At 38.2% G+C, this 132,821-nt stretch overlaps 10 protein-coding genes and 2 pseudogenes across 18 annotated transcripts in view; 4 read left to right on the top strand and 8 right to left on the bottom strand.

Annotated features, from left to right (window-relative positions):
• The first annotated feature begins 28,271 nt into the window (after positions 1-28,271).
• On the top strand, positions 28,272-49,788 carry LOC133863449 (uncharacterized). The gene is made up of 12 exons (XM_062299379.1): positions 28,272-28,432; positions 28,700-28,806; positions 28,899-28,981; positions 29,537-29,612; positions 29,709-29,776; positions 41,167-41,251; positions 41,516-41,631; positions 41,749-41,832; positions 48,135-48,281; positions 48,460-48,568; positions 48,700-48,819; positions 49,322-49,788. Exons 2-12 carry the CDS (start codon positions 28,719-28,721, stop codon positions 49,393-49,395), a joined length of 1,050 nt encoding a protein of 349 aa, XP_062155363.1. The 5' UTR covers positions 28,272-28,432; positions 28,700-28,718; the 3' UTR covers positions 49,396-49,788.
• Positions 49,789-50,175: 387 nt separating this feature from the next.
• On the bottom strand, positions 50,176-53,107 carry LOC133863448 (glutamate--tRNA ligase, cytoplasmic). The gene is given in 4 exon segments (XM_062299378.1): positions 50,176-50,552; positions 51,708-51,954; positions 51,956-52,170; positions 52,423-53,107. Coding segments are annotated over 4 exon segments (1,323 nt in total). The 5' UTR covers positions 53,065-53,107; the 3' UTR covers positions 50,176-50,333.
• Positions 53,108-53,319: 212 nt separating this feature from the next.
• Positions 53,320-59,364, bottom strand: LOC133863447 (phytochrome A-2). The gene is made up of 5 exons (XM_062299377.1): positions 58,698-59,364; positions 55,794-57,858; positions 54,637-55,453; positions 53,851-54,141; positions 53,320-53,649 (listed from the first exon to the last, which is right to left on the bottom strand). The coding sequence occupies exons 2-5, from the start codon at positions 57,847-57,849 to the stop codon at positions 53,439-53,441; spliced, it is 3,375 nt and encodes a 1,124-aa protein (XP_062155361.1). The 5' UTR covers positions 57,850-57,858; positions 58,698-59,364; the 3' UTR covers positions 53,320-53,438.
• A 3,699-nt stretch (positions 59,365-63,063) lies between these two features.
• Positions 63,064-74,052, bottom strand: LOC133864025 (uncharacterized). 3 transcript variants are annotated; one of them, XM_062300208.1, is made up of 2 exons: positions 72,680-74,052; positions 63,064-63,925 (listed from the first exon to the last, which is right to left on the bottom strand). In XM_062300208.1, exons 1-2 carry the CDS (start codon positions 72,704-72,706, stop codon positions 63,449-63,451), a joined length of 504 nt encoding a protein of 167 aa, XP_062156192.1. In that variant the 5' UTR covers positions 72,707-74,052; the 3' UTR covers positions 63,064-63,448. The 3 variants fall into 3 exon arrangements, with proteins under 3 accessions (XP_062156192.1, XP_062156193.1, XP_062156194.1); XM_062300209.1 differs by having other exon boundaries at positions 63,064-63,902; positions 72,680-74,051; XM_062300210.1 differs by lacking the exon at positions 63,064-63,925 and adding an exon at positions 70,001-70,714.
• A 3,761-nt stretch (positions 74,053-77,813) lies between these two features.
• Positions 77,814-78,567, bottom strand: LOC133863884 (uncharacterized). Its single transcript, XM_062300016.1, has one exon. It carries the CDS (start codon positions 78,326-78,328, stop codon positions 77,993-77,995), a length of 336 nt encoding a protein of 111 aa, XP_062156000.1. The 5' UTR covers positions 78,329-78,567; the 3' UTR covers positions 77,814-77,992.
• Positions 78,568-80,422: 1,855 nt separating this feature from the next.
• On the bottom strand, positions 80,423-86,091 carry LOC133864556 (uncharacterized). The gene is made up of 7 exons (XM_062300929.1): positions 85,845-86,091; positions 85,217-85,374; positions 84,342-84,415; positions 82,849-82,998; positions 82,335-82,620; positions 81,567-81,800; positions 80,423-81,287 (listed from the first exon to the last, which is right to left on the bottom strand). The coding sequence occupies exons 2-7, from the start codon at positions 85,370-85,372 to the stop codon at positions 80,922-80,924; spliced, it is 1,266 nt and encodes a 421-aa protein (XP_062156913.1). The 5' UTR covers positions 85,373-85,374; positions 85,845-86,091; the 3' UTR covers positions 80,423-80,921.
• Positions 86,092-86,342: 251 nt separating this feature from the next.
• Positions 86,343-93,237, top strand: LOC133863340 (DEAD-box ATP-dependent RNA helicase 3, chloroplastic). Its single transcript, XM_062299284.1, has 10 exons — positions 86,343-87,073; positions 88,050-88,186; positions 88,264-88,678; positions 89,528-89,626; positions 90,110-90,334; positions 90,787-91,164; positions 91,699-91,842; positions 91,940-92,035; positions 92,232-92,509; positions 92,752-93,237. Exons 1-10 carry the CDS (start codon positions 86,621-86,623, stop codon positions 92,840-92,842), a joined length of 2,316 nt encoding a protein of 771 aa, XP_062155268.1. The 5' UTR covers positions 86,343-86,620; the 3' UTR covers positions 92,843-93,237.
• A 3,357-nt stretch (positions 93,238-96,594) lies between these two features.
• On the bottom strand, positions 96,595-98,322 carry LOC133864567 (germin-like protein subfamily 2 member 4). The gene is made up of 2 exons (XM_062300946.1): positions 98,020-98,322; positions 96,595-97,311 (listed from the first exon to the last, which is right to left on the bottom strand). Exons 1-2 carry the CDS (start codon positions 98,126-98,128, stop codon positions 96,767-96,769), a joined length of 654 nt encoding a protein of 217 aa, XP_062156930.1. The 5' UTR covers positions 98,129-98,322; the 3' UTR covers positions 96,595-96,766.
• Positions 98,323-99,713: 1,391 nt separating this feature from the next.
• Positions 99,714-103,425, bottom strand: LOC133862500 (protein DMP1-like; annotated as a pseudogene).
• A 3,900-nt stretch (positions 103,426-107,325) lies between these two features.
• On the bottom strand, positions 107,326-113,482 carry LOC133863570 (flap endonuclease 1). Of its 4 annotated transcripts, none has more exons than XM_062299568.1 (18): positions 113,326-113,482; positions 113,094-113,198; positions 112,893-112,951; positions 112,736-112,795; positions 112,562-112,615; positions 112,415-112,463; positions 112,257-112,304; positions 111,977-112,042; positions 111,826-111,876; positions 111,348-111,467; positions 111,193-111,277; positions 110,690-110,771; positions 109,863-109,977; positions 109,702-109,758; positions 109,524-109,570; positions 109,374-109,428; positions 108,411-108,595; positions 107,326-107,535 (listed from the first exon to the last, which is right to left on the bottom strand). In XM_062299568.1, exons 1-17 carry the CDS (start codon positions 113,335-113,337, stop codon positions 108,425-108,427), a joined length of 1,236 nt encoding a protein of 411 aa, XP_062155552.1. In that variant the 5' UTR covers positions 113,338-113,482; the 3' UTR covers positions 107,326-107,535; positions 108,411-108,424. The 4 variants fall into 4 exon arrangements, with proteins under 4 accessions (XP_062155552.1, XP_062155551.1, XP_062155554.1 ...); XM_062299567.1 differs by having other exon boundaries at positions 113,094-113,210; XM_062299570.1 differs by lacking the exon at positions 113,094-113,198.
• A 1,948-nt stretch (positions 113,483-115,430) lies between these two features.
• Positions 115,431-118,191, top strand: LOC133862501 (protein NRT1/ PTR FAMILY 4.5-like; annotated as a pseudogene).
• Positions 118,192-124,512: 6,321 nt separating this feature from the next.
• LOC133862872 (pectin acetylesterase 12-like) overlaps positions 124,513-132,821 on the top strand; it is an 8,773-nt gene continuing 464 nt past the window's right edge. The window contains exons 1-13 of one of the 4 annotated variants that reach the window (XM_062298778.1): positions 124,513-124,849; positions 125,304-125,626; positions 127,157-127,239; positions 127,937-128,066; positions 128,176-128,249; positions 129,382-129,468; positions 129,551-129,675; positions 129,787-129,847; positions 131,045-131,098; positions 131,204-131,281; positions 131,424-131,529; positions 131,644-131,789; positions 132,663-132,821. The exon at positions 132,663-132,821 is cut by the window's right edge and continues 464 nt beyond it. In XM_062298778.1, coding sequence (XP_062154762.1) covers positions 125,425-125,626; positions 127,157-127,239; positions 127,937-128,066; positions 128,176-128,249; positions 129,382-129,468; positions 129,551-129,675; positions 129,787-129,847; positions 131,045-131,098; positions 131,204-131,281; positions 131,424-131,529; positions 131,644-131,789; positions 132,663-132,770 — 1,254 coding nt within the window. In that variant the 5' untranslated portion in view covers positions 124,513-124,849; positions 125,304-125,424 and the 3' untranslated portion in view covers positions 132,771-132,821. Of the gene's footprint in view, positions 124,850-124,879; positions 125,627-127,156; positions 127,240-127,936; positions 128,067-128,175; positions 128,250-129,381; positions 129,469-129,550; positions 129,676-129,786; positions 129,848-131,044; positions 131,099-131,203; positions 131,282-131,423; positions 131,530-131,643; positions 131,790-132,662 lie in introns of those variants that run through there. The other 3 variants (XM_062298780.1, XM_062298779.1, XM_062298777.1) reach the window with 3 other exon arrangements.

Raw genomic sequence — 132,821 nt, forward strand, 5'->3', positions numbered from 1 at the left:
AAAATAAAAAAAGAATTTGATGCAAGGTTTCTTCTGAAGGTTTCAACTCTCTCATGTATATTTATCTATTTTAACAGTTCTCTGTGCTTTGATAGAATATATGTTAGTTTGAAATTGGTCGCATTCTGTTGGACAGAATCACTTCCTTGTAAAGATGCTTTTTAACAGGGATTCTGCTATTCAGAAGTGTTTCCAGAAGATTCTGCACAGTTTGCAAGTCAGAAAATTCGGTTCCTTGCCAGCCGTCTGGACGACGTATCATACCGTCCGGACGCACATCAAACTAAAGCATCATCCATCAGGACGATGTGGATTCTCATCCGGACCTTCCTCTATGTCAAGAAGCTTCGAACTGCTCCAGCTTGCATTTGTCCGAACAATTCAGCACCCCGTCTAGACGACCCTCAGTGTTCGACCAAAGCTTCAGGATTTTTTTCCAAAACACAGATATGGAAAGATTGTTACAACCGTCCGGACGACGTGGATTCCCGTCCGAACGCGCTCATCCATAAGGCAAGTATCACAATTCAAATCCAAACGTCCAGACGCACGTGTATCAAATATGGAAATTACGTGCATCAGATCAACCGTCCGGACGACCATGCTCTTGGTCCGGACGCGCGAAGCCTCTATATGGAAATTACTTGCAGCAAATGTGCGACCGTCCGGACGACAGGGTAACACCGTCCGGACACGGCTCTCAAACAGGAAAGATTTTCAGCAAAATTTTTAGAATTTCGATCGCACAGTTGTCCGTCCGGACGGCCTATGACCACCGTCCGGACAGCGCCCAATTTTATCAAGCCAGACGCTCATTTGAACCCTCAACCTATAAATAGAGGCCCCTAGGCTTGAGAACTGTAAGAATTCGATATTGAATTCCATTAGTGCTTAGAGAGCTATATTGTGAGATTATTGAGCTGAGTTGATCTCTCTGAAGCCGTTGCTCTGTGTGTTGTTGTTGCGCTTAATTTGAAGTCTATCTTAGGGGTTGGCCCTAAGGTAAAGGGTTCCATTGAAGACCCTTTTAGGTAGGAGACCTGGTTGGGAGGCGTTCGTGTTGGGTTACACGTTAGAGAGCAAAGTACGACCACTGCATCAGGGGTATGTGAGTGTTACTACTTTGTATATAGTCTTGTCTTCTGAATAGTGGATATCCTGGGTGTGGCTGCCCCGGAGTGGTTTTCCTCATATTGAGTTTTCCACTTCGTTAACAAAAATCTTGTGTTATTTAATTTTCGCATTATTTTGTTAACACATTGTGCACACACACACTTGCTTTATATTAGAAGTCAATTTCAATTTTTCAATTGGTATCAGAGCTTGGTACACTCTGAGAAGATTAAATTCTTAAGTGTTATTATTTTTTGACTTCTATCATGTCTGATTTGAGTATGGATAAAATTGCTTCTATTTCTCATGCTATGTCTGTTCATAGAACTATGTTCATTAAACCTAGCATGTCTCATAATCATACTCAAGATAAAGGGGCAAGTCATTCTATACCTACATGTCACCACTGCGGTGTAAATGGTCATATTCACCCCAATTGCTTCCATATTCGTTCTCAAAAACCTTTGAATAAATCTCATGCTCCTAAAAAAGATGAACCAGGTTTTGAAGAACTAGTCAAGAAGTTAATTGATCAAGTTAAACTCATTAGTGAGAAGTTAGCTTACCTCTCCCCTAATGAACAAAGATCTGTCTTGATGAATAAAAAGAAAGCTTCCAAACAAGTCTGGGGAAAAAAGGAAGATAATCTGTGTTTAGTTTCTCATACTGCCCTGAAAATTCGTGATACTTGTTTGTGGTATTTGGATAGTGGCTGTTCTAAACACATGACAGGTGACAAGACTCTACTAAAAGAAGTTCAAATGGGCAAAGGACGAAGGATCACCTATGAAGATGGGAGCCAATCCAAAGTTATTGGAAAAGGAATCATTGACATTCCAGGTCTTGGAACATCTCAGGAAGCTTTGTAAGTGGAGGGGATCAAGGCAAATCTCCTCAGCATCAGCCAATTTTGTGACAATGATTTGGTGGTGCAATTCTCCAAGAAGGAATGTAATATATTTGACAGCAATGGCAAATGGCTTATAAGGGGAGAAAGAACTGCTGACAATTGCTATGGTCTACCTGGTCTCACTATAGATCCTCAAATTTTCTGCAACAAGGCAACCATGATGACAGTGAACTATGGCATCAATGGTTGGGGCATCTAAATTTCACCGATATGTTGAAGATTGCAGGCAAAGACATTGTTAAAGATCTCCCCAAAATGGAGAAGACCGGGAAAGGAATCTATGGTTCTTGCCAACTAGGGAAACAGACTCGAGCAGCTCATAAGAAGACCTCAGGTATTCAAACTTCCAGAAATTTAGAATTACTGCATATGGATCTCATGGGTCCCACTAGAACTGCTAGTCTAGGTGGGAGAAGGTATATACTGGTAATTGTGGATGATTTCTCTCGATATACATGGGCTATTCCTTTTCGGGAAAAATCTGATGCTTTTGATGCAGCTCAACATTTATTCAAGAAGATTCAGGTTGAGCAAAATTGTCAGATTATGCGAATCCGCAGTGATCATGGAAGAGAATTCAAAAATTCCAAGTTTGAAGAATTCTGTCTTTCATATGGAATCAAGTAGGAATTTTCTTCTCCTATCACTCCTCAGCAGAATGGAGTTGTAGAACGAAAGAATAGGGTAATTCAGGAGATCGCTCGTATGATGCTCCATTCAAAGAATCTCTCTCAACACTTTTGGGGAGAAGCAGTTAACACTGCATGTCATATTATCAACAGATTCTACCTAAGGCCTGAAACAAACAAAACTCCCTATGAGATTTGGCGAGGTAAAAAGCCCACAGTGAAGTACTTCAGAACTTTGGAAGTAAATGCTATATCCTTCGTGACAGGGATAATCTTGGAAAATTTGATCCCAAGAGTGATGAAGGTATATTCTTGGGATATTCCACAAACAGTCGTGCTTACAGGGTTTTCAATAAAAGAACAGAGACTGTGATGGAATATATAAATGTTGTTATTGATGATGAAGAAGTTGAGGGACCAAGCAGTGGGCAGGAAAATCAGCTCGATTCAGTTGATCCGTCAGAAACTTCAACTGACAATATCAAGGCTTCTCCAAGTGTCTCTGGATGAACCCCCTTCCTCTCCCACAGCTTTGGATACAATTTCCAATGCGCCCAAAGATAAGGATACTCCTGCAAATCCTCCCAAGTGGTCATGGGTGAAGCTCAATCCTCCTCCTCAGCATCTTCTTGGGACTGTTGATGAAGGGCGTAGGCTAAGAAACAGAGTCATCCAGCCTACCAGTGAAGTAGCTAATCAAGTCTCCTATAGCTGCTACCTTGCACAAACAGAGCCCATGAAAATTGATGAAGCCCTTCAAGATGAGGGCTGGGTGTCTGCCATGCATGAAGAGCTCCATCAATTCACCAGAAATGATGTTTGGACCTTGGTTCCCCGTCCTGCAAAACAGAATATCATTGGTACCAAGTGGATCTTCCAGAACAAAACTAATGAGCATGGTACTGTGGTCCAGAATAAAGCCCGTCTTGTTGCCCAGGGATACACTCAGATAGAGGGAGTAGACTTTGATGAAACTTTTGCCCTGGTTGCAAGGTTAGAATCAATCAAAACTCTTCTCTCCATTGCTCGCCATCTTGGTTTCAAGTTGTATCAGATGGATGTAAAGAGTGCATTTCTAAACGATGTTCTTCAAGAAGAGGTTTATGTAGAATAGCCGAAAGGATTTCAAGATCCTCATCATCCCCATCATGTGTACAAGCTGAAAAAGGCTTTATATGGGCTTAAGCAGGCTCCTTAGGCATGGTATGAGCATCTCACCACTTATCGTCTGACTAAAAGATTTACAAGGGGATAAGCTAATCGAACCTTGTTTATCATAAATCAAGGTATTCACAAACTCGTTGCTCAAATATATGTTGATGACATTATTTTTGGAGCTACTTTAGACTCTCTTGCCCATGACTTTTCTAAAGAGATGAAGCAAGAATTTGAGATGAGCATGATTGGTGAGTTGAACTGCTTTCTTGGTCATCAAGTCAAGCAAACTGCTGAAGGCATCTTCATCTCCCAATCCAAGTATGCCAAGGATCTGGTGAAACGTTTTGGTCTGGATGGGAAGAGTCGTAACCAAACTCCCATGAGCACCAGTGTCAAGATTAGTAGTGATCTTGCAAGGAAACTAGTTGATCCATCTCTTTACAGGAGTATGATATGGAGTCTCCTATATCTTACAACCAGCCAACCAGACATTGTCTTCAGTGTGGGAGTTTGTGCTCGCTTTCAGGCAAATGGTATTCCAGAGAAACAAATCTTGTTGTTGCAGGATACTCTGATGCAGACTGGGCTGGAAATGTTGATGATAGAAAGAGCACTTCAGGAGGATATTTCTATGTGGGAAACAATCTTGTAGCTTGGATGAGTAAGAAACAAGCCTTTATATCTCTCTCCACTGATGAGGCTGAATATATTGCTGCGGGAAGCTGTTGTACCCAATTACTGTGGATGAAGACACTGCTAGGCGACTACGGATTCTCTCAAGATACCATGATTATCAACTGTGATAATACTAGTGCTATCAACATCTCTAAGAATCTCGTTCAGCACTCTCGGACCAAGCACATCGACATCAGACATCACTTCTTGTGTGATCTTATGGAATCCGAGGTAGTATCTCTCTCTTTCATCCCCACTGAAAACCAATTGGCTGACATTCTTATCAAACCTCTAGATGCTAGCAGGTTTGAGTCCCTTCGGAAAGCCATTGGTATTTGTGACATATCCTAGACATGCTTTTCCATGCTAGGATGAGATTTTTGTCTTGTCCAAAAAAAAAAAAAAAAAATGGGGAGTTTTGTAGCAGGGTGGTTCCTTCAAAGGTATGTCAGCTATCTGATGTATTTTTTTTCTAGGTTATTAGTTCCTTGTGCATTGATGAATTATTCTTACATATGGTTGAGAACATAAGTCTGACATATGCAAAGTTTTCCTACTCACTTTTTATGATTGATAGCTGCTTCTCTCATAAGATGACTTCATGCACTATCCAAGGCTCCCTGAAGGTGTGTATTTTCCTCTCTGACTTTTTGCTTCTGGATACTCTATACAAGAGAGAGGTTTTTGACAAGATGGTCAAATTGACCAAGATGCTAGTTGAATTTAGAACCTAAAAACTCTGGCACTCTCTAGGTTGCAGCATCAAAAGAATCAAGCAGTAAATCATGTGAATTATGTGCTTTACATTGTATATTCACTGCTTATGTACTGAATTTTCTATATGCTTTGCCTTCATGGTGCAAGTAAAATTTACCTTGTCCTTCATGGTACAAGTAAAACAATTGGGTGTTGCATCTTAGGGGGAGTGTATCAGATGAGGGTGGCTAGGTCCTAGTAATTAACAAGGCTTGACTTTTGACTAATCTCTCATTGATTTTCTCTCTTGTCTAGAAAATCTGGATGCTGTGTCATATTAGTGAAAGTCATACATTTGAAAAGGCCTTCACACACACACACACATTGCATGAGTTGAGCAAGCTATTTTCATTATTCATTATTATGTTTGTAGGGAAATCTTTGCCTATCTTATCCTTGTCTATCGACTATATGTTTGCATAATTCTGACTTGCTCTTTGACTGATTTCTGAGACTGGGATACATGCGTGTGCTATTATACTTGTGAAGGACCTAACCATGCTGCTCTTCTTTCCACATTTTAGCTTGATGTTTTTATTCAGTCTTTTTTTTTTTTGTTTTAAACTTGTGGACTTTATTACCTTGTTTACCTGGTCCTTCTAAGACCTATAGGGGGAGTAATTTTTGTTGTGGTTGATTTTTATTACTCTATTTTACCCTTTGTCCCTTTGTGACAAAAAGGGGGAGTAATTTTTATTTTTGGACTGGGATTGTATTTTTAACCGGTCAAGTGATTTTTGTCCCAGAATGGCCAAATGGGGAGTTTGTTAGTTTGAAATTGGCCGCAATCTGTTGGACAAAATTACTTCTGTTAGTACTTTGGCCTCATTCTGTGTTTGGACAAAATCACTTATGTGTAAAGGTGCTGTAAACAGGGATTCCGCTTGTCAGGGCATTTTCAAAAGACTCTGCACTGAAGATAGAAGATTTCAGATTTCCTGTCAGTCGTCCGGACGAAATGTCATCCCGTCTGGACGCCCATATGTCCATTGTTCCATCCGTCCGGACGACGTGTCATCCCGTCCGGACGCCAGACAAACCAGCATCATCCGTCCGGACGACGTATCTTTCCGTCCGGACCCTCCACTGTATCGAGAAGCTTCTGTTCCAGCTTGCATCCGTCCGGACCTCTCAGCAGCCCGTCCGGACGTCCATCAGTGATCGATCAGCTTCAGATTCTTTCCAAGTTCAAGATATGGGAAGATTGATACACCGTCCGGACGATGTGGTTTCCCGTCCGGACGTCAGTCAGCCTTGGTCCGGACGCGCGTGCAACTAATATGGAAATTGTCGATTCTACTTCAACCGTCCGGACGTCTGCCTCTCATAGTCCGAGCGCACACATAGCAGATATGGAAATTGCGTGTTGAAGAATTGCCGTCCTGACGTTCATCCCCCTAGGTCCGGACACGCGAAGCCTTATATGGAAATCACTTGCAGCGGACGTGTGACCGTCCGGACGTCAGTGTCTCACCGTCCAGACATGGATCTTAAACAGGAAAGATTTTCGGCGAAATTTTCGAAAAATCCTGTCGTATAGTTGTCCGTCCGGACGGCTCAGGTTCACCATCCGGACGGCGTCCGTACATATTACAGCAGTCGCCCATTCTGCACCTCAGCCTATAAATAGAGGCCCCTGGGCATTGAGAACTGCAAGAATTCGGTATTGAATTCCACAAGAGCTCAGAGAAGTTCAAGATCCCTCTGAAGCCGTTACAAGTGTGTTGTGCTACATCTGAAGTTTATCTTAGGGGTTGGCCCTAAGGTAAAGGATTCCATTGAATACCCCTTCAGGTAGGAGATCTGGTTGGGAAGCATTCGTGTTGGGTTACACGTCAAAGAGCATGGTACGACCACTTCATCGGGTTAATATGAGTGTTACTATCTTATATCTAGTTTTGTCTTCTGAATAGTGGAATTCCTGGGTTTGGCTGCCCCGGAGTGATTTTTCTCTTGATTGAGTTTCCACTTCGTCAACAAAAATCTATGTGTCTTTTATTTTCCACTGTGCTTAATTTTTGTTGACACTTGTGCACACACTTTACTTTTACAAGTCAATTTCGATTTTCAATTGGAATCAGAGCAGGCACACTCCGTTGAAAGGATTTATTTCCTGAGTGTGATCCTCATCTATTTGTGACTTCTATTTTTTTTATTACACCTTTTATCATGTATTTCTCTCAATCATCTAAAGAAAATTATGATGTTGAGCTCTCTAAAGTTTTTGCAAAATTCGATAAACTTATTTCTCCAAAAGAGCTCAAAAAGGTGAATCAAGAAAAAGAGTCTTTGATTGTTCAGTTGTCTGAATCACATGCTTTGATTGACTCTTTGAAATCTGAGAATACCATGCTATTTGACATTATTGATAAACTTGAGAATGAATTAAAAGAATCTGAAGATCTCTTGAAAAAAATTCTCTAGTGATAATTTGAAGAGCATGCTTTGTATTCATTCAGATGTTCCTAACAAGCCTGGTTTAATTGTTGATGATTTGAGTGCTTCTACTTCACATGCTTCTAATTCTGAATTAGATTCTACTATTATTAAGCCTGTGATAGTAAACACTGCTTGTTTGGATAATACTTGCAAAATAGTAGACACATTATTAAGCCTGTGATAATAGACACTGCTTGTTTGGATAATCTATTATCAAGAGATTGAAGAATTTTCAGTCCATGGTTCCCGGCTTCTGGAGCTAGAAGCCGAAGTAGTACAAATCCAGGTTTTACAGATTTCTCTCTGTTACTTGATTTCAGTGGATCAGCAGGATTTGGTAGTTGGAGGATTTATGTTCCTCTCTTTTTGGGCCATTTGCAGACGTTTTCTCTACTTTCCTATTGTTTTGGATTTTAGAACGTTTTTGTCTGTGGATATTATTACTCTGTTTACCCTTGTCCTTCTGAGACATTGAGGGGGAGTAATTGTTGTGTGGTTTTTCTCATTACTTTGTTTTATCCTTTGTCCCTTTGTGACAAAAAGGGGGAGTAATGTTTATTTTTGGACCGAGAATGTATTTCCAAACCGGTCAAGTATTTTTGTCCCAGAATGGCCAAAGGGGAAGTTTGTTAGTATTTTGGTCTCATTCTGTATTTGGACAAAATCACTTATGTGTAAAGGTGCTGTAAACATGGATTCCACTTGTCAAAGCATTTTCAGAAGACTCTGCACTGAAGAATGAAGATTTCAGATTCCCTGCCATCCGTCCGGATGACGTGTCATCCCGTCCGGACGCCAGACAGACCAGCATCATTCGTCTGGACGACGTATCTTTCCGTTCGGGCCCTCCACTGTATTGAGAAGCTTCTGTTCCAGCTTGCATCCGTCCGGACCTCTCAGCAGCCCGTCCGGACGTCCATCAGTGATCGATCAGCTTCAGATTCTTTCCAAGTTCAAGATATGGGAAGATTGATACACCGTCCGGAGGATGTGGTTTCCCGTCCGGACGCGCTCATAAATAAGGCAAGAATCGTAATTCAAATATCACCGTCCGGACGTCAGTCAGCCTTGGTCCGGACTGGCGTGCAACTAATATGGAAATTGCTGATTCGACTTCAACCGTCCAGACGTCTACCTCTCATGGTCCGGGCGCACGCATAGCAGATATGGAAATTGCGTGTTGAAGAATTGCCGTCCGGAAGTTCATCCCCCTAGGTCCGGACGCGCGAAGCCTTATATGAAAATTACTTGCAGCGGACGTGCGACCGTCCGGACGTCAGTGTCTCACCGTCCAGACGCGGATCTTAAACAGGAAAGATTTTCAGCAAAATTTTCAAAAAATCCTGTCGCACAGTTGTCCGTCCAGACGGCTCAGGTTCACCATCAGGACGGCTTCCGTACATATTACAGCAGTCGCCCATTTTGCACCTCAGCCTATAAGTAGAGGCCCCTAGACATTGAGAACTGCAAGAATTTGGTATTGAATTCCACAAGATCTCATAGAAGTTCAAGATCCCTCTGAAGCCGTTACAAGCGTGTTGCGCTACATCTGAAGTCTATCTTAGGGGTTGGCCCTAAGGTAAACGATTCCATTGAAGACCCCTTCAGGTAGGAGACCTGGTTGGGGAGCATTCGTGTTGGGTTACACGTCAGAGAGCAAGGTACGACCACTGCATCGGGTTAATGTGAGTGTTACTATCTTGTATCTAGCTTTGTCTTCTGAATAGTGGAATTCCTGGGTTTGGTTGCCCCGGAGTGGTTTTTCTCTTGATTGAGTTCCACTTCGTCAACAAAAATCTATGTGTCTTTTATTTTCCGCTGTGCTTAATTTTTGTTGACACTTGTGCACACACTTTACTTTTAGAAGTAAATTTTGATTTTCAACTTCCTTGTAAAGATGCTCTTTAACAAGGATTCCACTATTCAAAAGTGTTTTGCAGAAGATTCTGCACAGTTTGCAAGTCAAAAAATTCGGTTCCTTGCTAGCCGTCCGGACGACGTGTCATACCGTCCGGACGCCCAGCTGTCCAAAGCATCAGCCGTCCGGACGACGTGTCATACCATCCGGACGCACATCAGACTAAAGCATCATCCGTCAGGACGACGTGGATTCCCATCCGGACCTTCCTCTGTGTCGAGAAGCTTCGACCTACTCCAGCTTACATCTATCCCGACGATTCAGCAGCCCGTCCGAACGACCCTCAGTGTTCGACCAAAGCTTTCGGATTTCTTTCCAAAACACAGATATGGGAAGATCGTTGCAACTGTCCGGACGAGGTGGATTCCCGTCCGGACGCACTCATCCATAAGGCAAGTATCGTCATTCAAATCCAGACGTCCGGACGCTAGTCATCATGGTCCGGACGCGCATGTATCAAATATGGAAATTGCATGCATCATATCAACCGTCCGGACGACCATCCTCCTGGTTCGGACGAGCGAAGCCTCTATATGAAAATTACTTGCAGCAAACGTGCGACCGTCCGGACGACAGGGCAACACCGTCCAGATGCAGCTTTTAAACAGGAAAGATTTTCTGCGAAATTTTTGGAATTTCGGTCGTACAGTTGTCCGTTCGAACGGCCTATGACCACTGTCTAGACGAGGCCCAATTTTATCAAGCCAGACGCTCATTTGAACTGTCAGTCTATAAATAGAGGCCCTAGGCTTGAGAACTGCAAGAATTCGATATTGAATTCCATTAGTGCTTAGAGAGCTATATTGTGAGATTATTGAGCTGAGTTGATCTCTCTGAAGCCGTTGCTGTGTGTGTTGTTGCTATGCTTAATTTGAAGTCTATCTTAGGGGTTGGCCCTAAGGTAAATGATTCCATTGAAGACCCCTTCAGGTAGGAGACCTGGTTGGGAGGCGTTCGTGTTCGGTTATACGTTAGAGAGCAAGGTACGACCAGTGCATCAAGGGTATGTGAGTGTTACTACTTTGTATCTAGTCTTGTCTTCTGAATAGTAGATATCCTGAGTTTGGCTGCCCCGGTGTGGTTTTTCTCATATTGAGTTTTCCACTTCGTTAACAAAAATCTTGTATTATTTAATTTCCGCATTATTTTGTTAACACATTGTGCACACACACACACTTGCTTCATATTAGAAGTCAATTTCAATTTTTCAATATACATTCATATGCTTAAGTTTCTAAGTCGGATATGAGCTGAGTTTTCCTGCTGCATCTTTACTAGATAGTTGCTTTCCTCATGCGATGAAAATGTGCACTATCCAAGGCTCCCCTAAGGTACATTTTTTTTTTTTTTTTTTTATCTTTGATTGTCTACTTCTAGAAATTATTTTAGAGAGATTTTTTATGTGCTAAGATTGTTAAAAAGACCAACTCGCTAGTTGAACCTAGCCCCAAAACTTATGGCTTCCTCTCTAAGTTGCAGCACCTCAAAGAAACAAGCAGTTTTACTTCTGAGCTTATTGTTACATGAATAAATTCACTGCTTCGGTGCTGATTTAGCTATATATCTTGTCATTTATGGTACAAGTAAAATTCAAAATAGTGCTGCTTCTTAGGGGGAGAGTATCAGATGAGGGTGACTAGGCCCTAGTAAGATAAGGTTTGACTTTTGACTGATCTAACTGTGAAATTCTCTTTTTAGAAAATTCAGTTGCTTTAAATCTTATCAGCGAAGATCATACTTTATTGAGAAAGTCTTCACACACACACACATATTGCATGAGTTAAGTTGACTATTAAAATATCTCTACCTGCGGGAAATTTATGCTTATTGAGTACTTAACTCTTTTCCATATGCTTGTGTATTTTTGTCCAGCTATCTGACTGTTTTCACAGGTTTAGATACATGTGTGTGCTAATTTCTTGTTGAAGGCCTAACCTTGTTCTATTCTCTTGTTTTTGTTCTGATTTTTGGTTATGGCTTTTCTCTATTACTCTGTTTACCCTTTGTCTTTTTGTGACAAAAAGGAGGAGTATTTTTTTTTGAATCGGGAATGTATTTTCAAACCGGTCAAATGTTTTTTGTCCTAGAATGGCCAAAAGGGTAGTTTGTTAGTATTTCATGTTGGCAACATTCTGATTGACAAAAACACCTTATGTAACGGTTGCATTTTAAACAGGTTTATCAGTTTTATTCAAAGTCTTCAAGTTATATGGACAATGTTCGTTTCAAGCCATGTGACTAGTCACAAGTTTCCAAAAGATGTCTATGAAAATTCCATGCATTTTCCAAGTTAGATCAACCGGTTCCTGTGCAACCGTCCGAACGGGCCTTTGAAGGCGTCCGGATGCTTCCCAATGTCTAGAAGCTTCAGCGTTGACGTCTGGAAGTTAGAGCAACACCGTCTGGACGCTAGGTCAATCTTCTCCAATTTCTACACGAATTTCAATTTTAGTCGACACTATTTGGGAAGTTTTTGCAAGACGTCCGGACAACGTGACAACACGTCCGGACGCTACCCAACGTTCCAGAATATTTCGGGTTTCCTTAACAGACATGAAAATGAGTAATAGTAAAGACTGTTCGAACGCTCGGCCAAGCCGTCCGGACGTGGTCCTATTATGGGAAGAATTGCACTATTCTGGAAAGGCGGTGCAGAAGACCGTCTGGACGAGGGTAAGTTATCGTCCGGACGCTCCACAGCCAAAGTCCGAATTTGTCTAGAATTAGGTTTTCTGAAGCCTATAAATAGATGGCTCTAGGCTTGTTATTTGTAAGAATTCAGTATAGAATTCCATAGTGTTTAGAGAGGGTGTTTAAGGAGATTTGAAGATCCGTTAGCTCTCTAGTCGTTGCGGGTGTGTGCTCAACAGTTCGTGTAAAGTCTATCTTAGGGGTTGGCCCTAAGGTAAAGGATTCCATCAAAGACCCCTTCAAGTAGGAGACTTGGTTGGGAAGCGTTCACGATAGGCTTCGTGTTATAGTTAAAGGTATGACTACTACAATAGATTTTGTGAGTACAAGTGCTTTGTAACTTGCTTTGTCTTTAGATAGTGGATTTCCTGGGTTTGGCTGACCCGGAGTGGTTTTCTTTTCATAGAGTTTTCACTTCGTCAACAAATATCTTGTCTCTTTTATTTTTTGAATTTAAGATATTTTGTTGCACAAGAACACACATTTGATATTTAGGAGTCATATATTTATTTTTCACAAAGCAGTAGCACTCACATACCCCTAATGCAGTGGTCGTATCTTGAACTCTGACGCATAACCCAATGTGAACGCCTCCCAACTAAGTCACATACTTGAAGGAGTCTTCAATAGAATCCTTTACCTTAGGGCTCCTCCCTAAGATAGACTTCAATACGAGCACAACAACAGCACTTCGGCAACGGCTTAAGAGCAAACTAATCAGCACAATAATCTTCTAAATTATACTCTCTAAGCACTAGGGAATTTAATACTGAATTCTTACAAATTACATGCCTAGATGCCTTTATTTATAGGCTACAGAAGACCTAAATTGAGTCTAAATCGATTTTCTCTAGGTGGCGTCTGGACAGTAGCTGAGAGCGTCCAGATGGCCAACTGTGCAACCAGCTTTCTAAAATCGCTGATATTCTTTCCTGAATAAGGCTGCGTCTGAACGGTGTTGCCCTAGCATCCGGACGGTTGCACTTCTGCTGCACGCAATTTCCATAATAAGGATTGGCGTTCGGACAGTTGCAAATCTGCTCCACGTCTTACCTTATCAAGGATAGCATCCGGACGGTTGTAGCTGTCTTCCCATATCTGTCCAACACTGAATGGCGTCCAGACGTGTTGCTAAGACATCCGAACGGATGCAACCTTGAATAGTTCGAAGCTTCTGGACACTGATGGGAGTTCGGACGGAAAAGCACGTCTTCTGGACAGATGTTTGCTTGACTGATGAGTCCGGACGGTTGACAAGGACGTCCGGACGGATGCAAGGGATTTGACTTCACTGTCTTGAAATCCGCACAGAATCTTCTTGAAGCACATAATTGAAATGTAGACTCTGAATATAAACAACATTCTTGATTAATAAGCAACACTACATAGAAGTGATTTTGTCCAACATAATGTAGCCAATCACAAGCTAACAAGTAGCTTAACTGAATTACCGTTGGTGATGAGTGCCAAATATTGCATATGTGGACCCCTTAATTTGCATTTGTTAAACCTTTAGTTTTGTTATTTTCTGAGGCTTTTGTTTAGTTTTGGTGTCTTAAGTATTTTGCAGGTCATTAAGAAAAAAAAAATGACAATTTTTTATGTGGAGGTGCCATTTAGAGAATTTTCCAACCTAGAGCAGCTGCATGTGTGTGAAATATATATACATAGGAAGCAACAGTTATGAAGGGGGTTTTGTCTTCCCACTACAAAAAAAAAATTGCAAATCGCCACTTGCAATTTGCCACGTGAATGGGGACCATCCATGTGGCTAACAGGTCGTCATGTGTCATTGGCGACGTGTGGGCAGCGTGGCAGATCCGGTTGTTGCAAAATGTGCATTTTGCAACGTGGCCACGCTGGCCACGTGGATTAACCACGTGGATTATTGACCATGTGGCCACAGTCGGCCACGTGTCCCATGACCACGTGGCCAGTTTGACACATGGCATATGCCATGTGGCAAAATTCATTTTTTTAAAAAAAAAAAAACCCAAAAATATATATAAATATATAAAAATCCTTTTTTTTTCCCCGAAATATCACGAAAATATTAGGACAACATTTGAAATTTACCATAAACACAAATTCAAATTAAACACATCAATAATTCTAAATCTAAAACAACAATAGATTAGGTACTAATAAACGTTATTGTTATTAACAAAACAGAATTGCAAAAACTCTACAAATCTTCAAGCCGTCATTCTTGGGGATCACAAATTCCTGTACCAGGCGTGGACTCACCAACATGCGATTACTGCGCAAGGGAAGGTGTAGTAGGATGGTGTCCCAACGGGAGAGTGCTGGCCCAGCGGTGAGGGAGAGTACTATCGTCCAAGGGGCGACAACGGACCAATCGTCGTCGCATTAACTGCAAATAATAAAAACATTAAAAATTTTGTGTATATGCATATCAATTCTACAGCATTGATAAAAAAAAAAAATAAGCAGTTTACATAGTTGTAATCATACTTACAGATGCACTACTAACAGACGATGTACTATCTCTGTTTGGAGGTGGAGACTGCTGAGCACCAGAGCTCGTATGTGATACTCCCATGAAGGTGAGAATGGCCTCGAAGTGCCGCATACGCTACTCTAACATCTCGAAGTGTCGCATACACTGCTCCAAGGCCTCATTCCTCTCAGTCTGAGCTCATAGCAATACCTCCATTGTCGCAATCCTACTCTCGTGTACGGAGCAACTCTGAGATGTACACTAGGATGGTCCTCCCTGTGAGTGAGCCTGATATGAAAAAATCGTCTCCTGTACTAGAGTAACATTCGGCCCAACCTGCCGAAACCTCCCCACGTGGGAGACACAACAGGCTGTGCAACAAATTCTTTCCAAGACAAGACACATTTTTTTTCTAGAGGATGTGTTATTTCTTAACATAACAGGACATGCATCAAACAAAGAAAACACACGTGGTGGAGGCACAAGAGATACACATACATAGCTTCAGCTGGCCAACACCGAATATACATGTAATATTCTTTCCATAACCAGCAGGTTAGGCAGCACAAAAGGAGACACGTACATGACTAGAAGACCGAATCCCATGTAGACCTGCAGCAAGCCATGTGTGATTTCAGAATTTCCATAACAAGAAAAGAGGCAGCACCGACTGGATTCTTTCCAGACCTGTGAGCACCGAGAGCAGCACCCATGCATGTTGCTTTCCAGAATAGGAACTGTCCCATGCACAAGATGTAACGCCCCCAAACCGCTATGGGTTAGGTTCGTCACTTTTCTCTTTAAACTGCAAAGATTCGTAAGGTCTGCCAAATATCTTAACTAGTATGCTGATTTAAATAAATAAAAATAATAATGGTTTCAAAATCTCAGAGTTTTTAATAAATGCGGAAACGGTCATTTAATTGTAAAAATACAATAACTGAAAATTATGGGGTAATATAAATGAAATGTCCTAATGCATTCCTAGATCCCATCCCGGCCACCTACGTCTCTCTGTTAATAACCTGAAAACAAAAACAAAATAAGGGGTGAGCACAAAAAACATGCTCAGTAAGGAATCCTCAACCATAAAACAGTTGAGTTAAATTCTTTTGAAAATCTTCAAACAATTGTCAAAAACTTCTTTTAAATATCTCCAAAACATTTGTGTAAAAACTTCCTTTTATAAATCTCCAAAACATTTGTCAAAAACTCCCTTTTTATACACAAGATAATATATATATATATTTGAAATAATCATTACTCATAATATATGCCAATACACTGTTACGCCCTGTGTACGTAGGGTTGCGCGGTCGTTGCTGTGACCTTGGGTGAGTAACGCGGTTTACCTGTGGCCACAGGCCCCACCCCCGTCAGCTAATTAATTGAAGTGCACTTAGACTGACATAGAGACAGATACCGCTGTCACTAAGCGAACCAGCGGGTGCGCTTCCATCTCGAGCTACGGTACCGAGCTAAATCTTGAAGGGTCTCGAATCTCTGCGGGTCTAGGCCTCAAAATATAATCTCCTCCACACACGTGCCCTTTTCAAAAATATTTCTCCTTTATATATAACTCAAAGAGTTTTCTCCCAAAACTTTCTCATTCTTTTCTTGTATAACTTCTCACAAAACTTTCTCATTCTTTACTAGTATATATAGGGCAACGTGTTGGAGGGTTTTTTACTTAAAATCACGATTTCAAGAATATCATTTTTATACTCAAAAATTTCATATCAAAACCAACAAATCCTTTATATATAATAATTTAATAATTTGAAATACCAAATCAAAATAATAAATTCGAAATTTTGCAAATAAAGGAATAATTAAAATAATATAATAATTTGAGAAGGGGCAAAGGGTTCCCTTACTTGGATTTCCCTAATATCGGGATCGAGCTTAATCCTCTTTGTATATTTTCTTAGTTTATTAGCTAAGAATTTTCACTAGAAAATCTAGTGAAAACGGTGAGTTCGGTCACGGAAAAATCGCCGGAAAAGTCACCGGAAAGTCGCCGGAAAAGTCTGCCGGAGATGGGTCACCGGCGGGTCGGGTTTCCGGGTATGAGATGGGTCGGGTTCTGGGTCTGGGCTGAAGTCAGAGTGGGTTGGGTTCATGGGTTATGGGTTTGGGCTCGGTTCAATGGGTCACGGTTTTGGGCTTCGGGCTTAAGGAAATTGATGGGCTTCGGATATGGGCTGGGGTCAGGTCCGGGTTGCTGGGTTTACTGGGCTTCTGGTTCTGGGCTGTTGGGCTTCGGGCTTTGGATTCGGTTCAATGGGTTCTCGGTTATGGGCTGGGTTCGGATTATAGTTTCTGAGAACCGGGCTTAAAGGCTAGGCTCATGGTTAATGGGCCGATCGGGTTATGGGTTAAATGGATTTGATGGGTTGCGGGTTGGGCTGTTGCTGGGCTTGGGAAATGCGGGTCAGGGGTTCTTCAAATCTGAAATAAATTGGTTCATGGATCACTGGCTTTATGCACGCACTGTCTAGCGAGTTGTGGTTTATTGGTTTGCCGAAGTCTCCTCCCGGTCACCGTTCATGGAAATCGGCGCCACGGGGTTCTGGGTTGGCTGTTGGGTTGCCAGATTCTGGGTTTATGGCTTCGGGTCAGCTGGGTTGCTCACTGGGTCACGGCCTGTCGAGATGGTTCTGGGTCCACTGGGTCAGAACACGGATTGCTGGATCGGGGTAATGGTTCGTGATTCGTGGTTCCACGGCAGAACTGGGTTCGTTGGGTTTCAGATTCTGGATCGTAGATCATCGGTGGCTACGGGCTGTGAATGGTTCACTGGGTTTGGTCACAGTGGCTACAGGTTGATGGGTCTCGGCTTGGCAGGTTCGGTTGGGTTGCACGGCTGGCAGTTTGGGTTCTTGCTTCAATCTTACTCTCTGTTTCTTTCTGACTTCGTGAAGTAAGAAGGATGGAGACCAGGAGGCAGAAAGAAAAAAAATGAGAGAGGAAGGAAATGGGTGCTCGGGATCCTCTGGTTTGGTTTCTAAGTTCCAGAAAAGAGAAGAAGGAAGGAAGGAGTACGCATAAAGATGAAGTGTGTGACTTTGCAGGAACTGGTGTTTCGTTTTATAGCCGCAAGAACTGAGTGGGAGAGCTTAATATAATTCAGTGGAAATGGGTTGGTGAACACTACGCAGAGTGGGATTTGCAGTGGAATTGGTTTGGTGAAGTGGAGGGGACGGATTGTGCGGCAGGTTGAAGATGAATTCGAAGTGGAGTATCAAATGGGTGGTTTGATTAAAAATTGCAGTGTATGCGTTTATTAAAAATGAAAGTGGAGAAATGGTGGAAATAGTTGGTGCAGTGGAGAAATCATTCGAAGCAAATTGGAGAAAAATGGGAGATTAATGCTGCAGTGGAGGATTTGTTTAAGTGCAGTGGAGAAATGGTGGAGTTTGGTGCGAGTAATTCTGCTTAGTGCAGAATCCATTTTAGTGCAGGAAGAAGAACGGATAGAAAGAAGATGCTGAATAAAAATATTATAAAATTTTATTATTAAAAACAATATAGTATAAATTTTATAAAAATAGGTAAATAAATATTTACGGTTAATATCCGTCAATAATATTAACTCAGAAATATTTTTGGTGATAAAAATAATTTATCAGTTTATAAAAAAAATACCGGTTCATTAAACAAATTTGAAAATATTTATAAATAAATTTTATAAGACGAATGATTACATAAATAATCATTTTTATTTTTTAAAATATGTTTTAAAACTGGGGTATTACACAAGATTTCCTCCCAGCATAAGATCGGAGAAGCACGTGAACATGCAAACACCGAACCAGCTCACACAATTTCTTTCCAAAAAGGATCTGCCAGCACCATGTTCTCTACAAACCTGGACACTTAACATATACAGTCTTTCCATAAGTGACCAAAGCAGCACATGGCCACCCGTGATAACTGTTTTACATGAGGCATGAGTGGACATGAGGTAACAGAATCTGAATGTGTAGAGTGAATGTGAGGAAGAAGATGAACTTAGAGAGAGAAAGTGAGACTGAAATCTGATCTCATTCAATAAAATGAAATATTACAGTAAGGTTTGTATATATACAAATAGGAAAGCGAATAGGATAATTACACGTGTATGAACTAATCTAACAGATTGAACAGAATTACAACTAGATTAAAAACTAATCTAACTAATCTGATATCCCCCCGCAAGATGAATGGAATATATTTATAACATTCATCTTGGACAGGAGATCATGAAACAAAAGTCTAGATAAAGCTTTTGTAAAGATGTCTGCAAGCTGGTGAGCAGACTTGACATGTAAAGTTCGAATCAAACCTTGAGAAATTTTCTCACGCACAATATGGCAATCCAACTCAATGTGCTTAGTGCGTTCATGGAAAACCGAGTTAGCTGTTATATGAAGGGCAACCTGATTATCACAAAAAAGTAATGCAACCTGAGGATGAAAGAGTTGAAGATCTTTAAACAAAGCAATTAATCAAGTAATCTCACATGTCACAGCAGCCATAGACCGGTATTCAGCCTCAGCAGAAGACCTTAAAACTGAATGCTGCTTCTTTGATTTCCAAGAGATCATAGAGTCACCCAAAAATACACAAAAACCAGTCACTGACCTTCGGGTTTCTGGGCATGCAACCCAATCCGAGTCGCAAAAAGCCTTCAGCTTAAGAGGAGAATCGGAAGGAAAGAAAAGACCTTACCCAGGAGAAGATTTCAAATACCTCAAAACCCGAAATGTAGCATCCATATGTGGCTTTCTAGGTGAATCCATAAATTGACTCAATAATTGAACCGAATATGAAAGATCTGGTCGTGTAATGGTTAAGTATACCAATATGCCAATTAACCTTCGATAACTAGAAGGATCATCAATAAGCTCACCATCACTCCGAGAAAGTTTGAGATTCAAATCCATGGGAAAGAGGACTAGTTTAGCACCAAGAACACCAGAATCCTCTAGAATCTCCAAGGCATATTTATGTTAGGAGATAGAAATCCCTTTAGCACTACGGGCAACCTTTATACCAAGAAAGAACTTCAATGGACCAAGATCTTTGAGGCTGAAAACACTATTAAGAAACTGAGTAAGCTCTGAAACTACTGCAACATCGTCACTAGCAATGACTATATCATCGACGTAAACAAGCAAAGCAATAAAAGAGGAAGCTTGTGTACGAGTGAACAATGAGTAGTCAGCCTTCGATTGTGTAAAACCATGGGAAATCAAAGTGGAAGAAAATTTGGCAAAGCATTGCCTAGAGGCTTGCTTAAGATCGTAGAGGGATTTCTGCAATTTGCAGACTTTAGAAGGTCCTGAACTTGCAAAACTAGGAGGTAGTTTCATATAAATTTCTTCAGCCAAGTCGCCATGAAGAAATGCTTTATTAACGTCCAACTGATGAAGATGCCAATTCTTCACTACAGCAAGAGCAAGTATACATCGAATGGTTGTGAGCTTTGCAACTGGGGAGAATGTGTCATAGTAGTCTAGACCTTCACACTGAGTATATCCTTTTGCCACCAACCGAGCTTTGTATCGTTCAACTTTACCATTAGCCTTAAGCTTTACTTTGTATACCCATTTACAACCAATGGAATTTTTATTGGGAGGAAGATCCGTAACTACCCAAGTATTGTTAACTTCCAAAGCACTGATCTCAGCATCCATGGCATCACGCCATTGAGGATTTTTAACAGCTTGGAAAAAGGATTTCGGCTTAATGTGGGAAGAAACAGAACAACTAAAGTGCTTATAAGAAGGAGAAAGATGAGTATAATCAATAATAGAGGAGATATCATGTTGTATACCTGAAATAGAACTTGTAGAACCAACTGGATGAGTAGATTGAGTTGCTAAATTGCAATGATATTGCTGCAAATATCCAGGTCTACGCCGAACACGAGTAGAATATCGAACAACCGAATCAAGAATATGATTTAAATAAGAAGAAGTAGAATCAGAATTGACAGGAATAGAATCAGAAAGAGTAGAATCAGAATTAGTGATAGAAATAGATGTATCTGAAATGGGTGTAGGAACAACAAAACATCCATCATAATTGAATTTCGTAAGTTGAGAAGCAAATGGAAAAATATGCTTATGAAAAACTACATCCCAAGAAACAAAAACAGAATGAGTAGTTAAATCATAGAGTTTATAACCTTTGGAATTAGAGGGATATCCAATGAAAACACAAGGCTTAGCTCTAGCATGAAACTTTGATCTATTGCTGGTAAGAGTAGAAGAAAACAGAGACATCCAAAATTCAGAATCTGAATGCGTAGAGTGAATGTGAGGAAGAAGATAAACTCAGAGAGAGAAAGTGAGACTGAAATCTGATCTCATTCGGTAAAATGAAATATTACAGTAAGGTTTGTATATATACAAACAGGAAAGCGAATAGGATAATTACACGTGTATGAACTAATCTAACAGATTGAACAGAATTACAACTAGATTAAAAACTAATCTAACTTGTCACGCCCCCGTTTTGGGATATAAGGGGAAACGCGAAATTTTGAGATATAAGGGGAAACGCGAACTTGAGTGCTAAAAACATTTAAATGGAAGCATGCATTTACAACATCTAGATTTTAACTTCTTATTATATTATTTTTGTCTATTAATAATTCTTTACAATGCCATGAACTCCAAAAGGGACATACTATACAAAGTAAGGATTTTGGTCGATCCACAATGATCTATTGCTCTTAGCGAGATCTACGCCAATACCAAGAAAATGACTTCGTCTTACTGGGTCATCTGAAAAGATTTGGGGAAAAAATGGTGAGTTCGACAAATTAGTAAGGAAATTACAACACCAGAGAAATAAAACATGCTATAAAATCTTCATGCCATAATCGTTAGTCATGCATAATAATAGTTTATGCAAATTAACAAAAATGAACAATTAAACTGAATTTATGAGTATAATTAATAATTAAAACAGAAATTAAAATAAATGAACAAGGAAATAGCATAAGAATATATAAATGAACGAGTGAATTCTTTTGATCTATTTTCTCTTAAAACTGTAACTGTGGTTTAACCCTTTATAGACTCTACACCACTATTTCCCGCGAGCGGAGCACGTTGGCTTTTGTCTCAAGGACCTATGGATTCAACCTGTCGTCACAGAGAAGAGTCGCCGGGTTGGGGATCTTCCCTAGGTGAAGGCCAACCCTGGCCGGTAGCACACATCGTCTGTTGGTATGCTTGCCATGCTACCCTCTATGGTACCGATCATAATTGTAATAGTGCCTCAGGGTTAAACAATTACTGCACATGAATGTTTTTCTGTAATACTGTAGGCTCTGCTATAACTGTACACTTTACTTTAAAACTGTAAGAGCCGCTTTCATAACTATAGTCATGTGCAGACTTTAGATCATCTTTTCATTCAAAACTGTATTTATGTGTAAATCATAAACTTTGGAATGATCTATAATCATAGCTTTGAAATGCATTTATTCATAACTGTAAATATGCATAATCCATAACTTTAAAATGCTCTTAATCATAACTGTAAATTTATGCACAAAATTGCATGAATAATAACATATGAGTAATAAAAGCTTGACATTAAATCACATGAGTGAATGCTCCGTAAAATTCCCCAACACTTTTCTCAAAAGATTTGTAATAAAATCTTGTTGGGGGGTTTTTCGGTGTTGTATCCCCTTACCTGGATTTGCCATTAGCGTCGGATTTGAGCTTTTACCTAAATAAAACACAAGCATAAACTTAGCGGTGCGTTCTGAAATTTAAATTCTAAGACTTAAACTAAATTTCATATATATATATATATATATATATATATATATATATTCTATATACAAAGTCTCTATCCCAATTTACAACATATAAGTATACAATATTTCTATTCGACTAAAACTTTCCTAGATAGAAATTCAATTTGGCCAAAGCATACCATTTAACCATTCAACCACTATTCTCAAAAAAAATTGTAATACTTATTTGATCGCTCTTCTCACCAAAATTTATTTACAATTTATCCAAATAAAATCTACCATTTTCAGCATAATTTAATTATCCAAAACCTTCAATATCTATTCTGTGTCTACATAATATCCTTCACAACATTCCCAAATCAAATCTCAAGTCAGCCCTCCATCCACAACCAATTTCAATCAACATAACTCAAGAAAATCATCAAAGAATCACAAATTCTCAACACCTCAACCTAAAATTTCCTAAAATTTGTCCTAAATTTAACCAAAAGAAATCAAAATTTTCAATATTGATATCCAACCTAAAAATCCTCAAAATAACACTTTACAGTATAACTTCTCTCAACAATTCTTACCCCAAAATATTAACCGGCCATCAAAAGAAAACTCAACATACTAAACCATCCAACAAAAAAATCACAATTTGAAATCCAATCACACAAAAATTAATCCTTCAATAGCACATAGCCACTGCCAACTGAAAACAGAGGAGAAGTAGACTCCAAAAATTTCAACAATTATCGGTCATAACAGGGGGAAGAGAATCTCAAAACAACAAAAGAAATCATCTACCAGTTTGGGTTCTATCATCAAATAATCAAAAATATCACAAGAACAGTCAACCCAACAAAAGAGAAAAATCCATAAATTTTTAACATTTACAAACCCATCAATTTCCCAAAACTAATACCCATCCGGTCTATCCAAAACAAACCTCAGAGATTTTACCAGAAATTCGCACCTAAACGGCCATCACGCAAAAACCCATCCTGATTCGGCCAAGAACAACAAAACAGTCAACCGAAATCATGCCCATTTTGATCTTCTTACCGAAAAACTCAACACAAATCCATACTATATTTCAATAACAAAACCAAATCACATCCATATTAAAATCATCTATAATCCAATCAACAAGAACACAACCAACCCACAACTGGCCCAAACAGAATAACCCCGACAGAAAATCATCAAACACCCATTTTCAATTCTCCAGAAATCATTCACAATTTAACCGACTAACTCAAGAATAATCTAAATGGAATCACGATAATTTACAAAAATCACTTACAAAGGAATTTCCGTTCAACACAGAAAATCCACCGGAGAAATCGTTCTCTGATGACCCACCGAAAAACGCCACTGGCTCGACCAGAAATCGCATCTCAGGCCCCCGATTCATCTCTGGTTTGCTGGAGTTCGTTAATGGAGGATCAGTTTCAACGGGTTCTCGGGTCTCACTGTCATGGGTTCTCCGGGAATCGTCGGGTTTAGCACATGGGTCATGGGTTTGATGGGTTCGGGGTTACGGGTTCGTCGGAAACCGCCACTGGGACTGCCGGATTTCACTCTGGCTGCTGGACATGGAGGATCGGACCTCCCCTGGGCTCACGGATTCATCGGATCCTTTCCGGGTTGATGGATTTTAGCCCATGGATTCGTCGGTTGCCGGGCTCACCGGCGTTTTCTGACTCACCGACGACAAACCACCGGAAATCGGCGCCTCCAAACGGCCGGATCTTCCCTCCTTCGATGAATCTCTCTCCCGATCTCTGACTCTCCCTCTCTCTCTGTCTCAGTATCTCATCTCTCACTCTCTCGCATTCTCTCTTTGTCTCACATCTCTCTGTCTCTCATCTCTCAATCTCATGATCTCTCTCTCTCCCTGTCTCACTGTGTTCGTGCGAGAAGAGGAAGAAAGAAAAATAATAAAAGAAGAAGAAGACAACTTGTTGTGCAAGTGGCACTACAAAAAACTTTGTTTTTAGTCACTTGCAGTTAGCCACGTGTATGGGGTCATACACGTGGCTAACTGTTAGCTACGTGCAGTTAGCCATGTGGGTTACGCGTAGTGAATCCGGTTGTTACTAAATGTACATTTAGCAACGTGTAATTTTATATATGTGACTATTTAGCCACGTGCTATCTTCAAGTGGCTAAATGTATTTTTATTTTTAAAAAAAATAATGAAAAATTATATATTTTTAGCCACTTATTCCTTACACACGTTGCCAGAGTCAGGATTTTTTTTTTAAAAAAAAAAAAAATACAAGAAAAGAACAAATCGATATTTGTTCTTTTCTTCTTCAGGTTTTTTTTTTTTTTTTTTTTTTTTTTTTTTTTTGGCAAGATCCAGCGAGATCTGGAGAAAGGACCGGCGAGATCCGGCGAGATCTGGAGAAAGGGCTCGTGTATCCGGCGAGATCCGCGCCAGATCTTCGTCCAAATCGTCGTCGAGATCCAAAAATCAACTACTCCGGCGACTAACAAAAAGGACCAAAAAAAATTAACAAGAAGACCAAAAATCACCATCAAAAGGACCCATAAACCACCGGCCTCTTCTCCATCACTGACGATGAAAACGATCTTCTCTGGGTGTTGGCGATCAAGTCGCGCGTCCGGGTGGGGCTGAGTCGTCGTCTGCTGAGAAAAAAACACAAAGAAAGTGAGAATTTTTTTGATGAAAAATGGGGAGACGTAGTCTGCTAGCTAGAGTTGAAAAAAAAAAAACAAAAAAAAAAAAAAAAGAAGAAAATGAGGAGAGACGAGAGATGGAGAGATTTCATAAAAAAAAAAAAACAAATTAGGAAGATAGGCGACATATCCGGCTTTTAAAAAGAAATGACAAAAAAAATTAAAAATTTGAAATCGAAGTCAAATTTAAAACAAACAGAAGCGCGTGACTTTTCCCCCCAAAACATGCAAATGGCAACGTGGTCATAAAGCACGTTGCTAAAATGTTAAATTTAAAAAATATATATATTTTTAAATTATTTGTTGAAAAAAATTAAAAAAAGAGAGAGAATATTTTAGTCATGTGTTTATGTGCCACGTGGCCAATTGGCGACATGGACACGTGTAATTAATACACGTTGCAACATGGCCACGTAGATTTATTGCACGCGGCAATATTGCCACGTGTACTAAATACACGTGTCCAACTGGCTTTTTCATCTTTTCTACTACATATAGCCACGTGTTCATTATGACACGTGGTTAATTGGTCACGTGGCTAATGTCTTATTTTTTTGTAGTGTGGTGAGATTTTTTTTTTTTTAAACTTATCGATTAAGTTAACTTAACTTACTTAATAAGTTATTTTTTTTTTTATTATTATTATTAATATTTTGTGTCTAATAAAATCTGGGGCATTACATAACTAATTTGATACGAGGTGCTATAGAGCTGGAGCACCGAGATAAGACTTACACGGGCTCTTTCCAAAATTGGCAGAACCAAGATTCTTTCCATGATAGGCATGCAAAACCAAACACACGTTATTTCCTTACCTGGACAGCAGCCCAGCAGCACAAAAACACACCAAGCAGCATTGATTCCTTCCATAACAAGCAGCGGCCTTAGACACACATGGAAAGCTGGGCAGCAACCGAGAGACACCTGTAGCCATGCTTTATGGAAGACATGATTCTTTCCATGAAGGTGCAAATAAATTCTATTCCCAAATTCTGGCAGCAGCTCTACACGTAAATTGGTAGGCACTGAACCAAGACATGTTTTGGAAAGATTTTTCCCATAATTGGCAGGGCAGCACCGACACTTAAGCACTATATATATATATATATATATATATATATTATACTTTGCTCTTGTAATTTGGGGGGTAGACGGTAACATAATTTCAGAGTCTTCTTCTTGCAACGTTTTCTTCTTGTAAGTTTTTTTTTTTTAATTTTGATGTTTTTAATACAAGTTAGCATGTTATTTTTAGTTATGAGAGGCTAAACCCTTAACTAAGGTTGAGGATGAAGCCTCACTTATGATTAGCAACACTATTCTCATGTGATATAATATTTTTCAATTTTAATGAGTATTGATTTTCCAATTGTTTTACTTCAAATCAATTTTGTGGAATGATTCATGGATATCTTTTGTGATTCAATGATACATTTGATGATTTAAGATAGTTTCATAAAATTGTTTATGCTTGGTTTTCTTTGTTAAAAAAAATTGGATATCATTTGTGATTTATTCTACGGATACAATTGATGTTTTGATTTAAATTGGATATGTTGCTGTGATTTACGGATACACTTGATGATTTGATTTAAATTAAATTTCTTTTATGATTTGTTTAAATAATAGATATATGTGATGGTTTTGATTAAATATTTGAAGCAAAAGTAAAACATATTTAAGATTTTATTGTAAGGACTTTGAGAAATATTATTGATCATGAGCATACGTTACTATGAATTTGTGAGTGTGGATTCCAATATTTTAGTGCTTTTTTTTTTTTTACTTGATTACATTCACTTTAATTTTGTTTATGCTTTTGACTTTATTCACAAATACAATCTCCCAATTTGCTTGGAACTAGGTTAGAATTTGATTTATTTAGTCATAAATTTGTTTTCAAAAATATAATTTCTTGTGAGATTGACCTCGCACTTGCAATCTATTAACTGCAAATGATTCATGCACTTGCGAATACAATTAAAATTCACATCAGTTGGAAGCTTGCCCATGTATTGTTAGCTTGAGTTGATGCTATTTATTGCTGCAAAACCATTTTGTCACATTCCCTCTCCCTTACTAACTCTTTCATTTTCTCATTTCATATTACTTATCCGGTATACATCGCAACCGTTCCCTCACTACTGATATTGTAATCCTCATTGCCATTCATAGTTGGTGTTAGAGCATTTTCCCGCGAAGTCGGAATATTCTAATAGTTTTCGGGCGGTTGGATCAGCTTGGAGCTTCCTTTGAACTGAAAATGAAGTTCCTGCAAAATTGGAAAAGAGTCACCATGGTCTGGCGGTCCCGCTGGGACCGGGTACATTCCAATGATTAAGTCAACCATTTCACTTAAGTGAGAAGTATAAAGGAAAGAGGGAGAAAAGAGAGTTTGAGAGAGGAAGATATTAGACAGAATGAGACAGAGATGAGAGAATAAGAGGTGTAAATACCTTAACCGTTTATGCATGGGGGAGTGTCCCTTGTATGGTGGTCATTCGATGCTTGCCACATGGCAGACTGGGAGTCGTTCGATTATTACTCAATGGGCTATAGGCTGTTTTTATATTAAATGGGCTTCAAGCATGGCCCAACGCTGAGGGGGTCATTACTATTGGAGCCAAATATAACAGCCTTTGTTTGTTAATGTTTTTTTTTTTTTTTTTTTTTTTTTTTTTTTTTTTTTTTGGTTTGAAAAAGTATTGTGATGTAATATAAAAGTGAAAAATATTTTTTTTATGTTTTTAGAAGTGTTTTTTTTTTGCTTCAGTTGTTTGTGAATGTTTTTATTGCAAGAAGAAAAAATAAAAAATAAAAAACAAAAATTTTAACAAATAAAGCTACAATTTCACGTGTTTTGGACTTTGAGTCACTTTGGAGGCGTAAAGTTGCGTTCAAGCTTCACTCTCTCTCTCTCTCTCTCTCACGAACTTGTGCTCAAAGGCCGGGTTGTTCCTGCGAAATCTAGCTTGACAGCAAATAAATAAATAAATAAAAAATAATTGATTTTATGCAAGGAAAAATAAATAAATAAATAAAAACAAAAATAGTATTCAAATCCGACTTTATTCGAGTCGCAAAACACTCTTTCTGCGTGTCTTTTCTTTTCCAAAGGCGAAAAGTCCATCCTCCGTTCTTCAAATCGCAAAACCCTCTCTGTCAGTGTGTCTTTTACCGGGCGATTCATCCATAATCAACTGGTCAACCTCATCCTCATAAGGTGCCTATTTTTCTTAATTACGATATCATCCGTATTTTTATTTTAATAATTCGTGTTTGCAATCTTTCACCCCGTTTAGTAGATATTCCCGTATGGATTCGATCAATATCCAATTAAAATATATCTTGGGAAAATCCTGAACTTTAATTTTTACTCCGGCAAGCACAAAATAACCGAGAGGAGAAATCTTGAGCATTAACTGAAGCTCGGTCTTGTTTGTGATCGAAATTGTTAGAATTTAATTTTTAAATGTTGTATGTTGGGCAGTGAGGTACAGAAGGGAGAGATGGGTGTGAAACAAGCTATAAAGAGCCTTGATGCGTTTCCTCGTGCAGAGGACCACTTGCTGCGGAAAACTCAATCTGGCGCACTTGGTGATGAACTCTCATTTTTCTTTCTAATTTTATTTTAAAGGCTGCTGATTGCAAAGATAACCTGATCTTTTTTTCTTCTTTGCTTATTTTAGTCTCCGTCGTTGGTCTGGTGATAATGGCCATATTATTCCTGCACGAGCTGAGATATTATATTACCACGTATACTGTTCATCAGGTTCGCATTTTATTTATTTTGCTGCCTCTTCCTCTTTCTCTGGTGCTCTTCATATCAGTTCACCAGAATTTGAAATGACTAGCATTTAGGCCCATAAATCTGCTGTGACAGCGAAGAAAGGAACAATTCAGTTGATCAATGGTGAGGGTTATTTATTGAAATGCACCAGATGAAAAATAAAAATTCGGTTCATAAAGTTAAGTTGAGCAAGGGTTATAGTTGGTCTCAATATGCTTCCAAAGATTGATGTTTCTCTCGGTGGAGTATGGCATGAAGCATATTAGAATCTGTTAATAGTAGGATGCAAGAGTGAAAATAACTTGACCTGGTATAGGACTATGGCTTCTGGAGCCAACGTACCACTCTTATCTCCAACATCCATATTAGGCTGTAATGTATTTTCAAAAGATCAATAATATGATATTTTGATCAGTTTGGCTATTTTTATCCCAAGTGAATCGACCAAGTAATGATAACAAGTGATCCTTTTGGTGTGATGGTAAAAACTTTATGAGCATGTGGGTCATCTAACTGATGTTCTCTGTGTTTCGGTAGATGTCTGTTGATTTAAAACGTGGAGAAACTCTTCCAATCCACATAAATATGACGTTTCCTTCTTTGCCCTGTGATGGTTAGTCTATTTCTTTCTTTTCTCTCTGAAGTTAACACCAGTTTGTTTACATTTTTTTTCCATCTCTGAGTGTTGGCTTTATGTTTCTGCATGCAGTTTTAAGTGTGGACGCAATTGATATGTCAGGCAAGCATGAAGTGGATCTTGATACAAGCATTTGGAAAGTAAGACAATTTCCTACTTTCAGAATTTTTTCTTTGCAGATTAAGTCAACATAATATCATGCAGTATTTGCTGTATATTAGGGTTCTGTTACTTTTTTCCACTTCTTATTTTTTTTAGGAATATATTTCTTTATCGAAAGGATCTTAATGTTGTAACATTTAAGACATTAATAAATGCATTGCACTATCTTGATAGTAGTTTTTAGAGATTTGAAGGCCAGTTTTCTTTCGATCAAATGGCAACTCCTCTTTCCATGAATAAGGGAAAAGGGTCAATTCATTCGTTTAATCCACATAGGTGCGTGAGTTTCATTTGCCTATCCCAAAAAGGAAAAATAAAAATAAAAAACAAAAAAAGATGCTTGAAGAGATGTATTGGATTAAATTTTTGAATAATTTGCTTCTTTCCCTGAGAATCCAGAACGACATACTTTCTTTCATAATTTGCTAGTTCATTTGGTAAACTCAACTTCCACTACATAAACACCAATTGAGCAGCAAACATGCCTCTGAATCTGTGTGGATTAAGGTAATAAAAGATAAAGTGATTGGCAAGATTCCGTTGGCTTCTTCGAGGATTTAAAACGCTAAAATGAGGAGGCACTTCCCAATTTCAAACTTCGAGTTTTTCACTGTAAAAGTTCTATCGACGTCAACCACACAAAGAAAGCTACTATGAAGGAACTGGATAATTTGGAGTTGACCCATTGGGGAAGGAATCCTCCTGTTTGTCCATCAAATGTGGGAAATGAGATAGAATTTTTGTCCAGATAGTTTCAGCTTGGCAAAATTCTCATCATATCCACTCTATTTATCCTTCCTATGTGACTATGATCACACTTGTGATTTCAATAATTTTGCCCATCTTCATCAAGACATTGTCAGTGTAGTCTATGGGTCTATTTGTTTATTGTTACTGGTATTTGATGGTATGATGAACTTTATCTGAGCATGAAATTCTTTTCTTGTTTCCATGTATTCAAACATGATCGCTTTGCAAGTTATTGGTGGATTTAAGCATCAAATGTTTTTTTTTTTTTCTTAAACACTAAACATAAGCTGAAATTGACTGATTGTGTATCTTAGCTACTGTGATTAGTTTATTCTATGCATGTTTGGCTGCAGCAATGATAAGCGTTATCATATACCAATCATGATGTCTATGTATTGGACTAATATAATTCTGCAATGACATTGATTTTTTTTTCCAACTTCAAATTGTTTTTTGCCTTCTAAGTTTAGATAGTTATTAATGCATTGTTTGGTTCACCTTAAAAGAAAGGAAAGTAAGAACAAAAGTATTAGAAGTAGTAGAAATGGATGGGAGAGATTTTTGAATTCTGTTAAATTTATGGCAAAAGATGGTATGAGATTTGTTTTGGCATGATGTGTGGTGTTGAGAGGTGGCTCTGAATGATTTATATCCTGATTTGTTTTTGATAGCTGAGAATGATGATACTTCCGTAGTTTCAATTGTGTATTTTCAGAAAAAGTGATATACATTAGATTCTTTCTTTTGTTAAGAGCATTCTAAAATAGGAGTTCGAGACTGTGAATTGCTTATTTTAGTTGTTCTACTCAATTGTCCTTTAAGTGAAGGCTAGGATAGACTAATTGAGGCTGAGGCTGACTACCAATGGGACATTTGATGGACGTTCTTATTAGTGTGAGAAGGGTCTTCTGGTTTCATATTTCCTTGGAAGAGTAACTTATCAAAAAATATTTCCTTGGAAGAGTATACAAGATGTCAAAGCATCTCAAGTTGCATTCTTTGTTAGAACAACAAGTTTTGTGGAAGATTTTGGTGATGGACAATTTGACAAAGAGAGAGATCATTCTTACTGTATGTGTAAATCTAGTGGAAGGACCGGTGGACCATTTGTTAATGCATTGTAGAGCCACATGTGAGTTGTGGACCTCAGTATTTTCTCCTTTTGGGATGCAATAGATAATGCCTTGAATGGTCATTGAGGTAATAGTTGGAAAGGGAACTTTGGGCCTTCTATTAGAGGCAGAATTTGGAGTGTAATTCCATTGTGCAGTATGTGGATTATATGGAGAGAATGGAACAATTGTAGCTTCAATAGTGTTGAGCTCCATTTAAATTCCTTTTAAGTCCATGTTTTTAAGATCTTTGCATGAATGGATGATTGTATTAGTCAATATTTGTTTTTTTGATGAATAATAATTTATTACAAGAAGAGGCAAAGCCCTTGTACGCGAAAAAAAAAGTATACAAGAGATGCAACCACCCTATTGGAGTCGAAAATCTAAAAAGTTAACAAGATCTACAAGATTAGAGGAAGAAAATTTGGGAACATATGCTACAACCCAATCTAAAAGAGATCTCAAAAGGAGGATTTTAAACTTAGAACAGTGGACTCGTGATCCTCAAATATGCGCCGATTTATTTCTCTCCAAATGCTCCACATTAGTAATGTGTGGATAAATTTCCAAATGGCCTCTTTGGAATGCCTTGCCCTTGGGTCTTCCAACAATGAATCAACTCTAGGATATTGTTAGGCATGACCCACGAAACTCCGAATAAGATGAGAACTAAGTACCTGATCTCGCTAGTAAACTCACAATGGATGAGGAGATGGTTTATGGTCTCCTCGTTCTTTTATGCATAGTCAACACCAATTGACAAGGTAAGACCCCACCTCCTAAGGTTATTGATCGTGAGAATTTTGCCCAAAGTTGTCGTCCAAGTGAAGAAAGCAATGCGAGGCGGAGCCTTCACTTTTCAAACGCTCTTCCAAGGAAATAGAGAAGACTCTTCAGACTGTAATGATTTATAATCGCTCTTCACTTCGAAGCCATGGTTACATGCTGGGGTCCAAAACATTTTATTTGTTTCTCTCGGATGGGTTTTCGAGGAGTACAATAGATCGAGGACTGCGATAAGGGACTCCAGCTCCCTATTGAAAAACTCAGATTCCAATGGATATGAGTGTTGGAGGGGTTTAAGTAATCCGATGCTAAGGCCTCTTTGTCACGAGTTATAGAATAGAGTTCCGGGAATGAGGACTTGAGAATTGCTTCTCCGCACCACACATCTTGCCAAAAATGAATGCAAGACCCAAGATAGGAGGCTAAGTTGGAGAAATTTCCCCAGCCATTCCTAATATTCCTCCAAAGGCCCAACCCGTATGGCGCTCGAGTTTCCTCTGAACACCAGCTCCCTCTCTGGATCCCATGCTTTTCAACAATCACCCGTCTCCATAAGGAATTCCCTTCTTGCACAGATCTCCAAAGCCATTTACCCAGTAAAGCTTTATTAAACAACATGAAGTTTTTTACACCCGACCCTCCTCTAGGAACTGGGGAGCATATAGTCTTCCAATTCGCTAGATGAAGCTTAGGCTTATCATCAAAACTATCCCAAAGAAAGTCCATTTGCATACGCTCCAATCTTCTAGCTATATCGGCTAGTAAATGGAAAAGGGACAAGAAGTACGTAGGTAAACTTGATAATGTGCTCTTGATAAGGGTTAGACGACCTCCTTGAGACAAATAAATCTTCCAACTAGCCAATCTTCTTTCCCTTTTTCAACTACCCCATTCCAAATAGATTTTGACTTGAAAGAAGTGCCTAGGGAAAGACCCATATATTTCAATGGCAGAGAAGAAGTACGACTATTTAGAATGTCGGCCACTCTTCTTGATGTGGTACAGGCCCCACTGCAACTAATTCTAATTTTTGAAATTGGTGTTGGTAGTCTTTGCAAAAGAAATACAAGGATTGTAATATTGATTCAAAACACAGCTTGAAAGTGGGGCCTTTCATCTCCTTGGTAAGATCGCAGATCAACTAACTCTGCCGTGGATCCCCTCTCTGTTGTGTTCGGTGCCGCTAGAGAATTTGGAGACTGTGCTAGCGCAAAACTTGGGTTTTGCGCGGGCTGGGCCCCGGCCACCAGGAAAGAAATTCCCTCTTTCGGGGAAGGGTGAAAAATCTAAATTCCAATGGTCTCATGCGTGCAGACCGTAGTATGCCTGACATTCGATCACAAAATCCATTGACAGATATAAGTTGGTTTTTCATTATACTTTTTCAAAAGTGTGCGCTTTTCGTCCAAATTAATAAAATAATTGGTGGTGTTGGTGGTCTTTGCAAAAGAAATACAAGGATTGTAATATTAATGCAAACATCTTTTTTTTTTCTTTTTTTTTTTTTCCTTTGTAGAAGTAGGTAGTACATATTGACTAAAAAGGAATCATTTTTAAATTGATTAGTATGCTAGAGGCTTCACTACTTACCCAACAAATAAAAATAAAAATTTAAGGGGTAATTACCTTTTTCCCCAATCAACTATCAGTTATTGTCAACATGGACCCATGAATTGACACCTCGACCAAAAGAGAGCATCCAACTACCAGCTTTACATATTTTGCCCCCTTTCGTCAGTTTAATTCGTGAAAAGACTTAAATACCCTTATTAAGAGTACCTTAGCCAATGTGCCTACTTACTTTTTGTCTCTGTTCCATCTCCCGAGGAGTGTTGCCGCTCGCTTAAAGAAGCTACAACGGGATTTTCTTTGGGGTGGTTTGGGTGAAGAATCTAAATTTCACTTGGTGAGGTGGTCGAAAGTCTGTTCCCCAATTCCAGATGGGGGGTTGGGTATTCGAAATTTGTTATTGTTCAACCAAGCTTTGTTAGGTAAATGGTTGTGGCGGTATGGAAGAGAGAGAGAAGCTTGGTGGAGAGTTGCGGTGGATGCCAAGTATGGTAGTTTGTGGGGTGGGTGGTGCTCCTGCAAGCCTGTAGGTGCTCATGGGGTGGGGCTGTGGAAGAATATCAGGAAAAGGTGGGGGAGTTTCTTTGGTTTCTCTAGAATGGAAGTGGGGGATGGGGTTAGGACAAAATTTTGGCATGATCTGTGGTGCGGGGATAGGGTGTTGAAGGAAGCTTTTCCTGTTCTTTTTGTTATTGCTCAGATGAAGGATGCTTCCGTTGCGGATAATATGGAGGTTTTGGGCGGCTCTATCCAGTGGAATGTGAGCTTTGTTAGAGAGGCGCATGATTGGGAAGTGTGTGTTTTTGCATCCTTCTTTCATGTGTTACATTTAGCCATGGTGAGTAGAGATCGTGCTGACAGGCTTAGGTGGGTCCCTTCCGAGAAAGGGGTGTTCAAGGTTAAATCCTATTTCAGCTCCTTGGCTGGCGGTGAGGGTAGTCGGTTCCCTTGGAAGAGTGTGTGGAGGACTCAGGCTCCTTTGAAGGCGGCGTTCTTTGCGTGGTCAGCAGCCCTTGGTAAGATTCTTACAGCGGATAATCTCAGGAAATGAAAGATCATCATTGTGGATAGATGCTACTTGTGCAAAAGAGATGGGGAAACTGTGGACCACCTTGTTCTTCATTGTGATGTGGCTTCTACTTTGTGGAATCATGTCTTTTCTCGGTTTGGTATGTCTTGGGTCATGCCTAGGAGAGTTGTCGATTTATTTTCTTGTTGGTGGAAGGTGGGTAGGTCAAGGAGTGCGGCAGTTTGGAAGATGGTGCCTATATGGATTCTTTGGTGTGTATGGAAGGAGAGAAATACTAGGTGTTTTGAAGACTTGGAGAATTCCATGGAGAATATTGTTGCATCGTTTTTACATTTGTTGTATCTTTGGACGGAGGCTTTGTTGTCACCCGTGTCTATTAGCTTTTTTGATTTTCTTGTTCGTTTTTCTTTGCCTTCTTAGGCGTTTCCTTGTGTATACTTCCAGTGTACTTAGAGGGGCGCCTTACGCTTTTTTTCCTTATATAAAATTTCATTTACTTATAAAAAAAAAAGACTTAAATACCCTAACTCAAATTCAAAAATGACATAAATGCCCTCAACTTTTTTAAACATATTAATTTTAATATTTTTTTATTAATTACTGTTGGAGGGCATTTTGGTCTTTAAATCAAAATTAACGCCCAAAAATAGAATATTCCGTCCAAGTTAACAAGACTCCCTGACGGAGGGGGGCAAAGTGTGTAAAGTTGGTAGTTGGATGCTCTCTTTTGGTCAATGTGTCAGTTCATGGGGGCATGTTGACAATGGCTGGTAGTTGATGGGGGGAAAATGTAATTACCCCAAAATTTTAAGAGAAAAAGTTTGTTAGAGGATTCTCCAACCATCTTGATGACTAGATGTGGGCCAATGTTATTTGGGGTTGAAAGGGGATTCCATAGGGATAGTGTTAATGTGGGATAAGATGATGGTGGATAGGATTGTTGATTGTGTGGGGAGTTTTTCTGTTGCGTGCTCCTTTAGAATTGTCTGTGAAATTTTTAAGTGGGCTTCTGTGGGTGTTTATGCTCCAGATGGCGACAATGACAGGAAATTGCTATGGGATGAATTGGTTGGGCTTATGAGCTGGTGGGAGTTTCCATGGTGTATTAGAGGTGATTTTAATATTATTCGTTATTCGTGTGAGAGATAAGGTGACACTCGATAGTCCTCAATCTTGAAGATATGCAGCTGATATGATTTTATCTTATTTCTAGTTTTGATTTCCTTTCCATACATGTTTTCATTTATTGTATGTAGCTGATATGTTTTCGCCTACTCAGAAGGGGTATAATTGTTATCATCCACCTTCTTGGAAGTGTTTTGTCTCGATGAATGTTACATTTTTTGAGTCGCAATCATATTTTTCATCCACCCACACTTCTCTTCAGGGGGAGAGTTAGGGTGAAGTGAAGTTTTCTATGAGTAGTCCTTTACCTGTCCCTGCTCCTATGCCAAAGCATGACAAACAACATCCACTCGCTGATGAGTGTCCTATTGACGAGTTGTGTGAACCATCTCTAGTGAAAGAGTTGAGAATTCACTCCTGACACCGGATAAGTAAGGCTATTCCTGATGTTACTTGCCGAACATTTGACCCTAACTCAGGTAATAGTACTCCTACCTTTGATTTAAATTCAATACCTATGTTGGTGATATGAATTTGCGTATTGCTCAACGTAAGGAGTCAGGTCTTGTACTCAACATCCTAAATCTAAGTTTGTATCCTATCAGCATCTTTCACCTTCATATCGTTCCCTTGTATCCAAGTTGTCTTAGGGCTGGCAATTTTTGACACGACCCGCAAACCCAACTTGAAATTAAAGGGTTAGAGTTGAAAAGTTAGACCCATTTAATTAAATGAGTTGGGTTAGAGTTGACCTATATGGTCTTATACTAATGTTTCGACACGACCTGAACTCGACACGTGACATAATTGCATACAATTTTTTATATGACCCATGAACCAAACACGAACCCAATACGAAATTAGAGAGTTGGGATTGAGGGGTTTGACCTGTTTAATTTAATGGATCGGGTTAGGGTTGACGTATACAGTCTTATATCCATGCCTCGACATGACCCAAACCCGACACGCGAACATGAATTGCTAGCCCTAATTATTGTCTTTCGTGTCTATTCCTCAAAATTTACTAGAAACAATTAGTGATCAAAAGTGAGATGAGAGCTCAACACAAAGATAACACATGGGAGTTAGTCGAGTTGCCTAGTGGAAGAAGGGTGGTTGGATACAAATGGGTGTTTACAGCGAAAGCTGTGGAACATAAGGTCGATGGGTCAATGAAAAGATATAAGGCCAAATTGGTTGCTAAATGCTTTACTCATACACATGGGATAGACTACGAGGAGATCTTTCCTCGGTAGCAAGTATGAATTCCATTCGAGTCCTCCATTCTTTGGCAGCAAATTTTTTTTTGATAAATAAATAGATTTATTGAAAGCGTAAGGCGCCCCTTAGAACACTGGAAGTATACAAAAGGAAACACCTAACTAGAAAAAAAAAAACGAACAAGAAAGTCAGAAAAGCTAATCGACATAGGTGACAAAAAGGCCACCGTCCACAGATACAGCGTATGAAAAAACGAAGCTGAAATATCCTCCATTGAATTCTCCTGATCTTCGAAACACCTAAGATTTCTTTCTTTCCAAACACACCAGAAAATGCAGATAGGCACCATCTTCCAAACCGCAGCACTTCTTGGTCTTCCAGACTTCCACCAACAAGCAAATAAGTCGATAACTCTTTTAGGTATAACTCAAGACATACCGAACCGAGTAAAAACGTGAGTCCACAGAGTGGAAGCCACATCACAGTGAAGAAGAAGGTGATCCACAGTTTCCCCATCTCTCTTACACAAGCAGCACCTATCCACAATGATGATACTCCTCTTCCTGAGATTATCCACCTTAAGTATCTTGCCAAGGGCTGCCGACCACGAAAAGAAAGCTGCCCTCGAGGGAGCCTGAGTCCGCCACACACTCTTCCAAGGAAAGCAACTACCTTCAGAGCCATTCAAGGAGTTGAAGTAGGTCTTGACCTTGAACACACCTTTCTTGGAAGGAACCCACCAAAGCCTATCAGCACTATATCTATTCACTGTGGTTGAATGAAGCACCTGAAAAAAGGAGGCAAAGACACCCACTTCCCAATCATGCGCCTCTCTAGTAAAGCTCACGTTCCACTGAATAGAACCGCCCAAAATCTCCATATTATCCGCTACGGAGGCATCCTGCACCCGAGCGATACCAAAAAGAATAGGAAAAGCTTCCTTTAAAATCATATCCCCGCACCACAGATCATGCCAAAATTTTGTTCTACCCCCATCCCCCACCTCAAATCTAATAAAACTAGAGAAAGTCTCCCACCCTTTCCTAATATTCTTCCACAAACCCACCCCAAAGGCACCAACAGGCTCACGTGAGCACCACCCACCCCACAAACTACCATACTTGGAATCCACCGCAACTCTCCACCAAGCATCTCTCTCTATACCAAACTGCCACAACCATTTGCCTAACAAAGCGCGGTTGAACTTCAACAGATTCCGAAATCCCAGCTCCCCTTCTGAAATTGGGGTACAAACCTTAGACCAACTCACCAGGTGATATTTAAACTCTTCACCCATCCCACCCCATAGAAAATCTCGTTTCAACTTCTCAGTTTGGCTATTTCAGCAGTTTGATGTGAAAAATGCATTTCTTCATGTAGATTTAGAGGAAGAGGTGTACATGGAACTCCCTCCTGGTCCCTAATTCTTCTCATCCAAAGTTAAAGATTGTAAATTGAAGAAGACCCTATATAGGCTGTAACAATCTTCGAGGGCTTGGTTTGAGAGAGTCTCCCGAGCTATGCAAAAATCCATTGTTACTAGAAAAGTGAGGACTATTTTATGCCGCCATCCATGGATAAAGGGCTTTTAGCATCACAAATTTTAGTTCTACCACTGAAATCTCGCTCTCTTCAAAACTCCTTGCATTCTGTTCTCTCCAAATGCACCAGATTAAGTACAAAGGAGCCATCTTCCAAAATTCTACAATATTTTGGCTTCCCACTTGACCTCTCGAGTTAGCCAATACTTTATAACCTTTCTTGGCATAACTCACTATATACCAAAAAGACGGAATAGCGCAACCCAAAGTTCTCTTGCCATTGTGCAATTCTACAATCAGCTTTATTCAGAAAAGTTCAATTGGCGGCCAAAAGTGGACGATCTTTCTTTCACACGGTATATTTTAGACTTGTTAGGAGGTCATTTAAGAGGATATTGTAGAAGTTTTCTATGAGTTTCATACTCGAGGGAAGTTTGAGAAGAGCTTCAATGCAACTTTTATTTCCCTTATCCCCAACAAAGCTAGCGTCGTGGATGTTAAGGACTTACGTCCTATTAGTCCAGTGGATGGTGTTTATAAAATCATCTCTAAGGTTCTAGGGAACAGGCTGAAAATAGTGTTGGAGAAGATTATTTATAGTTCTCAGAATGCGTTCATCAGGGGGAGGAGGCAAATTTTGGATTCAGTTCTAGTAGCTAATTAATGTCATGATATTCGAATTAGATCAGGAACCTAGTGTGTTTTGTAAATTGGAATTAGAGACAGCTTATGTGTTAAATCACTTATCCCAAAAGCTTAAGCTGATAGGAATGGATGAATTTAATCATTTAATTTATATTCTAATACTTCTTTTCACGTTTGGGCTTAAACTCCTATTTAATAAGTGAGTCCCAACATTTGAAATATTTAATTGAAATGGAAAATGAATGACATAGATAAGGTTCGAACTCAGAACATTTGTTTTGATACCATGTTAAATTATCACTTATCCTACTTTTACTTTTTAAAAAAAATCATCACTTATCCTAAAAGCTTAAGCTGATAAGAACGGATGAATTTAATCATTTAATTTATATTCTTACACTACGATCATGTTAATAGGGATTTTTTGTTGTATTTGTTGAAGAGATGTGGATTTGGGGAGAAATGGAAAGCTTGGATAGCTCATTGTATTTCTACAGTGCGTTTCTCCATTCTTGTTAATGGTTCTCTCTCTGGATTCTTTAGTAGTTCTCATGGATTAAGACATGGGATCCTTTATCTCCTCTATTGTTTGTGGTTGTCATGAAGGCTTTAAGTAGATGATGTCTACCACAATGGACAAGGGGCTCTTATCAGGTTTTTTGGTGGGGTCTAGGAATAATGACGAGCTTCATATCAGGTTTTTCAGTGACATCTTTACCGATGATGTATTTGGGTCTTCTTTGGGAGCTTTGTGTAAGACTACATTATGGAATTACATTGTGGAAAAAATGGAACGTCGAAGGGTTGTTCTGTTAATATTTGGTTGTGACATTTTGAATCACATACACTGAGATATCTGCAGGAGCTATTGTGTAAAACCAGTAGTATGGAAATTTCTTTGGAGTTTAAGAAAAAGGATGTCTTTGAGTTGATTCTAAGAAATAAAATAATAAGAAACCTTAGTAAAAATACTGGAATATTGTATTAATGGGCATGCAGATAAAGGAAACAATAAAAGAACAAGAAAATTCGGTGCCAAAATAATTGTAAGGGGATTGGGAAAATTTGGTGGCTGAGGCAGCTGAACCATGGGACAGTTCTTGGTCCAGTTTGATCTCGTCAAGTTTTGAAAATTCTGATAGAGCCTGTGCATCCCAAATGAGTTACCTGCGTGGAACTAAATTTGGTAGATTTATAGGACTAAAATTTTGGAAAGCTATGAAGTTTATTACTGATTTTCTCATTACGGAATCTTTTGGGAAACTGTTGGGTAAAGTATATATTTGCGACTTTTCTGGAAGATGGTGGTTGTTTAGATGCATATGAATATGTAGGCTTCAACACTTCCATGGCGAAACAGTTACATTGTGCCTTCTATAAGTTTTGTCATTGTTTTCGGTGAGTTTTAATCTCAAATGAGAGGCTACTTTTGTGTTTTTGTAGCCTCTGTCTCTCACCACACACACACTGACTGTTACATACAAACACATATCTGATGCCTATGTGTGTATGTGCATTTATTTTAGTTATATCTTTGAATGTATTCATCTTTTATTATCCTGCTTACATATTTAGAGTTGTTGCAGCTGCGCTTGAACAGTTATGGTCATATCATCGGCACTGAATATTTGTCTGATCTAGTGGAAAAGGAGCATGAAGCGGACAAGCATGGTAACTTGGTGTACATATATATATATATATATATATATATATTCTGGTCTAAAAGAAATTTATCATGTAGCATAGATTCCGACTTAGAACTTTATCTTTTGTCTAGTTGTCTTATTATTGCTGAGATAATTAAAAAAATATATATATATATATATTGTCAGTAAGGTTTTCAGCTTTTTGTTTTTTTCTGAGCGCCTTTAGACACCTTTTCTACAGGTGCTTAGTCAGTTGAATGATTAATATTTAATAAAGAAATTTGACCAGATGGTGACAAAGATCAGCATGAGGATGCAGACCAGAAACTTCATGGCTTTGATCAAGGTGCAGAAAATATGATCAAGAAGGTGAAGCAAGCATTAGCACATGGAGAAGGATGCCGGGTATTCTTTCTTTAGAATTTTGAATTTTTTGATTATCAGTCAATCCACCAGCTTGAAGGTTAAATTTACAAAAATAAATAAATAGCCCTTAATGTTTTGGTCTACTTTCTTTTTCAGGTTTATGGGGTCTTAGATGTCCAAAGGGTTGCTGGGAACTTTCACATTTCAGTGCATGGATTAAACATTTATGTTGCCCAAATGGTCAGTTCACATTGAACTTTTAAACTTAGTGGGATTGTGATTCCATTTAATATTTAGGAATTTGCCAAGTGGAGCATCAAACCTTTCACTCCATTAATTTTTTTTTTCCCCATGTTCAGAAATTTCAGAAAATTATATTTTGGGGATATTGACTTTCCAATTCATGGGTGGGATTTTTAAATTATATAGCTTTGTTTTAAAAAATTTAGGGTTTTTATTATCAAAACACTGCACAGATAACAAATATGTGCAAGAGTTCAATCTAAACCTCCTGCAAACAGGTTGAGCATCTTTTTTTTAGTTCTAATGTTTGCATAAAATATCGTATTTGTCTTTTACTTATCTCATTTCACTGGATCATAAGTGTAGTTTAATTTTCAGCAACAATATCATCTTCTTCTTGGGGAAGTAATTATGGATCCATGACCCATTTTGAAGTATGGGCCATTTGGAGTATGTTGCAAAATAGCTTGTATATTTTTTTAGGTAAGACAGAATCAGATGAAATAGGTCCAGATTTCCTTGTATTGAGTATGGTGTGGCAAGGATAGCTTGTGTATTTTTTTAGGGAGTAATGTTACATACTACACCCCCTGTCTTACTGGGCTGATGCGGTGGGCGCATCAGCCTATGGATCAGTTCCTGTTAAAAAAAATAAAAATTAAGGGTTGATGGGCATTGTCACATTAGCCCAGTGGGATGAGGGTATAGTATGTAGTATTACTCTTTTTTAGGTAACAATGAAATATTAAAGTTTGTCATTGATAGGAGGTTTTTTTTTCTTTTTTCTTTTTTTCCAAATTTTAAGTCCTCTTCTTTGCAATATGTGTAGAAAATGCATATAGTCTTTTGATTATATCAGATAGAAGAAACTTAATATAAAAAAGAAAGTGTTGATGATATTGGTATATTTTACCATATATATGTAGTTGAATGATGGTGTTAAATTGCCAAATGTATCAAGAACATTATTGAAACATTGTTATGTAAAATATTTCTATCTGAATTGTTGTTCAACCGTGTTATTCACTGGTTGCTTGTGCTCGTATATATAGAGAATAGGTTACAAGAGTTTGAGATAGAAAGAGTTTCTATCTAGGAGTGTTTACAGAAATTGAAATACACTATAGGATAAGGATAATTCAAATCTATTCAAATCTAAAAAGAGATACAACCGGTTAGGGTTCTACTCTAAGTCTAACCGGTTTGTTTACAATTCAGACTAGAAGTTTATCTCTTATCTTTTGTTGAGGATAAGAGACCGTTAGTACTCGGACTCTTTGATAAGAGTCCGTGTGCTTTAACATCCCCCCTCAAGGTCAACGGGGAAGGTTGCACGTTGAGCTTGGAGCAAAACCATGGAAAACGATTTGAAGCAACTGGTTTGGTTAGAACATCAGCAACTTGTTCTTTGCTGGGAATGAACAGAATTTGTAGTGTCTTGGCAGCAACAAGATCTCGGACAAAGTGGAAGTCTATTTCCACATGTTTTGTTCTAGCATGAAAAACCAGGTTTGCTACCAAATAGGTTGCTTCAATGTTGTCACACCATAGCTTTGGGGGAGAAGAAAGCTGAACGCCAAGCTCACGAAGTAGAGATTGAATACATAATAATTCAGCCGTGGCATTAGCAACTGATTTGTACTCAGCCTCGATACTCGACCTAGATACAGTCGGGTGTTTCTTAGAACTCCAAGAGATTAAGTTTGAACCCAAGAAAACACAATATCCGCCAGTTGACTTGCGGTCATCAGGGCATCCAGCCCAATCAGCATCGGAGAAAACTTCGAGATCAGATACATTAGACCTAGTTAAGAGTAGACCATGAGACAATGTGTGCTTGAGATAACGAAGAATTCTTTTAACCACTTGCCAATGAAGTTTAGAGGGTTTGTGCATGAATTGGCAATTTGGCACACACGGTTTATTGCAAATGTCAGGTCTGGTCGCGTGAGAGATAGATATTGTAAGGACCCCACGGTGCTGCGATATAACAAAGGGTCTTCCATTGGATCTCCAGCAAAGGCGGATAAGGAACTTGAGGAAGCCATTGGAGAAGATATAGGCTTAGCTTCTAGCATGTTGGTACGCTTGAGTAGGTCCAGAATGTTCCGCCTTTGAGAGAGAAGAAGACCTGATTTTAATGCCGTGACTTCCACACCAAGAAAATAATTCAACTTGCCAAGATCTTTAACTACAAATGAAGTCCGAAGTTGCTGTAAAAGATTAGGAATTGCTTCTGGAACAGAGGCAGTGATGATAATGTCATCAACATACACTAAAACAAACATAGTTAGTGATGTATTTTGAAGGATAAATAAAGAAGAATCTGCCTTTGAGCGTAGAAAACCAAGTTCACATAATTTGGCGCTAAGACGAGAAAACCAGGCCCGTGGTGCTTGTTTCAGACCATAAAGTGACTTGTGTAGCTTACAAACATGATGTGGTAGAGTAGGATGAGAGAAACCGGGTGGTTGGGACATAAATACCTCTTCATCCAGAAACCCATGTAAGAATGCATTTTGAATATCAATTTGATGCATATCCCAGCCTCGAGAGTAAGCCATGGATAGGACAGTCCGAATAGTTGTTGGTTTAACAACAAGGATGAAAGTCTCTCCATAGTCTAGACTAGCCTGTTGATGAAACCCTTTAGCTACAAGCCGGGCTTTATACCTTTCAATGGATCCATCCGCTTTTCGTTTCCTTTGAACACCCATTTGCAGTTGACTTGATTGTGAGCTTGTTGAGGAGGGACTAAAGTCCAAGTCTTGTTCTGAAGAAGGGCATTAAACTCGGTCTGCATAGCCTGTCTCCGTTCGGGTATTTTGACAGCATTTGTATAGCATGTAGGTTCTGCAATATCAGTATTGGAGACAGCCAGAAGAGCACGGGGAATGGGATATTTGATTCTGCCATCAGTGAAAACTCTCGGTTGCACAATGTGATTCTATGCACGGGTGACCATGGGATGGATCCGAGTGGGAGCAGGACAGGGACTGGGAGACAAGGAGATTGGGGAAGGAGATGTGTTTAGAGACTCTGTGAAACTGGAAGTAGAACCAGAGGTAGAAAGTGGGGAAGGACTGGGAGAAACAGTCTCGGATGCCATAGGCTAAGAACGGACCGAGTGAGAAGGAATTGGTAAGAATGATGGTAAAACAGTAGGAGGCTGCAATGTTGTTTGAGGAGGTGAAGAGACTTATCAAAAAAAAAGGAGGTGAAGAGTATGAAGAAAATGGGAATGTTGATTCGTGAAATACAACATCCCGAGATATGTACATACGACCAGTAGGAATATGGAGACATTTGTAGCCCTTGTGATTTCGGCTGTAACCTAAGAAGACACATTCTTGGGATCTAAATTCGAACTTATGTTGGTTATAAGGTCGAAGATTGGGAAAACAGGCACAACCAAAAAATTTTAAAAACTTGTAATCGAGGCTGTGATTAAGAAGTTTTTGGAAAGGAGATTTGTGTTGCAAAGTGGGTGTGGGAAGACAATTGATTAGATAACACGATGTTTGACAAGCCTCATCCCAGAACCTTTTGGGAACATGACTTTCAGCAAGCAATGCAAGAGTTGTGTCAATAATATGGCGATGTTTTCGTTCGACACAACCCTGCTGTTGATGTGTGTGAGGACATGACACACGATGGATGATGCCAAGTTTATGAAAGAATGTGTTGAGAGAACGAAATTCCCCACCCTAATCGGTTTGAACTTGAAGAATTTTAGTATTGAATAAACGTTCAACCATAAGAACAAATTTATTGAAAACTGAGAAAACATTTGATTTACATTGAATGGGAAACAACCAAGTAAACCGACTAAAGGCGTCAACGAAAGTAACATAATACTTATTTCCATTAGATGAAACTACAGGGGAAGGACCCCATACATCTGAAAATAGTAATTGTAAAGGAAGATTAAAAACTGAAGTAGATGCCAGAAAGGAAAGCTAATGAGCTTTGGCTTGCTAGCAGGAAGCACAGGAAGCATCCGGTTTATTTGGAAAAACTGGAAGGGAAAACTTGGAGATAACTTGCTTCACAGTACGGAGAGCAAGGTGTCCCAAACGTTTATGCCATTGTTCAGCGGAGGTCCTTTCACCAACAATAGAGTAGGGAGAGGAAGTGGAGGTGAGGGAGGGCAGCAGGTGATATAGGCCATGTTTAAGAGGACCCTGATGGAGGATGGACCTGGTTCGGCAGTCCTTGATAACAAAAAAGGAAGAGTGAAACTCAAAAAACACAGAATTATCATGAGTGAATTTACTGACAGAGAGCAGATTTTTGCAAATGGACGGAACATGAAGTAAGTTTTTAAGAATGAAGGAACGATTTGGACAAGATATATGGGCAGAACCTATATGGTTTATAGACAAACCTGTACCGTTTCCCACACGAATCTGGTCAGGACCCTTGTATGCATCTGAGGAGATGGTGAGGTTGTTCAAGTCATGAGTGAGGTGGTGAGTGGCTCCTGAATCCGGGTACCAGCTCTCATCAGTAGGTAGACTGGGAAAGGAGTAAAAGGCCTGCAGTGGAGACTGAGATTCATTCTAAGAAGCTTGATCAAAGCGTTGGTAACAAGTGCTGGCATAATGACCAAGTTTGTTGCAAATCTGGTAGAGGGGTTTGGTTGAACTAGCACCATGAAAATGCTGACCACAACCACGTTGGCCAGAGGAGGAACCACGACCACCAGGGAAGGGACTGCGGTAGCCTCGGCCATTGGGTAAACCACGACCACGGGCAGCATTGAAGCTGCGGTCATGCTGGCCAGAGTGGTTATGATTTCGAGCAGTAACATGGGAAGCAGCATTGGAGAGAACCGTGGTGGCCATTTGCTACTCGAGTCGCATCTCATGAGCTAGGAGCAGGCTGTAAATATCATCACGGGAGATGGGGTTGACTCGAGCGGTGACAGAGGTAACCAGGGGATCAAACTCAGAGCCAAGACCAACCAGCAGGAAAGACACAGCCTCAAAACCATTGAGGGGTTGACCACAAGCAGCAAGGGTGTCACTAAGATTCTTCAATTTATGAAAGTAATCAGTGACAGAGGAGTTACCTTTCTTCAGGGTGGCTAGCTGAAAATGCACTTGCATGATGCGAGCATGCGCTTGGGAAGCAAACATCTTCTCCAAGGATTCCCAAAGTGCACGAGAAGTGGTGCAGCCAACAACATGGGATACATAAGAATCGGATAAAGTCGAGACCAGGATGCTGATTATAAGTTGGTCTTTTTGATACCAGGGAAGGTAATCTGGGTTGGCAATCATGGCAGGAGAGCCAGGAGCAGTAACAGGATTTGCAATCAATTGAGCAGGGGCAGGAATCGTGCCGTCAATGAAACCGTAAACATCTTGACCACAGAGGTACGCCAGAAGATGAAACTGCCAGGCCATATAGTTGTCTTTGGCTAGTTTGATAGAGGGAGAGTGGTTCATGTGTGGAATATTAAAAATATGAGGGGATTGAGCAGAAGTGGAATCAGCTGTAACACTGGATTCGGCCATTGAATCAGAGAAGGAAAGGAGAAAAAGAAAGAAAGAAGAAGAGACGTTTAGTCTTGTAGTGGCTCTGATACCATAAAATATTTCTATCTGAATTGTTGTTCAACCGTGTTATTCGCTGGTTGCTTGTGCTCGTATATATAGAAATAGGTTACAAGAGTTTGAGATAGAAAGAGTTTCTATCTAGGAGTGTTTACAGAAATTGAAATACACTATAGGATAAGGACAATTCAAATCTATTCTAATCTAAAAGAGATACAACCGGTTAGGGTTCTACTCTAAGTCTAACCGGTTTGTTTACAATTCAAACTAGAAGTTTATCTCTTATCTTCAGTTGAGGATAAGAGGCCGTTAGTACTCGGACTCTTTGATAAGAGTCCGTGTGCTTTAACATTATGTGAGAAATCTTGTTCGATATTGATATTTGATACTATGCAATTTCTGTTTATAAATATATAATTTTATAAATTTTAACATGTTAAATGGAAAAAACTTGCTTTGTATCCTTGTACCTGGCTGAACATGATAAAAAGAAATTTAAGCAAGAAAATTTTTAGTCTTTGATACCATCAAGCTGATTGATTATGCTTATCTTGCATTTAAAGAAGAGCCTTATATTCTAAGCCAAGCGTGCACTGTATTTGTTCAGAAACTATTTGAATTTTCTGAAGTAACTTATTTGAATTTTTCTTCTCAGGTCACTTTGGATAATTCCTGCCTTAATTGTTCCTTTCTTCTACTTACCAGGTACCTTGTTTTTCTTCTTTTTTATCTTGACAGATTTTTGAGGGAGCTACACATGTGAATGTCAGTCATGTTATTCATGATTTGTCATTTGGCCCAAAGTATCCAGGAATCCACAACCCACTTGATGAGACGGTGCGGATATTGCATGACACAAGTGGAACATTCAAATATTACATAAAGGTATCAATCTACTGGCTTTCTCTTGATTAACCTGTAGATCTGTGGTCTAGATTTCAATGTCAGCCTTCACTCGGTACACTTGGGTGAAGGCCTCAAATAAAGTCTTATTTTGAGTTCCTATAATGATTTTGTGTTCTCCTTCTGACTCTATGTGAACAACACTTTCCTTGTGATGCAGATTGTTCCAACTGAATACAGATATCTCTCAAAAGAAGTTTTACCAACTAATCAATTCTCTGTCACGGAATACTTTTCCCCCATGAAAGAGTTTGATAGGACATGGCCAGGTTGGTTTATGTAATTCATTCAATGTTACCTTCTTCTTCTTCTCTTTTCCTTTTTTCTTTTCTTTTTTTTGGGGGGGTGGGTTTGTTGAGTGTGAATTCTTGATATTGATTATGAGTCCCATTATTTGCAGCTGTCTACTTCTTGTATGATCTGTCACCGATTACTGTGACCATCAGGGAAGAGCGTCGCAGTTTTCTGCACTTTATCACCCGGCTTTGTGCAGTGTTAGGCGGTACTTTTGCTTTAACGGGTCTGTGTCCTTTCTCTATTTTTTTATTTGCACCAAAGTCATTATTTGGAAAACAGAAGGCATGTTCAATCCAATTGGGACGATGGGTAAAATGTTTGCTTAGAAATGCCGAAGGTTAGAAAAATATGGAATGTTCAGAAACTTTTAATATAACTTGGCCTACTTAGTCGTTTTGAATTTGCAAAAGAGGGAAATTTTTGGCTTCAGCTTGCTTAAATTGCCACATTATGACCACAATATCCTAATTATTTGGCCGACTCGGCATTTGTCAAAAAAATGAACGTAAAGAACCAAATTCCTATGTTTCCGCTCATTGGAGTTGCAATAAGTTGATCTTCTGGAGTCTAGGCAATTTGACGTTGAAACTTCCTGCTGTAAGTCTCAACATTTCCTTGCGCATGGGGAGCCTTCTCTAATTCATTTGTTTCCGTCCTCCTGGCGTGTTATGTATTGTCTTTATTGTTTTGATATCTACAACTTTCTTTTACTCTTACCTCAACAGGAATGCTTGACCGTTGGATGTTCAGGCTTCTTGAGGCTCTGACTAAACAAAATGCCAGAAGTGTCTTCCGGTAAAGTGAGGGTTTACTGTAACCATTAACTTCGCATGGCATCTCCAAGGGATTCTTGATGCAAGCAAGGTGATTAATTTCCTGACTTTCAGCATGTGACCTTGGATATGAAATTCAAAGGCAGGAGTCAAACTTGACATTGCTTGTGTATTTTTTTCTTTCTTCTTTTTCCCCCTAAACCATTTCAAGTGACTTTCTGCGAAGTGAGATAGAGAACAGGAGAACAGGTAGTGTTTGCAATTTCCTTGGGTATTTTGTTTCCTTTTGGTGCCTAATGTGATCATATTGGGACATTGAAAAAGAAAGACCAATGTTACTAATTCAGTGACCACGTAGGCTGAATGTTAGAATCAATTGAACTTGTAATTTTGGGTGTATTATGGCTTTAGTTTGCTAAGGGCGTTCAGTTTGGTTTGGACTAAATGGACAAAACAGCTTACAGATTTAACTGGTCGCTAGGTTGTTCGAAATGACATTAAGACGTGCAGCTTTCATGGTAGAAACCGAGAGGTCCGTTCGCTATGAAGTTTGGTAGCAAGTTTGAACAAGATGCATCATTGAGAGACTTAAGACCTCCGTTCGGAAAGACGTTTACTAGATGGTTCGGACGTTTAGCCCCATGGGAGAAACAAAGACCTTCGCTCGAAACTATGGATTTGACCCTAATGGTTTCACGACCTTAAAAAATAGTGTTGTAAAAAAATGTTTGGAGGGAAGAGTTGAAAGAAAAATGTTTTACGACCTTGAAAAGAGTGAAAACAATTTTATGGAAAAGAAGAAAGTGTTTCACGGTTGATCAAGTTTTCCAAAGTGCAACCAAACACCAAAAAATATTGAAATTTCATGAAAATGTTTTTATGTCAAAACAAAACCTAAATTAACAGTGACGTTTGATAAAGGTAAAAAAATCCCGCGAAACTGAATAATTCGAATGTAAATGTTTTACTTCAAACAGGTCTGCTGCCTGCCATCTGGGATCGCAAATAAAACTACAGGCTTTGAAAGCCTAATAAAAGGAACATCACATCTGAAATATTTTTTCCCCTCCAGCTGCAGTATCTCTCCCCGCTGCAAATTCCGCATGTTGGAATACCATAAGGCCGAGGTCCCCCTTTTCGTGCACGGGTTAAAAACATCCAGGAAATCATCTCCTTCTTTAAGCTGCAATCACAAGTTACAAACTAACATGTATCATACTTTCCCATGCAGAAATCAATATATTTTTTGTCAGGCAGCCACGTCAAACATCTGAAACAGTTTAGACACCATACAATCCACCTTCAATTTCTAAAATGTGTGGAACATGTGCACAGTACCTAAATATACATTAGTGCATGGTTTACATTTCCTATTCGCTCAAGACATGTTAGGATATCAATGTTTATGCGACTTCGTCATAGAAAAGAAGCCCTATCATTTTTGCCACATGCACATAACTAAAACCCTGGGGTCCATGGAATTATGGGTGCTTGTCCCTATTTTGACTCTTGTATTGAGAATCACAATAGGTGTACCAGTAATTGTATGGTTAGAAAGAGAAACATCAGCAAACAGGTACCACTATTGTCATGCCAGGCTAAGAAAATTACATGGCTTCTTCTGTGAGGATGCCATTAAGCAACCAAAAGAGACCTTCAACTAGCAAGAAAGCTACCCACCCAGATTTTTACTTACAAGTTGGGAGATTCCATCCATGAAGTATTCGATAAAGAGAATGTGAGTGAGAGAGTGAGAAGGACTTGGACAAGTCAACGGATGACGCACTACCCAACAGAGTGCAAGGAAGATTTGCCCACTTACCACTGAAACCCAACAAGAACAGAAGAGAAAGAGGAAGCTTTATATTCAGCCTCTGGACTCGATTAGCCACCACAGCAGGACCTTCAGCCAATATTCCTCATTAATGACAACTCCCAACCAAGGGCAAGCACTATTTATTGATCTCTTTATCACAAGGCAACAACTTATTGGACTGTCACAAGTAGCACATATGACATAATGTTCCAGTGACTAGATTCACGAGTTAATAAAAGAAAGCATACTTGTTATTTAAAAATTTGGACAAATATGACATACTGTGACATCTGAGTCCATGTCATCAGATTATAACCAAGAAATAACCTAGAGAAAGATCTTGTCAGAATGAAGTGTATCAACAAAGCAATGGTCCATCTGGTTGTGAACTTAACTTTTCCACTAATTTTTACTATTCAATATGAAGATAAAGCCTTGTATTGACACTCCAGAATTAAGCACTGTATGAAACTTACATTTCCTGATTGAAAAAGCTTAGGTTATCGGTTAACTAGCACGTACCTTCTTTGTAATTAGGTAGTCAAACTCCACCAGTGTGACATTAACTAGTTCACTTGTTTCAGGTAGCCAAGTAAGCTTCAACTCTGTGTTCTTGACAGATCCTTCAAGGTGCAAAACCCCTGTCAACTGTGTGACGTTCCCATCCTGGCCCTTCTCTATTCTCTTTACTATGGCATTTCCCCAATCCATGAAGGTTATTTCCTCATCTACTGAGATGGATTCAGCATCAGCATGGTCAATCCATATCCTCTGTGTATGTTGTACACTTCTCCCCAGCATCTTCATATTTCTTATGCCTAGGTATGATGCGGACAAATGGCTCCTCAGGACCATTTGTCAGGGCCAACAGCACACACCTTTCATTAATGACAGCAGTATGTCTGAGGCACACAGGATCAATGATCTTCTTATTAATGGTCCAGAGTTTATCCCATTCCATCAGATTCAGATTCTTTGATGTTCCCTGAAACAGAATAATACAGGGATAACTAATAACCTTTTCATGGAGATGACAATCTAAGAATGACTCTCTTGTACAATAAACCAGAGCAAACCTACGAAGAACAAACAGTTTCACAATCTGGAACTAATCACACAGTTGTAAGAAACATGGAACAAATATAGAAGAATTTGAATCTGAATTTTCCATGAACACCTTTTTTTTTCTCACATTTTTCATGTCAGTAATGAAAGTTGTATCAGTGCTTGAAATTACCTGTTCAAGAATAAATTGTATCACTGCTTCAACTTGTAGACCTCTACGAATAATTCCTTGGACTGTTGGAAAACGAGCATCATCCCATCCATCAACCTTTCCATTTTCAACAAACCATAGAAGCTTACGCTTGCTAAGAAGTGTATACACCATATTCACCCGGCTAAATTCATAAATGTGAACCTTTCTTACTCCCATATCCTCTTGAATCCGGTGATACTGAGCACGGATAATATTATCATTAGAAAATCTAACAACCATAACTGCGACTGAAAAATCTCTCTCAATTGTAACAACAAAGCATTGCAGGGAAACATGCATTAAAGGAAACTGAAACTGAGCCAAAAACAAAGTTTCCACCCAATTATAATATAACACAAGGGCAGGAAGACTAAATCTAAATCCCACACAGAACAACAAATAAACTAAAGCTGTAACAGAAAAACAACAAAACACAACTACAAGAACTGATGCTGAAGCGGGATGAGCGGGCGGAGGAGGCTGACGGATGCGTGAGACCCACACGCCGGCGCCTGGCCAGTAGAATCGGATGAGGAGGCCGGCGGCTGGAAGTGGGAAAGCCGGTGAGCAAATGCGTGGTGGCAAAATTAGATCTAAAAACCCGTCTAACCAATTCAGCATCTTGGACGATATCCTTAACAGACCTTATGCAGAAGGTTTTTCCATACCAGCTCCTTCTCCCTATGCTGTGCTTGAAGCCACTAAAGCCTAAAGGAGCAATTTATTAGCTCTCCTCAAAGCCAGATTGCCCGAGAAGGAACATGGAAAGAATCCATCAAAGAGTAAATCACACCAATCTAAGATTTGCCAAGCAATGGTGAAGAAGATTATAAAACATAGCAACACCTGCTTATTTACAGGTTGAACCAACACAAATGTCCAAGAAGATAAATAAATAAATGAAAATCACATAGCAAGTCAAATACAACTTTGAGTTTCTGTTCCCCTGCAACTGTACATAACAGATTGCACAACATTTTCTCCTTGAAAATCCTTTACGCCTGCAACTTATGTGCTGCAGCAAGTTCAACAGAAATGATGAAGGTTGATTTGCCTGCTTCCCTCAGATACTGTACATCTCCATTCATGAGCTTTAATAACTTTCTGCTAATGAGCAGGCTGATGCCCTCCTCAGATGCATCTCCATCACTTCCAAACATCTGGTTCAGCAATGCTTCTGGCACCCCTCCGCCTGAATGTATTATCCTGATCCAAGGAATAAATTTTAAGAGGCTATGATTTGGGATGAATATAAATAGACTAAACAGTCCATGTGAACATAGAAGTCAGAAGCAAGTAAATACAAGTTTCATCTATTCACAAGGTGTATTTGTCCTTGTCATCTATTCACAAGCACAACTGGAGGTGAAAAATATATTTATGGACTCGTGCCTGAGTAGTTACTACCTGAGCTCAAGATGTGCAAGATGAACAGATTGCCCCAACTGATCTTTGGTCAAACTGGCTACAAGAATGAGGTGGCCTCCAGTTGCAGTGTAGTTGACTGATATCGACAAGAAATCAGCTAAGACCTGTTGAAGCCTAAGACTATCACCATATAAGGTTTCATTCACAATCTCCTTTGCCACATCATTGACCATTCGGATTCCCTTTCCATTGCTGTTTGTCATGACTTGACTTATAGAGGCAACCAGTACTTCATTCAGTGTAAACTCAACCATTTCGAGATCCAAGTAGCTGTAGATAATTCATAAAACAAAGGGGAAAAAATATTAGATTACAACAGATCATAACAAGAATTAAAAATGAAGAAACAGAGTTACTCCCTCTGTGCAATAGCAAGCATCTCTTCTACAGAAGAAATGTGGGTGTTAAAACCAATAACCTTCTTGGTGTATAAAGACAGATAAAATCTGATGCATAATTTTACCAGAAGTTTTTCTCACTCTAGGTGTTCCGATACTAGTAATAATGCATTCAGAATTGATATAATAGTCAATCTAAGAACCCAGCCCTGATCATTGCAGGGAAATAAAATGTAGCAGCATAAAGATGTTTCAGGAAAAATTATCTAAGTGTTTTCCTTGTATAAGGTATTTATTTCCTCCATTGTCATGACGCAATACAGAACAAAGTGCAGATTACAGAATTTTTTTTTTTGAGAAATGCATGTAGTTGTAAATATGTCGAAGGGAAGAAAAGTCACTCTATAGAGATTAAATATAATCATACCCTTCAATTATGCTATCAAGATCTGAGTCATCAAGAATCTTGCTGAGCTGGCGCTGGCACTGGGCACTAGTAAGCAGAAGCTCTTTCTGTTCAAATCCTAACTCAGAACACTCCATCATTTTCCGAGAAAATATAATCCCAGACAGAGGATTCCGTATCTGCCTTTTTATATAAGCCAATGCTTTCAATCTCTTCAAGGCAGTTTGCTCTAATAAACGCTGGACATTAAGTGCTTGTTGCAGCTCTTGGCTAGCAAGCTGCAAGAAGCAAAAGACTCCAGTGACTGCACCCTCTCTATCCAATTTCTTACTCACACATAGCAGGCATTCTACATACTTTCCACTCCGAGCAAAGAAACCAAAAGAGACCTTTTCAGGTTCCTGACCAGTCATGGCATTATTAAGTACAATTCCAAGGTTTACAAAAGCTTCTTGATTCTTGAGACGACAGCATGCCGTGTGTGTCCCAAAAACCTCTCCCAAAAGCATTTTATCTATAACTTCTTCTCGTGTCCACCCACTTAACTTTGTCATTGCTGGATTCCACTCAGAACACCACCCAAATTCATCCGTACCAAATATTGGGGGGATCAAAGGGTTTGGGTTTTGTACAATAGCTTTGTAATCACCTTCAATCCGAGTGAACTTGTCCATAACTATCTTCTGACCAGTGATATCTTGGGCCACAAAACAAACACCCACAACAGTATCTCGAAGATCCCTACTTGCGCAAGCATTCACTACTAAGCTGATGGGACCAGAATCACTCTTAGACCCATGCGTTTTGATCTCAAATTGGATATTCTGCTCTTCATTGCCTGATCACACAATAAGGTAAAAGAACATTATCAATAAATGCAATAAAAAAAATATCGATCCCTCTGTCTCATGCAGGGCAAACAAATCTCATCCCACTGACCTCCCTCCTGCCTTTCTTTCTCCAATCTCAGTTTCCTATCTTTTGAGAATACAAATGTACCAGAAAGTCTCTTCAGCTCTCAATTTTATGCACATACATGGATTTAGATAAGATAGTATGCACATGCCCGACTGCTCACACGCACATGCACATACTCGCTCATGCTTATGCATGTGTATATTACAAGTATGAATTGATAATTTAATGAACTTAGAATATAAAAATGGATAGGGAGATACCCTGCAATGCCAAGTACAACATCCTCTTGACTGTATCAGTTGAAGAATCTTCCACAAGTGTGAGCAAATGCTTTCCGATTGCTTTATCAACAGGAAGACCAGTTAAATCAGCAATCTTTGTGTTCCACCCATTAATCAGCCCATCAACATCAACTGCCAGAATTGGCACTGTGGCCGTTTCAATTAAACGGACCATCTCACTTGTCACTGCTTCTAGTTCTTGCATCCCTTCAATTTTGAGGTCACTGAGCTTCATATGGATGGCATTGGTGCTTATATCCATTGTTTCAATATCTTTGAATGCATTCCTCAAGATAAGCTGCAGAGAATGGATTGCATCCATTTCATAGTCCTTCCAGGGTAAACTCCTTGTCTTCATAACTTCAAGGAAAGCCTTGAATGACGATCTTGGGTGCATCCTCATACCATCATCCTTCTCACCAGGTTCATGCTTTGCACCACTCCATCGAATTTCTGCAGCAGTGTGGGATCGAAACCAGAAAATCATGTCCTTGGAAGTTATCCTCACAGCTGCCATTCCACATACTACATCACCAAGAGCAAGAGCCTCCGGGAACCCTGCATCATACAAGCTATCTGTACTTAAACCTGTTGAATCCATATGGTACTCTGAGAGCCATGAGGCTATGTCATGCAGCTGGAAATCACTTGGAGTTACTCCCAGTCTCCATATCTTGTTCTTGTACAATAAAGCAGCTCCATCACACTTCACAAGATCCATTATATTTGGGCTCTGTGACACAATTCCCAAGGGTGCATCTCGCATCAGCAAATCACACAAGAGTGTTTGGGTACGCAAGATGTTCTTCTCAACAATTTGATTTTCCAACTCCAATTCCTTATTCACATGGATGGCAAATACTTGAGCTAGAAACTCACAGGCATACCTAAGAGGGAATGGAACAAACCTCGGAGTTGTGTTATGGCATACTACTAAACCCCAGAGTCTCTTTCTCTTTTGTGGCTGCACAGAATTAGAACAGTCTCCCTCTTCATCCCCCTCATTAACTACAACTGCCATCACTAGAGAGGCGATGGAATTCATATTCTCCATGTACTGCAAATGGCAACTGTGCGGTGCCCTTAAGGTTGAACCACACAACGTCGGATCAAATGGAAGCTTCTCATCTTGAAGCACTTTCACATGTCTTGCATGACAATCAACAATCATACGGACCTTATTCTTCATAAATAAGAAGCGTGCGGCCTGAGGGATATCGGTAGCTGGATAATGCAAACCCAGATATGGTTCTAGTCCTGGCTTTGTGATCTCAGAGACCACTTCCCCATGATCGTCATCATGAAATTTATATGCCATCACCCTGTCATAACCAGTGAGTTCAAAAACCTCTTGAACCATTGTATCACAAAGCCTTACCATGCTGCCACTTGGTAATGACTGCAATCGGGTAATTGCTTTCGCCGCAAGCTTGTATGATTGCAGGGCCCCGGCAGCAGTCATGGGGACTTCATAAGGCTTGACCGGCTCGAAGTCGATGATCAAACTACCCGTTACCCGATGGACAATTGCATAAAAGGGCTTCCCAGATGTCTTGCAGTGAACTAAGATGGGATTCAAGAGAGAAACCTCCCAAAATCCCAGGGCCTTTTGCAATGCAGAGGCACTGGGGGCAGTGAATATGGTTCTCACATCTGTTCCAATGCCGAGAACTGGGTGGTCCCCAACGCTTGGGACTGCATGGCTGACCATAGTCAGCATTTCAGGAGCATTCTCACTGTATGCAATGACTTTGAAAGTTTTCTCATCCAAGGCTAGCAAGCAACCAAATGGTTGGATCAGCTTCCCTTTCTGTATGTGATGGAGGTAAGCTGTTGTTACTTTGTCAGTCCTAGGTTGTTGATCTCCGCTAACTGCCCCGGTAACCCGCACTGAGCTTGAGTAATCAAAAGAATCACCTGACTCCTCAAAATCTGCATGGAGCTTTGCATCGACAGTGGTCTGCACAATGATCCTAGCACTGTGTCTCGAGCGCCCTGAATTGCTTGACGAGTGGCTGGGCCTTGAAGAAGACATTTATGCAAACTGAAAAAATAAAACAAAAGAAATAAAATAATCTGAAACCCCATAAAACCTATCAAAAGGATTACCGGAATGTTGATACTGGTAAATAATTACATAGTTATTGTTGCGATCATTGTTATCGTAATCATGTTCACATGGTCATTGTCGCAGTAGTTATAGAGCATGCGAACTTTTATGAATATACTTTCATGATGCCCCAAAAGTCACAATTGTTAAAATTCTACATGAAGCATCCAAGATAAGGAAACTCAATGACAGATAAAGGGAAAGTCTTTTCATAGCTTAGGCAATTGTAGTACGTCTTTTCCATTAGTAGTAAAGCAAAGATGATCTTTGATTGCATGAAGTATATCTCCATTAACTAGATCAACATACCAAACAGTACAAAAACAAAGATGCCCCACGTTGATCTTTGATTCTTTGAAGTATATTTGCATTAGTGACAGCAACCTAGTAAACAGTATCAACAAATAACAACAGAATTGCATATCGCTTAAAAGACACCACTTTATTGATGAATTATGAAGCCAATTATATGACACTTTAATAAAGTAAGCATTTGAATCATATGCTAAGGGTAGTTGTAGTTCAGCTAAAACAAAAGTCAAAAAGAGAAGCGGTACTACAGCTGGTAAATTGAAAGATGAAAATAACTCATACAGGGGCTATGACAAACAATAATTTCCAAATTTAGAGACCTACACAGACATTCTAAGAACGAAACTTGCTGGGAAAAAAAATCCCAAGTAGATGTTCATCCAAGGGAAGAATTATTTGTCACCCAAAATAACAAATAGAAAGAAAGAAAGAAAGAGCAGAGAAATGGAAAACATTCTAACCTTGTTATCTGTTGAGCTGCAGGAAGGGAAAGCCAATTCTCTGAGAACTAGTCTGGCCAAACTGATATGAAAACAGCTTGGAGAAAGTTTTAAAGAATCCAAAGTGTGTCCAGGAAACCCCGACCCATTCATGGAAAACCCCACAACATCTCGATCACTGCCTCCACTGTCTCTGCCCTCCCTTTAATCCCAGCACTTCGCACTTTGCACTTAGCAGGGACCACCGGGAGTAGTATTATTAGTGTTTCTTAAAGATATACACACTCACAGACAACTTCCTTGATGGGTTCACAATTATTTATGTAACATTCTTCAAGACATGGATCCAAGAGAGGGAGGGAGTCTCAAGCTGAAGCCATGATAGGGAAAAAGAAAGCCATATTTATGGGGGCGGTTCCGTTTCCAAAGAAGGATAATGGAGGTCGTTCATCGCATCCATAAATAAAATAGCACGATCTCGAATTTCTACTGGTACCTGGCTCTAACAGTACTGAGATCACTTTCTATTTTAGCTCAGTCGGTTCCCATAAAAATAAAATGGAAAAAGAAAAAAAAAAGTCCAACCAAAATATATGCATATGAACAGAAAAAAGTTGAAAGTGGGATCACACCCATGATGATAGATGAAAGGAAGGAGACAGTTGGGTTTGTTTGGGGTGAGGATGAGCGTACAGTAGCGCAACAAGGTCGGATAGTCGGGATGGCCCATGCTTTTGGACACATTATACCAAGTAAACAACAAGAGAGTGAGTTATGGGAGTCACGTGTAGGCCTCAATCGTGTGTCAGACTGAATGAACAAGATAATGGGTATTCGCAATGGCAATGTGTGCTTTTGGTGTAGGACCGTAGGTGGCGGTGGGTCAGTTTCCGGATCAACGGGGAATGTGACGCGGACACCAGATTTGGTTGCCCGTACTGAAGAATATAGGCGTGGCAATTACGTTTATGTTTGATTGTTTTCCCTTGATCCGTTGAGTAAAATCTCATTTCTTTTTCTTCTTTTTAAGGGCTTAATTTAACAACCTTTAGTTTAAGTTAGGTTGACCTGCTTGAAGATAAGGGTTTGTAATCGTTTGGTTTGCTCAGGAAAAAAAAAAAAAGAAAAAAAAAAGAAAGAAAGGGTTCCTTGGTTCATAATCAGCAATATGCTTCTGGAATATCATTTAATTTCTGAAATTAAAGCAAGTAGGATGAATTGTGATAGCCCAGAATTCTCGAGGAAACCTGCTTCATGTGCGTTCAATTTTCTAAAGAGCTTGAATCGCATCAACACACATCTTGGATTCCCACGTTAAAATCAGTTTACTAATGGTATGTGGCATTCAGATCCTGTTTTTATAAATTAAATTTTTATCCCACAACGCCGGTCACAAAGAATATTCATGGGATAAAAATATAGTATATGGTATTACTTTTTTATTATTAGGCTAATTGCTTTGGGATTAAAAATTAGCCAATCAAGCTGTTCCACAATTCTCTGCATTTTTCTACGAGCAACGTAGACTTCCAGTAAGATCTTTCTTCTTTCTACAAGAAGCTACTACGTGCTTTACATGTTACATGATTTCCACAAAGCTCCTATCTTTTGCCTGTAGTCTCTTGAGCATAAATATATCTTTTCATATGCTTTAAAGTATTCCAGAGTTTTTTTTTTTTTTTTTTTTTTTAATGCTCACCAGTGCTTCCATAAGCATCTCATGATCATTTTAAAGTCATGGACAAAGAAATATTAAATAACAAGTAAACATAAAAAAAAAAAAAAAAAAAAAAAAAAAAAAAAAAAAAAAAAAAAAAAACCAGAAATCCTGCACTGAGCAGTCTAAGCTGCTTTTTTGCTCGAGGGTATCCCCAGTCTCTGTGGTTTAATTTCTTCTTTGCGGTAGAAGGGTTTATGATAAAGCATCTGGCGAACGTTTCCAAGAGAATAAAATATTAAACAATATAACAACCTGGTTTGAATGGGAATTTCCAAAAATCTTATATAATATAGAACCATGCTAATTTGTGCAAGAATTATTCCTCTAAAACAGAAATCAAAGATGCTAGTTGCAGTGTCTTTAAGCACTCAAAAATTCAAAATTTTAGGATCCTTCAAACCATTTTTCAATCATAAGACACTTCTACTCGAGAAACAATTTGTTAATTAGCTCCGGAAATTGAATTCATCTCCACATCCCCATCAACAAAAATACTGTCCTCCAAAAGTTTCAACTAGTCCAAAGAACCTTTTCAGATCAGGAATGATGCGAGTTCTTCCCTTGATCAGCTATGGTCTGCATAACTAATTGGCCTAAACTGAATTTTCCTAACCACATGCCACCATCAGTCCTTTAAGAAGCCTCCTACTTGTCTTAAACTTTGGTAATAGAGAATCGAACCAGCTCATGTTTCTAAACCAAAAATATTGTCATGCAAAATAAATTTGCACATTGGGGCTGTCAGAATTAACAGAAGGTATGCTTTGCAAAGGGAATCTTAAACATAGACTAGGAGCACCACTGAAAAATGTTTCAAGCATATAATTGCTATTTGCATATATGCTGTACATGATCCTTAAAGAGATGAGCAAAGAATAAAACGTCTATGGGTAGACTTTAGAATCTTCATTTCTCATGGGGCTTTTGGAGATTTCTACCAAACAAGTTATCCCATGCCTTAACAAAGTGCTAGCATAGGAAATATTCTCCATTGTATTCAAATTTCAAGCGATGCTGCCACAAACCAGGAATATAACTCTCAGGACAAAAAAGAAGGTTTTCCAACATCGTACTGATAATCATAGTAGTCCAGTTAGTAAAATGGCTCAGCCGATTACTTGACAAATTAACAAGTGCAGTGAAACCACTGAGGTGTTCAGATAAGCCAGTTATCAGAATGTGCAACAACTACAAGAAACTAGCTAGAGAAAGAAACAAAAGGGTTCTTAGAGGCCAGAATACAAAATATTTCATTTCTCATCAGGCTTTTCTAGAAATTTGAGCAATGGAAGTCATCTCATGTTCTAAACTAGATTGTTGTAGAAATTTTGAAAGAATCTTAGCGTCACTTAACAGAAATTAGGTTTACTACTTTAAGAGGTCCTAGGCTTAATTCTTGCCACTTACAATTTAATTATCAAGAAAGAATAAAAAACAAGAGAAAAGTGTCAATCCTATAGAAACTTTGATGTTTCTTTCGTTACCTGGCATAAATATGTAATTGCCACCAACTAGGAATAGTACCTCCAGAACCAAGAAGAATCAATAAATTTTCACGGTTTCCGATATCAAAATTGATGATCAAGGACTAGATAACAGGGAAAATTATATGGTTTCTTCATCAAAATGTCATAGTAATATAATGGCAAATTGGCTCAGCAGCCTGGTAAAATATTAAAAACTCATCTAGCTGAAAACCATAAAATTGACCAATCAGAAGAATTGAACATTCCGTGAAACTAGCAAGACACTCTAAAAGTTACTGCTTACAACAAGAACTCAATGGAAGTTCAGAAAAGATTCGCAAGACAAGTTGTCTTATATGCCGTGGATTGTTATGATTACCATTTCTCCAATATCCTGTGGAGTGGCATGGGCTGCCAACAATGAACAGCACATCCTAACATCTGCCATTCACTACACAATTGAACACTCAAGGTACACTAATAAGTCACATTACCTGACCCAAAATGCTACAAAATATCTTTAAAGAGAACTGATGCCTCCAATTATGGGAAACAATGGTATATATCAATAAATAATGGAAGGAAAGATAAAACACACCACAGATGTTATCTCTGTACCGATGCGAGCAAGACTACCTTCCCTAGATGCAGATAATATATTGGCAGAATTCACAATTAGATCAACCAAACGCAAGTTTGATAGTCTTCAGTATCTCTCAGAAATAAGTAGCAAATAATTTTCTAAAAAAGTTTAGGTCCTATTCCCTAGAGTCTATGTTCAGCTTGTCCAGTTGCGTCCTACCTAAAGTGTGAGGTGGTATTTCTTTTAATCATACCCGAAATATTCAACAACAAAGACCCTTGTGAATTCAGAAAAGGGACCAACTTGGTAGGGGGGGATTAGGACTCATCTTCCTTTTAGGGGGGGATTAGGACTCATCTTCCTTTTATCTTACAAAATATAATATGGATCCAATATAATATACTCAAAAACACCTCTTAAAAATCAGTCCAACGGATTAAGTCCTCCACCAAAGAGACATTGGCCATGGATCTCCAGAGTACTGCCCCATACCCCATTAATTTAGCAGGAAAGAGGCATGAAGCAAGGAACAAAACGTAGAAAATATACAAATTTGATTTATATATAGTCTACAGAAAATGAGAAGATAAATTTATATAAGTTTAAGAAAAGTATGCATTATGAAAATAAATCAATTAAACAAAAAGGCTATACAAATTGAAAGAATCCAATGGTTTCGAAAACCTGTTCCACTCCCGTAATGGGTCAATGTACTCTTTCCAAATAAAGCATCTACGTGCACCTAAACTTTGTATTCAAGGTAACAAACTGACTACATCGTTCAACAAGATTGAATTTCTTCAGGGAACAATAACGCGGGCTGCCAAATGACTCATAGAAGAACGAAAACTTGCATCCGAATTTCTTAACCAAAATAACAATTGGATGAATCAAGCTCGGTATGTTCTGCAACCTCTTCAAAACTACTGATAATATTCTGAACAATCACTACCACCCAACAAGAACAAAACAATAACGGTGGAATTTATTAGACACGACTCCTTCACTCTGCACCATGTGAGGTGAGGTCAAAATCTAAGTGGGTATTGCATTCTTTGGAATAGAAATCATTCTTCTCTATGAAAGCTTTCAGCGTCTCATAAGTGAAGTTTGGGTCATTTGGGTCGCTTGCATGAGACGGTGACTCCAAAGTCTGGGGTTGCGTGAAACAAAAGTAACGACCTTTACCACGACAACCAACACAACCAAACCTCTTACCTGAAGTCCCGGCATTTGCAGAAGCAGCAACAGCAGAACCAGAAGAAGAGGAGGTCTTTTTATTCCTTCTTCTGAGGAGTTGCTTCTCGGCTTTTAAGAGCGCATGTAAGATCAGCTGCTTTGCCTTTGCGAAATCCCTTGTACATCCACCACCACTTGCATATCCATCCTCTCTCTGCTTCTTTCCGTCGTCATCATCATCGTTGTCATCGTCTTCTCTGACATGGATCCCACCACCACTGCCACCAACATTGGAGATCTCCTTATCAGACACAGACATCAATTTTTAGTTGTCCAGATTTACGTTCTTGCTGCAAAACTCCCACGCTGATAATATAAGAAATAATATATTATTTGTAAAAGATTTGACCGACAAGATGGGAAAAGAGAAGAAGAAGAAAACCCAATTGAAAATTATCGGGAATAGGGGTGGGGGTTTCAACTCTCTCCGGCGAACAGTTTAAGAGATCACACGAATGCTCTCTAACCCTCTCCCGGCAACTGTAAGGTAATTAAAAATATTCATTCAAAGTATCTATTAAAAAAAAAAAAAAATTAATAATAATCTACCCTTATGCAAATGTCTATTTTATAATTAATAGATCACAGAAATCGGATTACGTGTTTGACATCTCGTGGCTTAAGATGGCATACGTGTTAGTTTTGGACTCGAGCCTTTGGTCAGTTGATGTATTCTGTATTTTATTTTATTCTTTCTCCCCTCCTAAAGGAGCTTATTAGTGGGCCAAGGGCACCTATCGGATTGAGATGCTATGATGGACGGTCGTTCCGACGGGAACAGTTATGGAGAAGATTCTTCCAATTGGGGATAACTTCAATTCGGTCTGGGCAGAATCCACCACCTTTTTGCCCACCAATAGCAAGCTGACAAATCAGCATGAAACAAAAAAATACAAAAATGTAAGTGTAGGCAAAAACACCGGATCATCTCCTTCCTTCCAAAAATCCTCCTCCCAGTCCCAGCCAGGCAGCCACTGCCCCATCATCTCCTTCCTTCCAAAAATCCTCCGACCCCGACCCAGCCACTGCCCCACACGGCCAAGCCGGACCTCGAGCTCGGCGGCAACTCCACGGCGTCGGAACTCGAACGAATCGGCACCCAATTTTTTTTCTCTTTGCTGTGAAATGAAGATCGAGGGAGAGAGATGAGAGATGAGAGATGGAAACCCAGCCCCAACCACCGACCCCCGACCCCGACCCAGCCCCAACCACCGACCCGGCGTACCCATGGAAGCCGCGCCACCACGGGGCCGACCCGAGATGAAGAGATCGAGGGAGAGAGATGAGAGATCCAGCCCCAACCATCGACCCCCGACCCAGACCCAAACAATCAAACCGGCGTTCGACCCCGAATCTCTGTGGTCGCCGGATCTGGAGGCTCGCCGGTGGTCGCCGGATCTCTGTGGCCGGATCGCTGTGGCTGGATGACCGGCTGTCCGGCGACGGGGAAGAGGCAGTCGGCTGACGGGTTGGGTTGAGGAGATTCGGTTTTTTTTTTCATATTTTTTCAGTCCAGGCGGACGTGCGGTGATTTGGGGCGGATTAGGGGTGGACCGGCGGACCGCCTGACGGGCGGACGGCGGATGGGCGGCGTTGGGTGGACGTGCAATGGGATTTTTTTTTTTGTTTTGGAATGTTGGATTGTTGGTACTGTTGTGAGAGGATTTTCTCTACGAGGCGGACGTTCGTTGGATGACCGGCAAGCTGGATGACCGGCGGACCGGCGGACGGCGGACGGGCGGCGTTGGGCGGACGTGCAGTGGGCGTTGGGCGGACGTGCAGTGGGATTTTTTTTTTTTTTTTTTTTTGGAATGTTGGTACTGTTGGGAGAGGATTGCCTGCTTCACCAAAATTTTCATTTTTTGCATTTTTTTGCTTTTAGCTGATGTGTCAAGTGATAATTGGTGGGCATAAAACCCCTCTTTTCTGCCACGACCGGACCGAAGACGCACTCCTTTCAATTTACTTATATAGATATCTTTTTCACAATTTTATAGAATGTAAAAAAAAAATTATATTCCTACTTTATAGTTAAATGAAGAGAAATGGAGAGGATCCAAATTCTTTTGATAGGACAGAGTCGAATCGACTAATAAATGTTAAAAGTTCGATTTGTTTAATTTTATGGCTAAATATATTTTTGTCCCTTATAGTTTAATGATTTTATTTTTTGTTATGTACACTTTATTTCATATTACAGATGATACTTTATTTATAATTAAAGATAAAGATGATACATTCATCTAACTTTCGTACAAAAATTAACAGAAGTCCACGTCAACGCCCTTAAAAAATTTATACATATCTTATGCCCTATTAAAAATAAAATTAAACAATAAAATATTAAAGATATTAAAAACATTAAAAAAAATAAAGACATTAAAAATATATTTTTTTAAAAAATAAATAAATAAATAAATAGAGGGATGGCTTGAGCCACCCCTTTGGACAAAATTTTGGCCAAGGGGGTGGTTTGGCCACCCCATAAATTCAAACCCTAAGACAAATTTTTTTTTTATTTTTTTGGAACCAATGCCTTCTTCTTTATTTCTAAGAAATAACCCCTGAAGGGGTTATACAACAAGAGAAACAATATAATCACAAGAGCACCAAATACAACCATAACGCCCAATGGCGAGAAACAGGGCCCAAAGGACATAATTGTGAACTAGAAATAAATAATTTCTACCCACAAAGCTAGGAAAAACCTAGCTTAAAGCAACTACTAATTGATAGACTGTGAAACAGATACAAGAACATACAAAACAAATAGAAACACCCAAACAATTGAGACACTGTCGGGAAGAACTTCTGTCACCGGAAATATATGTAGGGTGGCTAAACCACTCCAAGGGCCGACAAATATATGTAGGTATTTTAATTATTCCCTAAAGAGTAACAAATATATGAGTGTATTTCTCTTAACCACCATTGTTTTGAAGTTTTATCATTCATGTCTATTCAACCTCTACTTATAAACTTGAATTACAACATCTGAGTTTAATAATTAAAAAAAAAATTAAAAAAAAAAAAAAAAAAAAAAAAAAGAAAAAAAAAAAAAGAAAAAGAAAGAAGAAGCTATTGTTAGGCTTAGGCATGTGGACCGGTTTAAAATGTAATAGAATGTAACTTTCAGATTCAGTTCTTGCGGCTTCTGCCCTTCTTTTCTTGAAGCGTCATTTGAAGACTGATCAAAATACTGATTGATGGAATGTCATTTGTGATGATCATCAACTGAGTTGGTTTGTAGTAAAGAAGCACAAGAATAGAGTGAAAGTCCTGCAGTAGCTTCGTGAAAAGCCACATCTAGGAGAGCAATGAGAATTGAGAAGCCTTGCAATCTGCAAACAAGTTGCTTAGAAAACCCTCGCTCTCGAACGTCGTTCTCACTTCTGACCCCCCCCCCCCCCCCCCCCAAGGCTTCTCCCTCTCTCGCTCCCGCTTCCTCTCCATCTTCTCTTCTCTATTTTTCTCTTTTTCCTTCTCTTTTTTCTCTTTCTTTTGTGGGAAGAAGGAATCGTCCGTTCACCTTTGCCACGTAAGCGCACCTCAACTGGCTTTCCCACACCCAAATCCACCATAGCCACTGCCAGCTAGCCTTACCACCAATGCATGAGGCCCATGCTGCCTCCCCACCGGCGCGTGAGGCACGTGGTGTCCAGTTTCAACTCTTCCCTCCGAGAGCCTATCCCCACCAACTTTCTCAATAAAGCGATAGTAGTTCTTTTTTTTTTTTGCCTGGAATTATCACAGAGCATGCTCTTTTGTCAACGAATGTGAGAAATGTGATCTCTATCGACCGCTTCATCGTATGATTGACAGTGCACCCTTTCTTTTCTTTTCTTTTTAACTGTCCAATCATCAAACAACATCACATATTGCCTTCAAGGTGTCCCTCTCCTCGACCTTTAGTCAATAAATTATGGGACCGGATCTGTTTAGATCAATTTTCCCTTTTATTTCTCGTCTTAATTTCTTGCACAATGACTATTTTGGGTTGTTTCTTGAGGTTCCCCACCTCCTCCCCTTGTAGTTTTATATCTATGTTAATGTAATGGTTATCTTGCTAAAAAAAAAAAAATTGCTTAGAAAAGAAAAAAATTTGCAAACCAAAGTTTTAGTGGCAGCGAGTGGGTAATTGACCATATGGGAAAGTCAAATAGAAACGAAAAATATAAAGACAGCGTTAGAATCAGAATAGCAAGTTTTTCTCAGAATCTGTGGCAGTTTTACAACTCTTGAAGGCACATTTGGTCAGGTTAGTCATTTTCATAGCTCGGTCTTAGCCCTGGTCCAAACAAACTATATCTTAGAACTTCATTAAGTAGAACCCAGAAGCGTCAAGAGAACACCTGACTTCAATTTCCTAATCTACTTGTTCTCTACCCCATGATCTGCATGACCTCAAGTCTTAATGATTATTACTTTTCGTAAGCTTATATAAATACACACTTTACATTCTCTATGAAGCATTTCCTTTCAAATCAATATCATAAATCATGAACTTTCATGTAACAGGGTGGCAACCATGAAATCTGTAGCAGGCATTTTTTAAGAGCTCATTCATTATATGCAGAAAGCAAATCAGAGAAAGCTTCTTATATATGAACTTCTAAATGGATTCCTGTAATACCTTATTCATGATGTCTTCTAATGAGTACAGGATTGTTGTTGGATAAGTTATTAAACAAAAAGTTCATTATAATTGAACCGCCGTTGTAAAGTGGGGAATGCACTAGCTTTTAGAAGCCAGTCACAGCCTCTCTGGCCCTCGACTCCAGCTACTACTTTTCCAACTAATACAAACCTATATCCCTCTTCCCTCTGCATATTTATAAGGGGAAGAGCATTAGAAATCTTCCTAGCTAATATACTAGACACAATCATTGCCAATGAGCCAAGAGAGATGTATTACACTAAAGATATAGTTAGTGACTTGAATTGAAGGCCAGGTTCATCATAAGGGCCAGAGTTTTCCGAGAAAAATGAATAGCGCATATCGGAAAATGTGGTGGGTGGTGCCTTGCACGAGCAAGAAAAGTTTGCAAACTGACTGCCAGAAGGATATAGAGGAAATACTCAAGACCAAGCTTGCAACAATCAAGGAAGAGCCAGAGATGTGTGAGCAGAACCTAACACCACCAAGGCATCATCGCATGGCTAAGAGGGGAAACAAGATCTGAGTCAAGTATAGGCTGGGATGCCTTTTCATGCCCCAGTTCAGCCTCAAAGATTCTTATGCCCTATTCATGACACGGTTTGCCTCTAAACGGAACTTTGGTGGGCTTCTTCAATATTGGCCTTCTTAAGCTTATACATTAGCCTCTGTAAAAAGCGGCACCCACAAATGTGTTTGTTAGGACTACGATAAAGGGAATGCATGATGGGCCAATTTGGTGTAAACATGATTTAATATCTTCTGTAATCTGTTAAACATACCGTTTTAGCCTAGATTCCTGAAAGATCATATTTCAGTGGGCCTTGCACGTGTAATCTTTGTTATATTGGCTGCTATTTCACATTCCCTAATTATTGCTGCTAAATATAGAGTGGAAAACTTTGACATCTACCATCAAAGCATGTATTGACATGTAATTGATACAATTGAACTATCCTCTCTCAGTTTTCATGCATTAACTTCTGCCCTCTGACGGAGGCATAAGTTAATATGTGTCTGAAATGATAGAAGTAATGCTCTAGTAGAGGTGAGTAGAATGGAGAATGAGTGCCAGAACTAGGTATCAGAAGACCCTATACATAAGAATTGAGGAAAGTGAGACAAATTTAAGCAAGATTATGTTACCAGACACTGCGAAGCAGGTGAAGACCTAGAAAAGAGGGAGACAGATAGAAATAAGTAAAAATGACGAGTTATATCTTACTTTGCAGGTGACGGGGGGAGGGGGGGAGCTTTGATTCTTTTTTTTCCCCCGGGTTATAGACTGCAGTAAAAAAGTAAGAGTTATCAGCTATGAAATAAACCCCATGATCCTAGCCAAACTGACCTGCAATTTCTTAAATGCAGTGCGCTGATTGCACAGTTTAGAAGTCCTACTTAAGCTTGCTTATTGAAACCTGGAGAAGAATTGAGGCATGGTGAACTGTTAGTTATGTTCTCAAACGAATAACTGGTGACCCAAGTTGGAAGCTTGAGAGAAGAATTGAGGAAACCAGTGGGAAATGCTTAAAGAATCCCATTTCTAAGAAGTTCCACTGACATGTTTTAGAGATGCTAGTCAGAATTGATTGGCTTATGCACAGGTTCAACTTCAATGCTAATATTACTCAACAAACAGATGAAGGCTTGGCAAACTATTAAGAATGTTTTCTTATTTGGGTTGTGGATGTTTATCACGGGAGTAAAATAGGACAGCCATTACTTACATGTTTCTGAGAGAGAGAGAGAGAGAGAGAGATGATATAGCAACCAGGCCCACATGATATGGCACACACTCTTTCTTTTCGGTAAATAGAAACCTGTTTGATGCTGTAGTTCCCTAAACATATTCGAAGTCTCGACTTAGTTAACGCTGTCTTAATTTGGAATAAAGCCTGGAGTATTGGAGAATAAAGTGTTCATATTATTTTGTTCAAAAGTATAGTGCTGTGGGGGACTCAGCTAGAAAAGATAGAGAATAGATAAGAAAATTATTAATGTTTCGGTTATAACAGAAGGTTGTCACCGAATGTAGGTCAAATTCTTATTAAAAGAAATGACACTCTTCCTACGTACAGAGAGATGAGATACAACTGGAAGTCCCCATTGAGTAGGGAAGACGATAGCAGGACATACACTGTCGTTCATTCGGTTGGCAATATCAGCGTAGAACCTAGCAATCCTGATCGGCAATACCATCACAGAAAACGCCTTCAAGATAAGCTTCCTTGACCGTGATAAGCGAAGACCCTTTAGCTGTCCATTTCTTTTCTGCACCCAACACCTTCTAGGCCTTGCCACCTTTTCATCAGCATTGTTTAGCTTCTTGTATCGACATCTCAGGTGTCTACCAAAGAAGTTTTGGAAACCCATCTGCGGAAGTGAGGACCAATTGGAGGTAAGAGATGAGAATTGAGTTAGTTTGAAGGACTTTCTACGTGGCGATGCATACCATACGTAAATCTATGTGTTTATAAAGAGGAAGAGCTAGTTGAGAACAGGAGGTAATGGTGGATGTGCATACTACATGGAGAATCTGGTTTTAATACTCCTTCAGACACAAAACAAATTAGTAACAGAAAGAGATGGAGATCGCCTACATTTGGATGCCTTATAACACATGGCCGGCATTATATTTTAACCCAATATACTCGGCATAGAGGAAGACAGAGATGGAGATGCCCTCAATTTCTACTTTTTGACACATGGCCAACATCACTGAACATAACCACCTCAGTGATTGTTTCTCTCTCTCTCACTCACTTATTTCCTTAAATGTAACAGTGTAGTTCGTAAATCATAAAAGGAATATAGGAGGCATGTGCAATGATTGAAGTCCATAATAGAATACAAATCAAGGCCAATCATTTGCTAAAAAAACAAATGTATGTGGTTGTGACCTTTACACAAAAGCGGATCTATTTGTTTCTTTATTTATATGACACAGATTAGTCCGTAATCAAGTCGGGCGTATGAACTGTTGGTCTAATTTGTCCCAAACAGCGGCTCATATTTGTTTAATTTAGGGGACGATCTCTGTGTGTTGACTAGTTGAGCACTTGCTGACGTTCATATATGGTGCAATACTCTTCAGATCCTAACATTAGATGGGCCCTGTTCTTTTTCAACATCCAGGGTTCACAAGCCCATCACCAACCGGCTGTGTCTATTACGAAGGAGTCCAAGAACAATGTTAGATGTGAAGGAGAGTCCAAGAACCATGTTGGTTGGGTTCTAATAGCAATTAGCAAAACGATGTTGCTGAACGTTGGGCTCGTGAATACAGAGCTTTTGTTGACAACACAGGAATGACGAAATTTTCTACTTGGAATTGAATAACATTTCAACCAAATTTTCTAAAATGCCCTTACTTATAAAAATAACATCTCAAAAAAACCATTTTTTTTTCCTGAGAAAAAAAAAAAAACCATTCGTATTCGTCGTCTTTCCCATGGGTGGCCGCCGATCACTCCTTAGGGGTGGCTAACAACAATGGAGGGCCGCCGTAGACAATGGTGAACAGTAGTTAGTGAGGGCCATATAAGATAGAGGCGAACGGTGGCCAGCGACGACGGAGTGTTGTTGAAGATGGCGCGAATAGTGGCCAGTGATGGCGACGGTGGACGATGGCTGGAGACAGCGATGGACGATGGCCGGAGACAGCAATGGACGATGGCTGGTGACGGCAGAGAATTGCAGAAGACGATGGTGGATGATGGTTGGTGAAGGTGGAGGATTGCCGAATATGGTTGCCAATGGTAGGCTGGGTCGAACGGTGGCCGACAGTGGGTTGTGTTCGGCGGTGGTTGGTGATTGGTGATGTCAAGTGGTGGCCGGCGGCGAGTGACTTAGGGGAAAAAGTATTCCATGGAAATAATTATTTCCAATCAGGGTGGCACAACCGTACAACTAAATTTTGGAATAACTATTCCATTCCTAGGTCTATTCCTACCCACCAAACCTGACCTAAGCTTAAAAATGCAATAAGCACCAGTGGAGGTGTTTTTGTTAGAGATAAAGATTAGCCCTTCAAAAATTCTTGTCCATATAACCTAATCTTCAAAGATATACTTCTCATCCATATCAACTAATCCTCAGAGACATGTATCTCAAATTCTTGATACAGATGACCTTCGTAAATCTCAAATAACTTGTTCTTTTCGTAATCATTCAACTAAGTATAAATGGTGTATCGTGATTCCACGAATAAAATATATAGAAAAAACATTTTTCCTCACCCAAGTTCTTTTATGGTGTCAGAACTATTTTTTGAGGCATTTTATCAAACACTTTGTCAACCCACCCGAAAAATAGTATAGCCAAAATAAGAAAACATACCTGTCCATCTGGCATTTCTACAAACATCTATCCAACGTTACATTTCGCTGATTTCTTGGCATTCTCTTCAAAGATGAGTTCCTCCTCTGCTACAATCTAAAACACCATTACACGCTCACCACCCCGTTTTCCCTCATCTGCCTTCCACTCCGCTGTTCGCAGCATCAAATTGAACGAACTTAGTCCTCACCTTCGCCCTTCGTGGTCATGGTGCGCTCGGTTTATTGCGATGGGTCCATTCCCTGAAATCCCAAAATCATTTCTCGCGGCTCCGATTCCATTGAAAATCCTGACTACATCCATTGGCAACGTCAGGATCAGCCTATTCTTGGCTGGTTGTTAAGCTCACTCTCTGAAAAAATCATTGGTCTCCCCACTTCTCATGGAGTCTGGAAAAACTCTTGAAGCATCCTATGCTGCCCACTCCCATGCTCGTGTTGTTCAACTGCGCATAGTGTTTCTGTTCATCAAGAAAGGTAGAGATTCTTAGAAGTATTTTCAAAGCGCCGGCACAATTGCCTATCAACTTGTTCTGGATGATAAACCCGTTTCTGAAGAAGAACTTTTGCTCTACATTCTTGGTATGTAATGGTTTCCGATTTGGACTGCTTCATCAGTCCCCTAACGTTATGTGCCCGGTTCTTGCCCGAGATGAGTTCTTGCCACTTCATTAATTTTTACGGAGGAAACGAACAGACTTGATTCTTTGCCCTCCTTGGTTAAATATAAACAAATGGGCCCCCATCCCTTCCTGAATTGAACTTCCCTCTGAGTATGAGCAATTCAAATTTCAAAACTTCCATCGCCACTAGAGCGAATCTTACTCTTGCTGATCTCCTTAGTTATCTTCTGACTGAAGAAATTCGCCTCAATCACGATGCTGCTCTTGTTGACTCTTATCCCGAAGCTCACTTTACTCAGCGCACTCCTCGTCCAAATCGATACAATGGCAGCAATCAGTTTTTTCGTGGTCGAGGCAGAGGAAGGCAAACTCCTCATGGTGACATATCACACCCTCAATCTCGCCAAAAGCCCATCCGTCAAATTTGCAACCGATTGGGTCAAGTAGCTTTGCAATGTGACAATCGCCTCCAACGAAAGTTTTCAATACGCGCCACCAACCTCTCCACCGCAAGCCTATACTGCAGCAGGTGAACAACCACGGTTGCTACTTGGAACCCATGTTCTGGTGCCAATCATAATATCACTCCAAATCTATCGAATTTACTAGTTTCCTCGGACTACACCAAGAATGACACAGTTAATGTACGTAGAAGTAATCGTTGTCCGTAATGAAATATTTTTAGTTCATTTTGATTTCTTATGGTATCTGGAATCGTCTTTCAGCCAAATTGGACGCAGTCTTAAATGTTGAAATATATCTCGAAGCAACAGTGTTAAGAGAGCAAGAATATATATATATAATTTCACGTTCTCTGTAGTTATCAGCTTTTGTGTCTGTCTGCTAGCTATTTGGTCCATCTGTGCTTAATGCCCCCGCATGTGCCCAAACATGATAATGGATTAAATCAAAAGGTGAGAATAAATGGAGCTACTATTATTAGAAGGCAAAGTACTTTGCTTTTTAAATTGACAAATAATACAATCAAATGACTCATAATTAACCGGCCCTAATTGACTACCAGTGACTAAGGAGTGACTACCAGTGACTAAGGAGCGTACACAAGAAAGAAATGCATGTCCTAAATGAGTGTCATAAGTCCCCAAAAGGTAGTTCATTCGACTGTTTAAGTGTTCACAAGTTGGACTTATTTATAGTTGAATAAAGCCAGTTAGAATAAAAAATACAATCAGAAAATTATTGTAAAAGATTACAGATTAAATCAAACTATGCAAGAAAATAAATTAGCATATATATATGAGATATGAAAGCAAACAAGAAAAATATTCATAATATTTTCGAATATATTCTAATTAACAAGATTGACAACATGTACTCTCAAGGTTGACACACGATTATTTTTGTGCAAGAATCCATCCTAAGGTTCCCAACTGGCTACTGCGCGCATGGTTTGTAGATCTACTTAAACAAATAATATGCCCCATGCATATATGCATGCTCCATTTGGCTTAATTAGCAACTAGCAAGTATACATGTTACCGTTACAGGTCACAGCTACAATTAATGTTGCTGACTTGGAACATGTAGGAGATCTCATGCATTAATGCTCGATGAAGATCGAGCTTATGGCCTTGAGACTCGAGTGTTGGGGAGGCCCTCATTTTTCTTTTTATCCTATATATATATATATATATATATATATATATATGAGTAATGCTACATGTCATACCCATGTCCCTCTTGTATCCCTCTAAAAATGAGGTGGCTTTTAAAATCACCATTGAGCTTGTGATTGATCAAAATTCAATTTTGATCACATGGTGATTTTAAAAGCCACATCATTTTTAGAGGGACATGGGTATGACGTTTAGAATTACTCATTTTTTTTTTCTCTCTCAAGATCTAAGAAGATTTTTTATTTTTTTTTCCCCCTTGAGTGCATGTATAGTTATAATTAATCAACACGCTTTGGCTACTTCCTTTTTCTTGTGCATGCATGTAACATGTTGATGAGATCGATGATCTGTCAGCATCTGATACGGAAGATGCGCCCTTGACCCTTATTTAGTTGGTTAAGTTAAGTCATACCGTTTACTAAATGTAACTTAAGATACTAATTTATTCAATAAAGCTGACTCAGCTTCCGTTCAATCTGATTTGTACCTAACGATTCATTTCTAAGGGAGATGATATACTCACAACCTCCACCCAACTCCCACACAATTCCCACTCACATGTGTGTGGATCCCATGCACGTGGGTTCCACACATATGTGAGTGAGGGTTGTGTGAAAGTTGGGTGGGAGTTGTAAGACAAGCATTTCCCCATTTCCAATTACTTCATGCAATGTAAACATGAATGAAGCGACTCCAAGGCAAGACCCACAAATGGGGATCGATCGGAACATATGATTTATGAGGATCGGAGCTGATCAAATGTTCCACTAAATTTTTCATGCCTACCAAAAAGACAACTTTATTTGATGGTTGTAATATAAATTAAGTTAAATATATAATAAATACCTGAATCAATCTGCGATTTGAAAATAATCTTTGATTTTTTTAATTTTAAACATTTACTTATTAATTTTTTCGCGTTTTTAAATTGGATCATTCTGTCTATTTTTCATTTAATTTTGTTAATTCTATTTGGTTAAGTCACTGTTTGACCACGTCAGCATTGACAATTAAGTCTAAAAATGTCATTTCAATATTTTCTAATTTTTTTTAAATAATTTTATTCAAAAATAATAAAATAATTTTATTTAATAATTTTCAGCCACCCCCGTTGGCCACCAGGGGGCAGCCGGCCACCCCCATTTTGGCCAAGGGGATGGCTCTGCAACCCCCTTGGCCGGTCTGGGATAGCTGAACCACCTCACATGAGGCGGTTAGGCCATCCCATGGCAAAAAAAAAAAAAAAAAAAATTGATGGGTTTTGGCTCTTGGCCACCGACCAAACCCTCTAAAAAAATTTTAGGGTTTGTTCATGGGGTGGTTTGGCCACATCCAAGGGCCAAAAGCTTGTAAAACTTTTTTAGGGTTTGCCTATGGAGACCATCGGCCACCCCCCAGATTAGCCCCAAGGACCAAAACCCATAAATTTTAATTTTAATTTTTTAGTTTTTTTTCCTGCCATGGGGTTGCCGAACCACCCCCCATGGGGTGGTTTGGCCACCCCCTTGGCCAAAATGGGAGTAGCCAACCGGCCCCATGGTAGCCTTCTCTTTTTTCTTTTTCTTTTTTTAATTATTATTATTATTTTATTATTTTTAAATAAAATTATTAAAAAAAAATAAGGAAATATTGAAACGGTATCATTTTTAAGCTTAGTTGTCGATAGTGACGTGGCTAAACAGTGACTCAGCCCAACGGAATTAACAAATTTGAATGGAAAATGAACGAAATGACTCAATTCAAAAACGCAAAAAAGTTAAAAGAGTAAATGTTTAAAATTAAAAAGTGAGTGATCATTTTCAAATCGAGCGTCGATTCAGGAATTTATTATACATTTACCCTATAAATTAATCGTTGGACGTCAAAAAGAGTTTTAACTATAGAATTGAATGCTTGTAACAGAAACACGTCCTGGACGGTGGATTCTATATATAATAGTCATTTTGCAGTCAAGAAATGTTACTTAGAAGATTATTATATTATTATCATAAGATTGAGATGACATGACAGTACAAATTAATCATTAGATTTTCTTTTTTTTCACACATCTATTCTACTAGAAAATTTGAAAAAAGGGCAAGGATTGGATGGTATTGAAGGTGGGTCTTACGCATTTTAATGTCTCCTTACTTTTCCCATCACCCATAGAAGGCAACTACCAAACTGAAAAGAGAAATGTTAGACATCTCAACATTTTTTTTTCAGAATTTGGTTCCAAACTGATGTGTCACAATCCTATGAGATTATGACACATTTTTCAAAATGATAGATCTCATGAGATTATGACACATCAGTTTGAAACTAAATTCTGAAAACAAGTGTTTAAATGCCTAGCATTCCTCAACTGGAAATGCATAGAACCAAAATGCAAGTGGTTGAGACGGCATTCATGACAGGGACAAATCCGAAAGAAAGAAAGTGCATTAGCTAGCACCCAAATCTAGAAAAAAGAAGAAGACGGTAGCATGGTCAAAAGAATAGTGCGTATCCAAATTCAACGGCAATTTTATGTGCAAACTGCAAAGTTAAAAAAGTCACGAATCCCCAGTGAGTTTCGGACCTGGATATTTGAAATGCTTGACTTTTTGGGCTACCCCTCCCTTGACCGTTCAAACTTTGAACAAGCAATTGCATGAATTTCCATTCCGATTTCCCTCTTCACAGCGCCCAGAGGTAAAAATCCTCGCTGTCTGTGCAAAGCGCAAATCCAGTAAACAATGAAACTGAACCCAAAATAGAGAGAACCGTTTGATTATATTTCGGGATTCTCACTGGAATTACATGTATTATGTATACATGGAGCTGGTTCGTAGCTGGTTCCCTGTTCAGTATATGATCAATTGCGCATGTTTTTGACTGATTGGAAGGCATACACTAATAACAGGGAATCATCGCATATATAAAGCAACTTGTTAATACTACAAAATTCTGGGGCGAATCTGAAAAGACAATCTAACATGTAAAGCACTTAATATCAACCCCAAAACTTCATCATAGTCAGGGAAAACAAATTTGAGACAAAGAAGTAGGGAAAATATAAATATGAAAAAAATTCTACCAGAGGCAGGTGGAGTTATTTTTTTTGTTCTGGTTGTTAAGGAGTCGCAGGAATCTTCTTCTGCGGTAGTAGAAACCGTATCTGAACCTGGAACAGACCAACTTCCTGATTCTACGAGCGGATCGTAGCCTCAGGCATATGACCCTCTTCACCCGGACCAAGGACCTCTTGATTCTCTCCGAGAGACTCCTTTTTCTGCAGAACTGATAGCTTCTAAGGAACAGTTGTCTCTTCTCCATCATCATGTAGTTCTGCTCCGCTGTGTAGTACCCAAATGATTCGTTCCTGAATATTGGGTTTAGACCTACAACATGATTCTGATTCTGAATCATGATGCCCTTGAAAGTGGCCAAAGGCACAGAGAGAGGCAGACTCTACTTTCGGTCGTGCCTGAAGACCAACAGTAATAAATAGAAAAAGAACGGTTTCGGGGAAAAGAAATAAATATAAGCAGAGGGGCTAGATTTGGGATCTGAACTGTAGAAATTCTTCCCACCTGTCTTTTCCGTTGCTTTGCTTTACTTTACTTTGCATTAGCGCATTAGCAAGCGAGTAGTGCGCCGCCGCAGTAGCGAATCCAAATTCATGACCTTTCTTTTCTTTTTCTTTTTCTTTTTTTCCTTCCTCTTATTGTGCAAACAAAAACACACATATAAAGTGGTAATTACAAAAAAATAAAGTAGTAATTGGACTACTTTTAACACGTGGATAGTGGGATTTTAGTCTAATCTTTTTTCTTTTTGGATAGACGGTCACGTGACTTTTGTGTTTCCCCTTATCTTCTTGTCTATTTTTATATCTTCATCCGTGGCCCATTTCGCCCATGGTTAGGTTAGACAATATGAATCATATGATGTCATCTAGTAGGCTCCACGGTCACTTCCACATGGGCCGTTTCTAGGCCCCTAATAGGATGCATGGTTTGACCAACACCAAAATTCAGGTCCTCTCTCTCAACACGGCAGCTTGTTACAGATGATTACATCAATACAACTACAGACTACAGTGATAGCGAAATTAGTTTAGAGTATTTTTATTATTTTTCATTTGGCTGAGAAGAAACCATGCGTGCTAAGCAATTGGTGTAGGTGGGGGGATGAGATAAGATCCTTCGAGTTTAACTATTTCAACGCGGTTCATGCCGCTTTTTTCTTTACGGCATTGAAATCACCTTACTTTTCTATTTGATTTATATTTTGTGAAGCTTTAAACAAATAAAGACCTCAAAAACAAGAGAGAGAGAGAGAGAAACACGTCTTTGTAAAGGCTTTCCTTGACTTCTACACCAAGAGTCAAAATTGGAGCCAGAACGTGACCTTTAATCGATTTCTGCTGCAGCTAATCAACTGTTTTCAAAAATAAAAAAAATGATCTAACTCAATACATAGATAGCCGTCATTTGAAAAATGGAAACATTTCCTTAAGGCATGCAAGGCACAGATTCATTTATTCTCTAGGTTGTTGGGAGGAATTTTTGGAGCAGGCCATTTGAGAAACTTCTTCATACCATCATCTTAACAAATTCGAGAATAAGAATATAAGATAATCAACGCAAAATATAAGATAATCAACGCAACAAATATGGAAAAGACAATTTGGTCACTTCCAATACCATGCAAATAGATCTCCATCTTTGAAAATCTCTCCTCTGCAAGGCAAGGGCTTTCTTCTTCTAGTGAGACTTTTCCCCCTTCTCTTAGTGAAAACCCTTATCCTATGGAGAAAAAGAGCTTCTCGAAACATCGTTGTATGCATTTCCTCCAATGACCCCAACCAACACTACAATGCTCTAATCCCATTTGCTTGTCACTGCGACTCCACCTCTAGTCGCCTTCCGTTGTAAAATTACCAGTCACGATAACCCTCTTTTTTTCACTTGCGAGTTTAGAATATTTTGGATTGTACCTTATAGCATCATATGGGTTTAACCAGTAATGATTATTGCAAAAGACTCCACTTTTATTGCTTTTAGATTTTCTATGTACTTGTATGTTCTTTGTATTTATTAATTAGGGATGATGACCCCCCCCCCCCCCCCCCCCCCATTAAAAAAAAAAAAAAAAAAAAAAAAAAAAAAAAAAAAAAAAGAGAAAAAAAGAAAGAAAGTGAAAGGACTTTGTTTGATAGAACTTTTTATTTCTTTCTTTTTAAAACATGAACAAAAACAAACAAGTCAAAATACAAAACATTCAAAACTGAACCTAGATTTGTATATTTTTCGAAAGTGCAAACAATTTATCGAATATAATATCTTAAGCATGATCATAGATAAAAGAGAGCCACTCCGTGAACCGAGAAACTTAAATGTGACATTACTGGGGATTTTCCACTAGCAAATAGTGCTAAGATGCATAAAGCGTGGTTTTCTCGTTTTGTACAGCTATCGTGGGCTAAGCCATTTGCAAACAGACTGGAAATACACGTGGTAGTTATCAAGTGGCCACTCTTTTCAAGGGTATGACATTATCCCCTTCCCTTAAAAGGTGGGAAGACCAGCCACGAAGAGAGAAAGATCTTTACAACATGGCGAAATATAATTGACAATACGATCGGTTGTAAAACCAAACCCTAAAGAAAATAATGATGAACGAAGTCTCAACTTCGAATGCCAGCGCTAAAAAGCCTATGAAATCCGATGGGAACAGTAATCTTGAATGTTTAATTTCATGTTTAACTTCTGTATCTATAATGCACAACGGACAAACAGGCCACTCAAGATGATTTAGTTGGAAGCCTAATGTCAGTGACAGGGAGAGAGGCGAACTGAAAGCTTCAAAACTCGAGGTACATTTACACCAACATCAGCACACAATTAAGCTAATCAGGCTTTCTCAAATCATAAACAGCATTTGACAATTCTCTCAACCCCTTCCTTCCTTTAAGAGGACATTTCTTACCTGCCTCTCGCAGTTTCTTCATGCTCTGTCACCTAGTCCCACTTTCTTTTGCTGCAGGAACCTTTGAAGGGTAACCGGACATATCCAAATCAATAAGTGACATATCATATGGTACAGATAAAGAATTTGTGGCATCCACAAGCAGGGAAGATCTCATCGCATCAGGTTGTGAAGAATCAGTTACAGAGTCAGGATTTTTAGGAGTGCTTGTACTAGAAGATGAGAGACTAGAGAGCTGTATGTCATCCAACTTGTTTCCAAAAATATGTTTGTTTCTTCTTACAGACTCCATCTCAGGACCAGTTGGCACAAAGGTGCGTGACCGATACTTCCTGGTTCCCTCATCACCCTCATTGTGGTTGTAAAGAACGTAATCATGGTAAGTCGGTGCAAACTACAAAATGGTAAAAATATGATCATCAGCATGGATAGAGCAAAGCCAAAAAAAGAAAAACGAAGAAGAAAAGAAAGAGGCATGCTTGTCCAAGAGAGGAAATGAGCAAAGTAGATTTTATTAGCATTATTGAGGCATGCTTTTGGACAAACCTTCTGGCAAAGCATGTGGGAGAGAATGAAATGTTCACACTTAACCACCTTCAGATTAATTCCCCCACCATAAGAGGTAGAATACCAAGCCCTTCACTATTGGCAGAGATAATAGAGTACAGCTTACCTGGTGGACTGTGTCATGGTAAAAGTCATTTAACTTTAAGGCATGTGCAAGGCTTCCTGTCAGACCACGGGAGACACCAATATTGGCACCAGCATACTCTTTGTATGGAAATGCATAGAGGTGGCCTACAGCAGCAATAAGCATTTCAACACATATAATGAAATTTTGAAATTGAGCAGCTTCCTCTGCATCCTTGATGAATCCAGACTTCGCAGCAAGGAAAACCAAAACACCCTAAAATGCAAACAAGAAATTCAGAGAGATGGTGGAAGATCCCACAGTTCTGCTTAATTTTCCAAAAAATAAAAAGTGTAATGCAATTCAATTTTGTAAAACCTGTATTTGAGCGAGTGTATGTGTGTGCGCGCGAGTGTGTGTGTGTGAGAGAGAAAGAGAGAGAGAGAGAGAGAGAGTAATAGTTGCTTTATGAGATACATCATACGTATTGATGTCTGAAATCCTAAATAAAGTACTTGCAAGAGCTTAAATTAGAAATTTCCACAATTTCACCTTAAATCAGAAAAGGGGGAAAAGAATCTGAGAAGTCATTAGAGCAGAACACCATACTTTGGATAATTTGACCATTCTTTTTCACAAGAAACACAAAATAGTCCCAAATGTCCATGTTGCAATTAATTAACAAAAGAAATGCAAAGGGAAACTGTCCTAAAAATGCTACTAAAATCATTGAAGTGGTTACAGAATTCTCCTTTCCAAAGTTGCTTTAGGACACATGCATAAGATAACAAAGGAAGTATCTAGCTGTACCTGCCAATAAGTCAGGAAGACAACTGATTTAATTAAAATAAACTTTGGGACTGGATTGAATGGCTGAAGCAGATCTTTGCATGCCACATAAAACAATGCCAAAGCATAAAGAGCCACCGTGTATGAGATTGTATAGATGATAGTGAGATACAGGTATGATTGGTTTGGACTGAAATTTCCATCTTCATATTTTCCTTTTGCATAAAGTATGAGAGTAACGGCAACTAAAATGGGCTTCAAAATCACAAACTGCAAACACCCCTGCTTGCATCTACGTATAAAACGCCTGCATTAACAATTTCAGAAATGAGAGCTGATCAAACATGTCTAAGGATGTAATATTCAGATAAACAATTGTCTTCACAAGACTGTAAAATAATTGCTTATAATTTCCCAGCAACTGTTGAGTTATACTCGGGCTTTTCATATGGTGTAGAGAAGCTAAAATCATGTACGTAATTAAGTATCACACGAAGGGATGATTGAAAGTGTAGAGTTGTGTAAAGAAACTCACCCATCTAGTGGTATGGGAGGGACGCAACAGGTCATCAGATACCATGATGGCTTCAGAACCCGACCACTTAAACTGAGCACAACAGCTCCTGGGCCACCAACCCATCCCAGGCACAATGACAGGAAATTATAGATGACCCATGCTTCATAGCTGAAACAATAAAACATTATATTATTATCGTATTTCACCATATGAAGATTATTTCTGAACAAAAATAACTTCTTATCATCCTTTATTTTTCTTTTTTTCTCAAAAATGAAAAAAAGCTATTAAAAACCCAGGCACTGATATACAACAAGTTTCTTTTTCTATTTTAGTAAAGCAACTTTGATTCACTCCTGTAAACAGAGAAAACAAGACAGTGGGAAAGAAAAAAGAACAAATACTACTTATAAAAGAAAAAGAAAAAGAACAAAAAACACAAACACAAACACACACACACACACACACACACAGATACCCAGGGGAAAACAATTTTTAACCCGGTTTCTATTCTTGTCACTATGCAACACTGGTCTAGTTAAAACAAGCTTTAATTAAATCACCAGACAAAGTACAATCTCCAAAGCATAACTGCCAGAAATTTACATCTAGTGTATTGACTCCTCACAAATAACAATATGATGAACTTCACAAGAGCCGTTTGCACTTTGCAGGAAGCATTTAAAAGAATTGGAAGAGAAATTATATGGGTGGCAAGGGACTTAAGATTTATAAATTGAGGGTTCTCATGTAAAGTTCGATAAGGTAAGGAATCTCAAAATCCCAAATGGCAGTAGAGGAGGGAATTGGAGGGCTCAAATTCCTACTAAATAGCACCAAAAGTGGAGTCATTTTATCAACCTTCACATGGTTGTATTTCCATCAATGGCAGCGGCACCACTGCAGTAGCATAACAATTGCTGCAACTGTCACCATCACCATAACCCCTACAATCACCAGCACCTCTGCCCACTATACTGACAACATTCCTTGAGAAAATAATTTTGTTGAACTTCTTGTAACAAGAAACTTTGCTTTGCTAATTACTAAAGAAAATGCTGTTGATCAATACAACCAGAACACCCAGTAAAATATCTTCACAAGCATTTCAAGAATGCATCCAGACAACCAGAAGAGCCAACAGGAACAAAAATTTGAGTTCAACAGAAAATTGGAATACAAGTATAGATTTCAATGTTGCAACTTAAATAGTTTAAAGGCCACAAAGACACTAATTCATATCTAGCTATGCTTGTTGTTTTGTCTAGTGTCTACTATCAAAATGTTATATCACACACTGATACCATAATTATCTACGTACATCTTATGTATGTGTGTTATCTGGATGAAATCATTCACATTTGAAATACAGTCATTAATTTTCTAGAGTCAAACAAAACAAGGGTAGACAAAAGCATAAATATATAATAAACCAGAGATTGGTGCGAACCATATTGTTTTCAGTAAAACTAGCAGAGAAGAAAATTAGATACAAACGCAGACAAACTTACACTTCCCGAATGGAATTAAAATAGATTGAGCCCTTGGGCAAAACCAGGGACAAGAAAGACATTAATGCATAAACCTGTCAAGGAAAACAAAATTAAGATGTTAGTGAAATACTGCAAAGAACATAAAATGCAATACAGATTAGCATCTTTAAAATGTAGCCTTCAGCAAGTATCAAGGCAAATGGATGGGAAAATACGAGGGAAAAAGAAAAGATGAATAAAGGCCAAAATGGAAAATATCATAAGTGAGATACATTACAAAGGAGATAATGAATGAGATGAAGAAGCCAAATGATGTGTTCCTTCTAAGTTAATCAAGATATATAGCTGTAAATGAGTAGATATGCTCAACCAATAAGAGTAACCTATAAGTTTAATAAACGAAAACAGAATTCCAGAATTCCAGAATTCCAATTTTTCACTTGAATAAAAATGGAGCAAATGTATTGCCTACAAAGAAAGCAAGCTTTTAACCAAATGAGTTCTGGATTTTTTTTTCTTCTTCCCTTTTTGATCTTTACTTTAGAAAGTCGAGTATTTTCTTACCCCTAGGTGTCTTCTGTTAATCATTGAGAGCATTGAAGAGAAAGCATGCAGTCCCAGTGTCCCACACAATCAGACACTCTCATGTCATATGATAGCAAAAGAACAGATGAATGACCCTAACACCACGTCAAAGTACCCAACGTGGGAAACTCAAATCAAGTTAACTTGGCACTTCTAACACCACTATCTGATGAGTGCATAAAGTTTCAAGACAAGCTTTCAGGACAGGAAAGAACAAAGTCGCAGCTCTAGCAGATAATGCATCCATGGCAACATATAAATGCATAATGCTAATAACAATTCGGAGAATACCATGTCAACGCACTCACCGGAACCATGAAGATGATGCGGACGATAAATCGCTGATAAGTAGGTTCAGTGTAATTCAAAAGGTGCCTGTAGATGTGCATAATAGCCAGACAAATGGCTCCGACCGTGCAAATAAACGCAACAATGCTAAAATAGATTGCCACCATTTCCACCATGTCTGAACAAATTTTCCAACAAAAGTCAGTTCATTCCCGCATTAACAACAATAACAAAAAAAAAAAAAAAAGAAAAAAAAAAAAAGAGAGTCAAGGAGCTGTTTTCCGAAATTATATATACAGACACACAGAGAAAAGAGAATTTATGATACAAACCTAGGTCGGTATCTATAGGCTACAAGATACTATGCTTCTTCTTTTAGTGTTAGAATAATTGCATATGAATAACCGAATCAAAGTGGAGGAGTGGCTTTGCCGAAATTTTAAAATCCCTAATCCTTCCGGGCTATATTCGCCCGCCGTCCCCGAAAATGAAAAATAAAAAGGTAAAAGTCTTCGCTAATAGAGCAATAAGTTTGATTCTTGAACTATAAGATAATAAATAAAAGAATTGACGCAATCTTCGGATAATGCAACATATTATAACATGATTGGCGTGGAACCGATAATTTGGGAATAGAACGAACTTTACCTGGTTAGAGATCGGGAATTCAAATAGGAACAAGGGTGAAAGAGGCCAGAAAACGAAGACGGCCGATCTGAACGGGGTGTGATATTGTATGGTAAGAACAGTAAGGAACAAGGACAGAGAGGCTTCAGTGGCAGCCAATAATGGCGGCTGTTACAGTCTCGGTGTAAACGGAATGGAATACAGTTGGAAAATGCTTAAACAAATAATCCATAACTACGAGGACATGATACGAACCAGGAGAAGATTATTTCATATTTTGATCTGTAAAATAAGAAAAAAGTTAATAAATAAAAAGAAATTACCTCAAGTTTCCAAGCCGGCCTCATGGGCCAGAATATTGGCCCATTCCAATCCCCTAGCAGTTTGACGGGCCTGGTAGGACGTCATACTCATCTTGAGGCAGAGGAGAACATAAGGAGAGTCACGGGTTTTCGGGTCCACCCGAGAAGAAATATCTGTCTTTGTTTCAAAGAAAAGGGAAAGGAAAAAGGCCATACAACCGGTGCTCCCCCCAAGTAGTAGTTTTTGTAGTAGCAACCGAGGTGGAGGTTTGAAAGGCCATACATTTTGAAGAAGGGTGTGGCCTTATCTCCCTCTCTCTTTCTCTCTTTCTCTTTTGTCTGTGTTCCTCACCCTATCCCCTCCCTTGTAAAAGAAATCTGCACGCCGCCTACAACACATTTTTAGGTTTCTCTTTTTTTAGTACTTTGAGCAAAGCATTTTCTGCTCTCAATACATACACTACTACTCTTAAACATCTTCTGCTGCTGTTAAAAATGGCCTCTTTCATAGGCGTTTCGTCCATTTACCAAACTCCCACACTCGATCTCTATAGAAGGACAGCAGCAACAACCACGCCTTTGCTCTCCTTACCCTTATGCGACAAGTCTCACTTCAATAAGGTTCTGAAAGCCTATAACACCAGCCAAAAGACCTTCTCCTTTCGTTCCACTGGTACGCTTAGGAGTGGCTCCAAGCAGCAGAGCCTTGGTTTCCTTCCCTCCGCTATTGCTACCCCCAATTCTTCGGTCCTCAGTGAAGAGGCATTCAAAGGCCTTGGTGGTGGTTTCGCAGAAGACTCTCTGGATGACTATTATGACTCTGAGGCCGAGCCATCTTCTACTGCCTCTGCGGACCAGGACGAACTCGCCCTTTCCAAATTGGGCATGCCTAACCGCCTTGTCGATACCCTCGAGAAGCGTGGGATTACTCACCTCTTCCCCATACAAGTACTTTACCCTCTCTCTCTCTCTCTCTACCCCCATTTTTTTTTACCCTCTATTGTTTTAGGTCTGGATGATTCATTGGCGATTGGAAAACTCAAGCCAGTTCATTCTTATCCCTATATTGCCTTAATTCCAGAGAGTATGGCTGCTAGTTCGGTTTCTATTACTTCAACAATGACACAATATATGTATATTAGGTATTAGAATAAGTACTGCAAGTGTTCTTCAATTTAGACTCTGTTTGGTTTTGCGATTTTAAAAAGTGCGATTTAAAATAACGATTTTAAAATATGCAATTTGAAAAAAGTGATTTTTAAAATTACAATTTAGCCTTTAAAATCGCAAATTAGCCTTTAAAATTTTGTATTTTTAAAAAAGCATTATCTTATCTGCGATTTGAAAAAACAGATTTTCTGCGTTTTCAAATCGCAATTTTTAAAAACGCAGTTTTCAAACGATTTATGTTCTACGATTTGGTTTAAAATCACACTTATTGTCTACGAAATCGCAATTTCAAACACACCCTTAGTTGGAATGGTAGTTCTTTTGAGAGTACTTATAATCAAGTAGCAGCTTCTCTGGATTATTAGCGACCACGTACTGCTAGGGCAATTGCTTATCGCTTTGTCATATTCTGGTATGCAACTTGTTAATTTAGTTTTTATTCCAACCCTTTGAGCAACGTCCTTGATTATCTAACCGAGCTAAGTTAGTTGCTGCAAAATATTGCTTTCATGTCGTACTCTGTAACGTTATTTACAGAGCACATATGACCCTCAACGGCCATGAACTGATGAATATCCCCTCTATGCTTTTTGCTGGTAGTATGATATTTTGTTCCTACTATAGTGTGCTTCACATATAAAACGTCCTCTTCTTATTTCATTTCCTAGATTCTAAATTTCCATAATAATTCTGTGTGTGTGTGTGTGTGTGTGTGTGTGTGTTTGATATACTCATTTTGTCCTAAATTATGCAGAGAGCTGTTTTAGTCCCTGCGCTAGAAGGTCGAGATCTCATTGCTCGTGCAAAGACTGGGACTGGGAAGACATTAGCCTTTGGGATTCCAATTATCAAACGCCTTACCGAAGATGACGAACAAAGAGGCTCTCAGAGGTATTCGCTATATCACATATTTTACTAGCTACCATTTTGAAATTTGTTTGTTCATTTGGTGTATATCATGTTTGCAGGCGGCCTGGTCGCCTTCCTAGATTTTTAGTTCTTGCACCTACACGGGAGCTAGCAAAGCAAGTGGAGAAAGAGATTAAAGAGTCTGCACCTTATTTAAATACTGTATGTGTTTATGGAGGGGTTTCTTATGTTACGCAGCAGAGTGCCCTTTCCCGTGGAGTGGATGTGGTTGTTGGAACTCCTGGTCGAATAATTGACCTGATAAAGGGTAACAGCCTCAAGCTGGGGGAAGTTCAATATTTGGTCCTTGATGAAGCTGATCAGATGCTTGCTGTTGGCTTTGAGGACGATGTGGAAGTAATTTTACAAAAGCTTCCATCTGAGCGCCAGAGTATGCTTTTCTCTGCAACTATGCCTGGTTGGGTGAAGAAACTGTCACGGAAATATTTGAATAATCCTCTGACCATTGATTTGGTAAAACTTATTTCTTTTGGCTTCTTGTCTTTTCTTTCTTATTTCCCGAATAAATTTCAGAACCTTCATGTTTGCACAAGTTCCCTGATTAGAGAATCGGATGGGATTAGGTGTATAAGTATCTCCTTATAATGCACCTTTTGAGGGGTGTTCAATCAATGTTGTTTACAGACATTTGTGTGATGTTTACCTATTTCATATGTAGTTCATGCCATTCTTTTTTAAACATAATGGATGAGCCCTTGATGATTATTTTGATAAGAGACCATGCTGGATTTATTTTTTTATTTTTTTTAAAAAAGTTCACATGACCAACTTCATGCTTATGGAATATGATTTGGTTCATTTATTCCATTCTCCCTTTTTACGGAATTAGCTTAACTCTTTCTTTTGGGGTAAACATTTCAAACCCTACCGACTGCTTCACAGTTTGGTTGAAGGTATGTGATATGCTACTCTGCTTGATTCGGACTGTGAACTTTTGGGACAGGTATATTGTTTTGTGCCATGACTGCTTGATGCAAGCTTCATGTTGCATAGTCACTTTTTTCAACTTCCAGTAAAAGATTCTTTTTATGGTTAAAGTTAGCCGGCAGGTGAAAGATTTCACTTATGGCATGTGAGACCTTTTCTTGTTGGGCTTTATGTTTAGTGCAAAGGTTCTCCATCTTGTATTAAGAAGTTTAGTATGTCATAGCTCTGATGATTCTGACACATAAAAAAAAATCAAGTAATTGCGAATTCATTAAAAAGCACAAAGGTGCAATCCATGTTTAATGTCAATGTCAAAGCTAGAATGGAATTAATTTCTAAATCTTGTTTTTATTCCTCTCTTCTTCTTCTTCATAGGTTGGTGACCGAGAAGAAAAGCTCGCAGAAGGGATCAAGCTCTATGCTATATCAGCCACTGCAACTTCAAAGCGGACCATTCTTAGTGACCTTATAACGGTAAGAGTTGGGGGTCATATATTAGTCTTGTTTTAGCTTGTGTTCAGTAATGTTAAGGAATGCCTGAAAGAGACATGACTATACACTCGTACTTGTGTGTGACTGTGATTTTGTATCTATATTTCTTTTATTCTTATTTGGTGTGTTGATACTTAGAATAATCATGCTACCCTTGTGTAAACTTCTCAACTTATAGAATTGGCTATTTACTTTGAGGCTTTTCTTTTGTTTAAAGGTCTAGTTAAATACATGTGCAAAAATTTCTATCCTTCATCATTTACTTTAAAAAAATAATAATAATAATTCCAACTCATCTTTTTTCCTTTATATTAATCATTTTCTAGTTTTCTAATGTATCGAAGATATTGTAGTTATATGTCATTGCATCATCATTATATCTCTGTGGATGGTTTTTCTATTTTAATTTCAAAGCTAAAGGTAAGATTTCTTTTAAATTATACTGAGTGTTATAATAAATTTCAGGTTTATGCAAAGGGTGGGAAGACCATTGTTTTCACACAAACAAAACGTGACGCTGATGAAGTCTCGATGTCATTAACAAATAGCATTGCTTCTGAGGCATTGCATGGAGATATATCTCAGCATCAGAGGGAGAGAACTTTAAACAATTTTCGACAAGGGAAATTCACAGTGCTTGTCGCCACTGATGTTGCATCTCGTGGGCTTGATATCCCCAATGTTGATCTAGTAAGTTTGTAGAATTCCCTTATGATCCATAATTAAATTTCTATATAAATTTTGTGAGTGCTGGTACCTTGTGGATCCTAAGATACACTCTAGTATCCTAAGTATGTTAATAAAAACATAACTTTATTTTTTCAAAAAAATAAAAGTTATGAAAAATATGATGTTCTCCATTAAAAATTAATTGCAAATTACATTCCTTCCATTGCATCTGAGATTGAAAATTAAAATTCAGCTTAATCTAACATGAGATTTCACTCCATTGATTCATGAACCATGCTTCATATAGGAAATCTTCCCTCCTACTTATAATTCGATGTTGCACCTACAAGTTTTAAGATTTTGCTTCTATCAAAAGTTCTTTGCAACCTGTTACACTTATCTCTAATATTACAGTCCAGGTAATTCTCTTGCGTATTGAAAGTCTCTTTTTCACTATTTATCCCTTTCTCCAGATTATTCACTATGAACTTCCCAATGATCCGGAGACTTTTGTGCACCGCTCTGGTCGAACTGGACGTGCAGGAAAAGAAGGTAATGCCATTCTTATGTTTACAAGTAGCCAGAGGAGAACAGTGAAATCCCTTGAGCGTGATGTGGGATGCCAGTTCGAGTTTGTTAGCCCACCAGCTATAGAAGAGGTTTTGGAATCATCTGCTGAGCATGTGGTTGCTACTCTTAGTGGAGTTCATTCAGAGTCTGTCTCGTTTTTCACCCCAACCGCTCAAAAATTAATTGAAGAACAGGGAATAAGTGCTCTTGCTGCTGCACTAGCACAATTGAGTGGATTCTCCAGACCTCCTTCATCCCGGTCTCTCATCAATCATGAGCAGGTAAATGATAAGCCCTCCATTTTCAGTTTGAAGTTAACAAGTTGTAAATGGTCTCTCATCGATAATAGCAGTTAAATGATGAGCGTTATGTTTTCAGATTAAAGCTTACAAGTCCTCAAATTTTCCTGTCAGCATTTTGTCCTCCGGGAAATAGACAGTACTGGAGTGTTGAAATGTAGTTGGTTCATTTTTGTCTTCAAATAATTATTAACTCAACCGAATGTTTGTGAAAGAAATAGTGCCTACTTGAGTAGTGGAATCAGCTGAACCCTCGAGTGCCAAGAGCCTAGTCTCAGGGCCATTGCCTGCAATATTAGATAATTCCTACAGCTATGGTGAATTTGTCAATATAGAAATTTTATATGCAAAGATATTTTTGCTAAAAGGACTTACAAAAAAAATATTTGTTGTGCTAAAACGATTTTTCAGTCGGGTGTATTATTAATTTTTTTTTAACCTTAAAATTTTATGGTGTTATTTAGTGCCTTCTACTGCGGTCTTATAATTCATTTTTACTGGATACTTTCATTGCAGGGATGGGTTACACTGCAATGGACTCGAGATCCAGCTTCTTCTAGTAGATACCTGTCCGCTAGATCTGTCACTGGGTTTCTTTCAGACATTTATCCTGCAGCTGCTGATGAAGTTGGAAAAATACATTTAATTGCAGATGAAAGGGTCTGTATCTACACTATGCTTTGATTATTCTGTTCTAGCATCTCTTTGTTGATGGATTGTTTTTTTTAGCATAAGTCGTTGATGTTGCTTATATCAGGTTCAAGGAGCAGTTTTTGATCTTCCAGAGGAGGCTGCAAAAGAATTGCTAAATAGGCAACTACCACCTGGAAATACTATTTCCAAGATCACCAAGGTTGATTATAAATTTGGTCCCTTTCTCATTGTAGTTGTTTCTGCATGATGCCATGTGTTGTTTGTGCTGGCTATGATTTGATCCATTTGAAGTTTTCCCATGTATTTATGTACTCTGCTCTCTTTCTCTAGGTATGAGTTCCTGGATTAACTACTAACACAGACATAAATGTTTTTCCCTTCTTTTTTAATGACAGTTGCCTGCTTTGCAAGATGATGGGCCTCCGAGTGATTACTATGGCAAATTTTCTGGCAGGGATCGGAATAACAGACGAGGATCTGGGGATCGGAAAGGTTTTAGAAGCTCACGTGGTTGGGATGGTGGTCGAGACTCTGCTAGCGATGATGGTTTATTTAGGAGTGGTGGTCGGAGTGGTGGTCGGAGTTATAGAGGTGACAACAACAGGTCGCGGTTTTCAAGAAGCAGTGCGGATGATTGGCTAATTGGAGGTAGACAGTCAAGAACCCAGGACAGGTATATCTCTTTTAGGAACTCATAAGTTAATGCCTTAATGGGCTTTGAAAGTGATACATAGTCTACAAGGGTGGAGTTAGCCACTGATTATTTTATTTTCCTGCTAAGACCCGGTAAGAGACCTCTTAGAGAATATTTTTGGGGGGTGATTTTATTATCAAGTTTTCGTGTTTTAAGTTAAAGGTCAAACAATGTAGCGGTTGTTAGAATAAGACTCACTAGTATCTGTATGTGCATTGCAGAGGCTTTGGAGGTTCCTTTGGAGGTTCCTGCTTTAATTGTGGACGGTCTGGGCACAGGGCATCAGAATGCCCAAATAAGCAAGACTACTAGTCATAATCAACATAAGGTTTCTTCTAGGTGGGTCTGAGGCTGCTGGTGCTGCTTGGAATTGCTTCCGATTATTCCTTTATACAGCCGGCCTGTTCAATGGGCCTAGGAGATTGAGCGGTGCTCCAAAGAGTTCAGGAATTAACTTTTGTATTGCTCTCTCTCTCTCTCTCTCTCTCTCTCTCTGGTGCAGTATTTTCTGTGTCTGTATCTTCTTTTTGCTATTTTTCTAGAACTTAAATGTAATCTTTCTTGAATCTCTTGGCGTTGGTGACGTTTCTCAAGAGTAAAGATTTTGTAGCTGTTCTGCATTGTTTGCATATCCCTGTCTATGCAAGTTTTGTCTCTGTATCTTCTTTTTAATATTTTGTAGAACTTAAATGTCTATCTTTCTTGAATCTCTTGGCGCTGATGACGTTTCTCAAGAGTAAAGATTTTGTAGTGGTTCTGCATTGTTTGCACAAGTTTTGACAGCAATAATTTGTTTGGATTAGGTGACCAAAAAATTCATTAGATAAAAGAGTAAATAGTAGAAGGTGAAAGTGTTCTAAGGCCACCCTCAAAGCTTAGGCAATGATAACATATGTTTGGAAGTCTCGTTGTTATCTGATCCAATTGGTGCTTCTGCATCTGGTGAATGGATACCCGATTCCGTACTTTGCCGCAGTGGCTTATCTTAACCTAGAAGCTGTCATCAAGTGGCTATTTGAAGGCGCATGGGAGTGCTTGTTCAATTATGCCCTTTTAACAACAAGGAAATCACTTTCCGTCGAAACCTTTTTTTTACTTTCATGTCAAGAAGCCGTTAGATCAGGTCAATTATTTGGATTATTTTGAGTCTTTTTTATGCCTTTTAGATGTTCTAACTCTACTGGAATGACTGCTGGGTTCTCTGCGCCCGTACATGTTCTTCTATGTTTAAGGAAAATTACTTATTTAGTTGAATAGGATCCCATGCAGTTAGGATGTTCGGATTGGGCCTGTGAGATCTACATGTCCCAGGCATATGGGGCTCTCCATGGGAGTCATGGGACTGTCCAATGGCTAAGAGGGGTTTGTAGCCCTCATTTCTATGGAGTTGGGTTTGCCTCTATCAATCTGATCCTTGGGATTGCTTGTATGTTTGGAATATCAAAAATATCTAAAACATCCTTGGAGTAACCATAGCACATGTCACAGAAGTTTGTCTTTCGATGCTTTCAATTTAACCGATACCCCGATTACATGGACCAAAAAGAGAAAAAGACGCGAGAATTCGAAATTCTAGTAAGGCGTAGAGCCATCTTACTTGCCAAAGAGAATGTTGACGACGGTTCTGAAAACCGCTCCATTGTTAGGACCTCCATTATAGACTTCTCATTAGGCACGTATCCCTATTTGGCTACTAAAATCTGCTTTTAGAGCGGTTACACCAATTTGATAACCAAACTTTAAAAAAATGAAAGAAAGAGAATTTTAACATGGATTTCAAAAATTGTTCATACGTAGGTAGAAAGAATTACATTCATGGGTGAGCATATAAGAAGATAAGAAACAATAATATCCCAACCAATGCTACAGTCGCAAGAACTCTTAAGAACTCGTAGCCCGTAGATGTCTTGGATTAGGATCCGTAGATTCTCAAATTATGTGAATTTAGGTTGTTTTATGTATCGAACGGCATGAAAAATGCTACATATTAAAAATGTGACATGTTAACAATGAGAATTGAGTAAATTTTTATCAAATTCTTACACTTTATGTCGTATAAAAGTTTTGAGCAAAAAACTTTGTTTTGGTTTAGCAAATAATAAGCATCTCTTTAAAAGTGAAGAAAAAGGTTTTTGGAATTTTTTTATTTTTTATTTTTTACCTCGATAACATGTCATATATTTAATATGTAGCATTTCTTATGATGTTCGATGTAAAAAAAAAAAAAGCTTGAATTTACATAATTTAAGAGTTTAAAATTTCTTTAAAATTGTAGAGTATCCTAGCCATCTCAATTCAAGTTTATTTTGTCGGTTATCATTGCGTTGTTTAAAAGTAAAAACGAGTAAATGATCATTTTGACTTGCGGTGTACAAGATGGGAAATGTCACTTTCAGCATTCCATTAAGAATTGGGAGAAAAGCTTATATGGTTTAAGGATGCGTTTGGGATTGCGATTTCGTAGACAATAAGTGTGATTTTAAACCAAATCGCAAAACATAAATCGTTTGGAAATTGCGATTTGAAAAAGCAGAAAATCTGCTTTTTCAAATCGCAGATAAGATAATGCTTTTTTAAAAACGCAGAATTTTAAAGGCTAATTTGCAATTTTAACGGCTAAATTGCGATATTAAAAATCACTTTTTTCAAATCGCACTTTTTAAAATCGCAAACCCAAACATAGTCTAAATGTTTCACCCACGCGAATTATGGGGAGAATTAAATCGCCATCATATAACGTTAATGACTACTAAAATATCTATAGGCCCATGCCTAACGGCATTAAAAAAAACAAAAGAAGGCATCAGACAGCTTTATTAGGAAAACTTGTAATTCTACCTTCATATTTAATTATCTTATGCTAAGTTTGTGTTAGATTAAGCCATCCATTCTAAGAATTAAACTTCATCAATATAGTTAGTTAGTAACCCTTAACCTGGTTATTGTCAACCTTCTCTGTAAGTGGCAAGTGCTTTACTTCTTCTCTTCAGGGCAAAAATACATGCACATGTGACATGCTATTGTAGCATTTATCATACTGATAAAATAAAAACACCTACAAAGTATATATGTTGCTAATTAGAACGACTGAACGTTATTGATTATCTGGGCCGGCAAGCGGTAGATATTGGCCATCCATCTGATTGAAACGAAAAGTGAGCAATGATTATGCACATGAAAACTTACACACCGGCTACTCAATTGAACAGGCCAAGTAGACGAAAAATCTAACCAAGTGCAACCGCACGCACAGAAGTCTTTGCATATGTGATATAGGGGCTTCTAATAATAAAATAGAAAATGGTTGTTCTTATTGATCATATTGAGTTGCTCACTTAATATTTTCTCCAACTTGAAAGGGTGTTGAGATTTACTTTTTGGAAAATGCTAGAGACACTCTCATTTAATTTTCACTTTCTATACGTCTTGACTAGCACTGCCATATGGGTTTCCCAAAAGATTCATTGACATGGTAACACAACGTGGCACTACGTACCATGTCAGTCCAAAAAAAAAAATTCCAGCCTCTTCCATGAGATGGTCGTCCAAGCCAATAAAATCTCTAAAAGTAGTCGAATAACCCTCGGAGCCATCAAGTATAGTCGCGACCACACTTGGAAGTCATTAAGGGTGGTAGTCATGGCCGCGACCGTCGACTACCCCCACGTGGTGGTTGGGAGTGCCACTAGCAGAAAGAGGAAGGAAGAGATGAGGAGAAACACATGTCTCCTTTGGTAAAGAGGTACATCTGCTAGTCGTGGAGGCCAGCTTCCAACAAATTTATTTTTTTTTTTTTTTTTAATATATATTTTGAAAATACTTTTTAGATTTTTGTTTTTCAAAAGCATTTTTTTAATTTACCAAACTAATTCTACAAACAATACTTTTTTCAAATATGACATCTACCGAAAACAATTCTCAATTTTCGCCTTTTCAAAATTCAGAACTCTATTTTGAGAACTTAATTTGTTGGAGCATGGAAAAGCTCCCAACCAAGGCATTATCTAATAGTTTATCAGGTGCTTGATAAGTGTTTTAACTTGTGTCCAGTAGAAGAACAAAAATGAGCACTGAAACGTGTTTTTTTATAATCAACTTTGGATTCTCAAATTACTGAAATTCAAAAGCCCACCCACAATACTTTATGAATCACAAGAACAAATTCCAACAATTTCTTATCAAGTACTAACAATTAACAAGCAAAGCCCCATTACATGCATGATTTCAGAACTCGATCTACTTCTTGGGAGCAAACCTAGACTTGATTTTCTCCACCTCCTTCGTACCCACCTGGAATGCCTTGGTCAAAACATTGTCAGGCACCGGTGGTGTGGCTGCAAACAGCGTGGTAGCAATAGACTGTGTGCCTGGCAACTGGCTGTTAAACGCAACAATCGCAGCTGCAGGCACCTTTCCATTGTTCTTCTGAAAATGCACCAGCCCCCTTGGAAACACAAATATCTCACCCTTCTTGATAGATTTGGAAATGAGCACATTTGCTGTGGTTATGAAGCCCACGTCCAATTCACCTTCGAGCACAAACGCTATCTCAGTGGCGCGCGGGTGCGTGTGTGGCGGGTTAAGGCCGCCGGGGGCATAATCAATGCGGGAGAGTGAGACACCGAGGGTGTTAAGGCCTGGAATTTTTTGGACATTGGCTGCAGTGACCAGAGAACCAAAAGTGTTGTTGGTGAGGCCTGGCTTGACCAAGCCGTCAAAGAAGAAGTCTGCTGCAGAGATGTTTGTCAAGCTCTTACACGTGAACCCATTGACGTTGACACCTGTTCATCACAGCTCATGAATTCCAATTAATTGTCGACGTTTCAAAAGTAACTTTGTCATAAATTCTCACCTTCCTAGTATTATTTTTTTTCCCTTAGATATCAGTTGCTTATAATCACCCCAATATTATTTTGTCTTTAGTTGTACTGTCTACTTCATTTTCAATCAGAAGTCATGATTAAGAAGACTTAATAAGAAACCCAAAACAACGAAAAAGGGAAAATATATCATGTGGAGCCATGGAGCAGATATATACAGCAAAGATACAAGAACAATGTAATCATATCAACCAAGAATATAGTAGGCCTACATGATTAGCATATTCTTTTTTGGCTACCAATAATTACTTGAAAGATTCACATGAAAGTTGATAAATTTTTCAATTTTCAATTATAATTAGCGCTGAAGTTAATAAGAAAAGGCAAAATAAAACCAAAAACAAGAATCATGATCGATCTCCTTAAAATCAATTAAAGATCTCAAGTGAGTTCACAAATATTGTACTAAATTCTCGAAAAGAAAAAGAGGAATCAAACTCATATTATTGGGGAGAATAAGATCGAAAACCAGGGCTGCTTTTGAGCTACTTTTCTTAGAAGATGAAAGTAGAGCGTTCACTGTATTAAATACTAACACTAGCTAGTAAAATAAGGATATATGTTAAAAAGGAAAAAAAAGGAAAGAAGAGAGTAACAGGACAGGAGTACCGGAAGTGAGATCGGCAACACAAACATCTTGAAGCAAGTCAGGATCTGCGGCAGCAGCGGCCAAGACTAAAGCAAAAGTCGTAACAAACAGTGGGACAAGGGCCGCCATTGGGCCGAGATTTTTGTCGTATGGTAAAGTAAGATAAGCAATCAAAGGGACGAAAAGCAGTGTGGAAAAAGACACCTAGAGAGAAAGAAATGTTGGAGAACTTTGAAACGAGGAATGTAGAAGAGATAATAGTAGGTGGCGTATTTATAGCGAGGGGTAGAGGTTCGTCATAGACACGGTCACACAGAAATGCTGTGAATGCAAAGCACGAAACGTAGCTTCGTAGACCCAAAGCAAAGTCATCACAAGGCAAATGGCCCAGAGTTTGCCACTATTTTGGGCCAGTTGACCCTATATATGTTGCGTCCCTCGCTCAACGGCCAGATCTACTTTCATTTTATATGTATATTATATTTTTAACAATAGAATTGTGTTCTGAACCTCAATATCTAGTTCATAATCTGAGGGTAGGTTCTTAGATAAACATTAATCTCCTTTAAAAAATTCTCTATATTTTATTAGCATAAGAACAATTTTTAAATTGATTTAAAAACCATAACAATTTACTCTTACTGCAAAACAAACTCAAACACTCTTAAGCTCATACCGATTCAAAGACTCCAACACCGAGACATCTTAAGGATGTACTCTTATCGAGAGAGACATTCGTTTGGTTCGTGGATTAGACTCTTATAATGGAACGATTATTTCATAGGAATAATAATTTTTTTGTTTGATAAAGGTCTATTCTATGGAATAGTTATTCCCAATAGACTACATTTTTCTCAAAAAAACCATTCATTATTTTATATTTTCTCTTAATTTTTATTTAAATAAATAAATTTAAAAAAAAAAAAAAAAAAAAAAAAAACCCTTACACTGGCTCTAGCTGACCACCCATTAAGGTGGTTGGCCAGCCACATAAGGAGCTGGGGGTGGTTGCAGCCACCCCCGGCTCTTTGGTAAATTGGGGTGGTTGGTCACTCACCCATTTTCAAATTTTTGGTTTTTTTTTTTATTATTTTTAATAATTTGAGTTTTTTTTTTTAACTCTTTTTTTAAAAAATAATAATAATAATAATAATAATGTGTAGTTTTTTAGTAATTTTGATTGGATTCCAATTAAAGTAATTGAATTATTACCAAACTAAAGAGTAGGAATAGCTATTTCATTCCACTCTTTTTTATTCCTGATAATAAATATTCTATTTTTTAATGAAATATTCATTTTACAAACCAAACGACCAAACAAGGCCTTATTAGTTAAAATACTTGACACCCAACTTGACACTACTCCAATCTATTCGAGAAGTAGGCAGAGAGATGGACTTCTAGTCCTAATCATCATAGGACTGTAAAATTCCTCCCCGCTTCCACACCCCCTCCCCCCCCAACATAAATGATTCATGATTTTCATCTCCCCATATTTGGACCGACCCATTATTCAATTTTAATTCTTGGGAAAAGTACACTTTACCCCCCTGATGTATCCACCTATTGGCAATTTGACGTCCAATGTTTAAAAATTGGTAGATGACCCCCTTAATGTTATCGATGTGTGACAAGTAGGACCTTCCGTCCCCTTATCCGTCACTTTGGACGGAAATGAGACCACGTGCAACTCGCGTGTCCGCTTAAACAAAAATCAAGACCATTTTGCCCCTCCTCCATTCAGAGAAATATTCCTCTGAATCCTCGCAAGACGACAGCGCCGGATCTGGATCATTGCTTTCCAAACAACGACCCACTGCCCAACATCTGAATCATAACTGTAAATTTTGAGATTACCATCGTCGGCAAGCGTCAATCTACGCCACCGGCTATCACCAAGATTTGTAGTAACGAAAGAATCTCCATGGGCAGTCTAATAACTATCGGTGGAATAAAAAACCAGATCAAGTCCGTGGAGTTGGAGAAGCTGTACTTACCTTATTTTCTCTAGCTGCTTTGCTTCCTCGTCAGAGAAAGCCACAGATTCTACTGGTTATTCATGAACTCATAAGGAATGTCGGTCCTAATGTGCTACTCTCTAGTCTTGCAACGCTACTTTGCAAGTGTTGATGTTATAGCGATACTCTCAGTCATATTTCCTTGAAGCCAATTCTCTAGAGGACTATCAGCACATGGTTTTGGCTAAAACGTGAAGTTCATATTAAAGAAAACTCATATATATATATATATAAGTTCCCTGCAGGGCAGTCTATACATGTTTTCCACGTCCTCTGTTTGACGTTCAAAAAACAGAGCATGATAACACCTGAAGCAGAGTTCAAAACAACCAAAAGCAGAGTAATAAATTGAGGATCTAGGAGTAAGGCTCCATGCATTTCCATCGTCAAAAGCACTTACAGCCTCTTCATATCGTTACCAACAGCCTGAAATCGTTGAAATCGACAAAAAAACTAGAAAATATCACGTACTTATAGTCAAATAAAATCAATTACCCACCAGCAGAATTTGGATATGTCTTGCTCATTTGGGATACGGACATGTTTTTAGCCTAACAATCCTAAATTTAAATGGACGTTATAACTCATCTCATGGTGATCGAGAAAATCTCGTAACTTCCAAACATATTCATGAAATCGATGAAAATAATGTCGAGCATACCTGCATGTAAGCATCAACACCACATACACGATGATCTCTACCCAATGATCTTTCTGAAGATAATTCTGAAACAAAAAAGATGATCCATATATGAACCAATTCAATACTGGATAACCAAAAGAGGCAGCAAAGAAAAGACCAACTAAGTAACTAACCATGCAGACTACGTTGTGACCTTCATGCACTTCATTACACCACCAAAAAAAAAAATGAACCTCTGTTTCTTATTAGGGAACACCACGAAAACCACACTAGAAACCGCGCCAACAATAGGTGGCAGCACCCGGAGCTAGCAAAATATTCTTAGTGGACTCAGACACCGGATAGAAGCACCCCACAGTATTTCGATCCAAAAGCACCAAAACGGCAAACACAGCCCGAAAAAGGCGTGGACAAAGTCCGCAAACCGGAGCTTATACGTCGGCAAGTCCACGTTCTTAGACTCCGGCAAAGGCCAAAGACCCTTTCTTGTTGTAACCCCGTAGTGTGTGATACCGTCATCTCCAACGTAGCCGTCTGTGAAGGAAGAAACGAAGCAAGACAAACCGCAGAAAGCAACAAGAATGGCAGTGAGGTACTTGTTGATGGTGTTGCAGTGGCCATTGTTTGTTCTGTTGGTCTGCAATTCATGTCCACAACATATCTTAGTTTCTCAGGGCTCGACATTTACTTGTGTCACACATTTTAGAAGGCACAAAGGTCTTCTTGGGGAAGTAATTAAGTCTGAACCAAGTTAATCTTTTTAGAAGTTTATGCGTATACCATTGAAATGACTAACTTAGAAAGCTGAGGAAAAAAGGCACCTTGTTGTTAGAGTAGAACCAGCAAGAAGTTTGCTTTATAGGTTGTTGATCGTTGGCTCTTGCCAGCTTAATCAACAATGGTGTTGCAGTGGTAAAAGAAGATAGTGTCGGTTGGGAGGAGGCTGATGAGATTGCCAACTCCTGATAATGTTTTGTCTTTAATGGTTTTCTGGGAGCTTCCCTTGGACTTGGAGGAAGAGTTGGCTGCGCCAATCAAATCGATTGTGTTTGGTGAGATTCTTGCAAGTGGAAACTAACAATATATATAGAGAGAGAGAGAGCCGAGATACACAGCGCAGGTTGCTTTTACGCTACTAGCCCTTCTGCTAGGACCATAATTGTTCAAGAGAAATCGCAGCGGTAGCATGTCGTCTCCTCAAGTTCACCGGTAAACACACCATCAAGTTTATTAGTGCTTGCACCAGCATGCTTCCATAACAGAACTTTGAGAACATGTCGATGACAATATTTCTGAAGAGCGATATGCGATGTACTCAAGTGGTTCTTCAGCCGTGGACGTGGGGCCCTCAACGTGTGTTACAAGTGCTCTGAAGAATTGCCAGGTCACGGTGGTTCTAAGTATATGAGAGAAAGAATAAAATATATGCGTTAAAAGTGACTGGGGCGAAACTCACTGTTTTGGTGAGGGGCAAAATAAGAAAATGGGACTTTAAGTGGTCATGTGCAACGCACGTGACCCACTTTCCATCACTTTTGCCGAACTAAGTGGACAGAAGGTCCAAATTGAGACAAGTGGTAAACGTCAGGGGGGTCATCTACCAATTTTTAAACATTGGGCGTCAAATTGCCAATCAATGGATACATCAGGGGGGGTAAAGTGTATTTTCCCCTTGATTCTTTATTAATCAGGCCCATCTCAATAGTCAATCACCACAGCTTTTTTTGTTGATAGTTTTTTTTTTTCCCCCAAAAAATTTCCAAGCTCTGTCAACTTCAACTCCTCTCCTGCGAATGGGTACAAATGTGAAATATCCTGTTAAGCAAATCTCCACATCAAATAATGCAATAGATATTCAAACACAGCCAACAACATCAAAACAGAAATAACGTTGGTAATTCAAATGTTAGTTTCATATGTATTCAAATTTTGTATTCAGTTTTCTAGATAAAACAAACTCCAGTATCAAAGAGTTTCAGTTTTGATTGTACTCTATTTAAACACATTTACATTCTCAGTAAAGATTATCAAATATTCCTTCAAAAGTATTGTATCTTTTAAAATTATCATTTGATTAAAATTCAATAATAATAATTAAATCCAAATTCAATGTTGTTTAGTGTACTACTTGCTCAAGAACAAACAAAAGAGGTTGGTAGGCTGGGTTCATTAGCTGGCAACTCAAGTTGCTCTCACAGTCACAGATGTCATTTTTTTTTTTTTTTTGAACAATAAACTCATAGCTCCTTGCATTAATACCAACAGGCCCAAGGGCACATCACAGTGACTAGAAGTACAAACGCACACTACCCACTAAGCCAGAAAAATCTGACTTGGGTACTGCCTACAAATAAACAAATATTACAAGATCAGGCATTTGAGCCACTCTCTGACAGTTAAGCACCAATCCTAAAAAAGAGAGGACAGATCCGAGCTAAACAAGCCCTAAAACATACCAGTAATATCTAAAAACACATACACAAACTTTAGAAAGATAAAAAACAATACAAGAAGCATATAATGAAACAAATACACAACAAAAACTTCAAAGCAAGCCGGCGTCCGAAAGTAGCAAATCTTCGTTGGTGCCGACACGTTTTGAACACGCACCATTCCCAACCACCAACCCTGCGGCAGACAACCTCCCAAACCATCCCCCACCACCGACCATGACCAAAAAGACAAGCCATGACCCACACGCCCGGTTCCAGAGAAGGAGAACCTAGAAGCGTGCTGGTTATGCGCCAACCATCGGAGACCCACATGATCGTGGCATGAGGCAGTAGAACTAGAGAGCTACAACGAACACCACTGAGAGGCACTCCCAAGAAGCCCGGCGAATGGGCACAGATCTAGCGACGAAAACAAACAAGACGATGAAGCACAACTAGAAAAACCCCTCCTCAAATGAACATCTCTTACTTGTCATTCCTGCCAGAAAAAACACAAAAACAACACTCTCTATTGGTTCTAGAAACCTGAGAGGACAACCAGTCCATAACTCTAAAGGTTATGAGACAAAACACTCCTAGATCTAACTATGGGGAAGTAAAATACCTCATAGGAGGTCAAAAAACACCACGGGGGGAGGGAGGCTGCCCCGCGCCACACAGAAGAAATCTCCACTCTCTCTCTCTAGAAGTATTGGGAGCCTCTCTCTCTCTAAAAAAGAGGACTGTCTATGTAGTTCACAGATGTCATTTCTAAAAGAAAGACAAGTTGGAGGAATTTCATAAACCTATTGGACGTTCATTGCCCCTAAAATTGCTAGAATTTTCTTCTTGGTTCCTTTAGAATCCCTTTCAAATGACCAAAAACAGCCTGGAGTCAATTGTTTCCCGTTTCTTTAGCTGCTAATTTACGTTCAAAATGGAGACTTCACTCATATTATTGTGTTTTTTAGAGCTCATATCTTCGGAAGAGTTTACTTATCTAATTCCCACTATGCATGCTGCATAGAGGGTGGATCGGATCGAGTCAGAATTTGAACCTGTTCGAGTTATGGAGGAACACGTTCCTGTCATGACCAAGACTCCAACTATAAAAATTGGTGAATCATCTCATTTTTTGGGAATTGGGATGTTTATAAAAATTGTAATCTTTTCGATTTTTTCAATGATATTAAAATATTAATTAAATATTTTATTTAGCATTTCAAATATATATATATAACTTTTTGCATCCATCCAACTCCTAGGACACCAAAATTGATGCGGTCAACGGCAGAGCTTTCACATAATTATGGTTGAATTAAAATCCTCTTAAAATTTTTGTACGAATTTGAGAGAATTCAAGTAGGTAATGGTGAGAGACTACTTATAGGACCTATCTGACAGGATAAATGGTTGGACATTCCAATTTTTGGTCCCATAAGTGGTATCTTACAATCATCTGCCCAAATTTTTTTAAATTTGGACAAATAATTTGAGAAGAGATCCAGTTTATTGGAGGATTCAAAAATTGTACATCTATTATATGCAGTCTTTTTAATTTTAGCTATACTAAAATAGATGATTCGCATATAATTATCGAATTAAGAAGAAGTGTGTCGACGCAATGAAATATTTACATTTCTGATACAATAAGATGACCTTTCCTTCTTATATGAAATTAACGGATCTGTTTAGATGTCGATTTGCAACTTACGAAATATGGCCAAGTGTCGAAATCCTTTCACTTTTAGTTATAGAACGCGGAAACTACACTAAGCTCTCTCAATCTACCATTTTATTTACAATGTCTTCTCAATCTTTTAATCAATCTTTTAATTTGATCAATGTAATATACCGATCAAGCTAAGGGGTTGCAATATCCCCATTTTTACCTCTCAAAAAGGCAAAAATACTCTTAAAATTTTCAAAGCCCCTAATTTTTTTTTTTTTTTTTTTAATTTGTATGAGCATTTTTGTCTTTTTGGGGTAAACAATTCAATTCGATAGTCAACCATTCTGCGATTGGTTTATGGGCCCATATAATTGAAGTATGAAGCTCATCTAACCCAAATATTGACCCACTAACCGAAAGTTACTCAATAGTTCAAGCACAAGATCCTCTCCGAGTCTTCCCGACTCTCTCACACCAATTCTACACAGCTGACTATTTTTGTGCCACTTGAATTTTTCTTCTCTTCTTTTCTTTTTCTTTTTTTAAATAAGTTTATTTATTTATTTATTAATAAATTCTTTTTCTTTTTTTTTAATTAAGATGGACTCGTGTCATTATCTTATTAGTTTGATGTGGTGCTAACGTGTTATTTAATAGAATCTGTCAAAAAATTTAACGAAATTTGACTTCAGGAATCGATTTGTAATTATAGTTTACCACAAGGACCTCCCATGAACTTTTTAAACCATAGGGAGTGGTTTATAATTATGACATACTCTAAGGACCAGTGGTGTAATTATCCCTAAATGTTATTATAAAAGACATCCCACAACCACGCAAAATGTCTCTTTCCAAAATTTTATCATGTTTATTTCTAAATTGTTTTCTAAATATTTTATTGACTTAAACATCAAAGTTATCCCTCGCCGGCCCACACGGGCAAGCCTTTTTACTTACTTTTCTCATCTTTTCCATGTACTTCTAATTGACATTCCAACATGAGAAAAACTGTCCTGCCAATTTATAAAAACAAAAACTAAATATATTTTATATGCAGTCTTTTGAATTTGTTATACTAATAAATGGATGGCATGCATTCAATTATCATCAAATTAATCAACGGGGCCAAGTCTTGAGGAACCGATTTGTTCCTAAATATTATATAAGAAATGGGACAACAATGTATATTAGTCTAGAAATGGCATGTAAGAGTTAGATTACTCTTAGAATGCCATGTATGTGAAATGGCTATTCCGTTAGGAAAAAATTAATAACTTTTATAAGGAATGAATAAAAGTGAAATAAGTGTTAAATTATCTAATAATGATCTAACACTTGGAATAGTCATTCCCATTGCCCATAATAGAATAATTTTCAATAAAAATTATTTATTTTTCTAATAAAATAATTATTCCACGTATCAAACATAACCTTACTCTTTTAAGCAGATTCCGTGTAATGGGTACATTTCATGTTTGTAATAGAATTGAATAGGATGGTTGAAATCACTTTTATAAATGAAAATGTCAACAATATGTAGACATAGCTAAGAGAGATAGGATTAGGATCGATTATCAATGTGACCTTAATTATTCTATAATATGTTTTTATATTATAATGTTCGATTGCACACCACAAATGCCTTTGGAAGTGGTTGCCCTTTTCTATTTTTAATTTTTAATTTTTTTTTAAAAAAATAATTTTTTAAAATTTTATTTATTTATATTTTTTTTTATTATGATTAACACGTGTCGTCATCTTATTGGCGCTGAAATGACGCCTAATAGAATATGTCAAAATATTTAACGAAATTTGAGTCCAGGGAGCGATTTGTAAATAAAATCAACCACAAGAATTTCTAAATTAATTTCGATACCAAAAGGAGCGATTTGTAATTTAGGTCAACCACAAGAACTAATAGTACAATTTTTAATTTAGACCTTTCTTTATAAGATGTAAAATTAATTTTTTCACATAAAGATTCCTTCTGTCATTTTACACGTTTTCCCACCCAACTTAACAATTGATTTGGACAAAGGGAACAAACTGAAACAAAAAAAAAAAAATAGATGGGGGCGAGTTGTAGGATTTAAAGTTAGTTTATTTGAGAATAGGGAGATAGTTTGGGAGATAAAAGTGTAATTTACTCTTTCGAATTTTATATGATAACAGTTTTTTTTTTTTTTTTTGATAAGTATATGATAACAGTTTCTATGGATAATGTTAGTTCTCCAAACTGCATAAATGATATTCACAACAGGTAGGTAACTAATAATTTCCAAGAATTACAACTAATCTTGATCTCAGCATTTTTTTTCTTTAATTTGTTTCTGGCATGATAGAAAAAAAGACCACTAAACTAATCAGAACCCTACCATGGAACCATGCATACCTCTGAAATTTATAAGGGGTCAAACGTAAAAGATTATCCACTACTTCTAGGCATACCATGACAATGCAATCATGTCAATTGTCAACCACTTTGCCTAGATTTTGTTGAAAAGAAGGAACATGATAGCATTATCAAAATATGTCAAACATCAAATTCACGGGGATCTATGTACATCAGTTGTAAGGATAATGGCATTAGAGAAAATAACAAATAAACAAGCATACATCATTCATTTCAAGTTTCTAACCTAATCATAGTTTAGTTGGCTCCATCAGTATATTTTGAGATTGAAATGCTAATTCAACTACTTTCTCTTCTTACCACCACCGGCCTTTGACTTTTTGTCAGTAGTTTCTTTAGCAGTATTCCCTGGTGTTTCCTGTTACAAGGTGAGCAAACAATGAACCTTATTGATGATAGGGAGTGATGCAATCAGCAAGCATCCAATTCCAGAGTTAAAATCCGATGGTAATTGTCTAATTGAAGAAAAAATCGATTACAAAATTTTTGCACCAACTACAGATAATTAAACCGCAAAGAAGACCCACATACAGCAAATGACTGATAGAGGTGGATGTGTTACAGATAACGAGGAAAAAAAAATGAAGAAGAAGAAGATGAAGAAGAAACAGAAGAAAGGGATTTAAGATAAAGCAATGCAAACTGTAGTACATAAACTGTGAGGTGATTGTGCTATAAAACGAAACAAAAATCCATTGGAAATCACATACAACATTATTTTATTTATGAGTTTCAACCCTAAAAGCTTTGACATGGGACACAATGTTTCAATGCTAAAATAGGAGAGTTATTTGAATGATAATCTAGCCCGCTTGGATTCAACTTATTTTTCCTTAACCCCCGCATCACCTTGGCTTTCCAAAGTTATTGTAAGGGGTGCATTAAGTGCACCTGTTATGGTAAAACATCCAGGGCAAATCAAGGATAACTGTAATGTAGATGGATTCTATGGACAAATATTTACGCCAAGTCCGATGCCTAGAGCTCCAGGACATAAGAGATCTGGGATCTCAACTACAAACTAAGGTTTCATACACTAATTCCCCTTTCTATCATCATATCCTAGGGAAAAAAAATGACAACTATTTTCATAACAAGGTGAAGAAGAAACAGCAACAATTCTTTCCTCCCCGCAAGTCTTTTTTCAGGTGAGTTTCTCCCAAGGAAAGTCAGTATATGAAACTCCAATTTAATCAGAATAGAAATTCGCACAGATTGGCTCTGATGGTTCACCAGAGTTTTGAACTTCATGCGCCGAAGCAGAAACCAATGCATAATGACGTGGAGTGCTTGACCCCTGGATCTGGGATTGGCAAGCTCAGGCTGCAAAGGACCTTGGGCGTGGGCCTACAAGCTTGAAGAGAAAACATCTTATGCCCAATTGCTGATCTGGGTGATCTAAGTACGCATTTGCTTTCCTGTCATTCGGTTTAGGGAGAAATTAAGGTAGCCAAACAAGTTTACACTTCCTCCTAATAAATAAACACAGTTGGAAGATGGCTTTCCCCTGTGCTTTCCTTTTTGTATATTTAAAATTTTGAACAAAAAGAAGAATATTAGAAGCTTCAAATCAGCGAGCAGCAGGGAAGACAAGCTGTCAGGAAACTTTTAAAGTAGGGCATACACTTACTTGCAGCTCAAAGAAAAATAATTAGCTTTTAGCAAATTTATTTACGTTGAGAGAGAGAGCAAAGGCTTCATGGTCTAGCCATGTAAGGGCTAGCACAAGCACCAAACCTTTTATACATTAAACAAATGGAATCAATACCTTTCAGTACATAGTATGAAAACCTCATACTCTAGACTATATCATTCCCACATTTTAGCCAACGCAATTTGATAAGGAAATGAGAGCTTACTTCCAAGTTCATAGTAATGATTTGTAGGAGAAAATTAGAATTTGACAGGGCCAAGAAAACACATCAAGATGTAAATTTCAATGAATGTTGATAATAACAACCAACAAAATGCAGCCTTAGATATGATAAGGAACATAAGTAGAGAAGAATCCTAAATCAGGAGTCTTTCTTGATAATGATTAAAGGTTTCCTGTCGTGTGAGTGATCCGAGTAAAAACATTACATCATAATATGCAGATTAAGATATAGAAAAAATTTATCTTCAGGGGAACCCCAAAGGTAATATCTGGAGAGAAAAACTGACTATAAATCTTTTAAACACAAAGTGTAAGCATACCTTCCGTTTAATGGGCCCAGATGAAGTAGCAACTGGCTTAAAGAAAGACTCTAATCTGTAAAAGAAAAAAATAGGAATAATAGGAAGCATTATGGACCCAAGGAAAAAGAAATCCAGGAACTCATTTTCATCCCTATAAGCATCACCTACCGGCCCTGTGATGACTTGTTCTTGGCTGCTTTAATTTTTTCTACTGCCTAAATAAATAGAGAAACCAAGATAATTAAGTATATATATTTCCTTATTACTCAGAAATAAGAAAATAGACTTATGGAAAGCCAATGTAAGAACTTTATAGTGTTAATTAAAAACACACACACACACACACCTTAGTCACTCTGTCACTGTTGAACCCATTTTCATTGACTAGAAACGTAATCAGCCCCTGTACAAATGACAAGGGAATGCATCTCTCAAACACGCCACAAGATTGAAAAAAAAAAAAAAAACAGGAATAATATTTGCAGTTTTCAACTAAAAATTAATTACTTCTTCATCTGGAGCAGTCCACTTAATATCAAGTTGCTCTTCATCAGTATAGACTACTGGTTCTTTAAAAAGCTGCCGAGCCTCTTGATATGGCCAATCATCTGGTATCTGGTACCTGATTATAGAGAATATACGATTAGAAAAATGAATTGAGCAGCATGCCCATCATCAGGAGTACAAAAAATCTACATGGCAAAATTACATGCATTTAACTTTCACATGGTAATAACATAGGGCTGTAGAGAGTATTGATGTGATGGTTATGGCAAAGGATGGCACTAATATTTTACGGATAGAACATCCAAGTGACCAAGGATTGAACCCCCAAGTGCCCCAATGAATTACATTGACAGAGCTGATGAAATACTGGTTTCCGAGGACGCTAGAGATTGCTATGGTCACATGAATATGATAGACACTTTATACCAACAAAGGCACCAATAGAAGAATTTTATAGAAAACTGTATCAGATAAAGTCACCGAGCATGCAAAGGACCACAAGAATCCAGTGCAGAAATATAAAACGCTGATACAAGCATCAATACAACAAATGATATAAGGATTACGACTTAAACATGCTTTCACTCAAACTTTAAGGTAAAAGAATCAAATTAATATTGTAATTCCACCATTTGTCAGGCTACCAAGAGTTGTTAACCTTTTTAAATCCAACAAATAAGTTTATTTCAATTATTTCACCATGTCCCCAACCCGGGGGGGTGCCCCCTATTATTTCTTTGGAGGAATGAATCATTTCAAATGTTAGATACATGAAACAGAAGCAACCATATAGCATGATAACTTTCAAGCTGAGAAGCAAGAAACACCTCTCTTTGTTTATGTTCTCCAGTATATTCTCTATAGAGCCATGTTGACGTATGAGTTTCAAAGCAGTCTGCCCCCCAATTCCTGTAGCATAAATTTATAATTGCACCAAACACTAAGAACATTATTAAGTTTTAAGCCATACATACAGGATACTAAAAGAAAAAGAAAACCTTTTATTACTTCGAAAAACCCATGTATATCTTCTCAATAATAGAATTTTACAAAACACTGGGATTTTCAAAAACCTTCGTAAGTATACTTCCAACATTAGGAATCAAAAGGATCCACTTCTAGCAAGTTTCAGATTCATAAGACAAAATTAAAATAACCTTTGATTACTTCAAAATTCAATTATTTTGTAAAAAATTTTATTGAATCGATATCCAATAAAATATCCCTACAATCATTGCACAGATTTTTCAAAATGATGATGGAGAAAAATCCAATTCGAGTATACCCATAACAATATAATATTTATAGCAGGGTGGATACTCCCAAATACCTCGAATGCTGTCACAGTAATCACATCCAGAAAGAATACATAAATCAATGAATTGATCCATAGTAAGATTTAGCTCCTCCAAAATCTGAAACAACATCATTATCAGGACAAGGAATGAATAAAGTATGCAATCATATCAGAGTTACTAGTAGTACCTTTGCAACTTCAAATTCCATAACTGGGACTTTTCTTGAGCTAGGATCCATCAAATGGCGAAGAAACCTAGGAGCTCCAAATGTTAGGGAATCCATGTCTTCAGAAGCCACAGCATAGGCCTGACATCAATAAAAGCTTATTAAACTCTAAACATGTCATTTACAATGAACATGTTTGGACAACAGACAGAAAAGGAAATATTGCAAATATTCCCAGTATATTGGAAGGCCTGCAATTAACCTTAGAGCAAGCCATAATGGAAAATAGGATCAACAATTCAATGTTTAAATAATAAATGAAAATAAAGGAGAGAATGAAAAACATATGACAAACTAAACCCCTTTAAAAATGTTGTGGAAAACAAAACAAACTTGTTTCAAATGCCACAAAAAAAAAAAAGGGTGATAGTCTCTTTTCCATTGCTTGTACTCATAAATACAAAACAACCAACTTATCACAAAGCAGACAGATACTTGCATTTCCTGATTTGCAAAGTGCAGCACATTGAGCCTCTGCTTCTGAAGGAGCCTGTGGAAACCCAAGTCATGCCAGTGCATTACAAGAAGAATAATGTGTACGCAGTTGAACTCACACCGGCAGAAAATTACTTCAAATAACATTATGTCACCTCAATTACAGGCACTCCCATTAGTCTCAGAAGTCTTTTGCAATCCTCATTGTGCTGCTTTGTCACCTGCAAAAGTAAGGAGTACATGACATCAAAAGCTCAGACAAATTCACACTTTCCCCATACCTAAAACTTTTCAACTTCTTGATTGACAAACTGCATTAAAAATAAAAAATAAAAAATAAAAATTCAAGAATATGGATCTAAATGCTAACATTCCACAATAATCACAACTCACGTATGAGAACAGAGAATAAAGAGATGAGAGAAGAGAACCCACCTTCACAGTCCGTTTACTGAATTTCTCAATGTCTTCCTTATTGCCAGTCTGAAATGACAACAAAAGGCAACTACGTTTCAGATGTTCTGAAGTAAGAAAATAGAAATCAAATAAAGGAAGAAAACGGGAAGTTAAAAAAGAAAGAAATGGACACATGCCTCCACGGCTTCTGCCAAGTCCTCACTAGCATCTGCCCTCTTCGAGTAACTGCACCATGAGTTTAACATGAAAGCCATTATTAGTCCTGTGCTTGTAAAATGTTCACCATGTCATGTAAAGAAACTATACTATGATAGCAAAAATACCGTTTTGCCAGCTCTTGTCTTTTTAGATCTGGAGGCTTCCCATCAAAAACATAGCTGAATAGAATTTCGACTTCTTTAGCAAAGCACACACTTCACCAAATAGTATAACATGTAGATGACCATGACTAAACTTTAACAAAGCAAGAAAAAGAGAAAGGTAGAGGATCTAATTACACCGGCTTCATTCCAGCTTCCAGAAGCCTAATGGTCCGCGTAAACATGCCTTGCAGATGACTACAAATGGACCCAAGAAAAACCCAACATCAATTACCACAAATCAAAGAGTTGAAATGAAACCCACTAGAAAAAGAGACAACTTTGCAACAGGTACCTAGTAACTTCACCAGCCTCATTGGTCAGCATCTCAGTCCCACTCCTTCCCACAACAATCTGCACCAAACATTCAAGCACACCCACATCCTAAGCCCAAACAAATACTCATTGATATAGGCCTCCTTCATGTCTAGTTAACAGATTAACTCATCCAAAACAAAACAACCAATAGAGAAAGATGTATGGAAATAGTACGGACGAGGAACTGGTAAATGCTCATGCTGGCGTCGATAGCGATTTTGCGGCCAAAATAGCTCTCGAATTTCTGCTCCTTCATGGCCTTTGGAGCATTGTCCGCTAAGAGCTTTGTTAAACCCTAGCAGACCCATCATCAATTTACATAAAAAAAAAAAAAAAAAATGATTCCCAAACAAAAACCCAGAATTGTAGAAATCAAAAAAGAAGAAGAATGAGTTTCAAAAATCTATTACCTTTATACCCATTACTTTGTTTCTGTATCGGTGAATCAAAGAGAGCACAAAAGCAGTACGAGAAGAAAATGGAAAGGGTTTTGCTTCCCGCCCACTCTTTACCCTTTCAAGTCTCTTTGTTTTTTTGTTTTTTCTTTTGTTCCTGAATCCTAGCAAATCGACGTTTGTTAAGTTGTTAACTAAGGATCACTAAAACATAGCAAAAATAGAAAATGTAAGCCCAGATGCAGGTTAAGGCCTGCTACACTATATTTGGCCCAAATGCCCAAAAATAGAAAAGCATAGCAGGAGTAGGCTCGTGTATTACTGAGACTCGACTGGGCCGAGGGAAAAAGGTGCCTGGGTTGGGATAGAAAGCGGAGCCACCAACGTGAATACATTTAAAATAGAGAAATGATAGAAGCGAGACGTTTAACCGTCTCCGGTCCGTCATGTTATAATAAAAAAATTCATTTTGTTAAAAAAAAAAGAAAAAATGCATAAAGAATAAGACTTTATGCATAAAGGATACATTTTTTTTATGTATGGCTATCACAATATGATCAGGATCTCCTATAATTGGTACAACCAATTGAGCGACAGTTTCAATAATGTTTACACGTTTAATTAGGTTTCAAGTTGTCCCAATACGTGTTCAGCCAAGTGAGCTCCATTAAAACTTTCTCGCATGCAGACGTCAGTGCTTATATGTCTAATTAGGTCTCGAATTGTCCAACTACGTGTTCAGATAAGTGAGCTCCATTAAATTTCTCTGTCATGCAGAGGTCAACTTGCTGCAATTTGGACAACCTATCAACTCTCTCTCAATTATATTAGGCGTTTTCAACCTCAATTTTGGATTTTTAATTAGTCTCGTTATGGCTTTAAAAGTAATTCTCAAAGTATGCCCTGGACGGGAGAAATTAAGAACCACATATGGTGTGGACGGACATATATATGGCTACAGCTGAAAGTAGTTCCTAAACGATCATAAAGGGATTGAGCGAAAGAATCAAGTATACAAGAAGGGAGAGTCTGCAAAGTATATATGTGATGCATGCAGCAACCTTTAAGTTTTAGGAGAGGGAAAGAGATGAGAGCATAAATCTTTAAAGAAAAAAAAGAGAACGAGACAATAATAATACAATGGAAAGTGAGGAAGTTCTGCTTTATGAAAAAAAAAAAATTAAAAAAAAAAAAAAAAGAGGGGAGGGGGGGGGGAATACTATTGAATATTGATAGACCATGCATGGTGCTCTTATGGTAGGAAAGCATAGACAATCTTTAAGAAAGTCTTTCCTTCTTTGTTACAGAACCAATTAAAGCTTTGCCAAAAGGCTTCAATTCAGGCCGGATACATGCATGCCCAAATTGATGGGTCCAGCCAATTAACTCTGTAGGGCGGCCTTAGCGACTTCTCTTGGTGCTTACGTACTAAGATAAGCTTCCTTAATTAGCCTTCAAAGTTGAAAGTATGTATGCTCATTGATTATTGATACCATGCACCAATTATTTGAATGGGGAAATCGCACATGCATATTTTGCAATTTAAGAAAAGCAAACTGCAATGAGACTACAAGGCCCAGAAGATCAAAAGTAATTGCGACAATCAACATAGGGATTGATCAATGTGCATGCTTTTCCTTTATGGGCATGGAGATCGATCATACAACGTCTATTCATTCTCCATACTGGGGACCAACATGTTACACCACAACTCCATTTGCCAACCAGATAAGGCAATCATGATACGTGGCTTTTTTTTCTGTTTTAATTTGGTGAATTTCATTTGCATCATTAATTACAATATTGCATGCTCCTAATGGTATTAACTCATATCAACAATTTTTATCAGTATAATTAAGCTAGGCTTGTCAAAATAGGATGTGATGGCGCGCATTTAATTACAATGAGTTAGGGCTAAATCAAATGATCCATGTTTACGGTTCAAAGATAATCAAAATCGAGACAAATAAGCTTTCTAACGTGCATGGCTTGATTTAATTTGAATATTATATAGTACACCGTAGAAATTAAATTCTCTCATTTTGTCATTTTTTTTGGAGAAGTGTTGAGAATTATCGATTTTGTGTTGTCACTTGTCAGGCAGGCTTAATGAAATTCAAATGGAGGTACATGAGTCATGACAAAGATTGAAAACTTGATGAGATTTTGAGTGGGAATTCGTTAAAAATTGTCTCAAATTCCTAGTTTGAATAAAATACGTACTTTAATTAAGTCATTTTATTATGAACGGAATTAAGTATATATCGTCATCCTGGTATAGGTAATATATTACTAATAATTAGCATTCCTTATCTAATAAATAATATATAAGCAATTTGGTACGTCTTTCCTATTCAATGAGAAATGGGAATCTGAAGCCTATAAAAAATTGTTGTTGTTTCTAAATATTTAGTGGCCGACTTGATAATATATTAGCCCAATTAGTAAGGCTTTAGCCCCCAAGAGGGTCACTCATAATGGACAAAGACACTGAGAGAGAGAGAGAGAGACAACAAAAAATTAGCATAGTGGACAACAAGATGGTGATCAATCTAATGCCATAGACGTTATATACTAGACCTTTTATGCGCTATATATATACAAGGCCACCCTCTTGTGCCCTATATGTATATGACCATATTTTCACTGCAGCCCCTCTAGTCGATCTCTACGCCACCATTTCTCACTAAACTACGCTAGCCTTTGCTTCATACCTTTCAAATTAAGTCTCCAACATGGTAAGTGTAACCGTCTCCTGCCCCCTCCCACGTACACTCCTGTTTTCATAATTTTTATATTGTTGACATATTTCATATATTGTGCATATATCCAGGGAGAGGAGGATGCCAAAACAGGCTACAAATCTCTCAGCCCAGTGGCAGTCATGAGCAAAAGAAAAGGTGGATTCACTGCTTCCGCGTTCGTTTTCGGTAACAATATTTCGTCCCTCTGTGCATGCCTTAATATCAAGATATATATATGTGTGTGTGTGTGTGTGTGTGTATGTGAGAGATGTCAACAATATCCCAGCTAAGTTGTTTCCCTTTCTTCCCTTCATATGTACGTACAGCCTTCACATCACTAGAGAACATGGGTTTCATGGCGAACATGGTGAGCATGGTCCTATACTTTGGCCAAGTGATGCTTTTTGATCTGTCCACGTCCGCCAACACTCTTACAAACTTCATGGGTTCAACTTTCTTGCTCTCCCTTGTCGGTGCCTTTATATCAGACACATACTTAAGCAGACTTAGTACGTGTTTGCTTTTCGGAACAATTGAAATACTGGTAATTAGCTAGAGATAGTTTCATCGATCTAAACACAATTTAATTTTAGGAGTTTTTCATCTTTTATATGGCATGCACTCAAATAAAAATATTAATTAAATGATTGAATTTATCAGTTAGAATAAGTGATGATGATGATTTAAGAATAAGTTTCATTCACTCTGGATTGAATTTGCACTCTTGTAGGCTTTGGTATTGGTGACAGTTCAAGCTTCTGCACGCCATTTGCAGCCAAATCCTTGTGGCAAGTCAAATTGTCTTGAAGGTGGTACAACATTTATGTTCTATATCTCGTTGTGTATGTTAGCGTTAGGTACAGGGGGAGTTAGGGGATCTCTTACTCCGCTTGGTGGTGACCAGTTCGATCAAAAGGATCCAAAGGAAGTAAAGGCCCTGGCAACCTTTTTCAATTAGCTTATGCTCAGTACAATGCTTGGTGCAACAGTAAGCATCACAGCCATTGTGTGGGTTAGCATGAATGTACATTGGTATTGGGGTTTTTTCATGTCAACTGTGGCCGCCTTTGTAGGCTTTCTTTTTCTTGCCAGTGGTAAGCCTTTTCTAAAAAGTGAATATTATAAAGTGAAAAGGCCATTAATTTCCCCTTTCTAACTTCACAGGGAACCATCACTTTGAGATGAAAATGTGCAAGGTTGCATAATCTTATAAAGACATGCATATATGATAATGTTTGTATTTTACCAATCCTCAACCTATTGAGCCAGGTGGTTAGACAAGGCGGCTATTCTTTGTGAAGTCTCAAAGCCTGCGGCATGGACTGCTTGCACGGTGACTCAAGTGGAAGAAGTGAAGATCCTAGTAAGAATGTTGCCCATTGTAGGCAGCACCATCATAATGAATACCTGTTTGGCACAACTCCAAACATTCTCAGTAATACAAGGGTCCATCATGGACCGCCATCTTGGCTCTATAGAGGTTCCTGCGCCGTCCATTCCTGTAATCCCCATAGTTTTCATGTCCGTTCTCATCCCCATATATGAATTCCTTTTTGTTCCTTTGATACGAAAGATAACCCACCATCCATCAGGTATCACACAGCTTCAACGTGTTGGAGTTGGCTTGGTTCTCTCTACCATGTCAATGGCTATAGCTGGCTTTGTGGAAGTTAAGAGAAAGAACCAAGCCATCAGAGACCCAACTAAGCCCATAAGTCTCTTTTGGCTCTCCTTCCAATATGGCATATTTGGAATTGCAGACATGTTCACTCTTGTAGGGCTGTTGGAATTTTTCTACAAGGAAGCACCTGCAGGAATGAGATCACTTTCCACTTCCTTAACATGGTTATCACTATCTTTGGGCTACTACTTGAGTACTGTCTTGGTTGATGTTATAAATGGCGTCACCAAAAGAAAAGGCGAACAGGGATGGATATATGGGCTCGACTTAAACAAGAACCATTTGAATCTCTTTTACTGGTTCTTAGCAATCCTTAGCTGCCTCAATTTCTTAAACTACCTGTTATGGGTTTATTGTTACAAGTACAAATCAGAAGTTCCTGACTCTAAGGATGATGAAGCGTCCTCCTTTGACAAAACAGATCTGGATGGTAAAGAAAAGGAAGCAAGTTGCTGAAGCTCGGCCATGATCTACTCGATCGTAAACAAGTAAAGGAATTAAGCTCGTTGATGGGTGGAACTAGACGGTGAAATTGATTTTCTATTGTCCTATTAATTAAGGTGTGTTTGTATTATCCACTTTGGCTAGCGCTTTGGAACAAGCTTTCAGAGTATATATGTTTGTAATATATATGATATTGCTTAATGCTTTTGCACATTAAAAGCGAATGCCAGTTCTCAAGTGGTAGTTCAATCGGCTGGGGATCATGCCTCATAAAGCAGAGGTTACTACTTCGAATCCCCCCTCCCCCTCTTGTGTGGACATATAAAAATAAATAAAAGCCAAGGTCAAGGTTAAATGCCCGCTTTAGCATTCATTTTGAGTACGTACGCGTCAGTCGTTCTATATATTGACTAGACCTATTTCAACTTCATCAATTGTTTCAGCCTAAATAATAACCCAATTAAGTCGTAAACACCCAGAACACGTTTTTTGACTTTTAATTAAGGTCGTAATTGTGAAAAGTTCATGAGTCCATTAACACTCTAAAAAAACGTCTTGAGAGAGGATTAAACACTATGACTTATAAAGTGTCCAAAAGAAATCTTAACGATGTGGGACACTTTAACACGCTCACTTACAGGTGGCAACTAATGGCCAAACATGTGGATAACAATGGGAGAAAAAGACCTATCATCGCAAGAAACCTGTGGCTTTTAGGTTTGGCAATTTGGGTCGGCGGGTCGAGTTCGTGTTGACCCAACTGACCCAATTACACAATTGGGTTCAACACGAACCCGACTTGATTATTAATCGGGTTGAATTATGGAACCCGAACACGACCCGCTTGCCAACCGTGTTACTCGAACAAGACTCAGGCAACACGTTTACTTTCAATCAAACATTCACACCCCGATTGTTTAGAGAAGTAGAGAACTCAATGTTTATCAAAACAAAACCAATACAAGCACTAACAATTGTGATCTAATGGAAAATTCACCTAAATCGGCAAATTCGGCACAATTAAGCTCTGAAAATAGGTCGATTCGTGAGGCTGTGTGAAGGTTGATTCGTCGAAGGAGGCATGAAAGTGAGAACAAAAAACTGAAAAGAAAAGAGATGCGAGTCGTGGGTCTTCCAGCGGTCACGGGTCAAGCTCTTCCGGTCGTGAATCAGACGTGGGTCTGTCTTCGGTTCTCCTCCCTTGCCGATTCCGGTTTTGAATCAGACGGAAGCTCTTCTGGCAGTTGTGGGTCTATCATCTTTTGAGGGTGAGTCAAGCTCCTCCGGTGGTCGTGGGTCTGTCTTCGGTTCTCCTCTCTTGCCGATTCCCATTTTTTGCTGCCTCCGGTGGCCTTGGACGTCACTCCGACGCCGGTTAAGCCGTTAGCAATTTTCTGGCTAGGGACAGGGACCTAGGGTTCGTTTCAGCAATTCAGATTTCACATTTCAAGCTTTCAGAGTTTCACTTTCTTTCTTAAAATTTTCGGTTTTTTTTTTTAAGAAAAAAGGGGGGGGGGGGGGGGGTTATAATCGTGTTAGCGGGTCAACCTGCGAGTTGACCCGCCAAACACAATTATAATTGGGTCATAATCAGGTCGACTCAATTATGACCAAAACCCGATAATAACAAATCCAAACTAGGTTTTTTCGTGTCGTGTCGTGTTCGCGGGTCATGTCAAAAATTGCTAAGCTTAGTGGCTCTGATACCATGTGAAAAGTTCATAGGCCCATTGACAATCTCAAAAGATACCTTGAGAGAGGAGGAGACACCATGGCTTATAAAGTGCTCAGGTGAAGAAAATCTTAGCGATGTGAGACACTTTAACAGTAACGATTGTTTATATACTTATATCTTGAATAAGAGTATTAAGAGAATATTTTTTTAAATCTCATTCTTTACATTAATTTTATCTTCTTTAAATATAGAAAAAAAAAATTTCTAAAAAAACTTATTGAATCAGATTCATTTATTGTTCCATAAACTAAGAAAATACCAAGAGAATTAAAAGTTGTACCTTAAATTTAGAGAAGTAAAAGTAGTTCCCTTAACATTATTTTAATATAAAAAAGCTTTATTTTTCCTCTCACATCCTTTTATCATTTGAAACAATATTTAAATGATTTTTTTTTCTCTCTTTTTTCCTAATATTTAATTTACATATTATTTAAATGGTATAAGAAAATGATAAGAGAAGCTATTGTGAAGTGCCTTTAAATAAAAAAGTAAAAAATGGTTTAATTTCTTAAATTAAAATATTTTAATAAAAAAAAAAAAAATTGCTACTAATGCTTTTAACGCTACACCCTGCAACTGCAATTGTCGCCCTGGCTAGTGGCTAGGTCCGTCAAAAGTCCAAACTACCGAGGTCTATGTCTTTTATCCTAATAATATTTAAGACGTAACTCTCTAACCAAGCCAATTTAATGAAAGTTGTAATGGACGCGTTTTATGTTTTATATCCAGGCTAATGTAAAGCTACGCATAATATTCTTCAAGAATCCCATCGGAATTGGCCACCTGTCCGAACCATACTTTTTCCATGATTTTTTTTTTTTTTTTTTAATATATGTTGAATTCGACTTGGCCGATATTCCAATTCCAGTTGGATCCAAGCCATTGAAGCTTGTTGTGCTCAGGAAAAAAAGAAAAAAAGAAAAAAAAGAGGCCATTGAATTAAGCTTGCTGCATGAAAGAGAGGTACGTACAACTTATTGGGCCGGGCTTTGTTTCTTGTTTTTTCTTCTTCTTTTTTTCAAACACGAAATAAGTAAATCTTCAAGTTTACCCATCTAGCTAGGTTCGTATTAGATGACTTCCTAATGGTTTAGTACGTAGATTTTCCTTTTGCAAATTTGAAGATCTATGCACATAAAGCTTATTCTCCAAAGTTAAAGAAATCTAAATCTGTTCAATGAGTGAGATTACGTTTATTATAATAGATCTCTTCCGACATCGATCCTCTCCTCTTTTTCTTTATATTTAAACTTGGACAAATTAAAGAAATAAAAGCCTGGATTGTTACACGACGACCGACAAGGGCCACAAGCTAAGGCAGCGCATTGTCCAAAAACGAGCGGGGCTAGCTAGCTACTTCATCGATCACATGAACTAATACTATACTCTAGACTCGATCTCTGAGTGGTCAGTTACGTACTGGCCTTTGAATATTGATCATGATATTTTCATTGTTTGTATTGAATGATATATGTCCTTTGACAATGACGCTTGTTGTGAATGGTTAATCTCATAAGAAATTTGACTTATTATAAATAAATCAGGACGCAGACGTCCCAGATTGACTTGTCTGTGGACGACAGCAGTTGGTGTTGGTGGCCAGCGCCAAGCAACAAGCCCCGGAGGACCGTGCATGTGATTATGGGACCAAGCGCTCTCACATGCATGCACATATGATGCACCCCCACTCATTTTTCTATTATTTTGAGTATGACTTATATATGCATTAATGGGGTTCACCACTATCTACTTCCTGTGAGTGTTCCACGTGATTATGACATGCACACTTGTGATAAACCTTTTACGTACGGGCGATTAGCTTCTTGTTATTGCATTCCTGATCAAAACGACCAAAAATTGATTGAACCATATATACTCCGTTACGCCATACGCATACATTATACTATGCATATGTACGCACCATGAATATCGTATATGAATGAATGTATGTTTTGCATGTATATATATAGTTTGTGTTCAGCACAACGTACAAGAAACACATATATATATAATTGTACGTGTGAACGCAAAGGAGCCGCCACCATGAACTTGTGGACTTGTAGTTGAGGAATAAAATTAATGAGTAGAAGGATAAATCTTAACTGGTTGAGTGATTGATGGTTTGTTGTTGTCGTTGTGGGGGGTCATTGAAATGGACCCAAGCCACCCAACTGATCTCCAGCTAAAAAGTGTAACCAAAAAGTTTTTGTTCGTTTCGAACATCCGGATTACCCCATCGTTCCAGCTAGAATTCGGACACTGATTAAAAAAAGAAAGAAAAAGAGATACTACTCCTCCTACACCGTACCCTTCCATATATTGAAGCTTCCTTTTGTCGGCAGGCTATATATGGTTCGACCCAAATAAACCGTTCCCCTTCTTTTACTTCTTTTTGGTTGCAACAATATTTTTTTTTTTGGTTTCTGGAAAATTAATTACAAACATAGTGTGTGGAATATATGGGCCCTATATATATATATATATATATATATAAATGATCAACTCAAGGCTGGCTTAATTAGGCGGTTGCTTAATGCCCCAAAGACAAGTTTGTTAAAAAAGAAAAAGAAAAAGAAAAAGAACCCCAAAACAAGTTTGTTTAAAAGAAAAAGAATTATAATCATAAGTTAAAACGGTTTTTTTTCAATGGAATAAGGTTCTCAAAGATAGATTTGTTTGAAAAAAAAAAAAAGCCCAATCATAATCTGGAATGGTCTTGAAAAAACAAAAGAAGCATGATCTCTTCTTCTGTGACTTTTTAACTTCAATAGAAAAATAAATAGTTAAAGGCCGAAGAACACAACAATTAATACCAACAAAAAAACAGTACATTTTCTCTATTAGTAGGAGACTCAACTAAAATGATGTGGTCCTCAAATGGTAGCTTAATCAGCTAGGGACCATACTTTATGAAGCGGATGTCACTAGTTTGAATCTCCCTTCTTGTGTGGACATGTTAAAAAAAAAATAAAATAATGTAGATTACAAGAAAGCCAATAAAGAGACTCGTTGAAATACAAGTCATAATTCTACAAAAACAACAATCCTTGAGAGTGGGGCCCACGAAAAAATGTCTCGTTTAAAATTCTTGCCTTAGACCCCAAAATATATTGAGCCAACCCTGTGTCAACTAGCTTATTATTTATAATGGAAATTAATATACTAGTATTTTGAGTTTTGGTCCCATATCGATAAATTCACTCTGATATTTCTTTACAAAAACTTCCACGGGTTTCTATCATTTTTTTTTTAAAAAAAATAAAAAATTAATATTTTCCCATCAATTTCTTAACAAAACATGTAAATTATTTAATTACACCATTAAAAACTTTGCAAAATAATAATAATAAAAAAAGTCGAGCTGGGTGGTCGTACCACATTCTCACCTCGAAGGAGTGATCTATATATCTGGTCCCTTTTTAAAGTGAGGGATGTGCCAAACTGCCTCAAGCGAATAATGCTACATTCATTCACGTCTTATTTTTATTTCTTCAAAAGTACTCTTGTGATTCTTAAAATTATAATTAGATTTATAATAAATCATTGTTTTGATTCATCAATAATTTTAAAAGGCACATTAATTTTGAAGTATAATAGTGATTTTATTTAAAAAAGATTGCCAAAATTCGATTAAGCTGATTTGCAAAAGTTCATTAAGGAATGGATAGAGAGCGGATAGTAATCTATTAATTTTCCCATAGGCATCGGTGGTAAATAAAATTATTTTTCAACCACCGATGCAAAAATCTAATCGTAATAATATTGATAAAATGTTGGATAAAAGCTATGGCTATTAATTGTGAACATAAACGTTCATAATGAAATATATATATATATATATTGCAAAAATCTATATAAAAAAGAAATATATATTGCAAAAATCTAAAAAGATCGATGATGTTAGCTAGCTAGTAATGGTCACCATCGGATTTGGGTTTTATTAACGTGACTCACGGGATCACTTGTGGGGTCAAATTAATAACCTGTCAAGATAATCAAATTACTGTCAGATCCAGTACTGGCCACTTCAACTAATCAAATTAATTACAAAATTACATGCATTTTGATAGCAAAAGTCTTTTTATTGATTAATGTTAATATTCAAAAATGTATATTAATATTTAACCGTTCATAACAATGTTGAATATATATATATATATATATATATATATATATTTTTTTTTTACATGTCCATACAATAGGGGGAAAGAGGATTCGAACTACTGACTTCTGCTTTATGAGATATGGTCTTCAGTCGATTGAACTACCTCTTAACAACTACACTTAAAATTTTCATGATTTTTTGAGTGTCGCTATTAAATTATTAAAAGTTGTAATTAAGATGGGTGCAAGTGTGCAACCAAATCATTAAAAGCCATCTTCGATCTCTTTTATATCATTTAATTAATGTCCAATTAGCCCATATGACCAAGTCGTCAGTCTTTTCCGATCCTTCAGATCGAGCTACTGTAACAGACAAAAAAAAAAAGATGTGATAAAATCATAAAACCAAGAACATGGCGTTATCCCCCAATTTCTTAACATTCTTCCATCCATTTTCACCTTAAATTTCCCATAGAATATGTACGAATGGTAAATTTGAACAAAACATGAGTGGCCGGAGATGGAAACAGGCCAGGAAATTTTTATAGAATTTATTTACCCAACAGATCGATGACAGATCTGGAGCAATCCGCTCCGCTCCATCTATTGACTATTGAGAAATGAGAATCCAAACAGCAAACTCCTAAAAATTCGGCTCCAGTTAAATTAGGGATCAACAAAATGGTCACTGATTATTACATGTTCGCGAAAAAGTAGAGATAGCTGTAAGCCACTCAAACTCAACGCTGACAACGCACGGGTTCCACCGAGATCCATAAAAGCCAACCGCACAGAATAGTGTAGTGTCGTGAAAACTGAAAAGCTAAAAAGGTACGTCTAAACATCATTAACTGAGCCCGACCACAATTTTTATTCATCTTTCACAAAACGATTCATTACTGTTCTCTCTAGTCTGTCTCTAGAGCATCAACCATTGTACACGGCAACACGGAATACGGTCACGGATCCCAGTTGATACGTCCTAGCTCGTTGACATTGCTCTCATTCTAATCAGCGGTCCTAAATAGTTTGTGAGATAGAGCAGTCAATTACCGTCGTTATAGCTTTCCTCTTCTTAGTCAAACAAAAATAAGATTCCAAACGTGCTCCAAGAGTCATAAAAAAGCCCGGCAAACACTCCTCACTGCCAAAACTCTGTCCAAACACAAGATTATATCCTATATTTAGCTCCTAGATTTCTTAATGGAAGGTGTTGTTATAAATGTTTTCTGAGTGTTATATATAGAAAGTATACTAATTCAGCTTCTGCCTTCTGGGCGCGCAGTTAGACGAATGGTAAATATATAAAAACCTTAGCCAAGTCTCTCTGGCTTGCCTTGTTTGTATTCTTCGATTTCTTTGACAGGGTTTGAGTGGCAGAGTGATTGAACTCTAAGGAGGTAGCCATGGTGAAGCTTCTGTGTGTGGGGATTGTAATCGGACTTGTTTTTAGCAACTGGGTTGATGGGTTTGAGGAGCTTCGTCTCAATGGAACAGCAATGCCTTTGTTCGAGGCGGAGGCTTATGGAGTCTCCAAAGCTGCAATAGCTCCTAACGCTTTGATGGTAGGACTAACCCTCATTCATGGCGCTGGTGCAAAAGGAGCAGGTACATTCTTTTTCTATTATCATTGCAAATTTTCTTTCTTTCTTTCTTCCTTTTTTTTTTTTTTTTTTTTTGAAAAAAAAAATTATTTTATTTTATTTTTATTTTGATTGCTTTTGTGATTTCCTGCTATTTTTCTTTCTTTACATTAATACTTCGGTAGTTCGCTTGAATTAGATATGGGCATTACTTCGGTAGATATGGGTTTAATGCAAATAACAGAGTAGCAGATTTATGTTATACTTTCCCAAGTTCTCTTAGCCTTCTGTTTTCGTTATTATTCTATTCCGTCCAATTATTTTTTTCGATGTTATTTCACTGCTCTATATTTGTTTTGTTGGCTCTTCAAAAAAAAAAAAAAAATTTGTTTTGTTGCCAGAATATAATCTATCATTATATGGTTACTATTGTTGCTTGTGTTGGTATTTATTAGTTATTTAAGTTGATCTATGTTGTTCAATTGGACTATTGGAGGATTTTATTCAACCGCTCCATCACTCTCTCGTTTGTACTATTGACAGATCATTTTCTATTGATTAAATCGTTAAATTTACCTTTTCCTATTAGCTTAAACTTTTGAGACAAATGATGATTTTCACATGGTATTAGAGTTAGAGGTCCTGAGTTCGAACCCTATCTCAGTCATTCACCCTCATTTTCAATTAAATATTTCACGTGTTAGATCTTACCTATTAAAATGAAGTTTGAGCTCCCACATGAGGGAGAGTATTAAAGTATTGATTGAATGATTAAATTTACTTATTTTCTTTGCTCGTTTTTCTAGTTAGGCGTTTCCTTTTGTATACTCCCAGTGTACTAAGAGGCGCCTCACGCTTTTAATGAGATTGACTTATTACTTATTAAAAAAAATGATTAAATTTGAAAAATACAAGTGACAAACTGGTTTGGTTGCTTGACCAAAACCAGTGCTGTTAGGTATTATTTATAGAGTAAAATTTACACTTGTTTAGGAAGAATTGTACAAAGCTTTTTACAAACAGAATTGTGTGAGATGAAACAGAAAAGGAAAAAGTAGTTTGCTGAGTTTGAGGACTCTTGAGTCAACCGGGAAACATTGAGGTGCAATATGCAGCAGAAATCCTGGAGGGAATCGGGCTGCAAGTCTGCTGTGCAGACTGTTCCAAAAAGAAGCTAAGGATAGGTCATCTGATGTCTTGGGATCATGTGCATGTTGACTCCAAGGAAGAAAATGCTGAGAAAATCGTAGGAAATAAGAGCTAGAAAATATAGGTTGAGTAACGGCTACTAGCCGTTACTTGCTAGAAACTTGTTTCCTTCTTCAACTTGATTTTCTCTCTCAACAAAATTTACCTTCTTCTTATCAGTTTAAGCTTTTGAAATAAGTGGTGGTTTAACATTTTTTCAATTACCTATGAGGCTATCCTTCTCGTAATTGTCGTTCTCTTAATTTTAAATTCATTTTGTAAATAATGACTTCTAATATGTGGCGTTTTATATTATGATATTTGTCTCATTGATCTCATAAACCACATTCTGTTTTCACCGTTGCAGTCTGCTTGGATGGAACGTTACCCGGATATCATTGGCATCGTGGATATGGGTCAGGAGCAAAGAGTTGGCTCGTTCAATTGGAGGTTTGTGAGATAGACTTGAAATGGCATCCTTTAATACATAATGCATAGTTCTTACATTATATTACTTGCATATATACTTCACAGGAACATCTGTTTGCATATGTTCTCCTGTGGAATCTTCACTATTTGGAATAAATTAAAATCTGTCTAATTTAAGCATTTGGCTTATGTAAGTACGACTATCAAACTGAATTTTCTGGTATTGTAATAAGTTCTGTTGGCGTTTCATGGTTTCTTGTTGATAATTTTGTGCTTCAACAACTATTTTGTATACTCCTGGTTATTCAGTGGTTTCAGGAAAATGTGCTATTCTCACAAGACAGATTACTGCTTCATTGAAAAAAGTTCTATGATCTTTAACATCAAATGCAACAGTAAATATTTCAGCACTGTGTTTTTGTTTGTTATATCTCCAATATGGTTCAAGGCTTTTCACAGTATCAGAGTTATGCTGTAACAAAGTTTTTGAGATGACAGCTCAATGACTCTCTAAGATGCAGTCTTTTTAACATTATTCTTATTGTTGTTGCTGCTGTTATCATTCTTATTGTTGTGATCATCAGAATCATCATTTTATCACTAGTTAATTATGACACTTTTTGGTTAGTACGCTCGCTACACAAGTCTCAACTTACCTTTTAATACTGTAATGGTGTCCTTACTTGACAAATCAACTTATTCAAATATCTTGTGGCAGGGAGGCGGATGGTGTAACAACATTAGAACTTGTGTTTACCGCAAAAAAACTCGACGTGGATCCTCAACATACATGGAAAAGGAGATAGCATTTACGGGAATACTGAGCAATAAAGCTGAAGAAAATCCTGGTTTACTCTTGAACTTGACAATATAATGAATTGATTCTGCCTTTTGCTGCTTCTGCTTTTTTCTTGCCTGAACTATCTTGACCACTGTCTTCTCTATATGGGGTTGCAGATTTTTTCAACTGGAATAGAGTAAAACTTCGCTACTGTGATGGTGCCTCTTTTACTGGTGATGGTGAAGATAAGGTTTGTAGGAATATTTTACCATTTACTGTTTCCATGAAATATTGATTTTAATTATTTGTCATGAATATTAAATTATTCGTCATGAATGTTAAATTTCTGGGGAAAATGCTTTGGTATCTTGGTGATCAATTTGTATGAACAAGCTTTGTTAAGACAATTTCCGGTATGGTGGCACGTTCTTCGATGTTCTTCCCGTTCTCAAGAACACTGCAAAACAACTAAAATCAAGAGACCCTTCTGGGGATGTCATTCTGATGCCTAAGTCAGTCTCTGAGAGAAAACAATGCTCCATGCATAAAATATTCAGTCTTTGTTTATACCTGGTATAGGTTAAAAGGTAAATGTCAACCTGAATTAGGTTTCCTGCTCTAACTTAACCTAGGAGCGCTGTCAGAGTTTGATTTGAACTTGGATTCCTTATCAGATGTAGGATCTGGTCCGGATCTTCAGCATGATCCCTGATCTTCAGGGATTAGATTTGATCTCGGATCTTCAGGGAGTTCTAATTGGACTCGGATTGTGACTCCTATCCTAATTAAACTTGGAGTATGGTTCTAATCCGGATTTCCTGGAATGAGACTGATATCTGAGTTCTCGGGACTTGCTTGTCCCGAGCCTTGGCTGGATGAGTTGAATCTCGGTCCCTGGATGTATATATCCCGGAAATAGCATTTTCTGGGGATGACTAGTTTGGGTGTCTGTCTCCTGAGATAAGTCTAATAGGGAGTCTTGTTGTCTTGGCTTGAGGCCTGCAATTCTCCGTGGGCTGGTGCTGGCCTTGAGGCCCGATCCTCTTCAGACGGGTTGGTGAGAATGGGATTATTCAATTTATTCCCAACAAGCTCCATCAACCTTCCTAACTTTTTTTCTATGATTTATATGTTGTGCCTTCAACATATATTAGTGATAGCTGCATGATAACACAAGTTATGTTTTCATAAGAGAGAGAGTAGGAGAAAGAGAATGGTCTTCATTCTTATCTTTATCCATCAATCAAAGTGATCAATTCAATTGACTATCTAAATAACTTGATTGAAAAACCTAATTGGCATCTAAAAGTGCAGGGTTGATTACCAAATTTTTCTTATTTGTTTGTGTTCATCATGCATTAACATATAAGACTGTTTCTTAGGCTGCACAGCTGCAATTTAGGGGACAGCGTATATGGTTGGCTGCAATGGAAGATTTACTGTCAAAGGGAATGCGCTTTGCTAACCAGGTGTAATATTTATCGTTAATCTGTTCTCTTTTCATGCCATTTTACTTTATGATCTTTTTTCACTTATGATTACCTGCTTCAGGCTCTTCTTTCTGGGTGCTCTGCTGGGGGTTTGGCATCTATTTTACACTGTGATGAGTTCCGAGGTTTATTACCAAGAACTACTAAAGTGAAGTGCCTAAGTGATGCCGGAATGTTCCTTGATACGTAAATACGACTTCTTAATGCTCTTATACTTCACAATATTTATATGCAGAATTGTTCCTTATCTTAGTTATTAATAATTATAATTACCATCGTCTTGCCTTGGAATTGTAGGGTCGATATATCAGGTGCGCGCACACTTAGGAACATGTTCAGTGGTGTAGTAGGCTTGCAGGTACTATGTTGATTTTAAACTTTGTAACTTGGCATCTTTTGCATATTTCCATGGTTGCAGACTTCGTTTTGAATTGACCTGCGGGTCAATGACTCTTCACTGCAAGTACTTTGTTAATGAAGTTTGAAATCAAAATGACAAATGTCTTATCTTTATATTCAAAATTAGCCTACAATTAGATATAGAGTTTATGATTGGATATCGATTGTGTCAATATGAGATATGTTAAAATATTAATTAAATGATTAAATTCACATTTTCCTATCAGCTATAGTGTTTGAGGTAATTGATGATCTAAGATGGTATTAAAACAAAGATTTTGAATTCGAGTTCTGACTCCATATTATATCTCTTATTCAAGTCAAATATTTTATTTGTTGAGCTCCACTTATTGAATAAGAGTTTGGATCCATACATGAGGGAGAATAGTAGAATACTAATCAAATGATTCCATTCCTATCAGCTTAGGCTTTTACAAGAATTGGTGATATAACAAGATCGAATTCATGCATATATCATACTTACTCAATAATCTAAGAAGAATGAAACTGTTGTAGTTCTTGCTAATCTAGCAATTACAATGAGGCGAATCAAGCTTTGTTAACTATTTTTTTAGTGGAGATACTATCTTATTTTTAATTTTCTTTGTTGTGATCAGTATTTGTTGATTATCTCAATAAAAATTGATAGTTTGGTGGCCTGCATTGTCTGGTAAAAATAGTCTAGAGAGAGTTTTTCAGAAAAGACCTACAAAATCTATGCAAATGGCATGCATCCATCTTGTGGTCCAGCAAGAATGGCTGCCATGAAATTTCTTTAGTTAATAATATAAGATTGACTAGTCATTTTAAGCAGAAATTTTCACCGGGCATCCCTTTTATTTTCACTTTCTGGATTCACTGTGTACTATGGTGTAGCCAAGGTTTTGTATCAAACATGATAATTAAGAACTCTATGAGCACATAAACCTGATCTTATGCCTTAGACTTAAATTCATGCCATACATGCCAAGTCATTGCTCTAATGGCATTACTGTTTGTGTCTTAGAGAATGTATGACCAACAGAGCCATTGTACCCAGCTTGCTAAATGATATTTTCTATTTTTTTTTTTGAGTTGACTCCCTTAGTCTTTCTTATACAAGCTTGGACCATTTGGCATGATTGTAATCGAAGCTTGATTTGTATAATTATTGCAGGCAGTGCGGAATAATCTACCACATATCTGTACTGACCGCCTAGATCCAACTTCGGTAATCTCTTTTGATTTTCTCAGGCATATACCTCATCTTGAATGTATCAGATGAAACACAACATTCTGTGCTCTGTTGACTCTTTTATCCTTTTTTCCTTCTTAGTGCTTCTTCCCTCAAAACTTAATCGGCGACATTAAAACACCACTTTTTATTCTCAATACAGCCTATGATTCGTGGCAGGTAATTCTGCTGTTACATAGATTGGCCTTTTGATTATCTTAATGTCCATAATGGATGAATTATCTTGCATTGCGAGTAGCAATGGAAGGTCTCGAGCAACAAGATAGATGAATTAAGTCATAAATTTTCTACTTGAAATCAGGTACAATCCAGTTTAGCTCCACCATCTGCGGATCCCTCAGGCTATTGGCATAATTGTAGATTAAATCATGAAAAATGTACTCCAGCACAGATCCGATTTCTGCAAGGTGATTTCATATATGTGAAATCACTAGCTTGAGCTTCTGATTTCATATTGGCTTCAAAACATAATGACTAAATTTAATCTACTGATAAAGGCACTTCTTTGTTTGATGGAACAGGGTTCAGGAATGAAATGCTGAAGGAAATGAGACACTTCTCAATGTCTAGACAAAATGGGATGTTTATAAATTCTTGTTTTGCTCATTGCCAAACAGAGAGGCAGGATACATGGTTTGCTGATGATTCTCCAGTTATTGGAAAGAAGGTATGGCTGACTCAACTGATTATATTTTGCTTTGACACATCATAGCCATAAAGCACCAGAGTTATTATATTTGTCCTGACATTTAAATTTGTATGTACATATGTATTAGTACGCACATACATGATTGTTAGTTTTTTTTTTTTTTTTTGGGGGGGGGGGGGGGATGAATGATTGTGAGTTTCTTAGTTACAAAAGATAATATAATAATACCTTGACTTCAAAATTCCCATCATGTATCTTATCCCATGAGACCTTTCTAAGCATTGTACTGCTCGGGGTAGGATGAATCACAAGGCTCCATATTACATTTACCTCATCAATACTCCATAGATGTCTCGATGTATATGCTAGGAAACTCCCCTTGATAAAAACTGGAGGCAAAGGGAAATGATGTGTATAACTTTTAGTGACTGTTTAAAAAATAAAGGTGCAAGTTTTTTTTTGAATCTGACATTCATGGCAGGGAAGGATTGCTGACAACTTAGAAACCAAATGTTGGCTGATTATGTTTAAAAAGTTCCTATATCAACACATTACACATGTATACGTATTATCTCAAAATCACCTGCTGAACTACTATAAGATGACATCTCATGTGCTTTTCACGACCTTTAAATGTTGCTACTTCTTCCGTAATATAGATCTTTCCCCCGCAAAAGAAATTCAAAGGAAAAATCAGAAAAACTTAAAGTGCTTTCCGTTTAGCTCTCAGATGAGGGGGGTTCTTTGTTGTCTTTTATAGGCACTCCTGATTTGACTATTTTGCTATGCTGAATGCTTGCATTTTGAAACTGATTCCTCTGCTCTTTTATATGGGTTTTGTATAAACAAGAGTTTCAAAGCACGTAAAATTATTTAATTGCCAATATGTAGGCGATTGCACTTGCTGTGGGAGACTGGTATTTTGACCGAGCAAGCGTTAAAGCCGTCGACTGTCCTTACCCTTGTGACAAGAGTTGCCACAATCTGATTTTTAAATGAGCCAGGTTCTACCAATTGGTTGAGTCTCGTGGTATCTTACTGAGAGATCTA

Source organism: Alnus glutinosa, chromosome 3, assembly GCF_958979055.1.
Source record: "Alnus glutinosa chromosome 3, dhAlnGlut1.1, whole genome shotgun sequence".
Lineage (NCBI taxonomy): Eukaryota > Viridiplantae > Streptophyta > Magnoliopsida > Fagales > Betulaceae > Alnus > Alnus glutinosa.

What these genes read in the sequence shown, in the direction of transcription:
- LOC133863449 (XM_062299379.1), top strand. Translation starts at nt 28,719, where the DNA reads ATGGGTGTGAAACAAGCTATAAAGAGCCTTGATGCGTTTCCTCGTGCA. An exon ending in ACATTTATGTTGCCCAAATG is followed by an intron (nt 41,833 to 48,134) that starts GTCAGTTCACAT and finishes TTATCTTGACAG; the next exon opens with ATTTTTGAGGGAGCTACACA. An exon ending in CATTCAAATATTACATAAAG is followed by an intron (nt 48,282 to 48,459) that starts GTATCAATCTAC and finishes CTTGTGATGCAG; the next exon opens with ATTGTTCCAACTGAATACAG.
- LOC133863447 (XM_062299377.1), bottom strand. Translation starts at nt 57,849, where the DNA reads ATGTCTTCTTCAAGGCCCAGCCACTCGTCAAGCAATTCAGGGCGCTCG. An exon ending in GTTGTACTTGGCATTGCAGG is followed by an intron (nt 55,454 to 55,793) that starts GTATCTCCCTAT and finishes TTGTGTGATCAG; the next exon opens with GCAATGAAGAGCAGAATATC. An exon ending in CTTGATAGCATAATTGAAGG is followed by an intron (nt 54,142 to 54,636) that starts GTATGATTATAT and finishes AATTATCTACAG; the next exon opens with CTACTTGGATCTCGAAATGG.
- LOC133864025 (XM_062300208.1), bottom strand. Translation starts at nt 72,706, where the DNA reads ATGTTTGTAGAAATGCCAGATGGACAG. An exon ending in TAGAAATGCCAGATGGACAG is followed by an intron (nt 63,926 to 72,679) that starts GTATGTTTTCTT and finishes GTGTCTGATAAG; the next exon opens with GAGATCTCCAATGTTGGTGG.
- LOC133863884 (XM_062300016.1), bottom strand. Translation starts at nt 78,328, where the DNA reads ATGATTCAGAATCAGAATCATGTTGTAGGTCTAAACCCAATATTCAGG.
- LOC133864556 (XM_062300929.1), bottom strand. Translation starts at nt 85,372, where the DNA reads ATGGTGGAAATGGTGGCAATCTATTTTAGCATTGTTGCGTTTATTTGC. An exon ending in CCTCCCATACCACTAGATGG is followed by an intron (nt 82,621 to 82,848) that starts GTGAGTTTCTTT and finishes TTGTTAATGCAG; the next exon opens with GCGTTTTATACGTAGATGCA. An exon ending in TCTTCCTGACTTATTGGCAG is followed by an intron (nt 81,801 to 82,334) that starts GTACAGCTAGAT and finishes TTTGCATTTTAG; the next exon opens with GGTGTTTTGGTTTTCCTTGC.
- LOC133863340 (XM_062299284.1), top strand. Translation starts at nt 86,621, where the DNA reads ATGGCCTCTTTCATAGGCGTTTCGTCCATTTACCAAACTCCCACACTC. An exon ending in ATCCTCTGACCATTGATTTG is followed by an intron (nt 88,679 to 89,527) that starts GTAAAACTTATT and finishes TCTTCTTCATAG; the next exon opens with GTTGGTGACCGAGAAGAAAA. An exon ending in CTATTTCCAAGATCACCAAG is followed by an intron (nt 92,036 to 92,231) that starts GTTGATTATAAA and finishes TTTTAATGACAG; the next exon opens with TTGCCTGCTTTGCAAGATGA.
- LOC133864567 (XM_062300946.1), bottom strand. Translation starts at nt 98,128, where the DNA reads ATGGCGGCCCTTGTCCCACTGTTTGTTACGACTTTTGCTTTAGTCTTG. An exon ending in TGTTGCCGATCTCACTTCCG is followed by an intron (nt 97,312 to 98,019) that starts GTACTCCTGTCC and finishes TGTGATGAACAG; the next exon opens with GTGTCAACGTCAATGGGTTC.
- LOC133863570 (XM_062299567.1), bottom strand. An exon ending in GAGGCTGGTGAAGTTACTAG is followed by an intron (nt 112,796 to 112,892) that starts GTACCTGTTGCA and finishes GTCCATTTGTAG; the next exon opens with TCATCTGCAAGGCATGTTTA. An exon ending in AGACAAGAGCTGGCAAAACG is followed by an intron (nt 112,464 to 112,561) that starts GTATTTTTGCTA and finishes CTCATGGTGCAG; the next exon opens with TTACTCGAAGAGGGCAGATG.